The 121896-nt window shown below is 43.2% G+C and overlaps 3 protein-coding genes and 1 long non-coding RNA gene across 18 annotated transcripts; 2 read left to right on the top strand and 2 right to left on the bottom strand.

Moving 5' to 3' along the window:
- The first annotated feature begins 416 nt into the window (after positions 1–416).
- Positions 417–24607, top strand: Crls1 (cardiolipin synthase 1). Of its 4 annotated transcripts, none has more exons than XM_004840797.3 (7): positions 417–868; positions 3200–3337; positions 7495–7624; positions 17154–17239; positions 18686–18754; positions 21026–21117; positions 23525–24607. In XM_004840797.3, exons 1-7 carry the CDS (start codon positions 575–577, stop codon positions 23610–23612), a joined length of 897 nt encoding a protein of 298 aa, XP_004840854.1. In that variant the 5' UTR covers positions 417–574; the 3' UTR covers positions 23613–24607. The 4 variants fall into 4 exon arrangements, with proteins under 4 accessions (XP_004840854.1, XP_087044807.1, XP_004840856.1 ...); XM_004840799.4 differs by having other exon boundaries at positions 777–1007; XM_004840798.4 differs by having other exon boundaries at positions 777–1550.
- Positions 24608–26331: 1724 nt separating this feature from the next.
- Lrrn4 (leucine rich repeat neuronal 4) lies at positions 26332–38533 on the bottom strand. Of its 2 annotated transcripts, XM_087188679.1 has the most exons (6): positions 38431–38533; positions 37830–37936; positions 36331–36994; positions 34987–35191; positions 31995–32132; positions 26332–30615 (listed from the first exon to the last, which is right to left on the bottom strand). In XM_087188679.1, exons 3-6 carry the CDS (start codon positions 36983–36985, stop codon positions 29658–29660), a joined length of 1956 nt encoding a protein of 651 aa, XP_087044805.1. In that variant the 5' UTR covers positions 36986–36994; positions 37830–37936; positions 38431–38533; the 3' UTR covers positions 26332–29657. The 2 variants fall into 2 exon arrangements, with proteins under 2 accessions (XP_087044805.1, XP_004840857.1); XM_004840800.3 differs by lacking the exon at positions 38431–38533 and having other exon boundaries at positions 37830–38333.
- A 15105-nt stretch (positions 38534–53638) lies between these two features.
- On the bottom strand, positions 53639–87125 carry Fermt1 (FERM domain containing kindlin 1). 8 transcript variants are annotated; one of them, XM_087188677.1, is made up of 16 exons: positions 86977–87125; positions 83045–83265; positions 80815–81048; positions 78006–78152; positions 76705–76918; positions 75118–75220; positions 72222–72329; positions 71668–71799; positions 70115–70164; positions 64558–64682; positions 63135–63241; positions 61582–61803; positions 60589–60713; positions 57999–58140; positions 57509–57590; positions 53639–55856 (listed from the first exon to the last, which is right to left on the bottom strand). In XM_087188677.1, the coding sequence occupies exons 2-16, from the start codon at positions 83193–83195 to the stop codon at positions 55840–55842; spliced, it is 1959 nt and encodes a 652-aa protein (XP_087044803.1). In that variant the 5' UTR covers positions 83196–83265; positions 86977–87125; the 3' UTR covers positions 53639–55839. The 8 variants fall into 8 exon arrangements, 6 of the variants coding, with proteins under 6 accessions (XP_087044803.1, XP_012926180.1, XP_021110701.1 ...); XR_002393466.2 differs by lacking the exon at positions 57999–58140 and adding an exon at positions 57834–57949 and having other exon boundaries at positions 55763–55856; XM_013070726.3 differs by lacking the exon at positions 57509–57590.
- Positions 86582–118246, top strand: LOC147824659 (uncharacterized). Of its 4 annotated transcripts, none has more exons than XR_015441973.1 (4): positions 86582–86709; positions 91484–91659; positions 93365–94681; positions 95127–105231. It is a non-coding gene; the product is annotated as an uncharacterized LOC147824659 (long non-coding RNA). The 4 variants fall into 4 exon arrangements; XR_015441974.1 differs by having other exon boundaries at positions 91484–93444; positions 94594–94681; XR_015441972.1 differs by lacking the exon at positions 95127–105231 and adding an exon at positions 117062–118246 and having other exon boundaries at positions 91484–94681.
- Positions 118247–121896: the final 3650 nt, after the last annotated feature.

Here is a 121896-nt window from a genome sequence, read left to right as displayed (position 1 = left end):
GATATTTTCTATTATTTTTATCATATGCATCTTCATTTAATGCTCAAAAATAACGAAAGGAGCAGAGCACTAGTCCTTTTCACTTCTATACCAAACATGTGACTAACGTTTTAAACCTGGCACAGGACTCTAGTACACAACTAGTTGGAGGCGGGGTGCTGGTGGCGGGCCTCAGGTTTCAGGCCGGGGCCTGGCTGACTCCTGCCCCCTCCCGCCACGTCAGCGCGCAGCCATCGGGCGGCGCTCGACCCTCTGTCCCTTGCCATCCTCCCGACCCGGCCCCCGGCTGCAGGCAGGCAGAGCAGCGCCGCACACCGGCCACCTCTGCAAAGCCCGGCTCACGCCTCGCGCAGCCGCCGGGGGATTGGGGGGGGGGGGAGGCCGGGCAGCGTCGGCGTCGCAAAAGCGTCGCGAAGGCATCCTTCCTTGGCGGCTCCAGGCCACCATAAGCGGAGCGTGTTGGGGTTGAAGCCAGCATGGAGGCGGCGGCGGCCGTGCTTCTGCGGGACATGGAGAAGCGGCCGGCCGGTGCCCGGCGCTGCTGAGTTCGCGTCGCCCGTGTCCCTGCAGGGCTATGCTGACTTGGCGCGTGGCGCGCGGGCCGTGGGGGGCCCTATGTAGGACGGCGTGGGCGCGGGGGGCGCGGCCGGGCCGGGGGCGCGCTCTCGGGGCCCTGCTGCCCGCTTCCGGCTGCCTGGCGGAGCGCCAGTGGCTGCGGCCGGCCGCGCTCGGCCTGCGCCTGCTGGGGCCCGGCGCGCGGCGCCACGGCTCGGGCGCGGGGAAGGCGGGCCCGGGTCCCGCGGCAGAGGGCGGCGCCGCGGCGGAGGCCCTGGGCGGCCGGTGTGGCCCCGCGAGCGCTGCCAGCGCGGTACGTATCGAGGGGCGCTGTGCCCCGCGACGTGAGTTAGGGGAAGGTCACTCGTGTCGTGCCAGCCGCGGTGGTCTCCAGACCCCACTCTCGCCCCTCTCTGCACCCGTTACTGGAAGGGCCTCTGCACATTACATCGGTAAAAAAAAAGTCTCCGCTAGTCTTATTAAGTCTATTTTTAATTTTCTGAAGCGAATCCTTTATGTGTGGGGCACAGAAAAATGGCCAGGTGTATACTTGTGTAGGTTTGGTTCACCATGATTGTGATCTGTGGTAACCTTACCCGTTAGGACGAAGGACAGTTACATAGTTTAGGTGATAAATGAATCTTTAACCTTGAGTTATAGGAAAAAAATTAAACTGTTCTTGGGTAACCGAAGTACTGTGTTTGTCCATGTACCTGTTGAAACCCTTCCCAGGAAAGACACCGGAGCGTGAGTGTTGGGATAGCTTTTGATGTCATGGTAGAAGACCCAAGCAATTGTTACATCTTCAATTGTTAGGTCTTCAGGGGTCCCCTGTCCTGCTCGCCTCAGTCGTACAGTATGGGTTGAGGTGGCCTCATCCTGGCTCCACTAATAGCTAAAACATGTTGGGGTTTGGTTGCTGGGTGCTTTGAAGTTGCGCTCATTCTGGCTGATGAAGTACTTCACGGAGCGGCAGTAGTTGGAGTATGCCACAGGTTATCTGGTTGGGTAATCTGGATTAGCTCTCCTAATATTAACTTTGAAACTTTTACAGATTTAATAATTAAAATTAATGAGATGCTTTAACCGAAGTATTTTTTATGGCGCTCAAGAGAACTTTCACTGTTCAACAACATTCAGTTCTATTTATTCAAATGAAATAGTGTGGCTGTTTGTAACCTTGGGTTTAATTTTGGCTCCTTAGATATCTCCAAGATTAATTCTGGGGCTCTTGTTCTGACCTTTTGCTTTTCTTATCCCACTTTTTCAGTCTTCAACTGCTTTTCCCTTCCCCTGCCCCACCTGTGAGTTGCTGATAACACTGGGTCAGTGCTGTGTTTGACTTTCTTTGTACTACTGTGTAGTCAACAGACTTATCTGATACTCTGATCTTTGAATTTGAATTGGAAATATATTGAGAAGTTTTCATATAATTATCTGAAATGGATCTACTCTCAATAAAAGATCCCCTTTGTAGTGCTGCTTTGGTGTTTGTCACAGGGAGTTTGAAGTAATTCTGTAGTTTAAGGTGGTATCTGCCACCTCCAGCAAAAACCATCCCATTATACCTCTGTAAACTCAAGTGCCATCTTTCTGGGCTTGTTTATAAACACAAACTTGGTGTTTTTAGAGAATGCTTTTTCTTACAGGATGCCTCATGGAATTTTAAAAGATGCCTTTAGAAATTAACTGCCACTTTTTTTCTAAAAGGTTACTAATTTAAGGTTTGGGCAAGTTGGTTACTAATTTAAAGAGGTTAAGTAGGGTTAATTCTTTGAAGAGAAAGTCCCCTGGGTGGATGTGCCCATGGAGGGGGGAAAAAAAAATCCAAGTTTTAGGGAAAAACTTTTCTGTTTCTGTACCCTTTTTTGCAGGCTGTTTTAGCTTGCTAGGGTGAGGCTTTCTAAAGTTGAAATCACCCTCTCAGAATCAGATAAGGTTTGGCAAGGAGGGGTTGTTCTTCAGCTGTCAGCCCTTTTGTGAGTTCCAGCCGCCAACAGCTTGGCTCTAGATGAAGTTTCAAGGAATCAAAGCTCCCCATATGGCAGCTGTGGAAATCCTCGGTTTCTAGTTGTGTGTCTTGACATTTCCATGGCTGTTTTGAACAGATTTACTCAATTTTTCTTTATTTTCAGATATTCAAGTTTCTATTCCTATCTTCATTTTCTTCCAGTAATTCTCTGATTTAGTGATGAGGTTATAGAATTAAATCAGTTTCTTCTTATTTTTAACCTTCATAGATTCTGTGTGGCATTTAGCATCCTTTTGATGGATATATATAGGGGAGGGAGAGAGATTGTTGGTTATACATGTTTCAAACCAAAGGGAGGTTGATAATTTGGCACTTTTTTCCCTGACATTTTCTAGATTTTTATCTACTTACAAGATTGTTCAGAAGTTTCTTTTTGGTGTTTTGTTTTTTGAGACAGAGTCTCGCCATGTTGTTCAGGCTGGGCTCAAACAGAGATCCTCCTGCCTGAGCCTCCCAAGTGCTGGGATTACAGGCGTGCACCACCACACCCAGTAGAAGTTTAATTTTTAAAAGAATGTGAAAGAGTTGAATTTTAATGAAGTCTATCCTAAAGGCTTAACTTAATTTGAGCTTACAGTATTTCATTTAAATTTTGTTGTCTTTGTGTTTCAGTATGAAAATCCATGGACAATTCCAAATATGTTGTCAATGACAAGAATTGGCTTGGCTCCAGTTTTGGGCTATTTGATTATTGAAGAAGATTTTAATGTTGCACTCGGAGTCTTTGCTTTAGCTGGACTTACTGATTTGGTAAGTTGTAAATGCATTCTTGTTTTTCTTCCTTCCAAATGACAGGGTCTCTACCACTGCCCCACAATAAATAGCACAGCCTTAGTCAGTTTTTCTTTGGGAGGAAATCTTCAGGTTGAATTTGATGTAGTATTTTGTGTGAGGATTTGTCTTTAGCTGTGGAACTGTTCTTTATTTGATCTAAGGAGGATGTGAGAGTTGTTGGGATGCATAGGAAGGGGTGATGTTTTTACTCTTCATATGATTTTCAACTTCTTTATAAAAGAAATACCCTTAGAAATTCCCAGCAACCAACTACTTACTTCAGAGATAAAAATAAAGGAGAGAAGCTGTGAGACTGTTTTTCTACTTGTGGTCTGCAAGGAGCTGGTTTTCCTAGAGGAAAAGAAAACAGTGCACCAGTTGCCATGGCCCAGGGAACTAGGATGTGACAGGAAGCTAGTAGAGGCCAGCGATCTGCCCACCTTCAGTGCTGGCAGGAGGCTGTAGGTTCCCTCTGAGGTTGGTCCCTGGTTTGCTCCACACCCTTTGACCACCTGCAGGAAGCCTTTGCTGGGGGCTGGACAGTGGGCCCCCTTCCTCCTCCTCCTGTCCAGCAGATGCACAAAGAAGAGAAGAGTGCTCTGGTACCATGTGTCTGCTGTGGGGGAGAGAAGGGTTATTTGTGTGTTGGGGGAGTGATTTTAGGGCAGATAGCTACATCACTGTTGTAGACTGGCCGGCTGTCATCAGGCATGACATGATAAAAGTACATGCCTTACAGAAACAGTTGAGAAGTAGGGAAAAGGTAGAGGAAACATTTCAAATAGGGGCAAGGTTAGGCTATGGAAATAGATAACAGTATCCTCTTGCTCTGGGCTGTGATCTCTGTGAGCACCTAGACCAGCAATAATATCTTGGTACCCCATCAAACCAATTTATGTTTAAAAAACTTTGCTGAGTATTCATTTAATAAAAATAGAGAGAAGCTGATTTTCTACAAATAAAAGTGGAATAGCATCTTTGTAATGTCAGCTAGTGGTTTTGAGGTTTGTAGAAATAAAATTCTACCTGCCCAGTAGCAATAACATTGGTAAAGCAATGGAGAATTAACTGAAGGTTTTATGGTGTCTCCAAATGTGCAGCAAGTGCAGCCCCTCGATAAGCACTTGATTTTCTCCAGAGCAGAGCACCATCGCTCCCCAAGCTCACAGTCTCTCGCCTCTTCTTCTGTGCCTGCTGTTACTTCTGAGGCCTGAAGCTGTCCACTTTGCTCATGTGGTCTGCAAGTTGTGGAAGGCCATTGTGCTGATAATAAAATATCCCTAACAGGCGAGCTTTTTTAGCTACTGAATTGCCCTTTTTTGTTTGTCTGCTAGTTTGTTTTGGGGAGAGTTAGCTGCCACGTTCGAGGGCAGCATTCACTGAATTAGCCTCGTTAACAAACTTTCTGAACGTATAAGATGAAAACCTGAGTTACCTGACAGTTCATTCTGAGGAGGTTTTAATGCCTGCAGATTGGCTGCTGAGCAGATGGTCTGACTCAGCAGTTTCAAGCAAGGGCATAGCAGGGTCTGATTTGTACTGTATGGGAAGTGGTTGACAGAAGGTAAGTATAGAAGCAGAGCAGCTGGTGAGGAGGCTTACCTGGTAGAGAGATGGTATGAGCGTCTGTCAGGTGGAAGTGTAGAGTTGGAAGTGCATGGGTTTGGGACACTGTTTTGAAGCCAGTGTTGATTTTGAAGCCAGTGTTGATATCTTCGTGGATTAGCTATGTGGAGTGAAAGAAGTCAAACAAGAGCACTAGGCTGTTACTTTCTGGTGCAGAAGGTAACATTGTCTGGAATGGGCAATACTTGAGGTGGGACAGGGTTTAGAGAAAATGCCAGGAATTCTGATTCCTGTCATGTAGAGGCATCATTTGGAAGATTTGAGTGCAGCAGTATGGAGTTAGAGGGCATCATCATTACAGAGCTACAGATTAGGGAGGTACAGATACGGATGGCCAAGGCTGGGTGAAACATCTAGCCCAAATTAAAAAGGAGAAATGAGAGGGCAGCAACAGGTAGAAGTACTGAAGTAATTTTTTTTTTTGGTAGTTGATCAATAAAAGACAGGAAGGAAGAGATTGATGTGTAGGAGAAATAGGGAGGGAGGCAGGTCACAGAAAGTGAGGGCTTGGGATTAGAGACGAGAGGCAAAGAAGATGAGTGGATGCCACTGGCTGGTGGATTTGGTGGTGGGCATTTCAGGAAGTGCTGGCAATCCTTTTCTTTTCTTTTTTTTTCCTCCCTTAAGGAAAAGACAGCTATGATCATGGGCCAGAATGAGTGGGGAAAGTAGGAATGAAGCAGGTGTGAGAAGAGAAGGCAGATCCAGTGGGCAGCCATAGTGCTGACAGGAGCACTGAGAATCCACAGGAGATTCATGGTCACGAATCTGAAGTGAGCCCAGTCAGCCATTCATGCAGTTTTTGAGCAGCATTTGGCTGCTCGTGTGCAGGCCTGGAATGCAAGAGAGTCAGGCTGTGTGGGCTTGAAGGAGAGTGGAGGGAGCGGGCTGTACAGTAGATGTTTGCTAAGGAGTGATGACATTGATGACCTTGAAATCTAATGTGAGTTCCAGCAATAGTGAGGACAAGGCGGTGGTGATGGCTGAAAGCGGGGAGGGTTAAGTTCCCTGACCCCAGAAACTGAACTGAAAGCTGGATCTTCCAAGTCCCAGGCTCCCCACTCTAGGCACTTTCTGTTAGGTAGCATTTCATCCAGCCTACTTAAGAAGAAAATAGAGCCAGATGTGGTGCACACCTATAGTCCCAACACTTGGGAGTTGAGGCAGGGGGATTGCCATGAGTTCAAGGCCAGCCTGAAGTGCATACATGCTTCTTCAAAAAGCGAGAGAGAAAATAAAGCTTTCTAATTGTGATAATATTAGCTAGTAACTGCTTTTTTTTGAGTATTTAGTAAATACTGAGTACTGAACAAATATTAATCACATTATGTGCTGAAGATAACCAACCCTGTGAGGTGGATAACATTAACTCTGTTCCATAGAGGAACAAACCCAGGCTGCGAGAGGCCAAAGAGCATGCCCAATGCTACAGAGCTAATAAGTGACAAGCCAGGACTTGAACCAGTTCTGTTCTGCTAGAGTCCCAAGTTCTTAAGCCCTGTCCTGTGCTGCTGTTGCTTCCTTTAACTTGTTGGAAAACTGGAGAATTTTGGAGGACTTGGCCTATAAAATAGACCATGTGTAATTACATCTTAGAAATTGGAATAGAAAATCCAAACATTCATTGAAGCTTGAAGTTAAATAAGATGAATGAAAGCCAAATGGGAGCTGCGATAAGCCAGACTTGGCTGCCCTGTTTAGCAGGGACAGAGTACTGGGGTTCTGTCCTTTTCGTGGCCCCAGGGGGACCAGGTCTTTCCTTTTCTCGAGGTCAGCAGGAGATCTGGATTTTTATGGTACCATTTTGAATAGTAAACGTTGGCAACTAGTTATTATTTTTATAAGCTCTGGCAGGCCAAATAAAACCAGGCTGCGGACCCCTTTGACCCACTGTTAGCCAGCTGCAACCTCTGGTTTTAAGTATAATGTGTTTCTAGTAATAAAAACAAGTAATTAGTAGCATTAAGTAAGTCAGGTGCAGAGAATTGTTTTTTCATCCAAGTGAAGGTAATACAAATGTAGTTAGAACATAGAATTAATAGTAATACTGAACAAAAATACATTTTTAAATTGACAAATTACTTAACAGTCTAAGGAGTTGGATTATCTAATGGAAATGTAGGTGGGGTTGTGAAAGTTCAGTGCTCACAGTCCAGGGTCACCCTTATGAGTAAAGGCAACCATTCTGGCTGCAGTGAGAATAGGCCAGGACTCTATCAGTCACACTTCCTGGGTTTTATGAGTTCCTTACGTCTCTGAATTTGTGCCTGGATTTTTCCCATAAGGAGACATGGGGAAAGAGTGGAAGGCCTTGGGGATAAAGAAAAGGTAATGTGAAATTATTTTCTGAACAATTGCTAATTTAAAAGCTAAATGCATCCCAAGGGATTGAGAATGGGGGTAAGAAACATTTTATAAAAGTGTAGTTATCCTTATGTCTCTTAAACTTCAAGATATCGACTTTGTTCCTATCATGACATTTATTTAAAAAACACTTCTATTTTCAGTTGGATGGATTTATTGCTCGAAACTGGGCCAATCAAAAATCAGCTTTGGGAAGTGCTCTTGATCCACTTGCTGATAAAATACTTATCAGTGTATTATATGTTAGCTTGACCTATGCAGATCTTATTCCAGGTAAGAACGCCGTCATGCGTGCTTTTCAATAGCATAGGGACAATGACATCAGTCGGCTTAGGATTTCTTTTGAAAGACATAATTTTTGTTCCAAAAACATTTTTAAACTTTGAACTGTTTTTCTAATTTTAAACTGTTGAACTAGTTTGGTTATTTTAAAATTTATGTCTTTGTTACAACTTGTAGAAGCAGTTGTTTTCTGAGTAAGATTGTTTAAAACTGAAATTGAGCAAATATTTCACAGTGCCAATTCATATTACTCTAGAATCTTTTGGTGCTATTTATATAATTTTTAGTGCCTAGCTTTTTGAAAGTACTATAGCCTAACTTTCCTAAGTCTCTGCTTATCTTTATTAAATATAGCTTAATCATAATGAAAACTCTGAAATCCCATGTGTAAAATTTCCCATCATTATTACTAGACTACTGCACAATTTTCAAATCATGTATATAGTTTGTATATTATCTGAATACTTTTTCTAACAATATTTGAGGATCTTTTGCTTTGTGTTCTGTGTGTGTTTTACTGGTATTCATTTTCTGCTTCAGCTGTGTTTCTCAATCAGTTTTTCAAAAAGATTAAATTACTTTCCCCTAAAATTTTAGTAAAAGTGCTAGGTGTTTGGTGCTGCACATCTCTATTCCTGGCTACTTGGGAGGCTGAGGCAGGAACATCACAAGTTCTAGGCCAGCCTAGACAGCTGAGCGAGATCCTGTCTCGAAATAAAATCTAATAAGGGCTGGCGGTGTAGCTCCGTGGTAGAGTATGTGCCTAGCATGGGTTCAATCCCTAGTACTGAAAGAAAAGGGTTAGAAAAGGGATCTGAAAAGCTAGGAGCTTCTCTGTGGCCCTGGGGTGACACTGTTGACATTTGGTAGGAAGGAGCACAAGGGTGTGCCTGCCTAGTGTAGTCTCTGCAGGCTTGGTGTTCTTTGCCTTTAGTCCTCTGAGTTTTCAAAACACTGTTGTTTTTTTTTGTTTTTTTTTTTTTTTTTGGTACCGGGGATTGAACTTGGGTCCTTGCACTTGCGCAGCAGGTGGCGAAACCACTGAGCTAAATCCCCAGCCCTCAAAACAAATTTTAAAATAAATTTTATGTACTGAGTTGAAAGCTAGAATTGAGATAGGGATACTCTCATAGATAACTTTTAAGGAAGAACCTTAGAGCATTCTGTTGATGTTAAAAATCCAACTTTTAAAAATTTTTTATTTTTTAATTTTTTAAATTAAATTTTATTTGTTTTTGTACTGGGGATCGAACTCTGGTCCTTGGGCTTGCACAGCGCTGAGCTAAGTCTTTTTTTTTTTTTTTTTTTTTTTTGGTACTGGGGATCGAACTCGGGTCCTTGTGTTTGAGCTGAGTCTTTTAGTGTGTATATATGCCTTCATACCTCTCACTTGTTCAAGTTACATTGTATTCATTGTGTTCATTGTGTTGTTTTATTCAGGTTAGCCAGGTCATTTTCCTCTGAAGGTAGAACTTATTTCCAAGTTTTTGGTATTCTGGTTGCTTTCCAAGTTGGACCTTTCCTTCACTGTCATCTGTGTTGATCTCTTTTTCCAGGCTCACATGTTTTCCTTCCCACTAAGTACTGCTCTTGGTTTGTTCGTTTGTTTTTTTCCCCCCATTTTTCTTTAAAAGGATGTAGTGTGACTCAAAAAAAAAAAAAAAAGGGCCAGGGATTTAGCTCAGTGGTTCCGGCGCCTGCCTTGCAAGCGCAAGGTCCTGAGTTTGATCCCCGGTACCCAAAAAAAATAAAAAAGGATGTAGTATGGCAGCAAATCTTTTAGGGTCTTGGACATCTGAGATGTCTTAGGGCTGAAGATGAGGCTCCATGGTAAAACACTTGCCTGGCATGCACAAGACCCTGAGTTGGATCCCCAGCACCACAAAAAAACAGAATGAAACATTGTTATTCTACCCTCCATACATGATTGACAGTGAACTGGGCACAGTTTTCAACTGCAGGTCATTTTCCCTCAGGATTTTGAAGATTCTCTTCTGCAGCCTTTCATATTCCATTGTTCTGTAAAGAGGTCTGGTGCAGTTCTAATACTTTATATGTGATTGTGTTTTGTATTGGAAATCTTTAGGGATTTTTTTTCCTAGTTGATTTTTTTTTTTTTAATCTAAAATTTTTTTTTCTAGCTATTTATTTGGATTCCCAGTTGTTCCAGCACCTTTTATTTAAAAATACGTATTTTCCAGATTCACTGGAATGTTCAGTGTCTATAGGTCCACTTCTGGGTTTGTGCGTGTGTGTACACACACACACACACACACACACCATTTGGCTTTGTACCAGCAGCCACTTTTAATGTTGTTTTGGTAAAAGTCTTGATATCTTGTAGAGCAAGTTCTTCTACCTTGTTTAATCTTAGCCTTTTCCATTTGTGTGTAAGTTCTAGAATTAGCAATTCTGCTTTTCCCAGAATCAACAATTCTGTTGAAAAAGATCTCTATGTGTGTGATTTTAATTGGCATCACATTGAATTTATATATCTATTTAGATGAATTAACCTTTTTTTACAATAATAACTCTTCCAAACTACAGGTCTTTATGTCTCAGATTTATAATTTTCTCTAGAGAGGTAATACATTTTTTTTTTTACAGATTTATTTCTATGTATTTGATAGTTCTTGGTACTCCTATAATTGGTGATTTTTAAAATTTCATTTTATAATAATCTTTTTTTAATGTTGATTTATGTGTCTAGCAGAACTTACTCTACTGTAAATTCTGTTGGATTTTCTACATCCTCAGTTATGTACTGTGCTCTGATCACTGACAGTGTATTTCTTTTCAAATCCTTTTACCTTTCTTTTACTTGGTCTATGTGTGTTGTTGTTGTTGTTGAGATAAAATGCCCAACACCCACAAGTTAAGGGAGGAAAGGTTTATTTAGCTCAGTTTGTAGAGGTTTTAGTCTATAATTGGCTGGCTCTAAGGCAGGGTGGCACAGCAGAAAGGAATTGCAAAGGAGAAACAGTTCATGTCAGGCAGAAGGTAGCAAAGCAACAAGGGACAACCACAACTCTTTTTATCTCATACCTTATCCAGGCTACTCAATGCAGGTAGCCCTCATACCCTTAATCCTAGCACCCTTGATCTTAGCATCATACCATGAATCAATTTCAGGGTCATGCACTCTAGATCCAGCCACCTCTGAAAAAGCCCCATCTATGACCATGAGTCTTTGAGGGGGACATCTAGACACAAGCCATAACCTTCTGCCCCTGGCCCCTAAAGACTCATGTACATCCCTTTATGTAAAAGGCATTTAATCTGTTTCTTAAGAGTTGCCAAAGTCTTAACATTTTCAGCATTGCTGAAAAATCTAAGTCCAAAGTCTCTTCTGAGATTTAAGGCAAACTCTTAGCTGTAAGCCCTTGTATAAATGAAAAGAAAAACACTTTATAACGTTTAATGGCACAAGACAGGATAGCAAGAAATGGGAACAAAGCAAGACTAAAATCTAGCAGAGAAAACATGAAATTTCAACAGTTTTACTTTCAGCATCCCCAGCAATCTGTGGCAAGTTGTGAACCCTAAAGGACTTGGGTGTCTCTGCTCCTATGGCACTGCCAGTGGTGGTAGCTCTCATGGCTTCTCTCTGGGGCAAGCTCTACTCCTTCCTTATGGTTTTACTCAGACGATCTACACTCTTGGCTTCTCTAAACTTTTGGGGTCTCTACTGCACCTTCGGCTTTACACTTAAAGCTTCATACACTGCCCTCTCAGTGGCACACTGCCTGGCCTCTCAGGCCTTCTTTTGAAATCTAGATGGAAGCCTTATTGACCCCACAACTCTTGTATTCTATATGCACCTAAAACCACTACGTATATGATGCCAAAATCTGCTGCCAGCTGGAGGAGTAGCCAGGCTTCTTTTTCTCTTGGCTGTAGGGGTCAAGTGCCTATGAGCTAAATCTTTTGGAACAACTTCTCTAGGCTGCTGCCACTCTGGAATATGGTGCTCTGGGGATTGTTTTTTAGTGCAAAGTCTTTTGCCTTTGTAACTTTGAGACTGTCCAGGCTGGAGTCCTGTTGGTTTTTGTGATATCCTCAGGCCATTTTTTATTGTTGCTGTTGTTGTTGTCTTCTTTTGAAATACTTGGCTTTTTTTTCCAGTCTTTATAGCGACCAATTTTTCTTCTGTTTCATCTTTGCACACTGCAACTTTACTGGAGCTTCTTTTTTGGCCAAACTTAAAACATTTTAAATTTTGCTGAACTCTGCTCTTGATTCTCAACATAAATCTGGCTAAAAGCCCCCAGCAGTAGCCATGTCACCACCTCAACATTAGACTGTTTTGAAATTTCTTCTGTAAGATTAATTAGTCTGCTGCCCTTAATCTTAGTCTTAGGCAAAGTCTCTGGACATGAGCAAAATGCAGACATGCTTTCTGCCAAAGTATAACACCCATTGTCTGGAGTCTAACAGCCGATGCAGTCCCTCTTCCCAATAGAAACCTTCTGAGCCTGGTCTTTACTGGCAGGATTTCTGTCAGCCTTCTGATCTTCTAAGCTCTGACCAGAATCTCCCATCAAGTACCACCTAAGGCATGCCAGCTCTGCTTTTTTAGTTGGCGTCTCTGAATCTTTCCAAACTCTTCCCACAAACCAGTCCCAAAGGTTGCCGAACTGAATGCTCAGGTATAGTTATGGCAATGACCCTACTCCTGATACCAGCTTCTGTGTCGGTTACTTTTTTTTATTTGTTGATATAAACTACCCATTAACCACAAGTTAAGGGAGGAAAGGTTTATTTAGCTCACAGTTTGTAGAGATTTTAGTCTAATTGGCTGGCTCTAAGGCAGGGTGGCACAGCAGACAGGAATTACAGAGGAGAAACAGTTCATGTCAGGTAGAAAGTAGCAAAGCAATAAGGGACAACCACAACTCTGTTTATCTCTTATATCTTATCCATGCTATTGAGGGTGGGTAGCCCTCACACCCTTAACCCTAGTGCCCTTGATCTTAGCATTGTACCATGCATCAATTTCAGGGTAATGCACTCTAGTTCCAGCCACCTCTGAAAGAGTCCCATCTATGAATGCATGAGGCTTTGAGGGGGACATCTAGATATAAGCCGAAACACTATATTACACTATATAATACAGTTATTAAGAAGTGGCTGCTGTCTTCCCAATCTCATAGAAAAAGCTTTTATGGTTTCACAATTAAAGATAATTCCAGGCCGGGGATTTAGCTCAGTGGTTCCGCTGCCTGCCTTGCAAGCTCAAGGACCTGAGTTCGATCCCAGGTACCAAAAAAAAAAAGATAATTCCTATGGGGTTTTGTAGAATTCCTTAATTTTTAGTTTTATTAGTACATGTTTGCAGTATGTAACAGTTACATTTATCAGGGGGAGCTGGTATGTTTACATAACACATCTTAATTCTTTTTAAGTTCCCTTCCTCTCCCCTCCCTCCTTCCCTCCCCCATCCGTCTTGTCTGGAATTTTTTTTTTTTTTGGATACTGGGGATCGAACTCGGGTCCTGCGCTTGTGAGGCAGGCGGCAGAACCACTGAGCTAAAATCCCCGGCCCCTTGTCTGGAATTTTTATAACTAGATATTGAATACTCTTGTATGTTATCATGAGTGAATCATTTTTTTCTCTTTTAGCTGTTAATGTCTGGTGAATTGCACTATTGATTTTCTGGTGTTAAAATAACCTGCATTCCTGGTATAAATCCAGCTTGCCATGATATGTTATGAAGATATTGCTAGAGTTGGTTTGATAGTATTTTGTGGAAGATTTCACATCCAGATTCATGAGATTGGCCTGGAATTTACCAGATGTCTTTGTTAGGGGTTAGTATCAGATTTATGACTAGCCCCAGGGTGGGCATGTAGATTATGCCCCCGGATTTCCCAAGGATTGCAGAATGTAGGAAAGATGTGCTTGGGCAAGGCCATGGGTTCAGTCCCCAGTGCTGCCCCACCCCTCACCCAAGTTTGGATTATCCTCATAAAACAAGTTAGGGACTGCTTGGGATTTTGTTTTTTCTTCCATTCTTGGGAGATGTTTGAGATTGTAGTTATTTTCTGTTTTGATAGAATTTGTTGAAGTCATTGAGGCCTGGAGGTTTTTTTTAGGGGAAAGTTTTTAAATAGTTGATTCACTTTTCTTTGTTACCAGATGATTCAGGTTCATCTTCTGACCATTTTGTAACTTTTGATTTATTTTAGGAATTTGTCCATTTCATCTGAATTATTAAAAATGTATCATGAACTGTTTACAATTTCCTTACTAGCTTTCTATTTTCCATTTTTTGCCCTGTGTTTGTGTGTGTGTGTGTGTGTGTTACTGGAGATTGAATCCAGAGCACTCTACTAGACCCTTACCTACATCCCTGGCCCTTCAGGTTTTTTGAGACCTTGAACATGATCCTTCTGCCTCAGCCTCCCAAGTAGCTAGGATTATAGGCATGTGCCACTGCATCTGGCTTAAAATTCTTTAGATCAGTTTTGTCTAGTAAAAATAAAACAGCCACATATGTAATTAATTAAAGTAAGAGGAAACTGGTGAAAATAAATTAGATATGTTATTTAATCTACTATATTAAAAATAAGGTCATCTCAACATGTAGTCATTAAAAATTACTGAATTTTAAGAAATACTGTGGCTTTGAATTCTGGTGTATATTTTGCACTAGCTGTACCTCTTGAGTTCTGCCTGGCTGTGTGTTAGTTGCCCAGTAGCTACATGTGGCTACTGTGATGCTGCTGTAGATGGATACTGTACTTAAGTGTTGCCTTTCAGTTTTCTAAGGTTTGCATGGAAGCCTGTTCATGTCTTCTAAGCTCAGCCTCACTCACCCTGCATGTTGATGTTAGTGTTTTTGTCAATTGTGTGGTATATTTTTCTAATCCATTATGATTTTTTCACATATCTGGTTAGTAATAAGTATTTCCTTAGCTGGAGGTGTAGCTCAGTGGCAGAGAGCTTGCCTAGCTCAAGGCCCTGGGTTTGATCACCAGCAACAGAAAATATTAAGAACAATAATTATCTAGCTGCAGTGGTACATACCTGTAATCCCAGCACTCTGAGAGGCTGAGGCAGGAGGGTCAAAAGTTCAAGCATACAAAAAAAAAAGTTCACGCATAGCCTGGGCAATGTAATGACTTGGCAGGACACTGTCTAAAAATAAAATAAAAATAAAATAAGGGAAGCAGGGAGCTTGGGGGCTTGGGATGTAGCTCAGTGCAATGCCCTACATGTAATCCCCAGTACTGGAGAGAGAGGGAGAGGGAGAATTCCTTAATTTGTTGTCAGTTTGTGGGGATTTCCTAGGTATCTGTTGCTGATTTCAAACCTAATTACCATATGTTGAAAGAACATTCTCTGTGATTTTAGTCTTTCAACCTAGGAAGTCTGAAATTTATAAACATTCCAACTGTGCCTCAGGTGCTTGTGTATTCTCAGAGGATGGTTGTGATGTTCTGCGTGTGTCCATTAGCTCAAGTTTTACTGACTTTTTCCCCCATTTGGTCTGCTTGTTCTGTCAGCTGTGGAGAGACTGCTCATGTTCTTTGTGTCTAATTTTCCACCACTTTCCTTGGCAGTTCTGATTTTGCTTTTTCTGTCTTGGAGTCATGCTGTTAAGTGTGGATAAATTGTATCTTCTCAGTGAATGGAATGTTTGATTATGAAGAGACCCACTAGAAAGTTACAGATGGTAAAGTGAGTCCGGAGATGCTAATGTCTGGTTCACAGCGCTGTGCTGGAGCCCAGGGCACTGTCCCAAGCCCTGAGTTCCATAGGCTTCCATTCCTGCATAGAGACTGTATTGCGTGTTTCTTCATGGTTACCATATGTGGACTTTAATTGCATGGGTTTGCTGCATTTTAAATGTATGATTGTTGTTAGTCTTTACCAGCTAATGATTGCTATAAAAAGTTTGTTTAGTAGGCTAAAAAATGCTTTTGAAAATTACGGCTTGCATTTCTCTAGTTTACCTAATGCAATCCTGTCTTTTAACTCCAAATGCTGTCACTCTAGTGCCTAGCATTTCCTCTGTGGAGTAGTGTCCTCAAAGAGGGCTTGGCCAAGGATTAGCACTTACATCATAGCTATGACCTGCAGGATCAGAAGTTTAAAATCTCTTAATTAGTGAGCTTTAGTGTTCAAACTGCAGAGTCCATGTAAAGTCCTCAGAGCGGATGATAAATACAACCTCAGATAAACCGTGGAAGAGTTGTGTGACAGTGTTATGGAAGGGGTGGATATAATCCTTTTGTTTTAGTGATTGTAATAATTTGAACTGAGTGAACTGGGTGTTTGAATGGAGACTTTTTTCCTTCCCTTTGAAAATTTTTTCTTACAAAGGTATAAGTTTGTGGTTAAAGCTTCTATAGTGCAGAAGGACACAAAGTGAAGAGAGGTCTCTGTGCACCCCTTCCTGCTCAGCAGGGATCAGGTCCCTTGGCAGTGGTTCGAGGACCATGCTGCAAGGCTGAGGAACACAGGTTGAGCATCCCTAATGACGTTATGCTCAAAAAGTTTGAGGTTTGTTTTTTTGTGGGGTTTTTTTGGTACCAGGGATTGAACTCGGGTCCTTGCACTTGCGCAGCAGGTGAAGAAACCACTGAGCTAAATCCCCAGCCCAAGAAGTTTGAGATTTTAGCTGGGTGTGGTGACACAGGCCTGTAATCTCAGCACTTGGGATGCTGAAGCAGGAGGATTACTGTGAATTCAAGGCCATCCTGAATTACAGAGCAAGACCCTGTGAGTTCAGGATTTTGGATTCTGGATTTTTGGATTAGGGGTGCTCAACTGGTAAAGTCTATGCAAATATTCCAAAAATCAAAAAACTGAAATTTGAAACCTTCTTATCCAAACACTTTGTTTGGGAGTATTCTATCCATAGTAAGAAGGCTGTTGACAAGTTGGGTTCATTGATTGCCCAGGCAGGGAGAGAAACAGTAGTTGCCTGGGTAGGTACTGGCTGGACAAGAATGAAAATATTTCTCTTTCTCCACAAGTTGTACAGATAGTAAGTTTTACTCTTTGGAAAAAAAATCTAAAATGCAGAAGCAAATAAAGCACCTGAGGCTCCAGAAAAATTTAAGTCCCCTGACACACATCTCATTTTATTTAATCCTAATGAGCATAGTGGGTTTTTTTCCAAATTCACAAAGCTGAGAAGTAACAAAGGAGAAAATGAACTAGAGGGACCGAGTAGAGCAGACACTAATATCTGCAGGTTGAGAGCGTATAGCTTATAATAACAGCTTGTGAACATTATAAGGTGTATGCAGGAAAAATGTAAGTGAAAGAGACGAGATCAGTATTCTGGAAAGCAGTTCTAGCCTCCCAAAGCCCTGTTTGGTTATTTTACTTTCATTAAAAAGAATATAAAGACCAGTAGTTCATCCTAAGGACCCTGAACCATCAATGCATGATTTTCACTTTTGGGAAACATCAGTTTATGGTAAAGCTAAATGAGACTTTGTAGTCATAATGTGTGTTAGTAATTTTCAGAATTCTCATTAAAGTTATTTTACATTTTATTTTCAGTTCCACTTACTTATATGATAATTTCAAGAGACATAATGTTGATTGCTGCTGTTTTTTATGTCAGATATCGAACTCTCCCAACACCGGTGAGTTTGTTTAAAAAAATAATCTTTCAATGCATACAGTTAAGGAAAAATAAATAGTCACTCTGTTGCACACTATTTTACTTTTGGGGAATAATGTATTTTTTTACTCATTTACCAAAATTGTTTTATTATCTTTTTTGGTACCAGGGATCGAACTCAGGACCTTGCGCTTGCGAGGCAGGTGGTGGAACCACTGAACTAAATCCCTGGCCCTCATTTACCAAAATTTTAAAAAGTTAACTACCCTCAGGCTGGGGATTTGGTTCAGTGGTGCTGCTGCCTGCCTCACAAGCACAAGGTCCTAAGTTTGATTGTGGTACCAAAGAAAAAACTACCTTCCTATTTGAATTACACACTCAGGTATGTTATTTGGTAAACACGAGTTGTCTTTCTTTTTTTTTTTGTTCTCGGGATTGAACTCAGGACCTTTCGGTTTTGAGGCAGGCATGGTGCCACTGAGCTAAATCCCTGGCCCAGGTTGTCATTTTTTAAAAGACATGTTTCTTTTTTCTGTTTTTTGGGTTTTTTTGAAACAGCGGCTCGCTATGTAGTTCAGGCTGTCCTCCAACTCATGGTGATCCTCCTGCCTCAGTCTCCTGTGTGCTGGGTTCCAGGCTTGCATCACCACACCCATGTCATGTTTCTAAGTCCAACTCTTCAGTGAATGGCATGAAGTGCAGCCCAGTTTCCCTCCATCCATGGCAGCAAACTGTTAGGGGTGTTTACAGAGCTCCTGTACCATTGTCTTATTTTGCCTCTACTATGGATTATTTGTAACTGGTTTTTTAAATTACAGTGTGAGCATGGGATAGTTTGCTTGTGTACTTTTCATTGGCTCTATAAATGTTTGTGCATATAAGCATTGCATAATAAACTCTTGCTCCCAGTCCACTGAAAATAGAGCAATATTTTTCATTTTGTTTTTAATCTGTAAAAGGAAATGAGAGTTTCGCATCTGCCAGGTGAAGTGGGGCACACCTGTAATTCTAGGGCTCAGGAGGCTGAGAAAGGATTGCAAGTTTGAGATCAGCCTGGGCTGCATAAGGAATTCAAAGGGCAGCCTGAACTACATACCCATAATGAGATCCTATCTCAAAAAAATATACTGGGACCTGAATTTGTTTTTCTAAATAAAGTTGGGGAAAAAATAAAACTAAAAAATAATAAGTTGTGGTCAAGCAAACCTTATGATAACTGTTGTGTTAGAATTTTATAAGACTTTAGAAACAAATCTGTAAATTTGAAAGAATTTTCAGTACCCTGCCTGTGATTTATAAAGAATATAGATTGTACTTACTTCACATTATAAGAAGATGCATGGAAAGGGCTTTTCTAGTATGGGGCCATGCATGAGGTAAGCACTCAGGAACTGTTACTTACGTGTAATAACAAGATGTTTGCTTTAAATAATAAATTGAAATCATCTTTTTTTTGGTCTTCTGCCAGCGAACACTAGCTAAGTATTTCAATCCTTGCTATGCTACTGCTAGGTTAAAACCAACATTCATCAGTAAGGTAAGAGATACACAGCATCTTTTTAGTTATTCTTGGTGAATTTTTATTCTAATGAATATGAACCTCAGTCAGCAGCAACTGTGAAAATGAGATAAACTTAAATGCATTGACTGGCAGGGATTAAGAGTGGGGTCATAGGGCCGGGGATTTAGCTCAATGGTGCCGCACCTGCCTGGCGAGCACAAGGTCCTGAGTTTGATCTCTGGTACCTCCCCAAAAAAGAAAAGTGGGGTTGTGCAGATAAGTTTAACCAAGTTATTTTGTCCTCCAAGATTGGAGGACCCTTAGTACAGTGGACTCTTGACTTACAAACTCAATTCATTTGAGAAGGCTGGTTGTAACTCAAGTTGGTCAATTGAAGACCAGGGTCCTCTACACAGCCTACGAAGTGTCTCTCCTTTGTTCAGGCAGATCTCAGTGTTCTTAGACGTTGGCCCAGGATTTCTCAGTTAACCCAACACAGGAAAGAAAGGATGTTGTAATTTTCCTTGCAGAACTCTTTAAGAGCTAAATCTGGAAGCACAAGCAGTTGGCAGTTGGGTCATAACTCAAGACTTTGGTCATAAGTTAAAACTAAAATTCCGGTCATAACCCAAGTTGTTTGTATGTTAGGCAAGTCATAACTCGAGGGTCCACTGTATACACAAATTGCCTTGTGTTGCTGGTCTGCAAGCTGAAGCCTTGAAGGCTGTAACAGGGCTGGGGAAGGTGAAGGGAGTTGGAATGTAATTGTTTCTGGATTGAGGTGTGGAGAGTCTGTAGTTTTACTACCTCCCACCCTGGCCCAAAAACATGTGAAAGGCCTTTCACTTTCAAGATGGGCTTCTCAGTGAAAAGGGATAGAAGAAGGTCTTCCTCACTAACGAATTGCTACTTTTAGTTATCCATTCTGTTTTCTGGAGTCATTTTCAGGATACTAGCTATGTCAGTTTTTGAGTACAAAAAGGATACTGTTAACCCATACATTGGTACCTCGGTTCACGAACATGATTCTTTTCCACAATTCTGGGCCCAAGCTGAATCAAATTCAGTGGTTAGGTTCAATGTTGACCTTATGGGGACATTTGATTTGGTTTGTGAACTGAGATAGCACTGTATTTTTTTCAGTAGTCTTGATAAGTTTGTTCAAGTCATCTGTGTGTCCTGTCCCTTGTGACAGAAATTTAGTAGGTTGCTGGGGTGGGGGGTCGGGGCCTGATTATTTTAGGGACGGAAGAGCCACTGCTTTAATACAGAGATTCCTGATGGTGGATTTCATCTACATGCATAAGGACTTTTTGACCTCCAGAGTCTTATATTTGTGTCAATTACGGCAGTTTGCAGCACTAGAGAGAAAGTGGCTCAGTGGAGGGACCAATGCATCCAACTCTTGTTCTTGTGAATTAAGTCATTTATTTTCAGAAACAAAGTGGGATCCCTGTCATTTGGGTGCAGCTGGGTGACAGAAGCACAGCACTGCTCTGCACATGTCAGGGCACCTGTTTCATGTTCACCATCTGCACAATCACTGCACCGAGTCCTGCTCAGGTGTCTCCTGGTGCTGTCTCTTAGGGTCGGGAATCCCCCTCATTTCCCCCAGGGGCTCTTTCCTGGACAGGAATGCTCGCAGGGCTCAACAGGGGGCCAAGAGAAAGGCCCCGGGAAGTATGGGTTCTGTAGTCTGCTGTGACTGCAGGCAGGTCAGCTGTGTCATCTCCTCTAGGAAGAATAAGCTTCATTACTTCCACATTCACAAGGCTGCTTTAATGGGCCTCTAGAAAAAAGGGGAAGCCGGACATGGTAAGGCACCCTGTAATCCCAGATGCTCAGGAGGCTGAAGCAGGAGGATCATAAGTTTGAGGCCAACCTGGGCAACTTAGCAAGGCCCTCTCTCTTTCAATATAAATTGAAAGGGGGCCTGGAATGTAGCTCAGCAGTAGAGCTCCTCCTTAGAAAGTGCAAAGCTTTAGGTTCAATTCCCAGTACCCCGGGGGGATGGGGGGGGGCATTATTGAATTATTCATGGAAATTCAGAATGGTGGTACAGTATATATTTTCTGGTAGTTAGTTGTCATTACCCTCACTGTAGAGGGTAGCTGTGGAGACAGGTGGGGCCGTTATTGAAGCTGACCTTTTTAAGGATTCTCACCTGTGAATACCAGCTTCTCTGGCATGGATGCTGTAGATCAGCATCTAGCATGCTGAGTGTGTTGTGATGGGCCATGGCTTTGTCTGAGAGCTTGAAACAGGACCCATTTGACACCATTTATAACTTCTTTTCTTTCTTTAAAGGTGAACACAGCGGTCCAGTTAATCTTGGTGGCAGCTTCTTTGGCAGCTCCAGTTTTCAATTATGCTGACAGCGTTTATCTTCACATACTGTGGTAAGCTAAATTTAGAGTTACTCTTTGAGAATGCCAGCAGAGTGGTGGACTGTGACAGTCCTTTGGAATGACTTTGTTCTTAAAGTGTTTAATGCATTCTATAAGATAAAACTGCAGTTTATTATTGATACCATTCTTCAAATACTTACTACCAAGTATGAAGTGTAGAAGTCCACTTTCATGAAATTTAAAAGGAAAGGGAACTGCTAATGTGTCTGGGTTTCAGGTAGGAAGAAGAGGGAGGGATAACTTCAGGAAGTGGCACTTGTGCAGTGGGGTAGGTGGATTTTGTACAGTAAGAGACCAATAGGAGGCCACCAGGTGGAGGCAGATCCTCAGCAGTTGGTGTAGGGGACCGGTGGTAGGAAAGGGGGAGACCAGCCCAGTACCGGGGTGGAGTGGGAGGGAGAGAGGAATGTGAATCTTATTTTATCATGCTAATTGCTTATTTATACTCTGCCCCACCCTGCCCCATATGGTACAGTACCATACCAGGGATTGAACTCAGGACCTTGTGCTTTCAAGGCAGGCTCGGCACCACTGAGCTAAATTCCCAGCCCTTGTTTATACTGTTTAACAGTATGTTACATCCAAACTATGTTCAAAATGTGCCACATTGATTTTGAACTGTATTTTGGTACATTTTTAACTATAATGAAACTTTCTTGCTTGATACAATCTGGAAAGAGATTGGTTAAGCCAAAGAAATTTTTTATTTTTTATTTTTATTTTTTGGTACCAGGGATCGAACTCGGGCCCTTGCGCTTGGGCAGCAGGCGACGAAAGCACTGAGCTAAATCCCCGGCCCCCAAAGAAATTTTTTAAATGAAAATACTCTCTATATAAACTTTTTGTTTTAATCTAAAATATATATCTCTTTCTGTCTGTTTATATATATATGGATTTTTTTCACTGTGATTCATCTTCTATTTTCTAATGTACAGTGAAGGCTTTTTCTTGCCGTATAGATCCTCAGGAGAGTTTTCTCTTGAATAAATTGCATTTATAATACAACCTTTTTGGTTTTCATTTTTTGCTTTTTTAAGGTGATCCAAGAACCTTAGACATTTGCAGAGCAGTCAGAGTGTAGGAACCATCTAGATTATCACCATATTTCCTCAGTTATTTCACAATCATCTTGCCTACTTATTTTGACAGTATTTTTTTTAATCAACTTGCTTTTATTGTCTTTCCTCATAGACAACTTAGCTCTCAGAAATAGCACTTCTTCCTGCCTTATATTCATGGGTTTATGTGTGACTTTGGAATACCGGGCCAGCAGAAGCAGGTTTGGGATAAATGGAACTCTGCTGCTGATCCTTCTCAGCTGGCCTGGTGGTTCAGCAGGGCCTGAGGCAACCCTGGTGTTTGGTAAAGAGCTGAAAGGGATTTAAAATGACTCAGATAGCCTGAGAGTCTTCAAAGGCTCTAGGAAATAGAATGCCATCCTCTGAGCAGCATGGACAGAGGAAAAGTGTACAGGGGCTTCAGAGCTAACCAGTCATTGCCCTGCCTGGTCACCAGGTCTCTGCTCCTCAACTGTGACAGGAGGTGCTGTGAGAATGACATGAGAACCTGAGACACTTGGAATAATGTCTAGGTAAAAATGGCAGTTGCTAGTATTGCCATTAATGTTTAGGGCTTATTAACTAAATTTTGTTTAACATCACTAAATTCCAATGAAGTCTTAAGGAAAAACTGTATTTTTCGATTTTTGTGGTTAAAAAAATATACCACCAGGGACCAGGAATTTAGCTCAGTGGTTCTGCCACCTGCCTTGAGAGCTCAAGGTGCCAAGTTCAATCCCTGGTACCAAAAAAAAATATACACACACACACCACACACACACACACACACACATACACACACACAACACACACACACACACTACACACACATACCCCACCAGCCTGTCTTAGTCACTTTCCCCATCACTTGGAGAAAATACCAGACACCTGCAATTTAAGACGTTCAGTTTTAGTTCAGGGTTACAGTACATGGTCAGCCTGCTCCAAGGCAGGAAGAGATGGTGGAAGGAAAACAGCTTATGTCATGGTGGCCAGGAAGCAGAGAGAGAGGAGAGAAGAAAGGAAAGGAGTTAAATAAACCCTTAGGGTCACAGCCTCAGTGAGCTGCCCCCTGCCTCCAAACAAGAAGTCAGCCCAGTGATTCAGTCATTTCCCATAAGGGGACAGTCTCAATTTAAACCATTGTACAGCCTGTTTTCCTTTTTTGTACTGGGGATCGAGCTCAGGACCTTGCATTTGTGAGGCAGGCAGCAGCACCACTGAACTAAATCCCAGGCCCTGTTTTCCTTCGTAAATAGATTTTTGACATGTTTTTATGATTCTTGCTGTTATTGATTTTTAGATTCGACAGTGAAATCATATCATTTTTTTCTTAAAAGGTATTTTACAGCTTTCACCACAGCTGCATCAGCTTACAGTTATTATCATTATGGTCGGAAAACTGTTCAAGTGATAAAAGACAGATGAAAGTCACCCATTACCATTAGCAAGAAAGCAATAGACATCGGCGGCGGCGGCGGCAGTGCCAGTGTAAATCTACAGGAGTTCCCTGTTTTCGTGTTCAGCTTGAAAAGGGACTTGTCAGAACAAACAGTGTCATCAGAATTAAAGTAGTGTGCATTGAAGAGAAGCTTGATCATGCGCATATGCAGAATTTCCAATGTATTTTTAAAATACAAATAAAACTATAATTTAGAATTTTTAATCTTAGGTTTCTTGATTAATTTATAAGAAATTAACTATTTCAATTATAATCAGTCTTTTTTATATGTTTTTTAAAAACATCTCAGCATGGAGACTGAAGAGTAGACACCTTTAAGTAGACTTTAGATTGCTCACAAAACAGTAGTGAATTTGTTGGGATTAAATACGCATCCTACACATATTCTCACAGCTTGGCTGTAGATGTTTATGTTTGATTTTTAAACCTGTATACACAGTAGCAGTTTGTGTGGTTACTATTTGATCATTTATAATAATGAGAATAAAGTTAACTTAGCTGTGGATAAAGTAAAATGGTAAAGAGATTTAAAATAAGTTTGAAAATGAGTAAGAGGGCTGGGGATTTAGCTCAGTGGCACTGTGCCTGCCTTGAAAGCACAAGGTCCTGAGTTCAGTCCCCGGTACCAAAAGAAAAATAGAAAATGAGTAGGATGACTCAAAGTAGAAGGTATTGAAATTTGTGTTCAGAAGTCTTCCAACCTCTCAGGTGCCTAAGAGTTCACATGACAAGTAACAAAGTAGTTGAAGTAAAAGAACATGTCCATTAGCCTTTGCTCCAAAAGGCTGTGAGTTACTTATTTCCACAGTCACTGCATTTCAGACACAGCAATGTTTCTATGATACTGGAAACTACATGTATGTTATGTAAATAATACGAAACTGTATATTTTTCAAAAGTTTTTTAAACTTTGGAGAATCTTTTGTTAAGATGTTAAAGAAATAAAACTACTGGGAAAACACTTGTACCTTCAACCTGGGTTTTTCTGTGTTGCATACTTAATCCTCTGACTGTGAGTTGCTTGATTCATGAAGTCTATGAAGATGTATCCCCTGCACTTACATTGTGAAATAATTGGTTTGGGCCCATCTGACTTAAAGACCTTAGTAGGAGAAAGGGAGTCACACAGTGGGAAGGAAGATAGTGGCGGTGCTGTTTGGTCCTCCTGACACGGGAGGCTGATTGCTGCCCACTGCCCCTAGCTTGACCCAGACAAAAAGCAGACTCGGGGTAGGATTATCAGTCACAGCCTGTGGGCTGGGTTGAGTCACATGGAAGTTGTCAGGAAAGCCCATGCCTCTTGCTGAAGGCACTGTGCATCAGTGGATCCTGTTATTTCCTGCTCCTGGCCTATTTTCAGACTGGCAGCTGAGTTGCCTCAGCTTGGAGCATGTGGAGGCCTGCACTAGGGCACTGCCGCTGCACCAGTAAGAGGGAGACAGTGGCCTGCAGCTGTCTTCTCTGTAACCTACCATCCAGGCTCAGCAGGGAGGTGCTAAGGCCAGAGGCCGAGCTCCCATTGCTGGACCATCCAGAAAGTCCAGGAGTGAGTGCACAATTTTTTTTTTTTTTTTTTTGAGACAAGGTCCCAGTATGTAGTACAGGCTGGCCTTGAACTCACTACGTAGCCCAGGCTGGCCTCAAACTCAAGATAATCCTGCCTCAGCCTCCCAAGTGCTAGGATTGACAGGCATGTGCCACTGTGCCCAGCACTACAAAAATGTTTTTTTAAAAAGAAAAGTTATGGAAAAATTACAGCTGTATCTTGTATATATTTATGGCTTAGTGTTGATGCTATTTGGAGTGACTTACAGATTAGACCCATAGTTTCTTTAGTATTAAGTAAGGTCTTACTCTAGCTGTGGTCTATATACCTTTTTATTTTTGTTTTTGATATTGGAAATTAAACCCAGGGCCTTTGCGCTTAACTGTGTCCCCAACCCTTCATATCTTTTATTTTGAGACAGGGTCTTGCTGAGTTCCCCAGCCTGGGCTCAAACTTGTGATCCTTCTGCCTCAGCTTCCCAGAGTGCTGGGATTACAGGCATGTGCCACCACACCTGGCTAGTCTATATACTTTTTTCACCTCAGCCCTTAGGAGAAATGATACAGATCGCCTCTTTTTTTGTTTTAACTTATTTTTAGTGGTGCTGGGGATGGACTTTCCCCAGGTTTTTGGATCCTGAGTTGTTACAAAACACACATTCTGCCAGTTTCTAAAATATACTGGAATTGTATTAAATTAGGCATGTTCAAGCATACATTCATGCAATATAGACCTAAAACGTGACATTTAGTTCAGTGTCTCCACAGAATAGATGCATCTTGCTAGTACTGCAAATGTTGGGCTCATTTAATTTACATGTATGGGGGATTTACATTTAATTCATCACTTTTTGGCTTTTACTTTTGCAACTTTTAGGACATTTTAGATGAGTCCAACTCTTTTTTTTTTTTTTTTTTTCCGTACTGGGGATCGAACTTTGGACCTTGTGCTTGCAAGGCAAGAGCTGGAACCACTGAGCTAAATCCCCGGTCCGTAACTCTTGATTATATATTTGATAATAGGGGTACACCGTAGAATTTTCAGAAGCACTTTCCAAACTTCAAACTCCTGGAAATACATAGTGTTGAGGTAGGACAGAAGAAATAAAACTTGGTAGAAAGGAGACCAGGAAATCGGAATTGAAAATTGTACTTTTATTTTATTTTTTTCAAATACACAAAACAGTTTATTTTTCTTGGCAATTTAAAAATACATAACAATTTAAAATGAGTACACATTAAGTTAGTGCTTTATCCTAACTGTACAATTGTGATTAGAAGGAACTGCTCCAGTTAAAATCTAATGAATACCATTGATTTTCCTGACCAGAATTAGTAAATAAACATAATTTTGCTACCCCTTTGAAGATGCTTACAAAAATTACAGTATCAGTTCACATAAAGCCCTTTTAAAAACTCACGTCACAGGTTGTCTATGTTAGGGGAAATAACGACGCCACTCTTCCTAGGAAGCCCCTCTTGGTCAGGGGATTCAACACTTAACAGGCTGTGAAAACAGAGGACACAACCATACTTCAGTACCAGTCCTGTTGCCAACTTGCACACTTTAAAATGGCTTGAATTGGAACATCTATACCATGGCACAGAATTTCTAATTTCATGATTCAATCAGATGGGTGATGGTAGCTAAAAATTATATGCTGAAAATACAGGAACCTTATATAATGGTTTAATGTGTGACTGTAAAACTTTTTTAAAACATGAATACTAGACTTATTTACCAGATCCAGCTTTTCTCTGCTAGACTCTTAAGCCAGGAATGCTGCTATTCAAATTCACATCTTGGAATTTCTTTCTGAGTTAGTTGGAAAAATCAGTCTTACTTTGCGTTTCATTTTACACTTCAAATAGTCAAAAACTGGCCTTGTTTGAAATACTTTTATTATTCTGAATAAGTTTTCCTCCCCAAATCAACTATATTCCTAAAGGGAAAAATAACCATGAAGTATATTTTTAAAAAGAATGAAGATTCAAACGTGGTTTGAAAAGAGGAGTTCTAAAAAGATTTCGCATAAAAGCTGTGTCACTGGAATTAGTGTGAAGCCTTCATGTCACTATTTTGAGGATGTAACAGTCATTTAGTGTGTATATTAAGAAAGATTAGTTTTACAGATATACTTTTTAACTCTAAGTCTCAGAAAACAACTAAATGAGTTTTGAGTGTCAGCAAAGCCACTTCGTCCCCCATGACATCAACATTAAACATTACATTCCATCCCTCTACCTGTAAAACTTTCACATGTTCTTTTCTCATATTTCTTTTAAATACATTTTCCCTCTCTCTCAGCCTATATGTAAAACAAGCAAAGTGCATTCAAGTCCCTGATGTAGTGATTTTTCCATTTGTGACACCCATCACCATAAGAACACAATAACAACATCTCACAGAACCAAGTCTATTTTTAAAGAATGGACTGCTCAAATGTTGGGTCTTTTCATGCCATCTAAAGATTAAAAGATTTCCCCTTGGATTGGATAGTACAATAAAATTGTACTTTTAAAGGAAAACTGCAGCTTTGGAACACAAGCCTGGTTTATTTTTCCCTTCTCCCAAAGGAGCAAACCTGGACAAGTCCCTTTCAGCTGCATGTAGGTCCACCCATTCCCTTTCACCTGCAAATTGCTTTTCCTGCAGCTGCCAGGAGACACTAGCTCCTCCTCAGGCTCCTGTAGATGGTCTGCACAGGGTGGACAGTGAGAATACATATTAGAGTCACCCATATTGCTAACAGCTCTTAGATGTGCGCCCTACCCTGGTTTACAACTGGTGCCTCATTCCTTGAGCACCCGAACTCTGCTATTGAGTGCGTTCTCTGTCTTCCTCTAATAAATCCTCCGTATGCCTCCTTTTACTGACTTTTTTTTTTTTTTTTTTGTACTGGGGATTGAATTTGGGACCTTGCACTTGCAAGGCAGGTGGTGGAACCACTGAGCTAAATCCCCGGCCCTCCTTTTACTGACTTGTCTTGAAAATTATTTTTCCTCTATGGGAGTCAACAAACCTGCATAATAAAGGGGTGGATTGAGTTCTTTATTTCAGCCTCTGGGCCCTCAGACCCAGCCCATGACATCTTTTCTTAGTTGGCTGAAACTTGTATTTACTCAGACTCTGTAGCATGGTTTAGAAACAAAAGATACATGGGATTCAAGCTTGACTTTTTCTTACAATAGAAATAAATCTATTGTGAGTTAAATTTTGTCCCCCTAAAAGATAAGCTCCAGGCTTCTAACCTCCAGTACCCGAGAATGTAACCTTATTTGGAAATAGGGTTTTTGCAGATCTAACCAAGTCAGGGCGAGGTCACACATACCCAGTGACTAGTCACTAAATGACTAGTGTCTTTATTTTTTAAAAATGGTGGGGGGAGGGGGAATCTTGATAAGGAGACAGAATGCCCTGGGGTGATGGTGATGTAGATAAGCTAAGCAAGCTGCCTCCCAGATAAGCTTTCCAGCCACTATGGAGCAACAAGCATCCCTGCCAACCGTAGAAAGCTGGGAAGTCATGGTACTGTTCTCCTTCAGATCCTCCAGGAGGAACCAGCCCCACTTATATTGTAGTTTTGCTTCTGGGTCTTTGGCCTGAACTGTAACAATAAATTTTTGTTTTAAGCCACTTAGTTGGTGGCAGTTTACAGCAGCCACAGGAAACAAATGCTAACAAAATTAAAATCTAGAAGTTTGGCCCCCAGTATAATTTTGTAGGATCGATTTTTTCCCTGTTTGTATCAAAGTGAAAAGTCATTAAGGCACTGGTAAATTGGGAGCGTAAGATGCCTTGGCCTCCAGTCAGAGCCTGGAGGGGTTTTGCTCCTTTCTTCCCTCTAATAAAATTCTAAAAGTGCACTTACTGTGCTTCATTTAAAAAAATGAATTTATATATTTTTGTCTACTCAGTCTTGAGGGAAATGCAGTGTTGCACAAATCTTCCTGAAAGACCAGTTTTAACTTTAAGGCCTGAAGCACATTTGCTGTGTCCTGAAATGCAGCTCACAAACCCAGAAGCCACCAGCAGTAGTGCTTTTGCCTGGCTTTCGGTTCTCAGGATTCCTTGAACAACAGTGTCATCATGCTTTGGCTAGACCTTGACCACAAGGGAACTTGTCCTGAAAAGACCTAAGGATGTTATTTCCAGTATTGCCCACGAGGCCAGGTGGTGCAGTTTCTCTCTTCCTGCTTCTGTACACTGCTCTGCTGGGTCCTGAGGGGTACTGACTGCAGAAACCCCAAGTAAGCAAGAGGAAAGAATGCCAGGTGCCAGTGGGAGTGGCCTGGTGTTGACCATCAGGGACAGCAGAGAAGGAAGGAAAGCAATTGGTCCTTGGACAGAGACACAGTGCATGCTGGAGGCATGCTGGCCTCTCGCAGTTGGACCTGATGGGGCCATTTGGGGCCCTCTGTTCCTTCTGGACAAAGATCAGCTCCACTGGAAGAAGAACATTGGGCTAATAGAAGGTCTGCAGCTTCACAGGGTCAAAGGCTGGTTCCTCTCCTCTCTGTGTGGTGCTGGGGATGGAACCTGGGGCCTCACACACACCAGGCAAGACTCCCATCACTGCACTCTGCCTGCAGTCCTGGCCAGGGTTTTCGAGGGGCATCAGGTATGGGTTTTTGAAGGACACCAGGTAGGTGTTGTGGTTGTGCCGGCACAGCTTCTGGCCTTGCCTGAAGAGGCACACAGACAGCACCAGGGTGCTGAGGAGCAGCAGGCTGCAGGCAGTCCCCAGCGCCATGAGGATGACCACTGAGCTGGGCTTAGTGGTGACAGTGGTGCACGGCCTCCTCCAACCCATCGGCTCCAGCTGGCTCAGGCCCGCAGCATTGGCTGCCACCACGCACACCTGGTAGGTAGTACTGGGTGACAGCCCGTACAGAGGGTGCTGTCGAGCAGTGGCATAGATGTCTCCCACTGACTGGTTCCTTGCATCACCCTCCGTGAAGTAGTGGATCTGGTAGGTGCGCACCACTGAGTAAGGGGCGCACCAGCGGATGAGCACTGACGTGTCAGTCAACTCCGACACCCTCTGTAGCTGGGGCGGGTCGGGGACAGTGTCCTCCCTGCTGAGCCCCGGGCAGGTGCAATGTGAGTGCTTTTGCAGCTCCAGGCATGGGGTCTGCAGGTGCCTGCACAGGTTGTAATCGCAGCGGCCAGGCTGAGTGGGGACATCCACCTCCTCCCTGTCCCTCTCCTCCTGGCTGTCATCATCCAACAGGATGACGGGAATCCCGTTGTCTGAAGGAGTCAAGTGGGATGAGCCTTTGGTGACACTTGGCTGGCCTCCCACAGGCTGGTTTGAAGCCAGAAGGTCTGACCTGCACACACCTGGCAGCTGGGAGAGGGGAAGAGGCGCTGAGAAGGGGCCCCTGGATCCTGCAGCTGGTGAGCACATCGTGTCTGCCGCCCTAGGAGGAAGCCAGGCAGTTAGAAAAATCTGCCTCAGGGCTACTCTGGGCTGAGCATCCCCTCCCACCAAGCCTCATAACTCATCCCAGCCAGGTATCACCTGGTACAAACCCCGTACACATCACATTTGGAGGAGGCAACTAGCATTAGTCCCACTGGGCAAAAAAGGAGACAAGTTCAGAAAGAGGAAGTAACTGCCCAAGAGACCATGGCCAGCAAACAGCAGAGCCTGAACCCGAACCTGGGTGAGCACAGCGAAAGGGCATACAGATTCTCGAAGCAAAGTCCTTTGCTTTGTTTACACCTGTCTCCTTCCTGACAGTCAGTGCTCATGAATGCACACTTACTAGTGAACATTCCTGAGTGCTCACCATGTGCTAAGCACTATTCTTCAGACTTTAGCAGTAACTTAATCTACCACTCATAGGACAGGTGGTTTTATCCCCATTTTACAGATGGGGAGGTGAAGGCAGAGTGAGATTAAGTAACTGAGCCACGTTGGCAGTTGTCAGTTGTATGATGAAGCCAGACTCTTTGACTCCAGCCTACACCCTCAACTTCTTTCTTGATATGCATGGGAGGTGAGAAAAGAATCCTGGAGGATGTTTGGGTTGTTTCCTGAAGAGGGGCAGTTAGCTGGTGGGGCTGATTTGAGGGTGCTCAGGACCAGGATGTCCCTGGCTCCCCAGCACCCATCTTCTGGTGCCAGCCTGGTGATGTGGCTCTCCCACTGCAAAAACAGCTCTTCCAGTCAACAGCCTTCATAAGAATTCTTTTTGTCCTGAACCATGAAAGAGCTCCATAAGCCTACTGGCCATGGGCTCAATGGCCCAAGAGAGGAAGCCAGGCTTTATGTTGGGTGTTCAGCAGGGCCGAAAGTTAAGAGCCCAGTTTGGGGAGAAGATAGATCTTCCCTTCTCCATCCAGCAGCTGCATGGGTTTAATTAAATATCTCATCTGTTTGAACCCTGTCCCCTTGCCTATAAAATGTGGCAATGATACACTTGCTTAGGCAGAGACAGGGCTAGCTGTTCACTTAAACCACTTCTTTTTCCCACTGGGCACTCAGCTAGACTACATTTCCCAGTGTCCTCTGCAGTTGGGTGTGGCTTGTCTCCTGACTCCTGGCCAACGAATGTGAGTAGAAGTGAAGCACACCATCCCAGGACCTGGCCCATTTAAATGCCCCCAAGTCAGCAGCTCCTGGTTCTTTGCAGTCTGGCTGGCTGGAATGGGAACAGCGCCTCATCACCCATGTGTGATTACAAGGGGGAGGACTGCCCTGCCCAACATTGCCCAGATGTCCAGCATGATCATGACAACTCCAGCTCCTGGAAGCTGACCCTTACCCCTCAGCCACCTGCTTTGTCAATGTTACCTGCTTAGGACAGTTCTCTCTGCATCCATGAAGAGCCAGGATAACTCACAGCTGCAAGTGAGAGGGTTGCCAAAGAGGGTAACAGATGGCACCTGGGAGGAATTCATGGTCCAAGGAGGGAAGGAACTCAAGTTGCAGCTGAAATAACACACAAAAAATCAGTTGGTCAGATTTTACAATCTGTCAGATTTTACAACAAGGTTAAAAATGTTTCAGAGATGCACAGTGGTACCACGGGAAAGCCATTCAGTTAGGGGTTAGATGAGATTGCTTTGAGTGGGACCCTTCATGACCTTGGGTCTCATCAGTCAATATCATCCCTTGTATCAAATAGCAGTAATTCCCTCATGACAACTGGTTATGTCAGCGGGAGTCCGTGATGGTGAAACTGTTTACAAATGTAAATCTCCACACAAAAGCAGTGTTATTATAGACTGATAACAGTAATTGGCAGGATTTGTTTTCAGAGTTGGGGGTGAAATCCAGGCAAGCGCTAAGCATGTGTTCCCCATCACTGAGCTACACCCCAGACCTGGACTGTAGCTGATGGCATGCAACACCAGGCCTTTGGGAGATACTTGACTTCCATGCAGCAGTTAGCACTTGCTAAGGGGAGAATACCCCCAAGGCTTAGTAGCTTAAGACAATAAGTATTCTTTTCTTTCACGTGATTCAACCCAAGTGGCTTGGCTTGGCTATTCTTGTGCTCTGGGGCAGATACTAATGTTCTCATTGAGGAAGGACACTCCAGTCTGATCTGCTCTAACACTTCTGGCCAGCTAGGAGGTGACAGTCATCACCTTGGGAACACCAGCTATACATGTGTGTCACATGTTGAAACTTAGGCTGCACCCGCAGATCCAAGCTTGGACTTATCTTTAGAATCATGGTTCAATCATGTTCTTCCTGAAGAAGCCTCTTTGATCCAGTCTGATGGATCATTCTGTCTGGCTCCCTTATAACGGCACCTGGCATGCGCCTCTGCCATCAATCACGATGTACTGTGATGAACAGCAAATTACTGTCCATGCTGAAGTGTGAGCTCCTTAGAAGCAGATGTCACACTGTCATCATCACCGTCACAAATGTCCCCTTCAGCACCCTCACCACCACCATTATCATCATACAATCTTCACCATCCTCACCTTCGTCATTATCACCATCATTGCCCATCGCCATTGCTGTCACCATCACCACCGCCATCACCACCACCATCATCCCCATCTTCACTCATCAGAGCACCTGCTGCTTGCTAGAAACTGAGTTAAGGGCTCTACATGTGCTGTCCCCCTTTCTCTCATACAAAGCCCTGAAGTGCAGTACTGTCAGCTATTTTACCGAATGAAACTTCATGAAGTTTGAATTCTGGCACTTTGTACAGTTCCTGGGTTTTTATCAAGCTCAGAGAAGGTGTCAGAGCCAGAGACACAAAGCCCTTTCCCAACATTGTGGGAGCTGCCTACTGAGTACAGGAAAGCACGAGTGAATGGTTCTGTGTTTGCTCTGAACAACTGTCCATTTGTTTGGAAAAATAATTCCATCTTTAGTGTCTGCATCGAGTAAAACAGAAGAAGACCTGCCACTAGACTCCAGGGATTTTTCTGCCAGTAACAATACTTTCACACAGTGCTACCTGCATGGCTCTTCCAGGCTTTCATAACACTATCTTATTGGACCATGGGAGGCAGATCAGGAGACAGTAATATTCTTTTATTGAAAACTATCAAGTTACAAGTGGGTTGGGCAGGACAAAATTTCACAACAGAAAGAAGATTCAATGCTGTTTCTATCTCTTAATATTTTACACATGGCTAATGACATAGAAAAAGCTGTTAAATAACAGGATGTTCAAAACAGGGCTGTTTTAGGCCCAAATTCAACAGACTATAAAATGCTAGCACACTAAGTGAGGTAGTGAGGGTGCACATTTCTCTTTTTTTCTTTCCTTTTTTTTTTTTTGGTACTGGGGATCGAACTCAGGACCTTGCGCTTTCAATGCAGGCGGAAGAACCACTGAGCTAAATCCCTGGCCCAAGTGTACACATTTCTTAAAGTGAGGTTCTGGAGCCCCTGTGAGGCCAAGGAAAGAGACTGTGAAGTAGGCTTTGTTGACTCATCTCTGGCCTCTGAGCTCTTTGCAAAGGGCTCACAAGGCAGAAGTAGCTGGGTAGTGAAAACCACTTTGGAAGCTCCCTAATTTCCCACTGTTAACCCTGATGTGGGGGAATAAAGGATGCTTCCATTACGCCAAGTGAAGCCTCATCAATCTTTAAGCCAAATGAGGGAGGAGACCTGGGACTACTGATGTCCCTTGGAAGTTGGGGAAACAAAGACTTTGACTCATATGTGAGAAATCTAAAGGTCAAATGCTGGCTGGAGCCTTCTAGCAGAGAAAACAGGCAATTGGCTGCTCTGGGGCTGACCATAAGTCAAAGGTGCCCACTTTCCCAGGGAAAGATGGTGGCCTGGGATCCTTCTCAAAGGGACACTGCCCTTCTTGTTAGAAGTCCAGCCAGTGGTTGTTCCTGGGCATGAAAGTGGGTATGGGGATATAATGGCCACCCACCAGGCCAGAGGGCACCGATTCCAGATCCCAACTGCAAGTGGGACCTTTTTATCAGCTCACCTTTCCTTCCCAGACCTGCTCAAATTCTGGGAGAAACTCAACTTGCAGAGCATGATGGGAAGGAGGCCTGATGCCCACATCCCCTCTTTCTACTGCAACTATATCAGCCTGGGCTTTGAAACAATGTTAACACCTAAGAGTCAGAGCTTTAATATTGCTCTGGACTGGACTGAGTTGCTAGGATGGTGGACCATGTGGGATCTGCCCAAAACATCACCCAAAGGATGAGGATGAACAAAACCCTAGAGAAAATTTAGAAACGTCACAAGGAAAAAAAAATTAATGTTCAGTTTGTTCTATAAAATCTGGCATAGTATAGAGGGCAAACATACTTCTGTGATTAAGATGTGCAGTGGAAACACTCACTTGTGGAAAAGAAGGGTCTGTAGAGAAGGGGTATCCCGGAAGATGTGTGTGTGGACGGAAGTCAGGTCAGGGGAGTCGTGGCAATCCAGCTGCTGGAGGTTGGGGGTCATTTTGAAAATGTCTCCCTCCAGGGTCCTTAGCCTTGGCATCTTCCTCAGGTAGAGATGTGTGAGATTTGGCAGGTTTCTGATCCACCCAGACTCAACTGCAACACAGGGCCGACACTGCCCATTAACTCAGGCACAAACCCAGGGCCAGCACAGCAGTCAGGAAACGAGAGTGACAGATGAGTCATGAAGAAAGTTGCTGCAAAGTGAGGCACAGTCAGCAGCCTTGGGGACCCCAGAAGTACAGCCATTGTAGCTGGAGGGACCTCTCAGATGACTGTTCCTATCTTGGGCAGCATTGGCCAAGGCCAGAGAGGAACATGGCTGGCCCAAGGCCACACAGCTAAGAAGGGACTTGGTGACTCATAGCTAGGACATCCCCTCCAAGCCCACTGTTGCCTCGACATCTGGTTAAATTCCACATATACAATAACCAGGCTTCACTCTGATGGCTCCCAGGAGTGGGAACTTTGAGGAAGGTTGGGAAGAGAGGGACAAGGATGGGGGAGGCCAGAGCCCAATTATGTAGCTCGCCCAATGAATGGAGACTGCCTCTTCCCTTCTGTGGGTCCCATACGTGCTCTTTTTTCTGTCTCTGAGGGAATAGACGACTACACATGTAATGCGTTTCTTAAAAACAATCAAACCCCCCTGAATCAAGGCCAGAACCCCGAGGGCAGAAGCGCCCTATCCCCACCTCCCTCCTGGGTCCTGTTTGAATGATCCACCACACCCAGGCACAAGTTTAGCCAAGCGAGCAGAAACAACAATGAATTCATCTCGGGACCATGGGATACTTCGTGAATAGGAACCACATGCTTGGTGCCAAGTTCATCATTCGTGCATCGGCCCCAGAGGGATCCTACAGTCTAGAAGCCTTAATGCCCCTGTTTGGGGAGGCAGAGAACAATGGCTAAAATTTTAGATTCTGGACCCAGAATAGATGGCTTTGGCTTTGAGGGCACCAAGTGCTTAATGACCTGTGAGACCTTGGCTCAGTCTTTCCACCTTCTGTGCCTTGGTTTCCTTGTCGTGTAAAATGGAGATCTTAACGGTTCCCATCTCTGAAGGATCAAACCCCCGCGCAGAGCTTGGAGCCAGCTCGCTTGCTGGGGCAAAGGAGTTGGTGGTATTTTTGAACCCTACTGTGAATGAGGCATCTGGGTCAACTTGGGAAGAGCACACAGCCCGGGCTCCCGGAGAGCGGACAGCCTAGCTTTGCAAGACCCACACTTACTTTGCTGGAGGTGCGTGCCGCTGAGATCCAGAACCTTGAGCGTGGCCAGGGGTTCACCAGCAGCTCCAGCGAACGCCGCCCGGGCGATGCCTCCCTGGGCGCCGCCGCCCAGCTCGGTGGAGGAGAGGTTAAGCTGCTGCAGCGCGGGGAAGCAGACGAAGGCCCGGGCTGGCAGCTCCCGAAGCGGATTCCCCGCGAGCTCCAACACACTCGGGGTGTGCCGCGGGGGAATGAGGCACTGGGGCAGCTTGTTCAGCCTGTTGTAGCTGAGATCCAGGACGCGCAGCCCGGGCGGCGCTCTGAGGCCCCAGCGCAGCGTGGCGATGCTGTTGTGGTGCAGCGTGAGCTCCTGCAGCTCGGGCAGGTGGCTGAGCTCGCCCACGCTCAGGGCGTGCAGCTGGTTGTGGCTGCAGTCGAGGCTCTGCAGCGTGCGCGGCAGGCAGCGGGGCAGCCTCTCCAGGTTGCGGTTCGCCAAGGTCCAGGCCGTGGCCCCTGCGGCGGGGAGCCCCTCGCAGGGCGATGTGGTGGCAGTGCTGCCGCCGCTCCCCGGGGACCTTTGAGGAGCGAGTCCGAAGCCCGAGGCCTTCTCCTGGTGAGGCCCTGCCTCACTCTGCCTCTGCACGGTCAAGAGCAGCAGCAACAGAGTCCACCGCATGGCGCGTGCCTGGGAAAGGGAGCCGAAGGACGGAACGTTAAACCTGGCCGCCCGAGCCAGGACAAATGTGCGCTCCAACCCGGGGCTTCGAGGAGCAGTGCAGGGCCTGGGTGCTCCCTAGAGGGGCGGGGGAGGGTCCCAGTGTCACTGGGTGTGCAGTGACTTTGCTCTTACCACTCCCCCACCCCACGGTGACACTCCCTGTCCTCCCCTCTTCTTGCCAGGGCCTCCCTCATTGGTCAATTCTGGACCTCAATTTCCCAGTGCCCCCCACCCTCTTGATCTAGTCCCCATCCCATGAGCTTCTGGAGGGAAAAGATGTCCCCTCTGTCTATATAAACGCTTTCCAGGGCAACAGTCATATGTCCCAAACGTGAGTGGCCTCAGTTGGGAAGATGCTCTGCTGGCCTAGAAACATGACACTCACGGAAGGTTCTGTCATATTCACTGACACTCAGTGGCTCCAATTCTTTGTATTAGACCTGTCCCACTACAGGTAAGTCCCAGTTTCATAAAGTAAGTTCCAAGATCCCTTTCTTGGGAGCCAGCTCAGGGTTGCTTTCAGAAAAAGAAAGGAGACCCCAGGGAGTCATGAGGCTCAGGCCCCTGGAGTCAAGCATTTCCTGACCCCACAAAGGTTCCAACAAAACCCAGGGTCCCCAGTGTCAGCTCTGTCCCCAGAGAGAGCCTAGGGGTGCAAGCTGTAAGCTTCTTGGAGTCCCCAGTATTGCACAGGAAAACTGGGAGATTAGGTAGGGGTAGATCAGGGAGCCACAGGACACCTTGGGTGTGGCAAAGCTACTTCTAAGAAGGCCTTCGGGTTATAGCTTGATATCCCCATTACCTCAGATGTGTGCTCCTGCCCTGGCTCTCTCTGTGACCGCTGGATCTCCAAGTAACCATCCAGGCTCCAGGGAAAGGGTCTTCCGCCTTGCTAGTTGGAGGTCAAAGCTGTGAGAAAGATCCTGGAAACTGAGGCTAGGAGCTCATGCATCCAGCAGTCTGTCCAACTCACCCGGAAGGTATGTGTCCTCGAGGACCTTAGAGTCCTCGATCTTGTTTTATATTTTCCAGGAACCAGCGATTTAGCAACTGAGCTCTGGCCGCTGTAGGGAGGCCTGCTTCCCACCTGCCCCTCCCCCAGCCCTGCAGCCCCTGCCCTCTCCCTCAGCACAGACCTGGCTCTCTTTAGCTGACACCCTCCTTGCCCATCTCCCAACTCCCCCTCTCCAGGCTGGCAGCTCCGCCCGGCCCTCCCTGTCTCCATCTCTCCACTCCACAGGCATGAGCGATGGGGGTCAGCTGTGAGGACCAATGGCGCCGTGAGGCCCAGGAGGCCCCTGGCCTCTCAGGAATCTGGCCTCACCCTGTTTCCCATCTCCTGGGATTGGCCCAGTGGTCAAGCAGCAGAGAAGGACCCCCCCCCCCCAGGGAAGGGGTGGTACCATGACCGGTGGGGATCTTGGAGGAGTCTGGAGCTGGAGCAAGAAGAACGCAGATCCGAGACTCCCAGGAAAGAGTCTAGTTGCTCTGGGATCCAGTTCAGTGGCAGCCTGGGTGCGCAACTCTCATAAAAATGAGGATAAATAACTCGAGGAGAGATGTAGAAAGTGCATTCCTGCCCCAGGGCTGGGGTGATCCGTCTGGATTTCCAAAAGCCCCTGAAGGTGTGATGATGCAACCTGAGCTTTGCCTGCAGCCACTGTTTCAAGCAGATAGCCCTGTGTGCCCCAAGCTCCAAGGACAGAGCTGGCTCCTTTAGGGGACCCCTTTGATCTGCACCCTGCCCCTCATTTCCTCTAGCTCCACAAAGAGGTCTGAGCGGAGGTCAGGGCTCATGATTCCAGCTGTGTGCACAGACCTGCACCAGCGCTTCCTGTCTGTTCTCCTGTCACTCCTTATCTGGGGAGCACTGAGCAACCCCAGGACCCCTGCTTGCCTGGTCTGTTGGGTTGCCAGGATAGTAGGAAGTCCCTGGGGGTTCCCTGGAGGCCTTCCTTTGAGGCCTTCTCCACTGTCTTCCCTGAGCCTCCTTCATCTGTGAGGCTCAGCTGGCCTGGGGAAGGCCACATCCATGCTCCCCAGTGTGCCATCACTCCCTGGGGAGCCCTGGCTTGGTCCCAGAGGGGACACACAGTGCTATGTGGGGTCAGGAAGCCAGGAGGGAGGGAGAAGTTAGAAGCAGCATGTGCCTAGTTCAAGACTCAAAGGAGGAAAGAAGTTGGGTACCAGGAAGCCCTGAAAAACAGGACCAGGTGCCCCTCCAAGCCACCGTTGGTCATGCTGTTTGCTGAGGAGCTGTCTGAGTTTGGCCCTCTTGGTGGCCCTGTCATTCAGGTCATCCCCAAGCCTAGCAGACATACCCTCGGCAGGCTGCCCACTGGTCTCCTGGGCTAGGGAAGCAGAGGGAGACCTGGCAGGGTCTGCTGCTTGTCCTTTCCCAGGCCATAGGTTGGCCTTGTCCTTGCCCCTTACGTAGTGTACGCTGCTTGTCAGCATCATGATCCCTTTTAAAAAGTGTAGTCAGAGCCAGACATGATGGCCCACACCAGTGACCCTAACACTCTGTGAGGCTGAGGATTGCAGGTTTTAATCCAGCCCGGGCAACTCAGCCTGTCAAAAATAAATAAATAAATACATACATAAATAAATAAATACATAAATACATAAATAAATAATACATAAATGGCTGGAGATGTAGCTCAGTGAAGGCCCTAGGTTAAATCTCCAGTAATGACAAAAAAAAAAAAAAAAAGATAGAGTCAGAGGCTAATGCATTATCTCATTGAATCCTCTGCAGGTACTATTATTCCCATGTTACAGATAAGGAAATTGAGGCGTACAGTGATGGACTAGGTTCTGGCACACACAACTAATGAGCTGTCTGACAATATTACTATGAAATTGATATGATATTACTATATTAATGTTGATATCAATGACTCACCTTCCATGGGCCTCAGCATTTGAAGCTGAATTTTCCCAAGTATTTAGATAGACTTAAATCATGAAAGAAGTCATGAAGACTGGAAATTTTCTTTTATAGTTGAACAATTCATTCTCAAAGTACACCGAGCCAACTTTTTGGACCCTGGACACAGGACTCGTCCTGGGAAGGGCTCACTGGGAAGGGCTCACTGGTCCCCCCACCCCCAGCAGCCCACACTTTCAGTCCCTTCTCTTTTGCTCTTCTTGGAAGCCAAATGAATGGGGTGCTTGTCCCATCCCAGGACCAACAAATATGTGTCTTCCAAATGGCACCCCACATGTTGCTTCATGCCAAATGTCACACTGCATCTGTCCCCCATGACTTTTCCCCAGGCTGTTCCCCCACCCTTTGGTGGACTCAGTCTGCATTTCAGCCCACTCCTTGGTACCTGCTAGAGCCAGGGCCTCAGCACAGAGAGGGAGTTTGATGGTTTGCTAATGAGCCGGCAACTGCCATGGCAACCCTCTAAGAGACTTGGAGAACACATCTGGGACTGGTGGTCAACTAGTGAGGAGGCAGGAGCTTCACCCCCAGCCTCTCTTCTCGGCTCCAGGGTTCTTCCTGCAGTTCTGACTCCAGGCACACCTGCCTCTCCCTGAGTGCAGATCCATTGAATAACTCCACGGAAGGAGGGCCCCAGGGACAGTGGTGGGTACTGGCAGCCCCTGCTACAGCCCAAGCAATACCTCCCCTGCCTCTGCCAAGTGCATTAGGTGCCCTTCTTTGGTGTTCTCTCCCAGGTGACGTTGGCTACCTGTCCTCAGGCGATTGGTGTAGCTCCTGTCTCTCTGAGGGCTGACTTCCCTGAGAGAGGGAGAACTTCATTGTTCTTCAGCTGTTAGCCCCAGAGCCCAAGGCAGAGCCTGTTACTTGGAGGAAAAGGTTGACACATGAATGGGAAGAGGCATAGCATGGATGGGTAGACCATGCTGTTCTTCACAGGCAGTGAGGTGGGCCTCAAAGCAGGAGCCTGAGACCAGCAACCCGGGTCTACCAGCAGCCCAGGGCTGGGGAGGACTAAGGTAAGGGTGGAGATGAGGGAGGAAGCAGAAGTGCAGGTCAAAAGTGAAGTCACAAAAAGTTTCACAATCCAGAGTCCCAACATGCTTGTGGATCTTTGGGGGAGCCTTGTTTTCTCTTAGAAGACCACACAGTTGGAATGTTAGGAAAATTATAGCTGCAGGGAAAGAAAGTAATTACACACTTGCCTACACTTCCTTTCTGTATTCAGGTAAAAATCTGGGTCATAGAGATCCTTGGCTATTTTTTTTTTTTTTGCGGAACCAGGGATTGAACTCAGGACCTTGTGCTTGCCAGGTGGGCACAGTGCCACTGAGCTACATCCCGGCCCACATCCTTGGCTTTTGAGGGAGTTTAGCACTTGCCTGGTTCCACCCAGTTCTATCCTTTTTAGAGGGAGAAAACTAAGTCCCAGAGAAGAAATCGGCTTGTCTAGTGAGTTCCTAATCATCCAATGAGAAGGAATTCCTACAATACCCTTTTGGCCTTGTTTGTACAAGTGCTAGTGCCCTGGCACTAGCAGTGGGGGTCCAGCCCCCTAGGTGCAGCTGAGCCAACACACCTGATGAGTGCCGGGTAGGGGAAGAGTTTCTAGGGACTTTGGCCCCTGCTGTGCTGTCTCACTCCCAGTATTCCAGGAATAAATGCCCTTAATCCAGGTTGTCCTCGAGGCTCTCCAAGGGGGTCCCGTTAGTCTCTGTTCACATCTCTCAGCCCGGGGTAGGGTGAGGATGGCTGGCCCAGGTATCAGGTGAGTGCTCAGCATGGCTCTGCCCTCCAGATGCCAGCTGGATCTGCTATGGGCTCTTCCCTCAAAGGCTGCAGGCTTGGAATGTGCAGGCTTAAAGCTACATTTTTCTCTGACACCAGAGATAAGTGGAGGAACAGGGCTGATTGTGGGAGGAGACGGTACCAGGCTATCTGGTCTCCAGGAAGACCCAGCTGCCAGGAATGGTATGCAGAAAAAAGACTTTTAAAAAAAAAAATTAATTTTATTGGTACAGTTTAGACATACACAATGGTAACATTCATCATAGGGAATTTGTACCTGTACATGATATATCTGATTTCTTTTTTCCCATTCCCCTCCCCTCCCTGCAACCCCTCTTCCCCTCCTAGAAAAGAGATTTTCAAGTGGCGGAGACCAAGATATACCAGTGGGCTCATGGCTGTGGTCAACCTGACCTCAGTGAAATGGTCTTGAGGACCCGAAATTATCATGGGCTGACACTCAGGCTTATTTTTCTGTAAGGTGTCACTCACTACTGGTAGGATTTCACATGAAGATTTCTAGAATATTTAAAATGTAAAAAGACATTGTTTGAAGTCTTTTGAAATTCATAGTGGAAGAGAAAAGATTTGAACTGGAAAGAGAGGCTGGACTCAAATCTGCTACTTTTTGTTGCATTTGGCTGCAGGAAGGCAGAGGAGCCAGGGGGTCAGTTGTTTTGCTAAACCACATGAATTTGCCACAGCCAGAGAAAGAGCACTCAAGTGATCAGGACCTTAAAGTGGAGTGCAAGTCGCTGGATTTTCATCCCAACACTGATCCCATTTTACTGGGTGCAAGGTCTGTGTTAAGTTTCTGTCTGTCTCATTTTTTATCTGTAAAGTAGAGGAACTCGTTTAGCAATGTATCACCCAGATCATGGGAACATGCAGCACATATGCCTGGTGCTCATAGACTTGGGCCTCAGAGATGAACAAGACTCGCACCCTATACCTGCCCTCATGCAGTTCCCAGTCTAGAAGGGGCAGGTGACAGGAAACAGCCTTGCACACAGGGCTGAACTCTGTTCCGTTAGCGTAGGCAAAGAGTCTAGGTTTTCACTACTGTGTTCTCAGGATCTGGGAGAACCTGGGAACCATGTGTGCACTCTGGTTTGGATATGAGATGACCTCAAGGGCCTGTGAGTCTGTTACACTCCTGAGAGGTAGTGGCTTCTTTAAGAGGCAGGGTCTAGGTCATTGGTGCTGAGCTTTCCAAGGAGATATTGGGATCCTGCCTCTCCTTTTGGTTTTTCTTTGCTTCCTGGCTGCCATGAGGTAAGGAGGTTTGCTCTGCCACATGCTACCACTATGATAGGCTGCCTCACCACAGGCCTAAAGGCAGCAGGCCAACTAGCCACGGACTGACGCCTCTGATCTGTGAGCCAGAATAAACCTTTCCTCCTCATAAGGTGATTTTCCTCAAGTGTTTTGTTATAGTAATAGAAAGCAGGCTAACACAGCATGCTGAAGAGATATTTGAATGACTGAGAGCTGTGCCCTCTCCCTGTTATGTTTTTTCTTATTTTTTGGTACCAGGGATCAAACTCATGACTTTGCATGGTGCTACTGAGCTAAATCCCTGGCCCTCCTTGTTATGTTTCTGATCATTTATATTTCCTTAGTTGGAATTTTTCACAGAAAAGCTACCTGGATTTGCCTGTGTATTTTTTTTTTTTTTTTTTTGGTACTGGGGACTGAACTCAGGACCTTGGAGTGCCACTGACGTACATCTCTGGCCCTATGCTTGTGTATTTATTTAACACATTAAAGAAAATTCTTTCAAAAATAAAAGTGCTTCAAACAATCAACAAGTGGGATCTCTTCTTATTAAAAAGCTTCTGCACAGAAAGAGAAACCACCAGCAGTGTGAAGAGACAATCCACAATGTGGGAAAAAATCTTCACCTGCTCTTCCTCAGACAAAGGCCTACTATCTCGAATCTATAAAGAACTTAAAAAGATCAGACCTCCCAAATTTAAAGACCCAATCCAAAAATGGGCATCTGAAATGAACAGACATTTCTCACACAAAGAAGTAGAAATAGCAAATAAATACATGAAAAAATGTTCAACATCACTGGTCATTCGAGAGATGCAAATGAAAACAATGCTGAGATTCCACCCCACTCCAGAAAGAATGGCTGCTGTCATGAAATGAACCAATAACAAATGCTGGTGGGGCTGTGGGGAAAGAGGAACCCTGCTCCACTGCTGGTGGGAGTGTAGACTGGTGCAACCACTGTGGAAATCAGTATGGAGATACCTCAAAAAACTAGGACTGGAAGTCCCATTTGATTCCGCTATTCCACTGCTGGGTATCTTCCCCAAAGAATTAAAAGACTCCTACCACAGTGATACATGTGCGCCCATGTTCATAGCAGCACGGTTTATGATAGCTAAAACTTGGAAACAGCCCAAATGCCTATCAACTGGAGACTGGATAAAGAAAATGTGGTTTTTTTTATAAAATGGAGTACTACTCAGCCATAAAAAATGAGAAATTAGAGACATTTATAGCTAAGTGGATGCACATTGAGGCGATACTCTTAAGTGAAATAAATAGGACACACATGTATAAATACCAAATAGTTTCTCTGGTGTGAGAAACTGAAAGTGTAAATAAGGACTAAAATGTATAATAGGTAATGTGAAATAGGAAGAAAAGGGGGTAAAGGGGAAGGAATTGGGAGGGATAGGGGAAAGGGTAGAAGAGGATGGGATTAATATGCGAAAGTGGAAAAATAGGAACAAAATCTTTGTAAATAGGGAGGAATGGAGGGGTTGCAGGGAGGGCTGGGCAAGGGTGAAAAATAAGAACCAAGAGAGACTATGTAAAGGTGCAAATTTCCAATGATGAATGTCATTATATTGTAGACCTAAAATGTACCAATGATTAGAATGAATAATTGATAATGCAAAATAGGAAGAAAAGGTCCAAAGGGCTAGAGGTAGTGGGAGGGGCAAGGGAAAGGAAACAAGGGAAAGGAAAAATGCTGAGAAATGGAAAAAATGGAAATAAAGTCTTTGTAAATAGGGAAGGGTGGAGGGGGTGAAGGGAGGGCTAGGAATGGGGAAAAAATAAGAACCAAGATGCATTATGTAAAGGTGCAATTCCCAATGAGAAATGTAATTGTGCTGTATACCTACAATGTACCAATAAAAGAATTTAACAAAAAAAAAAGTGCTTGAATTTTACAAACAAAGCAATGATTTGAAAACTCATGGGGCTTGAGTATAACTTATTCTCCACTTCTATAGCTACTTTCACAGGGTTAACGTTCAATAAGATCTTGTTGAATGATGTTGTCTGATAAGCAGATAAGCATGCACTCAACATCTTACTGACTATGGAAATGCAAATTTAAGCCACAGTGAGATACAGTGATACCTTGGTTCACAAACTAAATTCTCTCCATGATTCTGGTCACAAACTGAACTGGTTGAGGACCAAATCAAATTTCTCCATAAAGTCAACATTTGACCTGACCATTGAATTTGTTAGGTTCTTGTTCAACTTGGTGTGCAACCAGAATCATGGAAAGAATGAAGTTTGGGAACCAAGGTACCTTTGTACTACTATGCACCACTGGAATGGCCAAAATTAAAAAGACTGACAATACCAAGTGTTGTCAAGGATGTGGAGCAAAAACAACTCCCATGCACTGCTCATGGGAATGCCAGCTTGCACAATTTTGGAAAACTGTTTGACAGTCCCCACGAATGCTAAGTGTATACTTCCCCTATTCCTCAGCAGTTACACTGAGTTTATCCTCAAGGGAAATGAGTGCATACGGCCATCAAAAGAATGTTTTTAGCAACTTTATTTATAAATACCCCAAACTGGAAACCACCCAAAAGGCTTTATAAATAGAGGGATGGATGCATCAGTTGTGGTATAGTCATACAGTGAGGTACTGCACAGCCACAAAAAAGAATATAAAGTGCTACACTTGACAACACAAATGTTGCATTGAATAACAAGCTGGGTATGCAGAGCACCTATGGCGTGGCCCCTTAAGTAGAAATTCAAGGACAGACAAAACCAATTAGTGACTAGAGTAGTGGCTACCTCTGAAGAGCAACCCAGGCAGAGGGTCCAGGGTGTGCAGAGAAGAGGAAAGAGGCTGTGTAGCGTGGGAGGAATGGGCAGTTCATATGGCAGCAGGATAGCAAGGACCATGGAGAAGGAGCAGAGGGAAAAGAGGTTGGAAAGGTTAGTTGAAGTTCTTTTCTAAACTATCGTTCCTAGCTGTTAGTGCTGTTTTCCACATACTTCACATTCTTTCTGCTCTCCACTTGGCAGGATTGTGCTTCCTGGCCTTTGTGGTTGGATCATGTTTCCATGCTTTGTTTTGGCCAGTTAATGGTAGCAGAAAGTGATGTACCTAATGCATTTAATCAATAATGTGAGACAGACCTTCCAGAGCTCGCTCTTCCTCTGGCATAGTGATGACACTATCTGGGATGGGGCCTTTCCATCAGCCAGGACCCAAGGAACCCCAGAGCTCCCCCTGGGCTGAACACATGGATATGTAGTGTGAGAAAGAAAGCCTTGTCGGGCCAGGGATTTAGCTCAGTGGTTCCAGTGCCTGCCTCCCAAGCACAAGGTCCTGAGTTCGATCCTGGTACCAAAAGAAAACATTGTGGCTTTAGGTTGCTTGTTACTTCAGCATAACCTATTTATTTGGATTGATGCAGGCCATGATTGTGGGGTCAGGTTCATTCATTCATTTATTCATTCACTCATTCATTCAACACAATGCAAGTCTGCCATTCCCTTGACACTGTTCTAAATGCCAGAGCAGACCTGATCCCTCCTCTCAGCGAGCTTCCCTTCTGTTGGGAAATATAGACAATAAGCAAATAAATGAACAAGGTAATTGGTGATCATAATAAGTTATGAAGGAAATAAACCGGTGATATATCAGAACTGGGGAGGAGACAGGAGGTGGTCATCAAGAAGGGCTGCTTTGTTTGAGTTGAGATGGAGCTGTCATGCACACATTCACGGGAACCATGCCCCAGGGAAAAGCAAGAGAGAGCTGGACCCCACCATGCGAGCAGGGGGAGCAGGGCAGGCCTCATGTGCTGCACAGCTCCCCTCACTGCTGTGTTGACTACAGGCATGAGCAAAGCTGGAGAGTTACATCAGGAAGCTTATAAAGCTCTGGGGGTTGTGTGTGCCGATGATGACTTCAGAGTGATGGCAACAGAGGTGGAGACAGCAGACAAATTTGAAATATGAAAGAAGAACCAACAGGGGTTGTTAAAAGATTAGAAATGAGGTGTGCTAAACTGAATGGTGGTCCTGAAAGATATCCATATGAGAGGTGCTTTAGATTCTAAGAGTTGTTGAATAGCTTTTGTTGATCGCCCTCCTTTTAGGTGGGAGTCACGTGCTATTATTTTCATTTTATTGCTGGAGGAATTAGGATTAATTTTACAAACTAAATTTGAGAAAGAATCTGAGATTAGTGTTCCGAGATTATTGCCTTTCTTGGAATAATTAAGAGTGTGGAAAATTCCTGCTTGTTCTACTTGAGAAGATGTTTGGCTCATCAGCTCTTGTGAATGATTAAAAAAAATTATCTAGCAAAAATTCATCTTCAGTAAATTTACTTGAGTGTTTTGTTTTGGTACTCGGGATTGAACTTGGGACCTTGTGCTTTTGAGGCAGGCAGCAGAACCACTGAGCTAAATCCCTGGCCCTAGTAAAGTTACTTGGTTAGCAACGCCTTTTTTGCAAACTGATGCTTGCAGTATTGAAAACGTGTTTGTGATTCTTGTTCTGACTGCTCTCAGGAGGGGGTTATGATTCATACACAGACACTCATCAGGGTTTCAAACCCTTCACTGAGGTACTTTATTACAGTCTCATAACTCACCTCACTTAGTCTTGGAGAGTCCCAAATATTGCATTCTCTCAAGAATAATGAAGTCTTATTGACAGCAAGGCTATTACTGTGCATCAGCTGGCTGAGGTTTGTGGAGGATCCCCTAAGGGCAGTGTCGAGGGCTGCACCATTGCGAAGGTTCACACATGCTTCAGACCCTCATCTCGGGCACAGAGGAGAGCTCAGAGTCACCCAAACAGATTGTGGGGGCCCCCCGCCCTCCCCTTCCTCTGATATCCTTTATATGTATTTATCTGTTTATTGGCTTTCCATCCACCTAGCTGACCAATGAAATTGCAGGGTCAGAATTGATCCTCTGTCCCATTATGCCACAGATTCACTTGTTCATTTTTTACCTCAGTTAGGAAGATGTTCAGCTACATGTCGTAGAAAACCCATCTAATGATGGATTAAATATGTTCATTTATTTTTCTCTCCTAATAAAAAGTCCAGAACCAGGCAGCTACTGGTGTCCCTTCACCTGCTGCATAATGGCACAGGCGTGTGCTTGCTTCGGCAGCACATATACATAATGCCACAGACGTTTTCTGGTTTTAGGGTTTGCTATCTCAGTGTATTGCCTTTATCCTCGGGCTTGTTGACCTCTGGTTGCAAGATGACTAGCACCTCCAGACATCACAACCACATTGAGGGCAGGAAGACTCAGGAAGGGTGAAGGAAAACCAGCTCATCTCACCTTTACCATGATAGTAAAATATTTCTGAGTTCTCCACAGCATCCTCCCCGAGACCTCACTGCTCACAACTGGGTTATATGTACCCCCTTACCTGCAAAGAAAGCTGAAAAGTCAAGGGATAGGACTGTCAATGGTGAATGTAGGCCAAAACAATGTATCATTTTCTAACTGGGGTTAGACATATTGACGCAGCCCAAACCAGGTTCTGCTATCAAGGAAGAAAGGAAAATGGTCTGGTAGGCAACTAATGGGACCGGCAACAAATAAAAGTCTGCTGATTTTAGTTCTGAGACAGCTCTCAAGTCTGCCTCCTGCTATTTCTGCTGGCCTAGCGCCAGCCCACAGTGTGTGACAGCCCTTGGGCTATCGTGAGCCCTAACTTGGGCCCGGCCTTTCGTTCTCCTTCATGGCCACATGCCTGTTCCCAATGTGCCCGTCTGATCCTGGCACCGAATGGCTAAGAACTCTCACACGTCCCCTCCCTCTGCTGACCAATGCTCTGCCAGGTTGACCAACACCTGCCCTGCTCTCCACTTGGCAAGCCCTTTGTCACCCTCAAGGCCAAGGCTAAGTGTCCCCTAATCTGCCTCCAATTATAACAAAACAAATTATTCCCTCCTTTTGTTCTCTCTTTATCCCTTTTAAAAATACATTGTGAATAATGCTTATTATGCAGCATCATAGAATTATTTGCTCAGATGTTCTTGCTTGTTTCAAAGCTATGTTCAAAATGCTGTAGTAACCTCAGCAGCTTTTGTAGTGCCTTGTCTCTCAGTATCTATTCTCATTTTCTCTGTCATTAAAACAATCTTGATTTCTGGTCAGGCCCATGGCTACTTTGAATAAAAACCAAGTATTTCGATCTCCCTTGTGGTTAATTAAAGCCTTGTGACATAACACCCAGAGCCACAGCAGCCCGTTGAATCATGGGATGACATTAAAATGACATTGTCAGGGGCCGGGGATTTGGCTTAGTGGTTTCGCCTCCTGCTGTGCAAGCGCAAGGACTCAAGTTCAATCCCTGGTACCAAAAAAAACCCCAAAAACTTGATTAAAACGACACTGTGTGTAGAAGCTGGACATGGAGGATCAAAAAGCTGAAAGTATGTAGCCTCCTGGCACACATATATATATGAATTGTAGTTAAACACATTATAGTATGTACACAGTATATTGATTTGTTGAACACAGGTTGAAAACTGTGGCCCCGAAGTTTTAAGTTCTGAGCTATATTAAGCCAGGTAGTATTTCTTAAATATGTGACCACTAGGTCAGGCATGGCCCACAAATCCTTGCGATCTCAGACCTGACCAAACTAGCCCAAGTACATTTCCTACTCCAAACACATTGCTGTTTGTGTCTCCTTATCCTAGAGGGAAATTTGCTTGGGTTACTTACTAGGAATGGATTACTCAATACTTGCAAAGTTCAAAGAATCATTTAAGAAGAGAGGAAAAGGTCAGGATTCTGACATTTCACTCAGCCTCGGAAGACAGCCTCTGGTGGGAATTGGCCTTAGCCATTTGTACGCAATAGCAAGAGTTGGGCCAACCCACTGTGGGGATGGGAGGGCCACGGGGCGTCTTGGGCCAGGGTTCGGTGTCTTCTCTGTTGGGAAAAAGGCAGAACTTTCCTGGCCTCCCTGACCCTACCTCTGACCCAGACCAGCAAACAGATGTCCTACTGGACAAGTGGGTCAAGAGTTAAGATTCGAGTTCTTCAGTAGAAAATGTCTCATTCTAGCATCTGAAATCTAGCTTAAAGCAACTGGAAGGGGGAAAAACATCTACGGAGTTCAGAAGGCCTTCCCCAGAGAGGGTCCTAGAAAAATCAGCTCCGGGACAATATCACAATCAGGGACAACCTAGGGCTCTTAGCCTAGGAGGCCTTGCCTTCCCATGGGAAATCCAGGGAGTACTAGTGCAGGTCACAAAGGTCTGGGCTCCAATCCTTGCTTTCCATACTCTAGCTGGTGACCACCACAAGTCTCTTGACCTCTGTGTACACGGTTCCACTGCATGCTGCAATGGGTTTGTCTCTGCTGGAGCTGCATATTCACCTCTACCCTAGGCCTGTGTGCACTGATGTCACGTTGGCTGTGGGAGGGTCTTCGCACCATAGGAACAGGCAAACAGCACTGCCCTGGACCACAGAGGTGCCAACCATCGCCAGCACAGCCCTGCACACTTCCTGATTTGTGTCATGGGGCTGACAGTCCGTGGCTGACCAGAGGACCAGGTGAGAGCACTCAGGGGCCGCACCTGTGATCTCCCTTGCTGTGTGAGCTGTCTGACTCCTGTGGTCCTACAGTGTTAGCTGTATAACCGAGACTGCTCTTTGGAGAGGTGAGAGCTGATGGCACTCATCAGCACAATGGCTGGCACAGCCATTTAGCCTGTGGCATCTCTCTCGCCCTGGGACATATCTGACTGGTCCCGACTGTCAATCTACTTTGCACTTCAAGTTACACAACCAGGGGCCTGCCCAGAAGGCGAAGTTGTGTTGGCACCAGCACAACCTCGACAGTGAAGGCCTCTTCAAGGTGCCCTGGGCACCTTGCCTGGACCCTCCTGGTCTGATTCTGCACCTGTGACAAATGCTATGGCCCAGGACCACACTTGGAGTAGCGAGCTGTAGTCCATGTGGGTTTAGTGACAGGCACCTGACTCTCATTAGCAGTGAAGATGCTTCTGTTTTGAAGTTCAAGTTGGATGTGTGTAACTCCTGGAAAAGAAACACTGGTACTGAATTTTGTTTTTCTTCTTTTTAAGATAATACTGGATCCCATGGGCTGGCCTGGCTGCCAATCTCGGTTCTTCTCGAACATTCAGGAAGTTAAGCAGCAGCATAGAGATCCAGGGCCCTTTGGCAAGCATCTGGTCAGACCTCCACCTCCAGTGCTCCCTGGCCCCTGAATGCCCCACCATCACATCCCAGTGCTGCCTGGATGGCTGTCCTTGCTGTCTCCTCACCGCCAAAGTGGCACATGTGAGGTTTCCTTTGCCAGCCAGGTACTGGGCCCCAGTGGGCCACTTCATTTGCCTACCCTGTCATCAAGGCCTTTAATGGTGGTATCTCTTGCATTAGGGGACACAGCTTAGGGTTTTGGACCCTTCCGGGCCCTGAGGTCTGCTGCTCCTAAGGCAGCACTAAGGACTCTGCCTCCTTCCCAATTTTGCAGCCAGGGACCTCAGGAGCAGCCAAAGCTCTCACTTCTCTCTTCCAGGGCGGAGGAGATAAACAGAGTTCTGTTTCAGGAGGCTGAGGAGCAGCTACAGGGCTCTCTTCCAGGACCAAGTGAAGGGGGAGAGGCACTGGGGGACTTGGGGTCTTGTCAAGGTCACACAGGGAGGCAGAGGAAGGAGGCAAATCTGCTTTGCTGAGAGGACATTTTCCAGTTGTTAGGAGCCTGAGAATCTATAGGGAAACCTCATTTGGTTTGGTTTGTGTGTTTTCTATGGAGTCTCTTCCATCACAGAGTCTCAGTCTCTCTTCTGTGGTTATAACGGGTGACCCAAGATGGGGACTCTCGAAGGAGGGTCATTGTGGTTCAGGTTTTCAAGGCCCAAGAGCATGGTGGTGGCGTTTACGAGGCCTTTGCTACTCTGTGCGTGGTGGAAAAGCAGAAGGACAAGTGGGCAGAGAGGATAGGACCAAGGGTCCATGTGCTTTATGACAAACCACTCTTGGATAACGAACCTGCTCTTGTCAGCTACATTAAACCCTTGGTGAAGGTGAAGAGGTGGCTCAACCACCTCTATGGCCTCACCCACCACAGCCCCTTTACATTGGCTGTTAAATTTCCGCATGACGTCTGGTGGAGACAAAACCAATCCAAGCCATAGCACCTATTCTTGGTTGCACATGCAATGTGGGCAAATGCTGGGAGGCTCCTGAAGCTTTTTCTAAACCATCAGATTGGGTGGCATTCAGCCTGGTTTCCACGTAACTCTGGGCACAGGGATAGCTTAGTTTCTTAGGGCCCTACCTTCCAGTAGCCAGAAACTTTCCTCATCAAAGAAGTTACTGTCCCAAGGACAGCAGGGCAGCACTGGTGTTTGTGGGGTCAGAGAAGAGGCCCAGTGGCTTTCTCTCTCCTTCCTCCGACAGCACTCAGTCGTTCCACCTTGGTGATGTCCAAAGACACGGGGAACCCTTAACACAAGTGACAGCCAAGTGCACATCTCCCAGCTGAGTGCCAGGACCGAGGGGTCCATGGAGCTGGAAGCTGAAGGGCAAATTCCTCCTCCTGCCCCTCTGCCTCTGGGAGACTGGGGTGGGGAAGGGAGGAGGCCAGAAAGTCAGGTTTGTATGGGAAAATAATGCGAATGAACAGAGGTTCTGAACCTAGAAGAGGAAAAGAATCCTGTAAGTATATTAAAAATACCTTTTAAGTGATTTCAGAAAGTGAATATTGCAAAATACCTTGCGTCTGGTGCCTATGACCGAAAGATGAGTGTTCAAATTTCTCAGCTCATTTTCTTATTTTTTTTTGGTACCAGGGATCAAACTCTGGACCTTGGGCTTGCAAGGCAGGCGCCTGAACCACTGAGCTAAATCCCCAGCCCAGTTATCTCATTTTCTGACCTCAAGACTTTCCGTAAATAAAATACTTCCCCACAAGAATGTAAACATTATGTACTACAAACATGTACTGATAAAAAATTAAAAAATACTCGAGCTCCTCATTTCTGTGACTCCCAGACCTGCCAGTCCCCTCTCCTCTCCTAGCTAACTCTCCTGCTCCTCTGGAGCAGCTGCTGTCTTCTGGCTGCTCTACCAGGCTGACCCTGCTGTGGGGAAACTGAGGTGGGGAAGCCACATCCGGGCTAGGAGTGGGGCACCAGCACCACTGGAGAAGGAAGGGTGGGGTTTGCTGGTTTAAGATGAACCTGGCTTTGGAGCCTGGTTCATGGGCCATGAGGCTCTGAGCAAGTTAACCACCTTCTGGGCCTGTTTTCTCTATAGAAAGAGGCAGCAAGTGTTCTTACCCTCTACGGCTGCTGTGCGAATGGCAGGAAGGAGTACAGCATCTATGAACCGTGTGTCATTACCTACATTACCTGCCTAGCTCCAAAGTGAGGAAGTGCCCTCAATATTCGGCCACCAGCCTTGGAGGCTGCATGAGGCTCTATCTCAGTGACCTCGGAGGAACCCCAGCCTGCGTTGGAACCTGGGATGGCAGGAAGAGGTGCGCGCATCAGACCCAAAAAGCCTCTTTTCTAGCAGAATTCATTTGCCTTTAAAGAGATGGCAAGTTGGACAGGACAAAACTGGACTATATTCACATCCATATAAACCTTTTAATTCAAAAAGTCATGTAAAATAAAAAAATGCAGATCGCAGCATCTGGGGTAGATAAGACAGCAAACAGTGTTGAAAGGCACACATTAATTTAAAATTTCACCATAGGAAGTCGGATGACCTTTTGTACCCAGTGTAGGAGGAAAATTTGGATTTGTTCTTTGGAACAGCATGATTAAGGTCATTTTGCCCCACTTATTTATTCCTTTGCAATGTTTCTGTGTAATTACAGAAGAAACGCTCTCTTGAAAGTGGTAACCAACAGAAAGCTTAGTGAAAACCAGTCAATTCCGGGGAGTGTTTCCCTGGCAAGATCAGCCCACCATGAAAAGCTAAGGGAGGGGAGTGGACTTGGCCTGGTGTGGGACATCAGCTGTTGCTCTCCTTGGCTGTTTTATGGAGTCCATTATGATCTTCAAGACCTGTCTAGGTTCAAACTAATACAGCCCTGGGCTACAGAGAAATGACCAACACCAAGTCCAGCACAGTATGCCTAGCACAGGATTTTATATGATGGGAAACAAATTTTCCACACCTAAAACCATGTCTGAGCTTTGAGCCAGGTCTCAGTAATTTAGCTGGTGCCTGTGAACTTCAGGAATAGTCCTGTCTAAGCAGAGAATTCCCAGAGGGCAGCTTCTGGCCCGAGGTCACGGGTCCCCCGAAGGCTAAGTCCGTGCAGCTCCTGGACTCGCTGAGATCCTGCTTTTCAGGTAGCTTTATGGGAAATAAGGCAACAGCTGGGCCTGGTGGGCATCAGGGCCCTGGCCCGGCCCCTGAGGGGTGCAACAGAAGAGAACTGGAAATGGAATTGGAGCCCTTGGCTTATCCTTCCAACTCAGGTTCTTTGGGTGGCAGCAGAATATTTTATAAAGAAATAAAATATCTGATATTTCTAGTCCTGCTTCTCACCTTCTCCAAACTCACTCACTCCTCCCACCACTAACAAACCAAAATGGAATGTGACGATTCAGGAGGTTGCTAACTGGCTCATGCTGAAGACTTAAGGTGGGATGACACAGCAGGAAGCAGAGAAGGAAAGGGTCTGGTACTGGCTTGTGTTTTATAAAAGCCAAAGGCCTTGAGGGAAAAGGCTGGGCATCACAGCAAGTCCAGGAGGACATGGGGGCCCAGGAGTCTTTCCCTACCTCGAAGACCATGAACATGGTTGTCTCTGAGGATAGCCTTGCTCCTCCACCAGCTGGATGGAGCCCTGACTGGACTCCTTGGGAACTGCTGGGAGGTGGTTTTTATGAACAAAGAACTGTGCCTGACTCCCGGGGCCTCCATCCAGAGCAACAGCAGTTGAGATGTGGATCTGGGTTGAACAATGACTTTCCTTGCCCCTGTTGTCACTCATGCCTTCAAGAAGGACTTGAAAGTATCAGTGGGATCCCTAGGAGTGGAACGGGGGCTCTGGGTGACAGCAGAAACAGGAGAGGGGCACCCAAGACCATGTGGGTCAGTGGTCACCTTGGCAGGTGTCACTGTAATAAAGGATGATGCTGAAGATCGTCACTCTGACCTCTGGTGCCAACTGGTACCAATACCCACCCACCCCAACTCCTCTATCTCCAAGGAGAAAGTGTGTATAGACAGGACGGGGCTAACACCTACTTCAGTAAGGAAAGACCTATTTCTCTTCATACCTGAGTTTGTGGACTAGATTTGTACTTCTGACACGTGACTTTTCCCTCCTCTTTGGCACTGACTTGGCAGTGAGGCGGGTGAACACAAGGTCAGCCCCCAGCGAATGCGCCATCACTGTAGCTCCACACTAGGCCTTGGAGCAGCCTGACAGCACCACCTCTTCTCACCCACCCATTGTACAAAGCAGACAACTGAGACCCCTGCGAGGTGCTAGCACAGGGCGAGGTCAGCACAGAGGTGTGCTGGAGTGTGCTGAAATGAGGTGAGGATTCGGGAGTCCTGTAGTGGATCTGTTGTCCATTAGTCCAACCACACACTGGGCAGGTCTACACGCTCCACGAATCCCGTTTGCCCAGGGAGGGTGCGCCTCCTCTCAGTCCTGACCACCAGTCAGTTTGTGAAAGAGGTCCTCGTCGAGCGTTTCATTCTGGTCCTTAGAGCGGGTGGACAGGAAAATGTAGCCACCGATGTACTCGTGCACGACCTTGCAATCCGCGCTCAGGCAGGTGAACGCAATGGAGACGTTTTGGTCAAACTCGATCGCCACCTGGAAGAGGAAGGCGGGGGAGGCTTAAACTCAGACAAGGAACGGCGAGAAAGCTGCTGCCTTGCTGGCACTGGGCCCTGGGGCTGAAGTGGCTGAGGTGGCTAAGAGATGCCTATACACCCGACCACACAGAAAACCACCCCTTCCATTCCACACTGACGGAAGCCAGGTCTTCGCTCTTTGCGCCCTCTTGTGACCTCAACTTTGATGCGCATCTGGTAAAATATTCCCAGAACGCACGTACAAGGGTGATTGAAAAAGGTGATTGAAAAAGGGTGAATTATTAAATAAAAAAAAATTTATTACAGTAAGACACATTGCCCAGATGATAAGATAGGTGTGTTCGAAGTTAGGGGGAAGTATTTTGAATATGTTGGGGTGGTTAATGGCAATATGTCTTTTACTGTAGTGAATTTAAAAAATTTAAATATTCATTCTAATTTTTGATCAAACAATTATGGCCTTTCCTGTCAAATAAAAACATTATAGTGGGTCCTCATTCACTTCAGTTACTGGATCTGGCACCGTGCAACATCTAGCTCTTGCCCAAAGTCAAAATGACTTTTGAAAGGGAAATGTTTTGAATCGAGTCAGGATATCCAGGCAGCCAGGATAGCACAACTAAAGACACTCACGAAAGAGGACTTCCAGAACTGCTTCAGAAAGTGGCAACAACAATGGAATAAGTTTATTCAAACTGAGGAGTATTTTGAGGGGCATTAAAGGCAATTTATCTTTTACTGTAATAATGAAACAAATAATCTCTGTATTTTTCAATAATACCTGATATTTTGTCTCTGTCTGTCTGGCTGTTTAGATACAAGAAATTCCCAAGCCCTCCCTTGTGGAGGGGCAGGGAGCTTTGCACTCTTTAACGGAGAATAAAAGGTCCACCTGAATTTTCATTTAGCCACTGCCCCTTCCGAGGTGAAAATCATAAACTCTAAGCACTACCTATCACTGGCTCTCATTCCCATTGGAATCACCACGGAACTTTCAAAACAACAGTGCCCAGCCCCACTCCCAGAGATTTGGATTTGACTGAGCTTGGGCATGGCCTAGGAGATCTTAGATGCATCAAGGTTTTAGAGTTGTTGCGTTAGGGGACATAGATCTCTGACCTTTATTCTACACTTGTGTGCCCAGATGGTTATTAGTGCTGCTGAGAGGAATCCAGAGTTCTTAAAAAAAAAATTGTAAGGCAGGCATGGTGGCACATGGTGTAATCCCAGCACTCTGGGAGGCTGTGGCAGGAGGACTTCAAGTTTGAGACCTTGGGCAACTTAGTGAGACCTTGTTTAAAAAAAAAATGTATATATATACACACACAAAGGGGTAGGTCTCTTTTCTCAGTCAGCTCTATTCACCTTCCCCCTCCACTAGCTTCCCTCTTGGCACTGGAATGCTGTCCAGGTCGGCAACTGAGCCTTTGGGCTCTTGATCAGCTAGATCTCTTGGCAGCTGGTATGGCAGGGCCTATTTGGACTTATTTTGTAAAGCAATTCTATCCCAGGTCGGTTCTACTTATCAAGTAATGATCAACCTGAATCTTAGGCTGAGTCAATGAAACTGAACACACTGCTCAGCGATTTCACAGTCTCTGTGTGTGGAAAGTCTGCAGCCAACTTGCAGTGTTAATAAGAGCATCTGACCTGTGGGGCATGGTGCCACAGGTCTGTAATCCCAGCACTTGAGGGGCTGAGGCAGGAGGACTGCTTCAAGTTTGACACCAGCCTAGACGACACAGTGAGTTCAAGGCAGCCGGAACTAGATAGTGAGACCCTGTCTCAAGAGCAAAACAAAACAAAACAACAAAACCCCCCCACAACAGCAACAACAACAAAAACCACCACCACCAAAAGCAAAACCGGAACACTTGGCCTGTGCTTGTTAGGAAACTGCCTGGATTTGCACATGATTATTTTAGCACACAATTACAACATTCCTGGGCGTTGTTAGTTGTAAATATAAAGATACCTTCTTAAAGTCAAAATAATCTGCAATTCTGGGGGAACACATTAACAGGTGGTAGTGCTGCTCAGTGGCAGAGCACCTGCCTAGGGTGTGCAAGGTCCTGGGTTCCATCTCCAGCACTGCAAAAACACAAACAAAAGAAACTGAGTACCAGAAACTTCCCCTCACCTGCCGGATTTCCCAGTTGACATTCCACTGCTTCATATTAGTGAATCTCCATGTTGTAATTGGAATCCCAGTGGCTGCATCAATTCTGATCAACCTATTATATGAAACTCCCAGAATGTCATCTTTCTTGGCTCCTTTAAACCTGAAAAAATAATACTGATTCAGAGAAGCAACTGTTCATTCATATACAAGTTCTTAAAAGGGCTGGGGATTTAGCTCAGTGGTTCTGGTGCCTGCCTCGCAAGCACAAGGTCCCAAGTTCGATTCCCCAGTACCAAAAAACAAACAAACAAACAAACAAACAGGAAATGGTAAAAAGGTGATCTAGCAGATATGAAAAAGAACTAGGTAAAAACTTTATGGCCGGGGATTTAGCTCAGTGGTTTCACCACCTGCTGCACAAGTGCAAGGACCCGAATTCGATGCCCCATACCAAAACAAAACAAAACAAAACAAGTTCTTAAAGAGTAGTCAACAACATTTCTAGGTTATTTCAGAAGAAAGGATATGAGGGACCAACTTACAGTAGGAAGACTTGTTACTGAGATAAAGAGACTATGAAGAATGCAGGCAATTACTGAGTGAAACTGACCTCAGAGGAAAGTGAAATCGGGCATCAAATCAATCCGTTCAAAATTAGCACAGTTCTGTGAGGCAGTACCTTTTAGCCACTGGGGCACAGCTGTGGGCTGCACAGAAAGAATGTTCCTGACTGAATGGCAGGGGTAAGGATCATGAATATATGAAATAAATACTCCAGATATGGGGATGAGGGGGTAGGGTGTAAAGGGGTAACTCATTAGGAGCCTGCTCAGGTTCTCCACACTTTACCACTTATCAGGCGCTGGACTTGCTCTGTTTCTGTTTCTCTGGCTTCTGAGCAGGGCCAGGAACCCACTGAGCAAGTACAGAAGCCCAGGCTTGGTGAGTTCAGTAGAAATGTTCAGGGCCACAGTACTAGCCTAGGCAGAGGAGGGACTGGATGCTAGGCCTGGTTGGCTCAAGTGTCCATATTCTTTCTACCATTTGGGGCTGGCTTCAGAATTACAGGCAAGCTAGGTGTGGTGGTGCATGCCTGTAAACCCAGCACTCGAGAGGCTGAGGCAGGAGGATCGCCAGGAGTTCTAGGCCAGCCTGAGCTACATAGTGAGTTCAAAGCCAGCTTGGAATACATAGTGAGACCCTGTCTCAAAAAACCAACAAATATGAGGGGGGGAATAGGATAAAATAAAATTTATTTTAAAAACCTCCAATAAACAAATCAAAAAAAGTTACAGGTGTGTTTGTGTGTGTGTGTGTGTGTGTGTGTGTGTATACATGTACAAGTATGCATAAGAATTTATGGTTGTCCCGCACAACTCTGTCCTCTCTCTGTTTTTTTTTTGGTATCGGGGATTGAACTCTGGTCCTTGCGCTTGTGAGGCAGGCGGCGGAACCACCGAGCTAAATCCCTGGCCCCTCTTCTCACTTTTTTGCTGGGGTAAATAAAGCAGAAAGAGTTGCGTGTTTGGACAACACTGGGGACAGAAGTTGAATGAGGTGCCTCAGTGAATAGAAAAGTCTAAATGAATACTCCTGCCAGCAGAGGTTAGAGAACATGATTTTTGGAAAAGAGGAAAGGCAACAATGCAAACTGTACTTTTGTAAAAGTCGATTCTTTAAAATGTCAACCATTCTTCCTATTCCCAAGTAGTAAAATGAGAAAGCGGCAGAGTCGCTTTTGTACTGCAGGCTGAAGAATAAATTTTGCTTGAGCACCATCTGTCTTCTCTGTTGAATTAGAAAAAAGTTCAATTTACAAGCACACCGAAGGACACATTTTTGGAAAGCACTCATTGTGCGGGGTGGGCAAAGCCGTCATGCTCAGTGGGGTTATCAGTAAGGACACCGAGGCCTGGCCCTCACTAGGAGGTGAACTTGGATGAATCACTGGTGCTCTTTTCTCTATCTCAGTGCTCTCATCCGTAAAATACACGAGGGCAAAGAATGGGCCATCTACAAAAAAAAAATCTTCAGCAGAAATCATCAGAGTGCAACGGAAAGAGGGTCGCTACCTCATGTTGCTGGGTGGACAGGACAGGGATAATTAGGATTCAAAACATAAGAACTCAGGGCCGGGGATTTAGCTCAGTGGTTTCGCCACATGCTGTGCAAGCGTAAGGACCTGAGTTCGATCCCCGGTACCAAAAAACAAAAACAAAACATAAGAACTCTGCAAAGCCACACTGTGAGACGTGGTGGGACATACAATCTGACAAGAAAGAAAGTCAGACGTTGCATAAAATCATATGCTGATTGTTCTTAAAGTAGTTATCCTAAAGGTTTTGCTGAGTAGTTATCCTAAAGGAATAAAACCTCCCTTAGACATTCGAACACTTGCCTGTGAACATTTAGCTGTTCGCGAGGTGCTGGCATTGGAACAGCAGGCCTGGAAGATTTTTATGAAAAAAAGTGTTTGGGCTGTTTGTGAAAGGGCAGTATTCTAAAATAAGAAGAGTTCTGCATTGTGGATGGAGAAGAAACTGGGCTTCCAGAAAGCCACCAGAGTCGAGCGGAAGTGGGAAAGGTGAGAAGAGAAGGTTGCAGTCACCTGACAAGGTAGTAGGTGAGGCCAAACTCTGGTAGGGATTGCCAGGCCTGAATGAACCGCAGCTTGGCTTCGATAAGGGACATCTGGGCAACGTTCTGGTGGGCTTCCAGGACCCGGGCTGCCAGCTGAGCAGAAACAGTAGACACCAAACTCTCCTCAACATTCACAATGCTTTGTACCCACACCCCGTTAGCCAACGATCCCCAGTGAGAACAGTAACTGCAGCCCGACTGCAGTTCTCTAAAGACAATGCGTTCTCTCATTCAGTCACTCTCTTTCTCCTCTTTTTCTAGAACATGTGAAAAATTACTGGGGAGAGGGAGGAATGAAGTCAGTCAATACACGTGCTTAGTACACTCATGCAGAGGGAAGAGCTCTGATCTCTTTTTCAGGTCCATGGAGTCTTCATGGATAGTTGTTCTACTTCAATAAAATCATCTTCCAACATTTAACCCATCTTTAGGGAAGCATAATTTTAATTTGTAGGGACTAAATTATTGTTTTATTTTTAAAAAAACTTTAATTTCCCTTATTTTTTTGTTTTGTTTTTATTTTTTGGTACCAGGGATCGAACTTGGAACCTTGCGCCTATGAGGCAGGTGGCAGAACCACTGAGCTAAATCCCTGGCAATTTTATTAATTTATTTATTTTGTTTTTTTGAGACAGGGTCTCACTATGTAGTTCACGCTGGCCTTGAACTCACTATGTAGCCCAGCCTGGTCTGGAACTCACAGTGATCCCCCTGCTTCACCCTCCTGAGTTCTAGGATTTCAGGGATTCACTACCACGCCTGGAAATTTTATTCATAATTAAGCTCAATCTGGCATCATCACCATGTTCAGGGAGCAGTACGGTCACCTCTAACAATAGTAACTGTAGTTTTATAATACCATCGAATACCCAATGCATCCTCAAAGTTTCATGATAATGGCTTTAATCAAATGGAATTCTTCCATCTTTCATTTTCATGGCCCCATGAGAGATAGCAGTACCTGTTTAGACTTGTGCTTTTTTGCACACCGAGGAGACACGAAACACTCTGGGTTCATGTCCATGCTTTCAAGACTGGAAGCCACCTCAGATGACGAGTTCCGGTTTTTCATCCTCAGAAATGAAAGGATGTTGAGGACCTCAGGCTGGTAGGAGCTGTCTGCCATGGTTTTGCCCTTTGATGCCAAGATGCAGGCAGCCATCCACCGGGCATACTGGTTCTCCTGCAATGAACGCGAGAGGGCTGAGAAGTATAAATCTGAGCTCAAAGCCATCTGGTCCCAAACACAGCAGGGCTGTGGCTCCAAAACACAAAGCTGTCAACTTGCCAGCAAGGAACGGGCTGCTAACAGTGATGTGACGGCCAACAATGGCTTTGGAGAGCTGTGCTGAGTTTCTAGATACTAGGGGATTGGGACAGGGGAGCAGCTTTGATCACTGAGTCACAACCAACACCAGCCTTTTTTCATTTTGAGACAAGGTCTCATTAAGTCACTAAGTGGCCCAGGCTGGGCTGGAATGCTAATCCTCTTGCCTCAGCATCCCAGAATCCTGGGGTTACAGGATTACACCCAGCTATCTGTACTCATTTCTGACTTCAGAGAGAGAACAGGGATGGTGCTCAGCAGCTGAAGTAGGCTGTTGAACAGCATTCCTCAGAGTAGCAAGTGGGTGGCGCATTGAATTCCAGGCATCAATCTTCAGTCTCCTGGTATCCGTATGCTTCCATGTAATTTTACAGCCTGTTGACAGAGTATAATTTCTATCCCTTCATTTCCACCGACGCTCATGATTTGCTTTGGCCAATGGTGTGTGGGTGAAGTTCAAGCTTAAGCTTCAGGAGGCCACACCTGTGGCCCAATGCCCTCTCATGCTTCTATCACTATGACAAGAGCTTCCTGCAGGCAGCCTGGGGCCCACAAGAAAGAAAATCAGTTCAACCTGTGGCAAAGAGATCAGGCCTGTGGCTCAAAGTAGATCTGATCAACTTACACCAGTGCGGAGTATCAGATCCCCCAGCCAACCTGCAGATCTTTCAGAAGGGAATTGTCATTAGGTTTTTATAACCTGGTAACTATTTGTTGCACAGCAATAGCTGACACAACAATGCTCTAATTTGAGAAAATACCATGGTTTGACCTAGGATTTTTTTAACTTTACTATGGTACAAAAAAATACCACATACAATCATTCTATTTGTCACTTTCAGTACAGTGTTCAATAAACTATACAAGATTATTTTTTTTTTGGTACTGGGAATTGAACACAGGACCTTGCGCTTTCAAGGCAGTCTTGGTACCACTGAGCTAAATCCCTGGCCCTATACAAGACTTTTCATGCTTTATTATAAAGTAGGCTTTTTGTTAGATGATTTTGCCTCTAGGTTAACATAAATGTTCTGAGCATGTTTAAGGCAGGCTGAGCAGGGATGTTTTCAGGTTAGCTGTACTTAATACATTTTTGACTTAATAGTATTTTCAACTTAGAATAGGTTTATTCTTGCTCTTAAGCTTAATAAAGGTGAAGTGACTGCAGGTTTTTGTACTCTACTTACATGGTCACATCTCAAATACACTTCGTTCATACCATCAGCAATAGGGATTAGTAACTTGATTCCAAATTTTCTCCCTGCTACATTCACATCTGGTACAACTTCACAGCCTGAAGGACAGAAGGTAGGGCAAAATGCTTCTGAGGAATCATATATCAAGGATACATCTAAAACAAAAACTTAAAAAATATAAGCCCCTCAAATGTGGTTCTCTTCTAAAAAATGGAGGAAGAAGCAATAACATTAATGAAAGGAAAACTAAATAAGACTTACGAACAATTACCATGGACAAAGAAAAATGATTTTCTTGAATAAAAAAAAAACTGAATTCATTTTTCAGGATGAGATTGGCTATCCTAGCTTTCAGGAAGAATTCTGAAAATGAACTTTAAAGAGATCAAAGCAGAGGTCATTCTCTGACTGCCACAGTGATGATGGAATTGGGCACACTGGTTAAATATTTCAGTAATAGATAGTCCCCCAGTTCAGTACACTCACAGTTGCTTTCAGAAGTCAGAATGGGGGGCTGGGGACTTAGCTCAGTGGCACTGCGTCTGCCTGGCAAGCGCAAGGTCCTGAGTTCAATCCCCAGTACCGAGGGGGGAAAAAAAAAAGAAATCAGAATAGATACTAACAAGACACTGAAGTAAATATAAATGTTCTTGGCTCTTTTTTCTTTGTTGGGGTGCTGGGGATCAAACCTCACGTACACTGAGTACTCACTCTACCACTGAGCCACACCCCAGCCCAGACAAAACTGTTTTTGAATTCAGAAAGCTGAAGATCTGTTATGGTTTGGGCCTAGATGTCCCCCAAAGCCTCAGGGGGTCATAGGTGGGTGAATCTAGTGTGTGATCCTATGATTAAGGGCGTGTGTTAAACCACTACACATGAGTGATTGGTTTGGCACCATCCTAATCCTGGTAGTCTGAATCAGATAAAAGGAGCAGAAAGACACTGTTAAGGTCTCTTGTTGCTTTTGCTACTTTGTGTGCACCATGTTTTTCCTCTGTGATGCCTGTTTGCCAACCCTATCTTGGAGCCAGATGATTATAGACTGAAACCTCTATGAACTGTATGCAAAATAAACCCCTTCCCCTTTAACTTTAGGTGTCCAGTATTTTGTTTCAGCAAAGAGAGAAAAGTTAACTAACACAAGATCTTACAGTGCCTTGTGTGCTACACTTACGGACTCAAACTGCCCTCTCTTCCTGGACTCCAGACACACTAAGAAAGGACAGCAGAACAAGAATAACCCATGTACTGTGCTACTTCCGAGGCACACACTCCACAAGGAAGTAGAGCTGCAGCTGTGGTGCTCAGGTTCCTCTAGAACCAGGCCTCGCCTGGTTTGGCAGGACCCTCGCCTGACACTGCCTGCTGAATTGCCATATGTCACAGGGAGAGGGCTGCAGGGTGCTCTTACCTCTGAGGTTTAGTTTTTCTACCGGTTCCCCTTGTTCAAGATCCTTATTTTTAAAGTAGGCTATAGATGTGTCTTTAAAGACGAACCAATATTGTTTGAAACCTTTTAATACTAGCTTCTTGGGCCTGCAAATTAAAGGACAGTAAACATTTAAACAGCCACTCAGAACTGCAGAGCACAACGCAAATTTTGAGCTGCTCGAGGTGCTTCAGGGGCCCTGTGGAGAACGTATTCTTTATTTTTTTGAAAACAATTTGCAAATTTCTAAATCATTTCTTTTTGGGGGCTGGGCTGCTGAGCTTGTGCTCTACCACTGAGATACACCCCAGCCCAGTAGCTGGCTTCTAAAAGCCAGGCTCAGATGTGTACCAGCTGTTGCTGCACGGTGCAGAAGTTAACACACAGGCTCAGGAGTTCGGCCTCCTGGTTTACAAGCTGGCTCTCCCCCTCTGCCTGCCTGGGCCTTGTGGCCACCTCTCCGTGGAGGAAACAGTAGCAGTCTCGAACTCAAACACAGCTTGAGAGGACGGAAAGAGGTCATGTGAATGCTGTGCTTATCACAGTGCCTAGCATAGCTGAAGTGCTCCATAAATCCCTTTGCTCTGTGTGGGAAACCTACGTGACTCTGGCAACATCTGAGAAGGCAACATACTTCCTGGGCCTGAGAAGAAGCTGCTGACACAGACAGCACAGCACAAGCTTCCAGTTAACAGACAGGAAAATCTTTTCTGCAGCTTCCTCTGAAGCCTTAGGGTAAACCACCACCAAATTCCTAAGGAGCCACAGAAGCCTCCAAAGTCCATAGCTCAGCTCTAGTGACTCTAGTGTTATTAAAAAAGATTGGGGGAGCACAGTGTCCTGAGTTTGATCCCTGGTACTGGGAAAAAAAAATTCTTCTCAAAAAAGATTTTGGAGGAAGCTATCCAACGGAGGGGACTACAGGGCCAGAAACTTTGTGTTCCAATGTAGAAATGGCTGTGAGTGCCTCCAGCAGGTCTCAAGGTTGCATTATTCCAAACAGGAAGTGTGAGCAAGAGGTTAGGAAAGAGGATACAGACCTGGAGAGAAAAGAGATAAGCTAGCCAGGCACTCAGGAGGGTGAGGCAGGAGGATTGCTGTGAGTTTGAGGCCAGCCTGGGCTTCATAGTGAGTTCAAGTCCAGCCAGAACTGCATAGAAAGTCCCCGTTTCAAAACAAACAAATAGGGGCCGGGGATTTAGCTCAGTGGTTCGGGCGCCTGCCTCACAAGCACAAGGTCCTGAGTTCGATCCCCAGTATCAAAAACAAACAAACAAAAACCCCCAAGACAAAAGAACAAAACAAAACCAACAAAAAAATAAACAAACAGGGATGGATCAGGGTATCCACCTGGGAAGGGGACTTCTGCTCCCAAGAACACGAGGAGAGAAGAAAGAACTCTGGGCACATTTTCTGGTAGTTTAGTACTAGTCTGTCCTTAGCTTAGCTTAGAATGTGCTACCTTAGCACAAAGATAAGCGAGAAGACTCTCATATTAAAACAAACAAACACCAAAGTGTTTCAGAGGGAATATTACATGAAAATTATGAAATAAATTTGAAGAACATCACAGAGAGCTAACATTTCCAAGATTAAGAAAAACTACTGTGCACTTAAACTGAGTTGTAAGTTAATATAATTCAACAGATTGTCTAATACTCAATTCTGAGGAATTAATAGTATTTTAAAATAAAATCTAAGGACACAGCCTACAACCAAAGGATGTGGGTTACAAGGTCGTGAGTTAGTCCTAGGTGTCCAGATGTTTCTCCTTAGCACTAAGCGAGGGACCCTTCTGGCCTTGTTAACTAGTCTAGGAGGAGCCAAGAGCTCAGACCCCTTCCACTAACGCCTTCCGGTTCCCTTGTCTTCCAGGTGCTTGAGTACATTAAGGAGGCAATAATTATTGCTCCTCTTTGTGTTCCAGAGGCTGGGGTGAGTGGGATGGACGGGGAATGGCAGAGGTGGGTGATTCCCATAAGAGGAAGGCTGTCTCTGGACTCCTCAGAGGGAAACACAAAATAAATAAATGCAGTGGGGACCGGCAAGTCAGGCGACAAGGGTGTGGGGAGTGGGGAGTTCAAGGTTGCTGCAGTTAAACTGAGAATAAAGGATGAAGAAAATGTACTGGCAGAGCAAGGAGAGAAGGTGGGGATCGTCCATGAAAAGCACACAGTGAGTCAGACAGCTCATGTGTGTGTGTGCATGCATGTGAATACACACACACACACACACGAGTTTTACTGGGGGATTGAAGCTAGGGCCTTTGCACTGAGATAATTTCTAAGACCATTCTATTTATTTAATTTTTAAATTTTGAGACAGGGTCTCTCAAAGTGCCTACATTTCTCAGGCTGTACTTGAACTCCTGATCCTCCTGTCTCAGCCTCCCAGAGGGCTGGGGTTACAGGTTATGGTCATACACCACACAGGCCTTCAAATGGTTGTTAAACATGTGCTGCAGGCTAGGCACTGTGCTGAGTCACAGAAATGGGGGAGAGGGTACTTTCTGTGGTTGCAGCTCTTCCACACGTGGGTTAAGGTGGTGACCAGAATAACAAGATAGCTGAATATGCAGATACATGCCTATAATCTCAGTGCATGGGAAGCTGAGGCAGGAGGATCTAGAATTCGAGGCTGGCCTGAGTCTGGACTATGTGGTGAGACCCTGTTTTAAGATTAAAAAAAAAAAAAATAGCAAGAAGATAAGAGGGCTCGGGGTGAGACTCTGAATGCCCTGCTAGCAAGCTGGACTTTATTTTTCAGAAGACTGTTGCTCATCAGGGAAAGGAGCTTGTTAGAGACACTCTGAGGCCCAGAGAGCTGGGGTCAGCAGGTTAGGGTCCACTTCCTACCTGTACATTTTTTTTTTTTTTTTTTTGGTACCAGGGGTCAAACTCAGGTCCTTGTGCTTGTGAGGCAGGCGGTGGAACCACTGAGCTACATCCCTGGCCCCTACCTGTGCATGGCACACCCCATCTTTAAGATGTGGTGGGCATCTGCCCCTAACACGTACAGTGTGATCTTCTGTGAATTACACCACTGCACTGGTACACACATCATCAAACCTGCACGATATAAGAAGACTTCGATCCTTTTCAATATTGCCTGTTTTCCTTTACTATGCTTTTAAAATTTACTTAATGATTCTAAACATACTGAACTTATGGTTTCTTCAGATTGTTCTATTTCCCATAATTACTGACTCTCTTGCATGCTGGGCCTGTGTCCCGTAGGGCAGTCCACAAACTCACACGTTTGTAATTTTTTTCGGAAGCTCATTTTTCAGGTGTTTACTGTTTTCTACAGAAAGCCCATGCCTGCCTGGTTGTGAAAATTTCCCTCTAAGATTTTTGCAACTACGTACAATTGCTAGGACTTCACAGGTTTTGTAGTCCCGGACCAGTTTCTCCTTCACTTTTTCAGGATTTCCTAATCACATAAGACATTTAAGTTTCTATCTACATGTTGTTCTGTCTCAACAAAGACTTTTCTTTTCCCCACAGAACCCAACTCTAGGATAAATGTCCTTCCTGCTTTCTCTGGAAGATGGGTAGGTTTTCTGTTCCCTGCTTAACCCTAAACAGATATGGCCTCTGTGCCAGTTTCTACCCTTAGGCAGGTGCTTCAGTGTGGTTTATTGCTTTACATGGGCCAGAAAGCTTTATTTCCTATCCCTATACAGAAATTGAAATACCCATCCCAAGCCGTGAGAACCTGTATCTGTGCCCTAAATCCCTCTGAGTGGCTGAGACTTTCACTTGTAGAACCAGCTTCTATTTTTTTTTTTTGGTACTGGGGATCAAACTCGGGTCCTTGTTCTTGCACAGCAGGCGGCAAAACCACTGAGCTAAATCCCTGGCCCTAGCACCAGCTTCTAAAGGTTGAGATTTCTCAGTTTCACTTTGTGATCAATTTAATATTACAGTTCTTTCATTTTACCCAGCACACACAAGTACTTGGATTTTTTTTGGTACTGGGGATTGAACTCGGGACCTTGTGCTTATGAGGCAGGCAGCAGAACCACTGAGCTAAATTCCCTGACCACATACAGGTACTGCTTTTATCAGTATTAGGGTTGCACTGATCTGATGCCATGTTGTTGAAAGCTGAAGCCCATTATTTAGATAGTAGATTCAATAGATTTTGTTCAGAAAAAAAAAAAAAAGAGTTTCACTATAAAAGAAAACAAAATTAAAAACCAAAGGATGAGTCCAGTTCTCATGATGATGAGGAAAGGGAACTCAACTCTTCAAATTTCCTCTTCCTCCATCCCTCCCTTCTGACTTTCCTTCCCTCTCAACTTGTAATAGTCGCGCCAAAAGCCATTTGGGCAGCAAAAAATGACTAGTATCCATATCTCACCTCTTTCATGGAAACATCTCGAACATCTACAGGAAGAGCACTGTCATGATTTGGTCTATGAAAAGCTGGATTTGCTCTGTGCAGAGAATATGACAGCCTAGTTTCTTTATGGGACGATTATGAATATTTTATAATGGCATAGTCAGTCATAGCTTCAAGTTGTTACTATTTTTCTGTAGCTCTGACTATAACAATATGAGCCAATTATAGTTACAATGTTTAAGCCACAGAAGTTAAATTAATGACTCTATTACTGTATTTGAGATTACATTTTACAATCACATTAAAAATCCTGTACAAACCCAGTGACAAATATTGTTACTTTGGATCTATGTTTCTCATTTATCTGACTCATTGTCCTGTCTTTGTATCCTGTATTATCAAAAACCTGCATTTCTTTCAAGTCAGCTGCCCCAGGGAAGTGCTGGATTGTTAAGAAAAGTCAACAAACCATTAAGTGACATAAGTAACTGACAGGACTTCAAAGGCCCTGATTCCTTTCATCTCAACACAAAGGTGGCAGTACCCTTCTTTCCATAAAAAGAAAACAAAAGGCTCTTTACAGTTTCAGATCAACCAGCTCTCAAGCAGGTGAAAGTAGATCAAGGTAACTACTCCCTCCCAGGATCGGAAGTTCTAGACCAGTGAATTCTTACACTGCCAGAGAGCCATCAAATGGTGTCAGAGACCTGAGCCTCAGAGAATTCCCGTCTAGTATAACTTCTTTTCATGACTTTAGTAATGTTTGTATCACCATTTACTGCTGGGGATTTAGCTCAGTGGTTCCGGCTCCTGCCTCGCAAGCGCACCGTCCCGAGTTCAATCCCCGGTACCAAAAAAAGCAAATGTATCACCATTTACTGAGCACATACTATGAGCCAGGACTCATGGTAAGCGTTTCATAGGTATCATCTTATCTCATCCTTCCAACTGCCCAGGAGGAGGTTTATTCCCATTTATTAGATCACAAGGGTGAGGCTCAGAAGCATAGAGACACCACTCAAGGTTGCCCAGCTCATACTTGTGCTGCTGCTGCGACACAGCCCGTAGTCTGACACCAAAGCCCACGCCTAACTGAACCACACCGGCCTAGCAGATGCACAATTCACCCTCCTGGACTCTACCCGCAAGGCTTTGCTATGAGGAACTCCCTTTCCCCTTAAAGGTTACTTACCTAAATAATTTGAGATTATCTGTAAGTTTAGGGATATCAGTAATGTCCTCCTAAGGAAAAACATAGTATTTCAGAAGAAGGAAATTCCTGGGCGGTGTTGACGCTCTAACCAGCCGCGTGCAAGATGGTAGCCACTTGCCACATGCAGTTATTTAAATCCAAATTATTCAAATGAAATCAAATTTAAAAGTCAGTTGTTGAAGGGCTGGGGTAGGGGAGGGTTGGAAGTGGGATGGGGAACAGCAGGGATGGCTGGCAAAATTCTATGTCTTGATTTGGGCAAGAATTTAGTACTCATTTTTTTCATCTGTACCTTTATATATTTTTCATTTTTCTGTATGCATCATATACAGCAAAAAATGTAAAAAATCGCTCAGCATTCCTTGCACTTGCCATTCCAGTTAAAAATTTGAATTAGAAATGATTACTTGTACATACAAAAACATCTTTTGCATTTTTCTATTAAAGTTGGCAACTCTGGCCACATCTGGGTCACGGACTAAACTTTCAAGAGAAATCGGTTCAAAGTTCATTCTGCAATGTAGGTTGGTGCTGTTTTCATACTGAGAAACCTATTGTTTAGAGTCACATAAAAATATGGGAGAAGGAGGAGGGAATTTCTCACTTATTCTAAGAAGGATAATTTTCCGGTTACTTAATCAGTGGAGAAAATAGAAAAAGAACTCCAATTTCCTGGGGCTCATGTCTCTGATAAATAGGGCTCTGTACTTCTGCAGAACCTTTGCATTTAGTTTGTACCAAGTATTCGCTCTTTCTTATTTTAAGGTATTTAATGATAAGAGAACACTCCGTGAGATTCTTAGGAACACAGTGACTCATTCTTATCCATTACTACTATTTAGATCCAGTTACAATGGATCCACCTCTTTTATTCAACATGATTAAGCTAATAATTACCCCCATGATTGAATAAGTTAAACAAAAAGTTGGCACTCTGTGAAGGAATCAAACAGGATTCTGCCACACTACTTGGATCAGGAGCAAAGGAGAAGTCAATTTTTTTCTTTATGTTTTATTGGAGGGTTTAAAAAATTTATTTCCTGAAATTAAAAGGGTTTAGGAATGTTGGACAGTACTCTAGAAAAAGGCCTTCACTTCCACCGACCTAAATTGGCTAAACAGATAATAAAAGACTGTAACTGCTAAGCATTTTCTCTTCTCTCACAGCTGCCCCTGTGTAGACAGGGTGGTTCTTTCCAGACCTAAGGGACCAATTCCATGTTCTGTGCTTGGAAGTGGCCTCCTCAGGAGTCCTTCCCTCACACCAAGCCAACTTATTCCCAGGAAGAAATACAATACAAAAAATATTATCCTTAGTCATGACAAAAAAAATATCTCATAGTCCCTTGCAGAGGTAACCTGAGAGCAGCTAGTCAGTTCTTGTTAAATTTAAGCTCGTCACGTAAAGAGCATGTTCATTTTTTACAAAATCAGATGAAATATTTTCTAATTTCTCATTTTAAAATGTTCCCCTGAAATTGTTCATCAGTCAGAACAAAGCCACGATCCCAAGTTAAGAGAAAAGTCCATACCAGAGTGCTGTTTGATTTTCTACCTTCGAGGGTCACTTCTAAGTTAGAAAGTGCAGCTTCAACTTCGTCAACCTCAGACTCGTTTGTAAAATCCTGAGATTCAGTGGACAGTGACAGCTTGCTGATGTGATACTAAGTGAAAATATGGGTTTCAGAAATAATTATAAACACACACAAAGCCATTAGTTACTCCTTCTCTAAAGACAATTCCCCTGGGATAATGAACATCCTCCAAAGGGAGACCTCCCACCTGCACAGGGAAAATGGCCCTTGAATCTAACCCATCCTTCCATCCTTAGGGAAGGTCCAGTTCACCTTGGTCCTTCCCCATCAGTGGTCAGGGTTGTGGTAGGGAAGAAATCAGACTTGGAAGACAATGCCTCACACAGCATGCACACATGTATGAATTGTGAGGGGTATTTTAAATTTAAATCTACTTGTATCCTTTTCATTTCTTTCATCAAAGGAAAAAAAAAGTACAAAGAAAATGAAACTTTCAGCAGCATGAACTTGATTTATCTCCTTGCAGAGAAAAAGTACTGAAGTTCCCATACCTGGAGTGCCGCAAAGATCAGCATTTCTTCCTCCGTGCAGTCGATTTCTTCTAAGAGAATAGCCCACCTGGCTTGTTCGTAGAGCTGGTTTATTCTGACAGCATCATACTGGAGAAAGAAACAGATGTGTGCATGTGTGCATGTATATGGGGGAGTATTTATATTCCACAGCACAAAACTTCTGGAGTATCAATTGACAAGTGGATAAAGAAGATGTGTTTTTTTATATATATAATAGAGTACTACTCTGCCATAAAGAAGGGTCTGAGCTTCAGACATTTATAGCTAAATGAATGGGCCTTGATTTCATACTCTTAAGTGAAATAAATTGGACACACATGTTTAAATACTGCATTGTTTCCCTGGTGTGAGAAACAGAAAGTGGAAATAAGGACTGAAATGTGTAATGGATGTTGGGAAATGGGAAGCAAGTGTTCAAATGGGAAGGGGAACAAGGGAGGGGGGGAGGGAGAAAGGAAGGAAGGGCCAAGAAAAAAGTGAAAATAGCAGGAAAAAATGGAAACAAAGCTTTTGTACATAGGGAGGGGAGGGGGCTTGAGGGGAAGAATGGAATAAAATAAAATAAAATTTATTTAAAAAAACCCCAAAACTTCTGGACTCCTGAGGCCATTTTCTGTAAATGAAATGCACTAAACTTAGTTCAGGTAACTGGAAGCAACACCTCTACTTGTCTATCACCCCAGCTTACTTTATTTCTGAATTTAGACCTTTCTTTTTGTGAATATTTTCCAGAGCTTCTTCGAGGGGTCAAACTGACCCACTTTCTATTCTATTATTTTCCTTCTCTTACCACATCTCTTTGGTAATAAAACCAGACAGTAAAAATGCTTTAAAAATGATAAGCAGTATAAAGAGAAGGGATCCCAAATTGATCTGCAAAGTCAGTGTAATCCCAAGTAAAATCTGATAGAGATTTTAAAACAGAACTTTATGCTGATTTTCAAGTTAATGTGGAAGAGATAATGTTCAAAAATTGCCAAGAAAATTTAGAAAGAGAAGAACAATGTTGGGGGTAGTACTGTAGATAGGTAAGTTAATTAGGTATCTTGTAGGCAGTTAGACAGGGCCAGGCTGTGAGGAGCCAACATGGAGGACAGTGAAGACACATTCACTGGGGCTGGGGATGCAGCTCACTGAAGGCCAGCATTGTAAAGGCGAAACTACAACACCCGTGTTCTTCCCCTGAGGATGAATAGCAGTGATTGATATTCTAAATAGGTATCAACCACCTGAGTGAGGGACCAAGATCTTACCCATCCCTTCGAGGAAAGATCGCTGACCAAAAGTCCTTGTACACTTGCTATGCGACTTGCTTCCCTATTGGATCTCCATCTAATCAATATTACCTAAGGGACTATACTTATAATCTTATTGGTTGATCATAGTTTTGCCCACCTTGTGATTTCTCATTGGATCAGTATTATTTAAGTGACTGTACTTGTAATCTTATAGTTGACTATAGTTTTGTCCCACCTTGAACCCACCTCACCTCTTGGCTTTTTCCCATAAAACACCTTTGAGCAGCAGTCGGTGGGTAACCCATTTTCTGGTCCCCTTTCTGTTTTCTTAGAAGCTATCTTTCTCTCAATAATTTTTTCCTACTCTTAACCTCCGTTGTTCCTAGAATTCATTCTTAGATTTTAGAGAACACAAACTCATGCTTCGGATATCTAGCAGGTTTGAGAGTTATATTTATTTTCCCTATATCAGTAGCAATTGTCCTCACAGACATTAAAGCATATTGTAAAGCTATGGGAATTAAAATAGCATGGTATCAGAACAGAGTGGACAAACTATCAATAAAGCAATATCTGGAAACAGAGCTATGTATACATATTTAACTAATAGTAACACTTTATATCAGTAAGGAAAGAATTCAATGCTGGATGCAGTGTTGAAAATGCCTAGTTATTTGGGGAACAAAAAATTCAAAACAAAAAAATCACACCATCCAAAAATATATGTATAACCACAGTGAGATACCATGTTGGCTCTGATCTAAAACACATACAATAACCAGTGTTGGTAAGGTGTGGAAAGTGGGACGCTTGTGCACTTTTGGATGTAAAATGGTGCAATCTCCAAAGAAAAGTGATAATAGCTTTTGGAGAGATAAACTTGGAATATGATACAGCAATTTCACTCCTATTTGTATACCCAAGAAAATGGAAATCAGGGATTCAAACAAATACTGGTACAGCAATGTTCATGGCAGCATTATCTACCAAAAGCGAAGCATCCCAAATGTCTACCAATGACTGAGTAATAAAAGGTGGTATGTAGCTGGGCATGGTGGCACACACCTAGAATCCTAGCACTCAGGAGGCTGAGGCAGGAGGAGCACCTCAAGTTTGAGGCCAGCCCCCGGGCTGAACATAGTAAGTTCAAGGCTCAAAAAGCCAAAAACCAAACATCAAACAAATGAAAAAAAGGTGATACATCTGTGCACATGATACAATATTATTTAGACTTAAAAAGGGAATAAATTCTGATACATGGTACAACAGATTTTTGAGCAGTGCAGTGGGAGGCATGGTGTACTCTCTCAGCTGTAAACCTGCTCTCACCTGGGCCAACAACTTCTTTCCTACCCAACAACTTCTTTCCTATTGGAACCACTGAGGACTCTGGCTGGGGAGCCACTCTCCTCCCTTCCTTCCTGTGAAGGGTGAATCCAGACAGCAGTGCACCGGCTCAGGGACAGTGACCACGCCCACCAGAAACCACAGGATGCGAATCAGAGACCAGCATGCATCAGCCTCGCCCTGCAAGGCCGGAGACCTTGTCACCAGCGGATCCTAGTTCTGATAATTCAGGGACTCAGTTTTTCACTTCACATGAAAAAAGAGGGGGAAATAAAAGGGGAAAAGCTTACTTTAGGATTCAAGTCAAAGAAACTGTAGTATTTAAATCGTAACAGCAGCTGCTCATCCTCCTGGATGCCTTGTTCCATGAGGGAGCGCGAGGAGTCCAGCCAACTGGAAAACAGCAGCAGATTTAAAGCCAGTCAGTTATGCATACAATATGATACATATTTATATTGCCTATATTAAATATATATATATATATATATATATATATATATATGTACATGGGTATCCTTGAACAAAGGCAGAAGGAGCAATATCCCTCCCAAACCATTAAGCACATAATAATAGCTTATATTTGCATATTAACGTAGTTTTAAGGTTTCATTTTATATATAATATATATGTGCACACTCATATATACATATTTATATGTAAATTACATATACAGTGGTGCCTCGGTTCAAGAACTTAATTCTTTCTACCATGCTGGTTGCAAACTGAATTGGACGAGAACAGAGTCAAATACAATGGTCAGGCTCAGTGCTGGCCTCATGGGGAATCTGAGTCTTAGTGCCATTAGAGGATCTGAGTCCCCGACTTCCCGCATGGCCTCTCCACTGTACCAGGTGGCTTAGCCCAGATCAGATTTCTGCTGTGAGGGAAGTCTTCACACCAGTGCCAAACAATGTCCGAGCCTCTAGCCACTCCTACTTGTCTGATATTTAAATGTGGTTAATACCCCATTTTAATTTCAACTAATTCAAGTCTAAGTTTAAATGTAGATAGTCACTGTGGCTAGGGGCAGTGGCATTTTAGAGTTGGAAAGTAAAAACTGGACAGTGGAGAGGACTAGAGGCTAAGGGTGAGGCCTTGGTTCATTCTCTTAGGCCTTGTGCAGGGCTGTCCCAGGTGGGGACCATCCATGTGGAGCTAAGCCTCAAGATAGCAGCCTCCTGACACTGGGGCAAGCCCAGGGCTAGCCCGGAACTGCAGGGAAGGGACTGGCTTTGGTGACACTTGAGGCAGAGAGAGGCACACAGCTGGGCCTTAAGGGACAAGGACAGAATGGGCAGCAGAGGTGGCAAAGGGGAGAGGGTTAGGAGGTGGAGCAGTGACAGGAAGAGGGAGCCTGTCCCAGGGCACAGTGGGGACCCAGACATCCCTGGGCCAGGTGTGTTAGAGAGCTGAACGCTGCTCACAAGGGACTTCAATGGAGAATATGCGAGGCATGAGAAGTAGTTTGGGTGACTTTCTGAGGCCATTTCAAACTGAGGTCCAGGACTTGCTCATTCATGGCGAGGAGTGGGGTTCTACAAAGACAGTGCGAGCTGTCTTTGAGACTGTGCCAAAAGGCTCACAGAGACCCAGCTCTTATAAATGGCTCTACATCCCACAAAACACTTTGCATACCTGCAGTAGCAGGGACATTCACCCATGGTAAGCCTCTGAGTTCTCCTGACTCACACATTCTGCCACACCTTTAAAGGGACTGAAGTGACCCTTCTTGCTGCCAAAGTCAGCATGGCTTTTACTAATAAAGCCCAGTTCCCAGGCCACTCAACTTAAAACCTCAACCCTGCCCCTCTCTGCGACCTCTTTCTTGCTAAGTCAACCCCAGTCCAGAGAGAAGCACAGCGGAGCCCCACGCGTACCCTGTGTTAAGCTTGGCTTTTTCCACCAGGGACCGGGGCTGGAACATATCAGCCAGTGCTTCTGGGGACTGGGGGGGCTGGCTGAAGGCGAGGATGCTGCAGCTTTGTCCTGCCAAGGGACTGTCACCAAACCACGTCACGGTGGACGACACGGGCATCCCGTTGATGGGGTCATAGGTGGGAGTCATGGTCTTGCTGTATAAGCCAGCACTTCCTGCAAGGCAAGGGAAGACATGTTCTACCCTGAGACTCAGGGTAGGAATCTTTAGTAAGGAGCTCCATACACTAAAATGAAATTTCTCTAAGTGTCGGTGCCATTTATCATAGCAGTCATGATGGTAGGGAGATTAGTTGAACACAGGTAAAGGTCTGTATTTTCAGTTCCTAGGAACTCAAAGATGTAAAGGCTTCCAAAAAATCAATACAGATGTTGAAGACCACTTCTTTTCTCATAATTGGAAGTTCTCTTATTTTGACAGAAGTCTTGACACTCTTAGAAAACTGAAAACTTGGGCCAGTGATTTAGCTCAGTGGTTCTTCCACCTGCCTCGCAAGCAGAAGGTCCCAAGTTTGATCCCTGATTACCCACCCCCCCCAAAAAAGGAAAACTCACAGAACAAAACTATTGAGTATGTCAGACAGTCCCTTAAAGAAATGGCAGAACTTGCCAATTTTAAGAATCCAGCAACTTGACCATATGGCTCAGGTTTGCATACAATACAAATACGTCTCTTACTCTTTGCAATGGAATATACTATGCAAGAAAGCCCTTAAAGTGGGACACAAGTTAGACACTTGGTTACTGTAGAATAAGAAGAAAGGGATGATACCTCTTCAGAACCCTTATCACCCTAATAAATTGAATTTAGGAAAGAATCACACAAAGAGAATCAAGAAGAGGGAAACATTTTGAGCAATCCAACTCAACTCCTGTCTAAACATTCCTCTTTTATTCCCAACCCATGGACAGTTGTACTAAAATTTTGCATTCATCAGCAACATAAGATATGCAATTATAATAATGAGTTATTAAGTATACCTGTTGAGAAAAAGGCTGAAATAAAGTGTTTTTTTTTGTACCAGGGATCAAACTCAGGACCTTGTGCTTGTGAGGCAGGTGGCAGATCCACTGAGCTAAATCCCCGGCCCTGAAATAAAGTTTTGTTATTTGTAATATTAACTGGACATCTTCTTCATCTCATCAGTCCTGCAATTTTCTTCCTCATTTGTTGAGAGAGAGCGAGCGAGATTTTCCTCTTGGGTTTTCATCTACACTTACAAATTAAAAGAACAGCTCTTACCTGGTGAACCCGAACTTGTTGGAGAACTCTCCAGGTTCAGAATATCTTCAATCACAGGCTCCTTATTGTTTTTGTCTTTCTTCTTTTTCTTCTTAATATAGTCACCAGAAGGCTTTAACAAGGAAAGTTCTTCTGATCTTCTAATATCTAAAAATAAAATACCAAATGTACTTCAGTAAAGAAAAAAAAGTAAAACTAAACGGTAAAGAGAAAATTCCTTCAGAGAGAGGCATTTTGTTCATTTGATGAGAAGTCTCAGGAAATTCCTGGGAGGTAAACAAAACTAAAGTGCATCCCGTCTGAAGAAATAGAAGGGGGGAAAAGAAGTGGCGGGAGACCCAGACTAGCCCAGTTTCTAGTTCTTCTCCTTCTTTCTTCCTGTCTTCCCTCTCTTTCCGTTTTGTGACCACCACCACGGGCCGGCCTCCCTCTTCTGTGGCCTGCAGGGCTGACTGCCCTTCTCCCACACGCCGCCGGGTCTGACATCCTCACTCCTGCACCTCTTCTTGGCCCTCCCTTTCAGTGTGTGACTTCAGTAGCCTCAAGGACATTCGTCTTGGCTTGAGGGCTCGCTCTGGTGGCTGCCCGAGGACACACAACAGTCCACAAGGTCAGGAGGACACTCAGGCTCCCTAGTATCGGCCCCCAGAGGTGCCCAAATGCCTCTGCCAGGGAGGAGGTGCTGCCCTGAGGCTGGGTCTGCGTTGTCTCCCAGAGTCTCCAGTTGCTCCCGGTGTGACCTAGTTGGTGGCACCCTTATTGGTGGCCTGCTCTTCCCAATTTCACTTTCCAACTCCCATTCCATGTCTCGGTGATGGGAAAGTGACTAAGCAACTGCTGGGTGTGATTTAATTCAACCGATCAGATGTAGAAACCCATGTTAGAAACCCCGAGAGGGTTGGGTGTGGTGGCACATGCCTGTAATACCAGGACTTGGGAGGTTGAGGCAGGAGGATCACCAGGAGTTTGAGGCCAGCCTGTGCTACATAGTGAATTCAAGGCCAGTCTGAATTATAGATTGAGATGCTGTCTCAAAAAAGAAAAGAAAAGAAATGCCAGGTGGAGCCTTAAGGCAACCATTAAGACATAAGCAGGGAAGAGGACATCTGACTGCTGCCGTTTATCTTAAAACTTCAAGTTCTTGGCCTTGGCTATGATGTGCACTTCCAGTCTGTGTGGGAAGCACCATTTTGTTGTTTTTTTTTTGGTACTGGGGATCGAACTCAGGACCTTGCACTTGCAACTCAGGCTGCGGCACCACTGAGCTAAATCCCTGGCCACTTGAAGCACCATTTTATTTAATCATTAACTTTGCTTTCAAATTTTCCTTGGACTATAACTGAAAACAAAGCGGGATTGTGTGTGTCCTTGGCCCACGCACCAGGGTCACATTGGAGGTGATGCTCTGGAATGGAAGGGTCCATTCACCGGTCACTCAGTGGTCACGAGGCAGCTCATGTGCTCCAGGGCGGAGGGACACAGACCTGCCCAGGACCTGCTTTCTGCCCGGCCCTATTTCATGCCATCCCCACCCTCACTGTCCAGCACTGGAATTCTCAACCCTGCTGACACTGTCCCCCTTTTTCTCTTTCTATATCCTATATCCTTTTCTTACTTTTCACATGTGTTGGCTCATTTCCCCCCAGCACTTGTCACACCACTTAGCCCTTGGTAGGTGCTCCATAAATACTTGTAAGTGAGTGAATGAAGGGCTCTATAATTCAACAAATGAGACAGATGACCCACAGAAATATATGTAGTTATCTATTCTGTGTTCAAAAGCTCACTTTTGGCTTTGGTACCAAAGAAGATATCTATATTCTTTCAAAAAATATAAAATATTAACTTTCTTTTTTGGGGGGAGGTTGAGACAGTGTCTCATTCTGTACTTCAAGCTGGCCTTGGACTCATTACGTAGCCCAGGCTGGGCTCGAACTCTCAGCAATCTTCCTGCCTCAGCAGTGCTGGGATTATGGTCTAAAATATTAACTTTCAGTCCAGTGTGGTGGCTCACACTTGTAATTCCAGCTACTTGAGAGGCTGAGGCAGGAGGATCTCAGATTTGAGACCAATCTGGGAAAGATAGCAAAACCTTGTCTCAAGATAAAAATTAAAAAACATGTAGCTCAAAGGTAGAGCACCCTGGGTTTATCCCAGTACCATAAAATAAATAAAACATCAAGACCTTTACAGCACAAAGCTCCCTTGTTTTATGGAACATTGTAAAGAAGAAGGTCAGGGTTGTTTCTCAATTCTACTTTGGGACAGCAATCCATAAAGAATTCGGCTTCAGGGCCAGGGATTTAGCTCAGTGGTTCCGCCACCTGCCCTGCAAGCGCAAGGACCCAAGTTCAATCTCAGGTACCAAAAAAAAAAAAATCGGCTTCCACTCACAAGTGACTGTTGCAGATAGTTGTTTACTGAACCAGGTGTTTATGAAGCAGTTAAGACACTTCAACACCATCAACTCGAAAATAATACGCACTAACACCAGCTCTTACAATGATGAAGGATTTAATACAACCCTCTCCTCCTTGGTCTAAAACATAATAATAATTTGAGTATAGCTTGGGGACATGAATTTTTGGGCAACTTTAATGGTTTGTCCTTCTATTTACAAATGTCTTTTGAAACTGCTTTGAGCTGGGTGGAAATGAATGTTAACCCATATATGTGGCTGTGGGACGCAGACTGGGCTTATAGCTGCTAGGCAAGGGGTGCTCCCTCACCAGGGGCGCCAGGCCAGCATGAAGCAGTGTTCTTCTCTGGTTCCTTGCTGAGAGTCTAAAGGGCCGGGGCTGGTACTCACTCAGGGCTCTGCAGATGTCGCTGATGGCTCTGAACACCACGGCTGAGAAGCTGATGCGCATCCGCACCGTCTTCAGGTTGGGCAGGCGGAGGCGCAGCATCTTGTGCTGAGGGGTGAAGAGAAGCCTGGCATCGGCCTGCACCCCACATTTGTCCAGGGTCCAGTGGGTTTTCAGAAGCCAGCAATGCTTCTGCTCCCACCACAGAGCGAAATCTGACCAGTCTTGGGCAATGTCTGCAAATATTGGAAGCACAGTCAGGTAAAAAGACAGAGCCGACCCAGCAGAGGTGCCTGGAGTCCACTTCCTTGGGTGCAAAACCCAAAATCAACAGCTGATCTTTAGCTCTGCACCTCTTTGCAGTCCAGGACTCAACAGTCCTTGGCTTCTTTCGAGAGTCTCCCAAGTGGGGCAAGGAGAAAACAGTGGAACTCTACCTCCATGCACATTGAAATACTGAAGGAACAGAAGTCTGAACTTTCTGTTCAGGATGAACGCTAAACTCTTTGTTCTAAAACCCCTGTGTTGCTGGCATTCTGGGAAAGTCCAAAGTATTTGGTTTTTTAAAATCAATCTTATTCCTCTTGTAGAAATGTACCTTTGTACCACTGGATGCCCAGGAAGTGCACACAGGGCCAGAAGGTAACATTTAACTTCACAGCCACCACCCCTTCTCTCCTGGCAGCATCACTACAGCCCCAGTTCTGAAGCAGTGACACTGAAGGGGGTTTTACAGCTTGTGTCTAGATGTCCCCCCAAAGCCTCATGTGCTCATAGGTGGGGCTTTTTGGAGCTGGCTGGATCTAGGGCATGTGATACTAGTATTAAGGGTGTGTAGTGCTAAATTAGCTCACTGACTGAAATTAGCACAGTTCTGGGTGACACCACCCAAAAGGCTAGTAACCTGGATGGGATAAAAGGCAAAGGCGGGCTGCTGACTGCTGCTTCAGTGACTCCTGTCTGCTCTGCCATGGACTGTTTCTCCTCTGCAATGTCCCTCTTCCATGTCACCCTGCCTTGAAGCCAGACACCTATGGAGTGAAACCGCTACAAACTGTGAGCTGAAATAAGCCTTTCCTCCTTTAACTTTGGGTGTTGAGTATTTTGTCCCACCAATGACAAAAGTAACTAAGCCTGTAGTCCCAGCACTCAGGAGGCTGAGGTAGGATGACTGCTGTGAATTCAAGGCCAGCCTGAACTACATAGCAAGACCCTGGCTCAAAAAACAAAACAAAATAAAACAAAGTAAGATAAATGAATAAACTGTGGTAGATTCACATATATTATATATACAATGTTGTCATATTATACAGCAATGAAAACATGAACTAAAACTACATGTAACAATATGAATAAATCTCTCCGACATAATGTTGAGTGAAAGAAAATCTGTGCAAGTATATCCCATATAATTCCTTTTATATGCAATTCAAAAACAAGCCAAGTTATTCTTGGTGTTAGCAGCCAGGACAGTGGTTACCCTGTGCAGTAGTGACTGGGAGAGGTCAGGTATGGGATCTGGCTAGGAGAACAGGTAATGGTCTATCTTGATCTGGGTGATGGTTACATGACTTAAAATCAGTGAACATGTGCCCTTAGAAGTGCACTTTGCCTATGTATTTTGTATTTCAGTTAAGGGTTACCTAAAAAAAGACTTTATCTCATTGGTGTAAATGAAAAGCCATCATATGAAAGGCTTAAAAAGGTAACATAAGTACAAAGAAAACAGAAAGCTATTACAGTCTAGGTCCAATAGTATTGACTCATTGTGCATTGTTGTCTGATGTGAAACCTGCTCCGTCTTCATTTATTAGGTATAGCAGCCCATGGTAAGGGTGATCAGATACCTTAGCGTCAAGCTGACTTATCTCCAAGCAACCAAATGTTAGCAGAGACTCAGCACTTTAGTCTAATGCCATCACCTAAAGTCACCTGAAATGTCAGAAATGGAATAGGCACTGTCTTTGTGGAAGTACAGCTGATACCCACTGGGGAGCGTCTGATGGTCCCCCATAGACTCAGCTGTACAAAGGTAGTTGGGGTTTAGCTTGAGGCTCCTGCAGGGTTCTCTTTTGCACCTCTTCTTCCTGGGAGAGACAGAGGGTCAACGAGGAGGTACCTGCTTTCTGGGCATGGGGAGGTGGATGAGCAGAGAGACCTGTGATCAGGTGGGCTGATCAGCCAGGAAGTGGGGATGTGATGGAGAGGAACCACCAGGAAAAGCCAACTTACTGATCTCCTCCACCAGCTTGAGCATCACGCCTCCCACATGCAGGTCCCCAGACACCCTTAGCGTGATGTCCCGCTGCTCCTCTGAGTTTGGGTGGTCAACTCGGACCACGAGCTCCCAGGATGCAGGTGTGAAGTCACTGGAGGAGAGCATTTTGACCCAGGCAGTGTCTGCTGCGTAAGAGGCAGACCCAGTCAGACGGAGGAGGACACACTAGGAGACCCTGCAAAGCAAAACTGGTTTTTATTTTTGGTTTTCATTTTAGCTTCTTCTTCAAAAATTCTGCAGGGCTTCTGGTGCCCAGACAGTAAATTCAGTAGCTTAATTATAAAGACAACAGCTCTTATAAAGGCAATAGACCATAGCAATCCTCCATAGATTTTTAAAAAATCAACTTTCATTGAAGTATAATTTACATACAATCATGCACAGATTTTAATGTATACACATTCATTTCATTTTGTTGTATGAAAATTATCCCTCAAAAAAGTTGATTTTAAACAAGAATGTCTTAAACCTTTCTCTATCTCTAATATTGTTAACAGATGTGTATTACAGCAAGTTCCTGACTTACGAACAAGTTCTGTTCCAGCAGAATGGTCATAAATCGGATTTGTTTTTAAGTCCAACACATTGAGTCTTATATACCTTTGACACAAATATACACTGTAAAGCATAAAAAAACCAAACACATACACAAACACACTAACTCCCCAGTTGTACTATTGTACACTATCGCACTGTACAGTAAGCACACAGCAGCACAACTGGAACAATGCTGGGCAGATGTGAGCTGCAATTTGATTTGGTTCTCGTCCAATTCACTTTGCTACCAGAATCAAAGAAAGAATCGAGTTTGTGAACCGAGGCACTGCTCTTCTGTGATTTGTTTGCATCTCTGAATGTGAATGTTTCTAACGTGTCTGTGAAAGTTTGAAACTTGAAAGTTCATAAATCAGGGACTTACTGTAATTCATCCCTCCCATAGATACTGACATCTGGTATGAAAGCTCAAAAGCTCAAAAAATAAAAATAAAAATGTAGCAAAATAATTTTGATCTCATTCATTATTTCACCTTAAATGAATATAATGATAGACTTTATTAATAATTATTGCCATGCATTTGATTTAGTTAGATTATTGTTTTATGCCTTATAAAGATTGACATGAGCCAAGTGGTGGTGCACACCTGTAATCCCAGCGCTGTGGGAGGCTGAGGCAGGAGGATCAGTTTGAGTCCGGCCTGGGCAACTTAAAGAGTTAGTAAGACCAAGCTTTCAAATAAAAAACGAAAAAGGGCTGGGATGTAGCTCAGTGCAAAGGCCTTGGGTTCAGTCTCCAGCCCCGAAAAAAAGAAAAGGATTTGTAAATGAATCAGTGAAGCTTTTGGATACACTTTTGGCAAGAGATTGAAAGACAGGGGTGACATCCAGCAGAAAAGCTCACTCCCCAAAGTGCTGGTGAGGGCAGCGTCAGCCTGCTTCAGAGGGCAAAAGGAGCATCGGAATCCAAAACTGGCAGAATTTAAACAAAATTTGAGATGTCAGCTCTCTCTTTGAAACAAACAAATGATACTACCAAAGGGCATTGTTTGAAAGATTTAAAACAAAAACCATGCAAACGACTAAATTCATCTTTTTTTTTTGTTTGTTTTAAACTTTACTATGTAGCAGTAGCTCGTGAGAAATCCTGTTTTCTTCAGACCAACACTGAGAAACACCAGTGCACACGGGGAGGCAGGCAGGGCTTCTCCAGCTGCCAGTCTCAGACCGTGCAGGGTCCTCATGTGGCCAGGGGGGGCCAGAGCCCCACAGGGCTAACCAGCCCGGAGGGTTACCTGACTGCTCAGCTTTGAGTCACAGCCGCCAAGTGAAAAATTAACTCCAAGACTCAGTTCCTCCCTTCAGCCTCCCAGATCAACATCAAACTGGGGATTATGACGGCATCTGAGGAACGTTATTTTTACAACCAACAATAACTAAACCAACGGTGTCACACCAGCTACGAGTTCACTTGAAAAGGCACTTTGTAAGCACTAAGGGAATCTCAAAACACACTCAACAGATAAATCGAATATTGCAAATCCATCAACTGATTACTACACATCCCAGCAGGGTTAGGGCAGAGTTGATGTTTGAGTCAAATTCAGAAACTCAGAAGTAATTCTTACGTAGTGGTTTTATGACTGGAAGGATCCCAAGGCTGCACCCCATTACCTCTCACTGCATGAGCCCAGGCGCTCCCCCCCCCCCCCATCGAGGGCGGGCGTGATCACAGGGCCCACCCACCGCCCTCTGTCGTCGTAGCCTGCGGTACCATTTTCCCGTGAGGCGATCTGCATTAGCTGCTGTCTTTCTGTTGTCTCCTTCCTGCTTTCAGGAATCTTCGTTAAGCATGAGGAACCCAGCTCCGAGCTCTGAAGTCACTCGGGTGAGACGTGTTGCCCAGAGAGGAACACGGCTTTCTCACTCCAAAGCCTTATTCACCAGGCTGGGCTGTGTCCTTGCTAATTAAGACGAAGGAGCTAAACTCCCTGAGGCCTTTACTGAGCACGTCGCTCAACGCAATGTTTCCCAGTAGGGGCACAATAAAGAAACCTTTCATAATCAGACTCAAACTCAGCCTCTAACTGTTTGTCAGAGCCTAAAATTTCTAAAATGTTACTGTCTGAGGTTTCATTTAAAAAATATTTTGTACCTAAAGAAAATAGCCTTCCTTTAAGGTGACTGTTTTCCAGTGATCAGATACAAGGTCTTCTAACCTGGGGACCAGACGCTTCTCCCACAGGCCAGAGATGGAGAGTCCTTCGCATTGAAAATTCCACCCCAAATTGGGCAATCTGGTTTCCCCACATTCCTTTCCTATCATTCTGCGCCTTCCTTTCCGAAGGAACTTCTGGAGGGCAGCAAGCTGTTACTTGTAGGGAACAGCAAACTTGAGCCGGGGAGAACCAAGGAGGCCAAAGCGAGAATCCCAGAAAGTCAGAGGGAAGAAAGGGTAGCGGAAAGAAGCCTCGACCTTCCTCTGTTGGATCAGAGGTGCCCCGTGGCCAGGACTACTCGGTCTGTCTTTGGCCATGCTCGGTGTCTGTCTGTCCATTATGCTGCAATGCTGGGTGGACAGAAACCTATCCCTGCCCGTCAAGGGCCAGGAAATCATTTCTAGTTCAACACCTACCTTGACCTGCCAAGGGCTGCAGCAAGGACGGGACAGGGGTCTCAAGCCAGGACAGTGCCCATCCCAGGCTCCCGACCCCAGCCCCCGAGCACCCACCTCCTGTCCGTCCAGCCTGGCGGCCGCGCACGTGAACAGCTGCTCCCCTGAGACCTGGGCAGAGGCCACCCAGGCGGAGCCCGGCGGGACGCGGGCGGGTGCACTGTCTGGGCCCCAGCGACACTGCGAGGCCCGGGCGGCGCGGCGGACAGGCGAGGGCACGCCCAGCTCGGCCTGCTGGGTCTTGCTCCCTCGGGGAGGAGGAGGCGCAGCCTGCAGCTTTTAAGGGCCTGTGGTGGCCAAAGGCAGCCCTGAGACAGGAGGGCGGGGAGCGAGCCCTGGAACGCGGGATCACCACCCACCCCCGGCCTCTCCTGCGACCTCCCATCACGCCTCCGTCAGAGGCCGCCTCCAGCTCGCTCGGCGTCCCCAGGCGCACCGGGAAGAGCCCAGGTGATTAAGGTCCCCGCTTCCCTTGCCCTCCGGGCACTCGCATTGCTCAGACCCTGGGGCGTGCAGGCTGGGAGACTCTCTTCCTGGCTGGAACGACTGCGTTGCTTTGCAAGGAGCCTGGAGCACCCAGCCGGGTGGGAGAGACCGAGGCGACTCATAGCTGAGTCAGAGCGGGATGTGAATCCCCAGCAGGGCGAGGTGCAAGGACGGAAGACCTCGAGAGACCCGAGGCTGGGCCACGTCTGGGCCTCGTCTGCTGTGGCTCACCTCAGGCTCTCCACTCCGTCTGCTGGTCACCTTGCTATTGGATTCGTTTCCAAAGAGCAAGGCCACCCAGGAAGGGCAGGTGACTTTGGGCGATTTGCACAACCGCTCCACGCCCCCTTCCGCCCCCTTCCTTCACCTGGGGGAGGGTTGTGGACGGTTTGCTACTTGCGGGGTGGAGCTGGGCCCGGGTGGTGCTGGCCAGGTAAACATTAATGGGCATGGGGGACAAAGGAGGTGCCGAATAGCGTGCTCTGCTAGTTACAGCTAAATGAGAAAAACTTCCCTTAGTATACACTCATAGCTAAATGAAGAGACTTCCTGTGTAACGCATTTCCAGTATTTGTTAGTTCTCAGACCCAAAGTGATCCTGCACAGCACAGGGACATGTTAAGGTTACACATTGTGCACATACACCACCTAGTATTTTTTTTTTTTTTTCCAAAACAAGGTTTATGGCATTCTTGGGGGCCGGGGCCTATGTCTGATGATATCAGCAAGGGCAACATTCTTTAAAGACCCTCCCTCCTTGGGTGAGTCCTGATTTAGATTAGAACTTTTTCTTTCACAATTTCCTTCCTAGGTTTCTTGATTAAGGCCCCTCAGGGAACATAGGCCAATTGAAAAGAACAGAAAGACACTTTTGAGATATTGACATTCCAAAGTAACTTCTAGGAAAAGTGTCACTAAGTGTGTACATCAGGTAAATGAAGTGGTGATAACCATCCTGATTCCCCAGGAGTGAGGCAGTGTACAGGAAGACAGCCAAACTTGTACTCCATGCAGATGTCTCTGTGGCATGCCTGCCTTCCTGCTTGAAGGTGTAACTGTGTATTTGACTTACAATAAACTCTACCTGTACTTCTGCACAGCTGCCTATGTGTCTTGACTGAAGTCTTTCATCAAAGGCCCAAAGAACTGAGGACCAGGGTGAGGGGCTGGTTCTTCACAGCATCAGGACTGGCTTCCTGGTGACAGTAGAAAAAGCAGACATAAAAATGATGGTTTCCTCATCTGTAAAATGGGTGGGTAGAAGGAACTCTCTCCCTTTTATGAAGTCATAGAACCACCACTCTGAGCCTGTAATTTAATTTAGCAAATTTAGCTTATTTATTCATTTAGCCACTGTATTAGCCAGGCACTGTGCTAGATATTGTACTTGCCGAAAGTATGTAGATTAACTAGGCACAGACTTTTTCTTCCAGTTGTAAGATGTGAAGAGAGAAGACAGATGCATTGGGGAGTATGAGAAAAGACTTCAGCAAGGAAGTGATTTTTAAATTTCTTTATTCAACAAGCATTTTAAAAATAGCTTTTGAACTGAGGCTCACTGTGACATTTTCATAGATACATGTAACATATTTTGATAATATCCATTCCCATTGCTATCCTCTCTTCCCCTCTCCTCCCCTCTCCTCCTGCTCTCCTTTCTCTTGCCTTATAGTCAAGGAAGTGATTTTTGAGACAATTTGAAGCTTTGGATAAGATCTCGATAGTGACCCATATAACCTGTAGTTTCTATAAAAGGTATTTTTGGCTAGCAGGTAGTTATTGTGCATCAGGTAACAAAAGGGTGATGGATATATAAAGAGGAGCTATATCTCTTTACCATAAAATCTCACATGTTTATGGGGCAAATACTGAAGTAATATCTATTATCAGTCACCCACACACTGATAAACTGACTTATGAGTTAGTGTCTTCAAAAGGAAGATGTGTCTGTCTTATCATGTAGGCTGTGAGTAGACTGAACTGGATGAGAAATGTGGTCATGTTCCATAGGACAAAAGGGAAATACTCATGCTCATAGCAAAACAATTTGTAATAGCTATATTATGGAAGCAGCCTGTGTGCTCATCAACAGATGGATAAACAAAATGTCATAGGGCTTGGGATTTAGCTCAGTGGTGCTGAGCCTGCCTTGTAAGCACAAAGTCATGAGTTTGATCCCTGGGAACAAAAAAAAAAGAAAAGAAAAGAAAAGAAAATGTCACACACACACACACTGGAGTACTACTCAGCCATAAAGAAGGATAAATTTGAGTCATTTGTAAGACAGTGGATACACCTCGAGCCCATAATGCTAATTGAAATAAATCAACAGGTTAAATATCTCATAGTTTCTCTTATATGAGAGATGCAAAATATAGAAAATCTAAAGAGGGACATAAGAGAAAGATGATTGGAAACAAAGAGATAGACTTTGTGGAGATGAAAAGGGGACCTGGGAAAAGGGAGAGACAGGAGGGAGGAGAGAGGAAGGGAAGTAAAAATGTTCAAGATGCAACATGGGGCCGGGGATTTAGCTCAGTGTTTCCATCGCCTGCTGCGCAAGCACAAGATCCCGAGTTCGATCCCCGGTACCAAAAATAAATAAATAAATAAAAAGATGCAACATGTATATGTGCCAATTCCCCATGATGAATACAGTCATTATATATAGCAAACATATACTAACAAAATATAAATTTCTGGCTACATTTAACTTGTTAAACACAAGCTGCTTTCTTCCTCTAGCACCGTTCCATTTTCACTAAATGAGCTCTCAAAGTTCAGAAAATTTAAAATATTCATCCTATAATTTAGCTAGAATGAGAAAGTTGCTTGAAGGAGAAGAAAGGTGCAGTTTCTTTCCTGACCAATGGATGGTTTTATTGGAAGAAATGAACAGGCTGCTACCCAGTGTAAGTTTTGTCATGAAGTCTTCAGTTTATCAACTGCCTCAAGTCTGGCAACTCAGCAAAATAGGCAACAGTCACCTAAAATGTAATTTTATTTCCTCTGGGTCCTTGGGACACACAAAGTGGGAGCTGTTCTTGCTGTGTAGAGGACTTGTTTGGCTCAATGCAAAGAACTGCAATGTGCTTATTATAGATATGCTCTCCTTTCCATTGAGATGGTTTCTCTTACTTTCTACTCCCAGGCAAGTTCTCCAACGCTCTCCTCACCAGGGCGGAAAGGGTGTGTCCCGATGCGTCTACAGACTCTGGACTAAGTCAGGGAGGAAGAACAAAGAGGAGCAAAAAAGCCTTCATTGGAGGCAAGTTGGAGCCACCATGGAGAAAGAGAGAAACAAGAAACATGGTTCTCTTCTCCTATCCCCACCCCCCAATCCATTTTAATCAAAAGATGCAAAGGAGGACACGGTGATAATTAAGTCTTCCTCCCACCCATGATTATAAAGTTCCCTTTCCTGGAGATAATAGTTACTTATTCCTCTGGAACCTCCCAGAGCTGGTCTATGCATGCAGACTAGTTTTGCTTCTTAAACTAGTAATAGGAGACCAAATACATTGTTCTGCATTTCACTTTTTTTCACTTTAGAATATCTAGCAGGTATCTGACATAGACACAGTTGCTCATCATCATTGGAAAGTCCTCCTTAATGTTTGTGGAAATCCCTGTTTTTATCCCAGACTAGTAGTCAGGACTCAATTTCCCAACTTCCCTTGCAGCTAGGACACTGGCCTATGACCTCTCTTTCTTTTTTTTAAAATCCTGAGGCTTTATTGTTTTTTTGGTATCAGGGATCAAACTGGGAACCTTGTGCCTGCAAGGCAGGTGTCAGAACCACTGAGGTAAATCCCCGGCCCCTATGACCTCTGTTTCTTTATTCAGATACTTGGGAGTAAGGTGCATGGGCAGGAAGTGTTTGGAATGTCCATCTTTCCTGACTGGGATAGTGGCAGGAGCGACCAACTTTGGTGGTAGCAGTGCCAGTGGGTTCCTGGAGGCCAGGTTGAAGTTCTGAAGGAGACAGGACATCAGTGCTGGCTGGTGGCAGTAGCAAGTGCAGTAACGTCATGGTCAAATGCAGCAGTGGCGAGTCCGCCCTCAGGCCGGTTCTCCAGCTACATTTCAGAGGTGGTTCTTGAAGTTCATCCCCTGGGCTCCTCCTCTTGTTATCCCCAAAGATTCTATGGGCATAGTATTTTTGCCTTAATTATTTTTCGGCTTCACTTAGCCACAATGGATCCTGTCATTTGTTCCTGATATAGAATTTGGTCCCTGTAAGTGAGGTTAACAGCAGGCGGGGCTTCAGACAAGGAGAGGAAAATCACTGCAGGCTGGAGAGGTGGTGGCTCTTGTTGTACAGTGGCAAAATGTTTGTTCATGTTATCACATACAATAATTTCAGATGCAGATTGCAAGCTAATGGAGGCTGTAGTATTGTGTCCAGAACATTGAGAGGATATCTTTTGTTTTCCCTTTGGGGACAAGCAGAGTCTCCAAACTTCCCTAGGCCAGATGAATGGACAGAATAAACAGTCTCAGACACCTGGAGGCCAGGGTCCAGCTTTGGTTTCCACAGGGAAAGGAGGGAATGGAAGATGGCTGGGAATGACAAAGCAAGCCTGATACTACCCCTTCCCAACCAACTTATGAAGATCCCAAGGTGACTTTATCAGTCAGGGCCTTCTGGAAGGGGCCTTTGGACTCCAGTTCCCATGTGTCCCTGAATCTCTGCACCTTTTCTAAGCACTGTCTTCCATGTCTTCTTTCTTCTAAGGAATATTGTTTTGGGAAGGAGATGGTTCTTGGAGTATGGACGGGGACACACGGCCTTGCTTGCTTAGCAGGAATTGAGGATGTCGCAGTTACTTCAGTCCTTGACCACTGGGGGGCATGAGTTCAAGCCTGCAATGTCTGAGTCCCCCAGGCAGGCCGTGCAGCAGTGAGCTTTTGGTGAGCAATTTCTATGCCCCAGGTACAGTACCTTGTTTTTCACATGCATTATCCCACTTCCTCCTCCTAAGCTGAGAGAGAACATCATTTTACAGACCCCAGGAAATGGAATTAACTGAAGCAATCTGCACAGGGTCCCCAGGGGCTAAATGGCAAAAGGAGGGTTTGAATTTACCCCTACTTAACTCTCAAACCAGGGCTCTCAGCAGCTCACAGGATTGCACACACATGCAGTGTGTCTTTTGTAAAATTCCAATCGTATGTAGTTGAATTTCTGGCAGCTTTTGAAGCTATATTGCCATAATGAGAGCTCTAACTCTGCCAGGATGGCTGGCTCAGCGTTCACCGAGGGAGGGGACTTTCTGTCTCCCCACCCTTGTCTAGGCTCTTCCCTCCTTCTGGACTGCCCCTCCTCTCCTTTCTTCATGGTTAATTCCTACGCTTCTGTTAAGAAATCACTCTGCAGGGCCGGGGTTTTAGCTCAGTGGTTCCGCTGCCTGCCTCGAAAGTGCAAGGTCCCGAGTTTGATCCCTGGTACCAAAAAAAAAGAAAAAGAAATCACCCTGCAGGTGGCAAGGCTATGGCAACTGTTGGAAGAAGTGGAAACTTTAACTTGGAATCAAGATCGACACTGTACCTATTATATGGAACTGGACCATTCGTTACCAAACTGAGATTTGTTTTTCAATGGCCAGTGGTATTTGGAGCACTTTCATGGTATAAGAAGGCCCAGATGTCTCATGAAAGCTGTTCTGACTTTTCTCCATGGAGAGGAAAAGGAATGGCTTTTTTGTCTAAAAAGGCAGAAATAGAAACCAAGAAAATAGGTGGTTTTTTGAAGGGTATTGCGTGAGTCTTGCTTGGTCAACTTATTGGTCTACTCTAACCAGCTAGATTTTATTATGCTTTTTTTAAAAAAATTTTTTTAAATTTTTGGTACCAGGGATCGAACTCAGGTCCTTGCGCTTGCGCAGCAGGCGGCAAAACCACTGAACTAAATCCCTGGCCTTATCATGCTTATTTTAACGATGAAGAAATTAAAACTTATTGGTGATTAATATTTTTCCAAAATACCAAATGAGATTACAGGGTGTATCAGTCAGTATTTACTAGAGAAACAGATATAACACAAGATATATAAATATATAAGAAGTTACAAGACTGGCTTACAATGGCCACCCACAGGGTTGGATGAGGAAGAGTGCAGAGGGTCTGTCTGCACTCAGGAGACCAAAGGATTTAGTTGAAGGTCTGGAGCTCACTACAGAGTGAGTCCTGTGTGAGTCCACATCAGGGGTCTGTGATAGAAGGCTGAAGAGGCTACACCAGAAGGCTGAAGGATCCCTGCCAGAAGCTGAAGAGTCTGTGCTGGAAGCCAGGAGATGACACCTAAGGTGAAGGCCAAGACTGGAGCTTCTCAGAAGAAACTGAAGCAGCTCTGTCCTTCCTCATTTCCTCTTGATACCATCTAGGTGAGGAGCCATCCTAGGATGGGTCTTCCGAACTCTAGGGTATGGAATTGCTGAGCCTATTTAGTTAAGCTTCTTTTAACTAAACTTCTCAAGTTGACACGATCTACTATCACACAGGGCTTTGTGTTATTTGGATATACCTGCTTTCATTTAGTCTAATGCTTATACTATCTGCATTTCCCTCCTAACATCGGTCTGTGCTAAATCTTTTTTTTTTCCTTTTTTGGAGACAGAGCCTCACTATGTAGCCCAGGCTGGCCTTGAACTTGCTGCAAATCCTCCTGCTTCAGCCTCCTAAATGCTGGGATTACAGGTGTGTGGCACCACAGCTGGCAAATCTGTGCTAGATCTTTGTGTATGTGCTTTATTACTTCCTTAAGACAAGTTCTTATGAAATTGGCCAAAGATTATGTGTATTTCAAGAGCTTTGGGATGATTGCCAAATGTCTTAACAAAGAGATCTTACCTTTTAATATTCTCTTCAGCCATATGTCAGAGGACCTTTAGGATTATTGTTTATTGCTATTATATTTGTTTGTGATCAAATATTTGGACTGTCTTAAGTGTTCTGACAGCCTTTGGGATCCTCCTTTGGACCCATAAGTGAAATTGAGTGGGAATGTATGGCAAGCAAGCACAAATGCAATAATAATAATGCATGTGTTTATTGTCGTACAGTTTACATTTTCCCATACCTGAGTTCAAGGCTTTTCAAACTGTAATGTTATGGGAAGCACCCGGGATCTTGTTAAAGTGCAGATCCTGCATCAGGAGGTCTGGTTTAGGGGCTGAGAATCTGCATCTAACTCACATTCCCAGGCTGCAGACTGTAGTTTGAATAATTAAGCTTAGTTCGTCTTACTTCCTGGAATATTCTAACCAGGTAGATTTTATCATGCTTATTTTAACGATGAGGAAATTAAAACTCAGGTTAAGTAACTTGTCCAAAACATTAACTGCAACCAGCTTGGAGCTTATGTTGCATTCATTCATTTATCCCTGCACTCATTTGCTTCTTCAGACAACTGTGGATATAGGAGTGAGTGAAATCAAGTCCTTGCCTTTGAAGAACTTGTCTTCTGGTGAAGAAGACTGACAGTAGAGTATGTAAAAACAAATAGAACACAATTTAAGGTTATAACAACGTTTAAAAGGAAACTAAGCCAGGGTGAGGGGTTGATTATAAACCAGAGGGGTGTTCTGAATCTCAGGTTTACTGCTTGGTCCTCCTTCATCAGAGATAGGGCCATGGCTGTTGGGTAACACTTTGTAATTGATGTTTGGCTTTCACATTCCTTTCCCCTGCTTAAGTCTCACAATAACCACGTGATAAGTTTAGAGCAAAGATTCAACATGATCTAATAGGTGAACCTTGGTAGCTTCTTGAACTAAAATACTTTGGGCAAGAGGCAACTTCATTAAGCAAAATGTAGTTGGAAAGTACGTTTTGTTTTCATCTAAGATAACCAAGGAACTCTTTGGCCTCTTCTTGTCCATGTCACCCCTGGAGGTTGATGGAGAAGGGGCTCTGGAGCCGTGACTGGGGATGGGTAAGTGACACATCCAGCCCTCTGTTCTGGAGGATTGGGTCCAATTGTTAGAATATTATAGTTGTAGGTAATATAAACTAATTCAGTGTTAAAAGGGGTAGAGATGCAAAATTAAAATGCATGTATGGTAGGGATATGGGGATCTAGTCCATAGAATTAAGGAAAATCTAAGTAGACTTTGGAAAGTGGCAGGGCTAGAAGCAGATCAGGGATCTAAGAAGTGCCTTCAGACTCCTTTCTTGCGATGAATGGTTTCAGGCTTCATGTCTGCTATGAGTTGCATTGTATCCCCTAAAAGGTAGATTTTTGAAGTTCTCACCCTCAGTGCCCGTGAATGTGCCCCTATTTGATAATTGGGTCTTTGCCAATGTAATCAAGGTCAGGTGAGGTTATACTTGCATAGGGGAGCTACAGTACATTAGGATTGACTTTTTTTTTTAAACAGGGTCTTACTATGCAACCCAGGCTGGCCTCAATGATCCTCCTGCCTCAGCCTCCCAAGTGCTGGTATTACAGGCATGTGCCTCCATGCTCGATGGATTGATGTTCTTATAACAGGAGAAGAGACAGGCATACAGGGAGAAGATGGCCATCTGGTGACAGATGCAGAGATTAGAGTAATGCATCCACAACCAAAAAATGCCAAGTATTGTCAACAAACCCTAAGGACTAGAAGAGGCAAAGAAAGTGTCTTATCCAGCTTGGGCTGCTATTAAAAATGTAAATGGGTGGCTTAAAAACAACAGAAATTTATTTCTCATGGTTCCCGAGTCTGGAAAGTATAAGATGGGTGCCAGCATGGTTGGGTTCTCTTCTGGGTTGCAGGTGGCTGCCTTTTTGCTGCATCTTCACATGGTAAAAAGAAAGTAAGCTAGTTTCTGGATTCCTCATATAAGGGAAGTAACCCCATTCAAAAGGGCTCTGTCCTCATAAACTAAAAGTGACAGTTAAACTGGATTGTCAACCTGTTCAGCCTCAGAGCCGCCTAGGAGACTTTGGGGTGTGTCTGGGTGGGTCACGGAGGGTGACCGTAAGTCTTGTATCTGATCCCTCACCCCTTCCTCGCTGGTGCTGTTCCCCTGCTCTGCTTCCTGCCAACTGCAAACTAAGCAGTTTTGTTCTACCACATCCTTTTGCCATGATGTTTCTACCGTGGAGCCAGCTGACTGTGGACTGAATCCCCTGAAGCCCTGAGCCAAATTAAATCTCTCCTCCTTTAAGTTGTGGGTGTCAGATATTGTGTCTCAGTGATGGAAAAATTGCCCAATACACTAAGTATCTCCCAAAGTGATCTCACTTCCAAATACCGTCACATTAGGGATAGATTTCAATGTAGACTTGGGGGAGGGACATAAACATTCTATCCAAAGCAGAAGTCTCCCCTACAGGTTCTAGAGGGAACCTGGCCCTGCTGACACCTTGATTTGAGTTTTAGCCTCCAAAATTGTGAAGCAATAAGTTTCTGTTATTTTAAGCCTCCAGTTGTTGGGACTTTGTTAGATCATCACTAGGACATGAAAAAAGGGTCCATTTACTCCCGGTTTACATTCCCAGGACCAAACATTTGAGTGGCCTAGTGTTACAGTTAAAAGATGAACAATACCTATCTGTTATGAGAAATAGTTACTAATTTCAGTAATGGTAATTTAATTTCAATGATAGTTGTTCAAAGGTTTATTGCATGTGTGTGTGTGTGTGTGTGTGTGTGTTGTTGTTGTTTCATCTCCAGAACCTAAATAAATTCCTCTAGAGTCTAAAGAGATAACTAAAATAGTTCCATGGAATACTACAGAGGCTAAGGCAAGGTCTCTAGTGCTAGAGATTTTTGGAGGGACTGTTCCCAGGTGTAACTTGTCAGGGGGTAGGGGAAGGAGGATCAAGAAGGTAGAGAACTAAGGAAGAATAGTTGGCCTCAATCTCTGACCTTGGAGTGATGGAGGATAGAGTGTGTGCAGAAATTTTCCTGCCCGGATGGAGGGAGGCTTGGCAGTGGCATCCCATATTAGTCATTAGCTCCTTGTGGAGAAAGAAACTTCTTACGGGTTACCTGGCTGACTTGCAAAGTGGTTCTGATCAGGCAAGACAGGACCAATCTTCCAAAAAGGAGATAGCTGAGAGCCCCTGGCCACACAGCTGAGCAGGGTGGGGCCAGCTGGCCAGGGGTATCTGGGCATCACATCAGTAGCATCTGTTGCAAGTGAGATGCTTTTATGTGCAGTTTGGGCACAAAATTTTAGAAGGTCTGATTCCTTGAGATTTTTTTTGCATTATATGCATTCTCTTTATAAAGAATATGACTTTTATAAACCTCCAAATGTGCCTAATTCATTCTTAAGAATAAAGATGAAAAATGAGCAAGAACAGCAATGAGAACTGATTCAGTAGCTACTTAGAAGGAAAAAGCAATTAACACTGGCAGTTTCTGTTTCTTCAAACTTGACTTGAATATTACTAATCATTGAAAACTATAAGCATGAGAGACAAAAAGGGACATTCAGCCCCATGTTCAGGATAAGATCATGTCTAATTTGTGCAAATGAATCAGTCCCAGTGAAGTTGGTTTAGCAATGTTTATTGAATACGCAATTTAGGAAATTCATGAAGGAGACATGAACAGTGCCAAAGGAGCTATTCAGCCAGCACCTTGGGTTTAAAGAAGGTGGTGTAAAAAGAAAGGGAAAAATTCAGATGCCTTCTGCACAGAGGCATAAATTTGAAGTAAATAGTCATGTGAACTACAATATCATTTTTAACTATTTGTACATAATGTGTATTTTTATGGATTCATATTTCTTTGACAATAGATCCTAAGGGAAATTTACAAATGAAAGTAAATGGGGAATTTGTGTGGAGCAAATGAACTCATGCTAACATTATCAGATCCTTAGGTAATTATTTCTGCATTGTGAATTTTATCTGGATAATAAGGCAGAACTGAATATTCTGTTGGCACTCTGGATCTCACTGGAGATTTCTTTTATCTTGTATAAATAGTTGAGTGTCGTGTGTATGTGTGTGTTTATTCAAGATTCGTAATGATGACATTTCACTTTTATCTTTAAGAAAGCATCAACCAGAAGGCATATTGATTTCTTTTTCTTTTTTTTTTTTTTGGTACTGGGGATTGAACTCTGGTCCTTGCACTTGCAGAGCAGGTGGCGAAATCACTGAGCTAAATCCCCAGCCCTAAGAAGGCATATTGATAAGCTACAGAAACATCCCAAAAGTAGAGTGACTGAGAGGACAATGTACCTCTAGATTATGTTCCTTTATTTCCTGAAATACACTGCTTTCAGAGGAAACTTTTTCAAAATGAAAGTAATTTTTTTGGCACTCTACCCACTAGCCAATTCAAACACTTTGAAAATTCTCATGGTCTTAATACAAGATAATGTACATGAAAATGGCACACAATGCCCTGAGAGCCTAGCCTACCAGCTTCCTCCCTGGACTAGTCATTTCCCCATTGCTTCACAAAATATCTAACATCTACAACTTAAAGGAGGAGATATTTATTTGGCTCAAGATTTTAGTAGGTTCAGTCCATGGCTGGCTGGCTGCAAGGCAGAAATGGTGAAGTGGAAGGGCATGACAGAGGAAGGGTGATCTCCCCATGGGAGCCAGGGAGCAGAAAGGAGAAAGAGGGAAGATCCAGGGAAAGAACACACCCCTCCAGGTCACACCCCCAGTGACTTGCCTCCTCTAACCAGAACCCACCTCTAGGAGCATGGTTAGCTATGAACTCATCAGTGAATTAATCTGACAGGTATTGTGTACCATGATCCAGTCACCTCCCAAAAGCCCCACCTTTGAACAAATGAAACTTTCAGAGGAACACTTTAGACCTAAACTATAACATTCCCTCGTATCCTTAAATATTCTTCTGTAAACAGCCTGTTGTAATCTATACCTTTATCCCACCTTTCACTGAGTTTTGCAGAAAATATACACTCAGTTTGGAATCTGTTCTCTCCTACATAAGAATCCGTCACCTTTTTAGTTCCCTTTATTTCTTCATATCTCAAAGGATCAACTCTTTTTTTCAAAGAGCCCTTTCCTTATGTTCTTCATAAGATTTGTTAAACTGACATAAGTTTGGCTTAAACCTGTCCCATACTTGGGTGATAAAAGTTTGGCCCAAAACAGCTCCCGTACATAGTGAACCATATCCTCGAATGATATGTAAATAAATTATAATGTTATGATAACTTTATGATATAGCCTTGTAACCAAGTGAGTCTCAGTTGATCATAGTGGCTGACCTCCAGCCAATCAGAATGTGAAAGCTGCCCCCAAAACCCAAACAAACAAATAAAAGCAGAAAAGAGACCATATAAGGCAAATGCCAACTGCAGCCAATCAGGTTGTTTCTGTGCATCATTTCCTTTTTTCTGGCTATAAATATAATATGTAGATTTGGTGGTATGGGGCATTCTGAACCATCCACCTTCAGTCTAGAAAATAGACAAGTTTTAAAATCTTATTTCTCTCTCGCTCTCTCTCTCCTCTTCTTTCTTCTTCTGTGGAAGGAACCCAGAGTTACTCTACAACTGCCCTTTTGAATTATTGTTTTGGGGGGACAGGGTCTTGCTAAGTTGCCAAGGCTGTGTTGGAACTGTAATCCTCTGCCTCTGCCTTCCTAGTCCTGAGATTAAGCTTTGCTAATGTTGTGCCCAGATTACGAAGTCCCAAAGACCACCAGGAGGCCGTTTCCGATGTAAGCACACGAGGGTCATTTATTCAAGCTTAAGCAGGGACTCTCAATTGTCACCGACACAGCGGATCGAGATTGAGAGCCCCGAGTTCCAAATTAGCAGGGTTTTTATTGAGATTACAGCAAGCTTCAGTCATTAGCAGCCATATGATTGGTTAACATTTAGCAAGTATGAAGTGTAGAATTTTGATTGGCTAGGCTCGTTGGGGGTTGAAGGGGATTACGTATAGGTTTTTACAAGAAAAATGGGGACAAAGGTTAGTGGTCTACTGTCACGTACTGATGGTCAGCAGACATCTTGACTCATGGTCATGACCACCTTGTGTGGATAGTCAGCACGTTAACAGATTGTCCTATAGATAGTGGGCCCGGGACACTTGTTTCTAGGGCAAACAGATGGCTGAGTAATGAGCTTAGGAATCTTGAGTTACAGATCATGTCTTTTGTCCCAGATTAAGCACATTTAATCATTAATTTGAAAGAATAAAGGAGACTGCTCCATTTTGGACAAAATGGAGTCATTCTGGTCTCACATTAGCAAAATGGGGTCACTTTTGGTCTCACACTAAATTTAACTGATCTCTGTTTCTCTTTAATAGCGTGAATCCCTTTCATATATGTGACAGTGAATCTTGATTGTCAGCTTAATTGGGTTGGGGGATGCCTAGGGCATGAATAATGCATACTTCTCAGTGTGTTTGGGTGGGTCATGGAGCTGTGACCTTAACTGTGACCTTGACTATATCTGGCCCCTGGCCCCTTCCTTTCTGCCACTTTGCCCGTGTTCTGCTCCCTGGCTCCATTGAAGCGAGAAGCTTTGCTCCACCAATGCGCTTTCCCCGTGATGTTCCTTGCATGGACTAAAACTTCTGCAATTAGGAGGTAAAATAAACCTCTCCTTTAAGTTGCAGGTGTCAGATAGATTTCCCAGCAACGGGAGAGTTGATCAATACACTATACATAATCTTAGATCACAATGTACTCCCCGTTGAAGCACTTACCACATTTATAGCTTTATCTTTACCTGTGCAGTTATTTAAATCATATTTAATTATTTGACATGACTGAGCATTCCACAATATTGCACACATTTTTCTATCATGTTAACAAGGTTATAATTGTATTAGTCACTTTCTTGAAGCTAGGGAAAAATCCAACACCTGTAACTCAAAGGAGGAGGGGTTTATTCTAACTCAGGATTTCAGAGAGTTCCATCCACAACTGACATGGTGCAAGGAAGAAACAGCATCGTGAAGGGAATGGTAGAGGAAAGTTGTTTTTTTTTTGGTACCGGGGATCAAACTTGGGTCCTTGCGCTTGCGTAGCAGGCAGCGAAACCACTGAGCTAAATCCCTGGCCCAAGGAAAGCTGTTTAACACATGACATCCAGGAAGCAGAGAGAGAAAGAAAGAGCCAAGAACGAGAATACACCTTTTATAGATCACACACCCAGTAACCTACCTCCAGCCAGTCCCACCTCCTAACAGCACAGGAAGTCATCAATGGATTAATAACGGTCTCAATCCAATGACCTTTCAAAAGCCCTACCTCTGTCACATAAGAGTTTTGGAGAACATTTTACATGTAAACCATAACAACAATCTAAACAGATTATTTCAATGCTAATGTACACAACTAAAAATCACATATGTACCTTCCCAGGTAACGAGAGGAGTTTGTTTTTACATGAGTTTGTTCTTGTTATTATACTATGAGTTCCTGAATCTGTTTTTGACAATGGATCCTTGTTCTCAATGGACTTGATGATTAATTTTCCCTGTCATGGGTAACATAATTCTTTGTAACTATCCAAGTTGTCTTCTAAATGACTGCTTATAATCATTGCTGACTTGGAAAGGGTCTCCCTTACTTTACTTCAGTTTCAGATCCACCTTAGGCTTCATTTATGTAAAAATTACTAGTCATACTGAAGACATAAATGGATTGCAAATAAGCAAGGAGAAAGTCATTTTAGGTATCCTTTGGAAGCAATTTTGCAAGGGTTTTATCTTGTTTGGAAGATAGGATTGAAAATAGAACTGGGAAAATTAAAATACTGTATTTCCGAACCATATATCAGCAACATGTGTTGAGCAGCATTAAAATTAATTACCCCTGTGGTACTCATCTCCAAATGTGCCATGTGTTTTGTGATGCAAACAATGGTATTTTGGTTGCTTTATGTTTTTCTCTATATCATGGACATACAAAATTGCAGTTACACCAACTGATTGACCACAAAGTTCTTTCTAGTTCTTCATAAAGGCTTTTCTTCATTTGAGATGCATGAATTGGAACACACAAAAAGAGAACAGATGATATTATCCAAGTAACTTGGTTAGAAATGTCCTACAAAAAAAGAAAAAAAGAAAGAAAATGCATTTATTGATTACAGCTGAAGTGGTAATTGGTTTGGTGGTTTTCTATATCATCCTTTTTACTTAAAAAAAGTCATCTGGAATGGAGCAAAATGCACTTGAATTTTTTATACTTCATTCTAAAACCAACAGTCCAGAAATGTTAAATTTTTTCAGGCTTCTGGTTTAAAAACATTACCAGGATAGAGAGAAAAAATGTTTTCATTTTTATCTAAGCTTCTCTGGTTGCTTCCAGGTTTCCAATCTCTAGTTTACTGTGTCTAGCATTGTAGTTGTCACCAAAACTTAAAAGACACACAGGGTTTGGGATTTAGCTCAGTGGTTTCGCCGCCTGCTGCGCAAGTGCAAGGACCTGAGTTTGATCCCTGGTACCAAAAAAAAATAAAAAAAATAAAAAAATAAAAGACACACAAATTCAAAAGTCAGAAGTTCACTTGAAATCTCCTAAAACTAAAAGTATTTCATTCCTTCATGTCTTCAACAAATAGTATGTTTCTACTATTTTCTAGTCAGTATCCTAAAGGCTTGACTCTTGCTATTGTAAAGGGTAGATTCTAATAAAACAAATTTATCATAAGTACTAATAAACATCACAACAGAAAAGTACTGTGGAGTTTTAGGTTGTGCATCAGGGAAGACTTCTCTGACAAAATATCTAGTCTGAGAGCTAAAGAACAAGAAGAGCTGGACATGGTGTTTGTTACATGCAGGTAATCCCAGCACTCTGGGAGAATGAGGCAGGGGCACTGTGAGGAGACTCTGGCCTAAGGAGTAATTGAAGTACATGGGTAGAGATGAGGGGCTTGGAACAATACTTCCTAGACTTCTAGAACTCATGGTTAGAATTTAGAGCGATTCTGCAGGACAACAGTCAGCAGAATTAAAACTAGCTTGTTCTCAGAGATGTTTGCTTTGTCTATTGTGTCCCTTGCCCAGGTAAGATTGCTTAAACTAGGTCAATATGGATCACCTAACAAGCCATCCCAATTCGGTTCTGTCACCTTACCAAAACTCCTATACAATAAGACCCAACTGAAGAAGAGAACTACAGGGCAATCTCCCTAATTAACATAGATGCAAAAGTCCTTAATAAGATACTGACAAACATAACACAGAGGGTCATCAAGAAGATCATTCACCTGGACCAAGTCAGACTTATCCCAGGGAAGCAAGGATGGTTCAACATATGTAAAACAATAAATGTAATACACCATATTAACAGAGTCAAGAACAAAAACCATATGATCATCTCAATAGATACAGAAAAAGCTTTTGACAAAGTTTAACACCCATTCATGATAAAAACCCAACAGAAAATTGGAATAGATGGTCTTTATCTCAACCTGATAAAAGCTATCTATGAAAAACCAACAGCCAACATCATACCAAACAGTCAAAAACTGAAAACCTTCCTGCTGAAATCAGGAACAAGACAAGGATGTCCACTATCACCACTCCTATTCAATATAGTTCTGGAAAAATTAGCCACAGCAATTAGGCAAGAGAAAGAAATAAAAGGAGTAAAGATAGGAAAGGAAGAAGTTCAACTGTTATTATTTGCTGATGATATGATACTCTACATAGAAGACCAAAAAAACTCTGCCAAAAGACTTCTAGACTTAATTGAAAGATTCACTAGAGTACCTGGATACAAGGTCAACACTCAAAAATCAATAGCCTTCTTGTACACAAATAACAGATTCACTGAGAGAAAAATTAGGGAAACAGTTCCTTTCACAATAGCATCCAAAAAAAAAAAAAAGAGAAATATGTAGGAATCAATCTAATGGAGGAAGCAAAAGACCTTTACATCGAGAACTACAACACTCTGAAAAAAGAGATCGAAGAGGATACAAGAAAATAGATAGACATCCCCTGTTCCTGGGTAGGAAGAACCAATACAGTGAAAATGGCCATACTTCCAAAACTGCTATACAGATTCAATCCATTCCAGATTTAAATCCCAACAATATATTTTGCAGAACTAGAGAAAACAATCCAAAAATTCACTTGGAACAAGAAGAGACCTAGAATAGCAAAAGCAGTTCTAGGCAACAGAGACGTGACAGGTGGTATAACAATCCCCAACTTGAAAACAAAGCTACTGTGATAAAAACAGCATGGTACTGGCAAAGAAACAGACCCAAGGATCAGTGGAATAGATTAGAAGATGCAGAAACAGCTCCAGACATACTCAGTTACCTCATCTTTGACAAAGGAGCCAACCACCTCACTGGAGGAAAGAGATCCTTTTTAATAAATGGTATTGGAAAAACTGGATCTCAACCTCCCAAAGATTAAAACTAGACTCCTAGCTTTCATCATGCACTGAACTAAAATTGAAGTTGATTAAAGATCTAAATATTAAAACAGAAACACTAAATTTGCTGGAAGATAAGTTCGGTAGAACTCTCAAAGACATTGGCATAGGAAAAGACTTTATGAACAAATCCTCGGTAGCATGGGAACTAGCACAAAGACTAAACAACTGGGATCTCATCTTATTAAACAACTGGGATCTCTCACTGCAAGAGAAACCACCAAGAGAGCTAAGAGACAACCTACAATGTGGGAAAAAAAATTTACCAGCTGTTCCTGAGATGAAGGTCTACTATCTAGAATATATAAAGAACTAAAAAAAATTGGAACCCCCAAATATAAAGACCCAATTCAAAAATGGGAATCTGAAATGAACAGACATTTCTCAGATAAAGAAGTAAAAGCAGCAAATAAACATATGAAAAATGTTGAACATCACTGGTCATTTGAGAGATGCAGATGAAAACAACACTGAGATTCCACCTCACCCCAGAAAGAATGGCTGCTATCAAGAAATCAACCAATAACAAATGCTGGCAGGGTTGTGGGGAGAAAGAAACCCTTCATTGTTGGTGGGAGTGCAGACTGGTGCAACCACTGTGGAAGTCAGTATGGAGATACCTCAAACAACTAGGATTAAAGGTACCATTTGACCCAGCTATTTCCCTGCTGTGTATTCTTCCCAAAAGAATTAAAGGAATCATACCACAGCGATATACGTGCACCCATGTTTATAGCGGCACAGTTTGTAATAGCTAAATCTTGGAAACAGCCCAAGTGCCCATCAACTGGAAACAGGATAAAGAAGATGTGTTTAAAAAAAAAAATAAAATGGAGTACTAATCAGCCATAAAGAATGAGAAACTAGAGGCATTTATAACTAAATGGGTACATATTGAGGCCATACTCTTTTTTTTGTTTGTTTGATTTTGGTACCGGGATCGGACGGGTCATTGCCCCTGCGCAGCAGGGGCCGAAACCACTGAGCTAAATCCCTGGCCCTTGAGGCCATACTCTCAAGTGAAATAAACAGAACACACATGTGTAAATACTTAATAGTTTCTCTGGTGTGAAAAACTAAAAGTGTAAATAAGGATCAAAATGTATAATTGATAATGTGAAATAGGAAAAATAGGTCTAAGGGGTAAGGGAAGAGGGAGGGGTAGGGGAAAGGAAAGAAGAGAAATGAAAAAAATATGAGAAAAGGAAAAAATGGAAGCAAAGTCTTTGTAAATAGGGAGGGGTGGGGTGGGTGAAAGGAGGACAGGGGAATGGGGAAAAATAAGAACCAAGATGTATCATGTAAAGGTACAAGATCCCAATGATGAATGTAACTATATTGTATGCCTAAAATGTAGCAGTAAAGTTAATGGGGAAAAAAAAGAAAAAACAAAATCATATCATTAGATGTCAGAATTTAAGAAAACCAAACATCCATATACACATTTTTAAAAGGACACAAAAGAGCTGGGGATTTAGCTCAGTGGTTCCACCACCTGCCTCACAAGTGCAAGATTATTTTTGTAGCCATTGGAAATATAAAAGCAAGACAACGGCAGTAGTTTCCAGTTCACTGAAAAAGAAAAGCAATATTTATTTTAAGAGTAGCGCTCCTTAAACTTTTCATTTCTCTATTTAGATGGCAAGCTGTTATTAAGAGGAGTCAAAATACTATCCAAAGCACACCCTATAGGGTCACCAATAACTGTGCCTGACTCACATTTCCATAGCCTTTCAGACATACACCTCAATTTGACTCAGTCATTTCTTCTTCTAAATTCATTTGATATGTTTTAGGATATGAATTTCAAGCAGAAAAACTAAAAAGATCTTTCTTGTTAGAGATTGGCAAGTACATGTTATGTCAATAGTTTTTTCAGATAGTCCATTTGAACAATAAAAGTTAATGTTTTGAAATTTTATAATAATGTAATAAAGCCTATAAATGATATTATTTTATATATTATTCATTTTGTTGTAAATTCAAGCATTTGGGGCTGTTATTAACCACATTCCTTGGTTCTATACCCCCCAAAACTGTATTTCTGAGTCAAATTTGTAGAACTTGGAAAGTCACAAAAGAAAATAGAAGAAGTTCAAATTGCTCTCTTACTATTCAAATTATTAAATTATACTAGCAGTCCTAGCCAGAGACCCCCTCGCTGAAAAAGGAGAGAAAAAGTTATTACTTGCCAATGATATGGTTGTTTATTTCCAAAGGCCAAGATATTTAACTGAGTTATTAGAACTAGTGAGAGAACTCAGTAAGGAATTTGAATAAAAGTTCAACATTAAAAAAGCAATGCTTTTTGTATAGGTCACTTATTAATCAACTGGAAAATAAGAAATAAAGATTTTATTAACAATAAAGAAAACATACCAAAAAATCTAAGAAATTCAACAAAAGAAATACGCAAGGTATATAATAAAACAAATTACTATGAAATATTCAATAACAAAACCCAAGTAAATAGATATAACAATTTTCAGGTTGAAAAGCCTACATTTTACAAAGTTGTCAACTATATACAAATCAAGCAATTCCAGTTGAAAATCTTGAAAGATTTTTGTGGAACTTGTCAAGCTGTTTCTAAAACGTGTCTGCATCCCCAGAACCTAGAAGAGTATCCCACAAATAGGAAGAGTAAGATAAATATGTGTTGATTGAATAAATTAGTGAATGACCTGCTTCAAAAACCACTTATCTGGAAATGACTCATACTCCCAGATTTACCCTCTGGGTTCCAGGGCTGTCGTCGGGCCTATTAATTTCTTCACTTGATTAGCAAGAAAATAGCTCAAACTCCCTATGTTCAACACAAAACCATTACCCCTCTTTAAAGCTCCATCTTCCAACAGTCACCAAATCGAGAAAACAAAACAGGGAGTTAGCACTAACCACCCATTGTCCATGTGTGATGGTTTAAGTCCTTGAGTCCATCCATGTCTTTCTTCTATACTGACACAAACACCTGTCATAATTTCTTCCTTATTCTAGTGAACAACTTCCTTACTAGGCTGCCATTCCTAAACTCATTACCTCTTTCCCTGACACCCTCCTATGTCAACTTAAAACAATGTGAAGATTTTCATTGCTCTTAAGAGTAATTCCAAAGTGTTCATCATGGTTTAAAAACTTTGGCCTGCTCTGGCCTGGCCGCAATCTATGTCTTCAAAAATCAACTTTCACAGCATTTATCTCCACTATGTAATCTTCAGCCTTAATAGTCTAATTAATTCCTAAAAAATGTTCCTGCCACTGGACCTTTGAATTTGTTGTTTGTGCCTACAATTGTCTATTTCTCCCTTATTCTGATTAACTCCAATCATCCTTAGGATCTCATCTCAATCTTATTTTCCTTAGATAAGATATCCTTGATTCCCATTATATGCTTTTATAAAAAGCATGTGGTCTCTTCATGCCTCATTTGCAAATTTATTTTTTATCTGGGTGATTTTTAGACTTTGAGCTCAATCAGAACAGGGACCATGAATGTTAGTACTGGTATGGTATTCCCAGCTATGGTGCTCAGTTATGGTTGAATGAATAAAGGAATGACGCTGGGTGGAAAAAATATTTGCACAGTGACCTGAGAGGTCAGCAAGCAGTGGGTCTCCAGTGAATGAAACTAAATCTGTTCTAAGGAAACAAGAGTCACAGGTCAAAGCACCAATTGCAAATGCTCTATATCTAATTTAATATTTTAAAAATGTTTCCACAGCAGAGTCTCAGTATTTTACATCAGTGCATTCATTACAATGAAAACAAAACAGGAAAGGATTCAGATATAAGAAAATATGAGAAATATGGTTATCTGTGAGGATAATCAGGAATTTACAGTAGAAAATGATGAAGATATTTCTTATAATGCTTAGTAAAGAGCAAAAAAGAATATTTAAACAGGAACTTGAGTTCATCTGTGTTTTAAAGACCTTGGCATCATATGCTGTAAATATTAAGATAAAATTTTTCATTATACTTTATCATCAAGAAAGATTAGCCTAATTTAATAAAATGTTCCTGGATAGAAAATTCCTAAGTGAAGTAAGTCAGAATGGCTGATTGTTTCCCTTGAGAAATTGACAAATTCTTGGTTAAATTTTAAAACGCTCTAAATTTTTTTTTTTTTTTAGCACCAGGGATCAAACTCAGGTCCTTCTGCTTGTGAGGCAGGTGGCGGAACCACTGAGCGAAATCCCCAGCCCAAAACGCTCTTAATTTTTATAAGTAGCCCAAGAATCTTCAAGTTCTTTATATAGGCATAAAATAGATTCAAACTTATTTCACGTATGCTTACAAAAATGTTAATAAAAGAAAGGAGATGCAAAATAATAGTTTTGATAATATTTAAGTATCAGTGAGAAAAAATGTTAATAATTTGTTGACAAGGACTCAATCCATCTTCTGAAATCCAGGGAATATTAAATTCCTTTGTATGAAATTGCCTACTCAGTATTCATAGATATAGCTGATGCACTAATAAAAAGTGAGGTGTAACACATCAGTCTTTATGTCTCATAGACCAAAACTGTCAGAGATTTAATACAAAGACCTTGTACACTTCCCTCACATACCTTGAGAGAATAAGATCATGCCCAGTTAAGTTAATAAACCTACAAGAGAATTTCAAAATTAAGCAGGTCATTGAGTATCTTTATAACTAATTCGCTCAACTTATAAATTTGCAGTTTTGCCTAATATCACTTTGTTAATTAATTAATTAATTAATTATTTCTGGTACCAAGGATCAAACTCAGGGCCTTGCGCTTGCAAGGTAGGTGTCAGTTAAATTTTTAAAAGCTCTTATTTTTAATATATAAAAATAATGTGTACAATCAGCCTGTTGGAATTTACTGAAATATTCTGCCCAGGTCTCTTTTATTGAGTTATGTTTATGACTAGGCTCTGTAGTAAGAGCTTTTAATTCATTCTTTCACTTTATTCTTCAAAACAACTACATGCCATTAGAAAGCTCATAAAAATTAAAAGTTCGCTCAAGAATTTAAACCAAGTACTACTTTCAGGACATCAGAAGTTTCAAACATCTAAACCACACTACTTTCAATCTATATAAATTATATAGATGAACTTAACCTCACTCTGTAAAAGTGTGTGAAACACACCATCAACTTTAATAATTTTTTGTGGAAAAAGAAAAACCAAATAATGTATACTTTGATTTTATGACACATCCCAATTTTAGAAAATCTAAATGTGAACAAAATCAACCTCATGGATTTTAAAAATACATGTGATTTAAAAATTTGTATTAAATGTTTTATTTAAAGGTTTTTAATATGAAAAAGAAGGTACACAAATACAGATTACAATTTGATGGCCAAGGCATGTTCTACATGACAAAAATCAAAACAAAACAAATATATAAAGTAAATATACTGGCACTGAACACAACAGTACTTGAAATTTAATCCAGGCTGTATATGCATAAAATGATCAGACCACAGGGTTATCCTAAATAAATTATTTCCTAGAACACCAGAATGCCAACCACTCTGACTGCAAACTGCCTTATTTCCCTGGTGAGTATTTTGAGAGACCTTCTATATGACATGAAAAGAATTGACATGACACTTAAAGACTGCAAAAATAGAACACAGTTAAAAACCTATTTGTAATGCAATTCTGCATAAAATATACACAGTCAATCTTCTTATTTAAAAATTTTAAAAACAAAAGACCACCCTGAATAATGGTGAAAACCTCATCAAAGAAAAGTGCTCATCATTTGTATATCATTGGCAGAAAATATAAGATTTTGTTGGGGAGAACAAGGGAGATATCTAATGAAGTCATTCATTACCATTTGTTCAAAAATGTTCATAGTGTTGTGAATTTCTGCTTATACCATCTTAAAATACTATACCATGAATACACTTTCTACTGTTTAACTGGAGGACAAAAGAATAACTTGAGGGCCGGGGATTTAGCTCAGTGGTTTCGTCGCCTGCTGCGCAAGCGCAAGGACCCGAGTTTGATCCCTGGTACCAAAAAAAAAAAAAGAAAAAGAATAACTTGAACAAAGTGTTTCTCAAAATGAGGTCCAAAAGCCTAAAAGAATTCCAATGTGGGCTCAGTAATAAACATGCTAAACAAATGCCCTGTGTGATTATTCTACATTCTGAAATGCCCTATGAGAAGGAGCAACACTTAAAAGCAATATCATAAACATATTTCTGACTTGGCAGAATTCTCTATAAGTTTATCTTGTGAGTACTGCTTTTTGTTTTAAAACAAGTTCCAGGAATTAAGAGAAATATAGATATACCTTGGAAATGAACATGTTATTGTTTATAAACATTTTCTCTTGATGCTTTCATTACTTTCAAATTAAGTTATTTGAAGAAGAGACAATATATGACTACAAGCGTTGGAAAAGTTACATTTCTAATGAAACAGGGCATCCAAAAAAAGATAAAAAGATAATGTATTAAATGCTTACAAATTTTAAATCATTCTAAATTTAAAACTGAATAGCTTACCTAAAATTAAATTTTACTAAGTTTGTAGCTTTGTAACTTATTTAGATAATAGTTATTTTTCAAGTCCTTCGCATAAAAAAGTATCAAAACAGAGGGATGCTATATCCAGAGCTCTTTAAATAATAAATTTCTAAGTGCTAATTTTAATAAAAATAGTTTGAAGAACTCTTCCCCTGAAATGAATTCTACTATGTATTTTATGTATTATTATTATTATTATTTTTTGGTACTGGGGATCGAACTTGGGTCCTTGAGCTTGCACAGCAGGCGTCGAAACCACTAAGCTAAATCCCCGGCTTCATGTATTATTTTATTAAATTAAAAAACTTAACTAAGAAGATAAAAACTATAACATATATGTTTTCTACAGATTTATTCAAAATTGTTTTTATTTTTTTGATTTCCCTGAACACTGCATAAGCTGGGCCCAAAAAGTACAGGTAATATGGTTTGGAGAGAAACTACAATAGTGAAGACATTTTACTTAAAAGACAAATTGTGTCTTGTTATTGTGAATAAGAAGAATAAATATTAGGCCTTCTCTCTCCACTTAACAAATGAAATGTGTCTACAAGGTTGGTTAACAAGCAATTGCCTCATTTGTATTTAAGTCAAATGATAAAAAGCAATACTATCAACAAAAAATTCCATATTCTCTACTATAGACTATAAGAATCAAGTATTACGTCTAAATATAACTGCAAAAAAGGAGTTAAAATTAGCATCTAGACAATTATGAAATGGTTAATTGAATCCAGACTGGTAACAAGGTTTCCATGCATTAAATAGCAAGAAGCAGAATCCATATTTGAAAAGTGAGGCTCAAACTCATTCTTCTTCATACATTGAAAGACAATTGATATACCCAAAACCTGCAAATTCATTTCCATCAGTGTTCCTCACAATGTCATCATTTGGGGTGAGACAGACAGGTTCATTAGTGAACTGAGGATCAAAGTTGTCCAAACTGAATCCCCCAGAAATATTTGGTTTAAAAGGAGGTACCACTTGCTTTTGCTCTATCATGTGCCAGTCAACATTTCGAAAGAACGGATGCTCCTGAACATCAGCAAATCCCGTTTGAGGATGACAACCCAATCGTTTCTTTGGGTCCTTGTTCAGAAAGCCCTTCGGGACATTTGCAGCTTTTATGGACAGATAATGAGGTATGTGAATTTTTCTTTCCAAAATAACTTGGAAGAGATTAATGTTTGAGTTTTGGTCAGGGTTATCAGAGCTCTCAGTAAGATGGAATGGAGACTCTCCAACCATCATCTCAAACATCAGTACTCCAAGAGCTCACCAACACTGAAACCGTAATTTTCCCTTCTTATAATTTCTGGAGCCAGGTAATTAGGAGTACCACAAAGAGTGTTGGTCATATCTCCTGGCTGTAAGCCTTCCTTACACATGCAAAAGTCAGTGAGCTTAATGTGCCCTTCTGTGTCCAGTAATAAGTTGTCCAATTTCAAATTTCTATAAATTATCCCTCACTCATGAAGATAGTTGAATGCTAAACTGATTTCTGCAGAGCAAAACCTGGCATGTTCTTCAGGAAGTATTCTTTGATGCTGCATATGAAATAGTAGATCTCCTCCATTTACATAATCTAGAACAAAGAACAGTCTACTTTCTGTCTGGAAGTAAGAATGCAGTCCAACAAGAAAAGGATGATTCGAAGCCTGCTCCAAAACGTGCTTCTCTGTCTGTACCTGATCAATATTAACAAGCTCTTTTTTCACTGCTTTCATTGTATAAAAACGATCTGAATTTTTTAATTGAACCAACAGTACTTTTTCCATAACCTCTTCTTCCTATCACGCAGAGCATATCAAAGTCCTCAAGACCTAAACTAGGTGAAACTTTGCCACTTTCCCTGTTGTTCACTGCCTCACTCTCTTCATCAACTTGTTCTAAACCCTCATGACTTGAAAGATGATGTGGGATTATTGTCTGTGCAGTGTCTGAAGCCATGGATGTTTGATCCACTGGCATCATGGGCTCCGATGGTAAAGAAGGCTGCCCACATTCAACTGTGACAAGCTTGTGGCACTTCTTATGAACCAGAGTTTGCAGTTGACACACTTATATACCTGGCAGCCAAGTCCCCCTATATGGTCTGTGCAGACAGCAGACACCTCTTCAGAGGCCTCCAACTCTCTGGTGGATGGATTTATTTTCTACTGGACAAGCCATTATAGGATGTTCTGGTATACAAGGTGATTCATGAATTAAGAGCTCAGAATCCTTCTTTAGCTCAGAAAGCCTAAAGGCTGTTTCTAACTCCAACTGAGGTGACACAGGATATGGTTCTCCTTCCTCATCTACCCAAACTGTGATGCAAAGCTGTTTATTGTCCAAACACCACACATCTCGATCTTTATCACACAGGCCCTCAAAGGGGGTGGAAATCTCAAGAGATCTTGTCATGATGTCTCTTCCCCAAATCAGGGCTGATCGGGTAGAGGTGTGGGTGGTGGAGGTGCCTGGGAAGAAGGGACCATAGACAGGTTGGCTGCCCAGGGAAACAGGCAGGCAGGGCTCAGAGAACGAGAGCAGCCTACCTGCCTGTAGGGACTGCACTGGCCAGAATTCTGCAATGCTCTTTGTGAAGTTGTTTCCAATAGTGGCAGCCAGGCCTGGGTGGGTGTATACCAGGCTTCTCAGTGTCTCTCGGGGGCTGGTGGCTGTGTCTTCAGATTCCGACTCTGGACTTCTTTGACTTTCCAGGTTTTTTGTGCCCATTTCTGGGGATACCTGCCCTGAGCTGCTGGATGTTTCTGGGTGGCGCAGGCCATGGTCACAATCTCACTGCTTGATGCAGCTCCAGTGAAACTGAGACTATGGCTGAAACCATGACTCTGTCTTTTGCTTTCGCTTTCCGTGGTAGTGATTACCTCGGTGCAGTACTCCCTGGGAAATCACTGAAAGGATAAAAGTCAGTACTTTGGAACTGGTTATTAGGCCAGGATTACAGGAAGAAATTGTAAATCCATTTACAGAAAAGCCCCTCACTCATACCTCCATGAGTAGTGGGGATGTGACATCCATATGCCCTGACCGAACAAAGGGAAATTGGGACATTAACAAATGAATGATGCAGTTATGGCTCTTGGAAGGTCACCCTTGGCCAACACCTATATAACCGCAGGGCACACAACAATGAGAAACTTGGCCTAATGAAGTAGCCTGACCTTGCTAAAATGCTTCTTGTTCCTCAAATGCAAATTTGATAAATTAGCAAGAGTTCACGTAGCACTGGGAAGAGTATTTAGAACTGGGTGGTCTAAAATAGTTTCTTAGATGATATCAGCTTTTCTTTAACTCTGTATGAAAACACACTGTGTATGGACCCACGTGCTTACCAAAGCCTTGTGTAATCAAAGCATATATAAGTAAAGTGATTTCGGTATAACTCAGACAGGCAAGCTGAGCTGCCGACCCTCCACTCAGTGTCTGTCTCATTCTCTTGTTGCCGACTCCACAGACTCCACACCTCCTCTCAGGACCTGAACCCATTGGAGCTGGACTCCGGCATCTGGGCCTGGTGAAATTTGCCCTGGGCTCTTTCCAGTTTCAGTGCCATTGGTATTTGGGCTTAGGGAGACTTCACAGGGATACTTTGATTTTGGTAGGTCACTGGTGGCCACTTCCGGGGAGACCTTCCTTGGGGTGTCTGTGACAGTCAGGTGGCTGCTGCAGTGTGGCCTGTGGCCTCTGAATGCAGTCAGCCATCTTCATAATCTTTCACAGATACTTTCTCTGCCTGGGGTCCTGAGGCTGTGGCCTCGCGCAGTGGAGAAGTAACTCAGCATGTTTGCTGTTGACCGTCTCTAGCCAAGTGAGCTTGGGAGACGGCTGACAGTAGATTGTGATGCTTGTCAACAAGGGTTCCAAGTTCTGTTTGGACATGTTGCCAAGGAAGTGAGGTCATGTCTTGGGGTGCCACAACCAAAGTCCCCCTGTGATTGAAAACCCTATGCCCATTTTTTCTTCACACTAAATAAATCAGTGGCCACTTATTTTATTATTTATATCTAAGTATCTATGAAGCTTTTCATCTATTTATCATCTATCTGTTAGTTTTTCATGTTTGTATTGCTGGGGCTTACACCATGCATCTCCACAGTGAACTATGGGTATATCCTCAAACATTTTTTTTCAGACACACAGTAAAGATTTCCCAAAATCACCAAATTGGTCAGGTTGGACTCCACGTTGTGATCTTGGCTCAGCCACCCAGAGTGCTGGGATTACAGTCATACATCATCCTGCTTGATTCAGTGTGCTATTTAGAATATCAATACTAAGAAAAACTTTGGTAATATGAGGCATTGGTGACATCTTCTCTTTTAGAGCAACATGGGTGCATTGACACTTTGCATGTGGTGGGCACAGGACTGGGGCTCTTTTCCATATAAAGGAGGCATTTTCTATGAAAATGCAGTGGGGGACATTTACACTTACAGAGCCATGAAATTTTAGAATGCTTGTCTTTCTTAGCATCATTTCCATTTAATTAGGTAGTACTGAGACTTTCTAGAAATTTCCACAATAATTTTCCTTAAGAGATACGAATGTTTGTTTCAAAGTATAATTTGGTGGTGGAGGGTTCATAGCAGGGTGTAGCTTTGAGGAGCACACAGTGAGTAATTATTAATTCTTAGCTAATGAACTAAATACCAAAGTGTAGTATTCAGTATAGTACCATACTGTGTTTCCCTGAAAATAAGACCTAGTTGGAAATACCTAACTGGAACTAGTCCCAGGTGATTGTTAATGTGGTGATGACCAGTGTCATGCAGAAAATTATTCCTCACTATTCCCTTGCTCCATGGCTACTCTGTAATGGCAGGTAAAGCAAGGATAGGCTGATTGGGGCTGTCATTCTTTTTGCTGGTTTAGGTCTTATTTCTGAGAAAACACAGTAGAGTGAGGCAGGAAAGCATGTGGTGAATGCATGGCAGATAGTCTTCCTAAACTCTAGAAACCATCACCCAAGTGCCGATGATGAACACGTACATATAACATTTGCAACTTTACTTGTGGCGACTTGTAGTAGCTTCTTGCCTGCCTATCCCAATCAGTCTATGTACTTTATGTCCCAAGTGGGTAGTTTGCATTTTCTAGGTGCAAGAAAGCTGTAATCATTCAGTATGTACTGTTTTTTTTTTTTTTTTTGGTTTTGATGAGCTTATGCAATCAGTATAACCATGTTGAGAGAGAATGGACCCAAAGTGGTACCCCACCCCTCAACATAAGAAAGCTGACCTGTGCAGGAGGAGCAGAGAGTCATTCTGAGATGGAGTCGTGTGCCCCAAAAAGATCATAAAAGGGGTAGCAGATGCAAAGGCTAATCAATGGATCAGAGTTTGGCTGAAGACACCTGGGATGAGAAGGGAAAACCAGAAACCAGGGCTGTGGACATTCATTCCAACAGCCTAATTGAAGCCCCATCTTGTAGTGTACAACCCAGTGAGAAGAGGGCTGACCATGTTCTCCACCTACAGAAAGGAGCAAGACACACCCTGGCAAAAATCATAACCACAGTCTGGGGAGGAACAAATAGCCAGACCTCCAGTGCAAGGGGAGCACCTCAGACCCACAGGCCCTAAAGCTAGGCATAGAAAAATCATGTCTGTCTGTATCCCAAAACTGCAGATTGTGGAAAGAAACCATTCATTCAATAACACAGTAATATTTTCTTCAACTCAATTCTTTTTTTCCTATGTTGTATTATTTTTATTTTCTCTTTTTAAGGGTTTGGGGGTTTTCTCTCACTTTCTTTCTCTTATTTTTATTTATTATTTGCCTGTTATCTTTTCTCTTCCAGCTTTCTTCTCTTCCTTTTTCTGTATTCCTGTTCTTGCTGTTTATCTTTTTTCTTCTTTTTCTGGTTTGTTCTTTCCAGTGACTGTTCTCTATCACTATTAACTTTCTTGTTTGTTCTTATTCTGGTTTGTTCTTTCCAGTGACTGTTCTCTATCACTATTAACTTTCTTTTACTCTTTAATAGGATCCCTATCATACTTTCTTTCCTCCTTCATATACTATCAATTAATTTTTCAAATCTTTTTAAAAATCCCTCTACTTTTACTAGAATAACTACTAAGCTTTATGAATCTCTAGATAGTTAACTTTACACTATTGCTGTTGAGTAATACTGTGCTATTGTTAGTAGAAGTAAAATTGGTCCATTTAGTAGAAGTTTACTGTAGGTTGATAGTAGGAAAATATTTGATTTATCTGAGTGCTCACACTGTAATTATATATCTCTTTCCTATGGACAAGTCTTTTACTTTATTGGTCATTAGATTTTACAATATTCAGTTTGTATTTAATGCTATAATTGATGCTGATTTTAATATTACACTCAAAGTGTCACAGCTGTTGCTACTAATTGGTTTTCTTGTAGGGCCAACATGGAGTTTGCTGAGGGGTCATTAACAATATTGTGCCCCATTCTAGGAGAATTGGGTACTGGGCCAAAATGCTGCAACTTCCCATCTCATGGAAACAGAGGTGAGTCACGTGGAACATGCCGAATCAGCCCGCACCCTGGCAACAATCCACTGGACACTCCCCCTCCTCTGTACAGCCACCTGGTTCCACACTAAAAAGATGCAGAGGACACTGGACCACCAGACCACAGTACTGAGTCCCGCTGCTCCTGTCCCAGAGGTAGGGGCTTCTGAGCTGCCCTCCCACTGCTCCTGGTCCAGAGGAAGGGGCTTCCTGGCCAACATCCTTCCCACTGCTCCCAGCCCAGAGGAAAGGGCTTTTGGGCCACCATCCCTACTGCTGCTCCCGGCCCCTGTCCCACCTCTTCCAGCTCAGTAGAGGTAATCCGTGCAGGAGCCAACAGCCCCCCACCCCAGTCGAAATGAGAAAACACGTAAATAAGTCTCAAAACCAGACTTCCAGATCACCTACAGCAACCCCAAAGGGAAATGACATGGAACACTCTGATACTCAACCATCTGGACCTACTGAACTGGCAACAAAAGGGGATCTGGAAAAAATGAAATTAGAAATAATTTCTCAGATAAAAGGAGAAATTGTGCCCTTAGTGCAAGACATGATTAATAAATCTAGAGAGGAGCTCAAGAACATGATGGAATCCCAACATAGGAAACAAATGGAATCCATAAAACAGATGCAAATAGATTTCCAGGAGATGAAAAACTCCACTGAAAGTCTGCACAGCAGAATGAGCCAATGTGAGGACAGAATTTCAGATATAGAAGATAAGATTGCAATTAGTGACCAGGAAAAGAAAAATTGCTTCAAAATTATAAGGGACCATGAGAAATCAATCCAGCAGCTGCTAGATGATACAAAGAAGAATAACATAAGACTGACTGGAGTCAGGGAAGAAGCAGGAGAGAGTGCAGATGACATAAAAAATCTCTTCACAGAAATAATGGCAGAAAACTTCCCAAGCAGGGGAAAAGAGCTTGACATACAGATAAGTGAGGCATATAGGACTCCAAATAGCCTTGATCAAAAAAAATTCTACACATAGGCATATAATTGTTAAGATTCCAGAAACTCAACAGAAGAACAAAGTTCTCCAAGCAGTTAGAGAAAAGAAACAAATCACATACAAAGGAAAGCCCATCAGAATCACAGCAGACTTCTCAACACAAACCATCAAGGCAAGAAGAGCTTGGAGTGACACATTCCAAGCCCTAAAAGAAAACAGCCTCCAACCCAGATTGATGTACCCTGCAAAACTATCTTTCAAAATGGATGGAGAAATAAGATACTTTCATGACAAAGAGCACCTTAGGAACTTCGTGAATACCAAACCAGCACTCCAAAGAATTTTACACAATATCCTAGGAACAGACATTGAGGATCATAACCCCAGGAAGCAAAGCAGAATGAACCCATCTGGCATGATAAGAAATTAAATGTAAAGGGGGAGAACCCAACAAAAAGAAAAAGTCATGGCAATGACAAGTCAATATGTTTCAGTTATAACCATCAATGTTAATGGTCTGAATTCACCAATCAAAAGAAATAGACTGGCAGAATGGGTCAAGAAGCAAAATCCAACAATATTCTGCATACAAGAAACACACTTAATTCAAAAGGAAACTCATAGACTGAAAGTTAAAGGGTGGAAAATAATACTCCATGTGACAGGAACCCGAAAAAAAGCAGGAGTAGCTATCCTCTTTGCAGATCAAGTAGATTTCAAACCAACACTGATTAAGAAAGACAAAGAAGGACACTACATCCTTGTAAAGGGAAGAATCCAAGAGGAAGAGATGACAATCATGAATATCTATGCACCAAACACTAGTGTGCCCAACTATATAAAACAAATACTAACAGACATGAAAAGTCATATATGCACTAATACAATTGTAGTGGGGGGCCTCAACACCCCACTGTCACAAATAGATAGATCAACTAGACTAAAAATAAGCAATGAAATACTAGAACTCAATTGAATGCTTGAACAAATGAACTGAACAGATGTTTACAGAGTCTTCCACCCCACAAAATCAGAATACACATTCTTCTCAGCTCCACATGGGTCATTCTCCAAAATAGACCGCATACTCACACATAGAACATGTTTAAGTAAGTGCAAAGGAATTGAAGTTATCCCCTGTATATTATCAGACCATAGTGTGATGAAACTGGAGATCCATAGCAAAAGAAACTCAAAAAATTTCATAAACACATGGAAATTGAACAACACACTTCTGAATAACCAATGAGTCACAGAGGAAATTAAAGAAGAAATCAGACAGTTCCTTCAATTAAATGACAATGACAGTACAACATATCGGAATCTATGGGACACAATGAAAGCAGTCTTACAAGGGAAATTCATAGCAGTGAATACTCATATTAGGAAAACAGAATGAGCCCAATTAAACAACCTGATGCTGAACCTCAAGCTTCTAGAAAAAGAAGAGCAAGACAACCCCAGAGCTCATACAAGGGAAGAAATTATAAAGATCAGAGGAGAAATCAATGCAATGGAGACTAAGAGAATGATACAAAAAAATCAATGAAGCCAAGAGTTGGTTCTTCAAAAGAATCAACAAAATTGACAAACCCTTAGCCAAACTTGTCAGAAAAAGGAAAGAAAAGGCCCAAATCCATGCAATTAGGAATGAAAAGGGTGAAATGACAACAGACCCAGCAGAAATCCAGAGGATCATCAATACCTACTTCCAGAACCTATACGCCAATAAGATGGACAACACAGAAGAAACGGACAGATTCCTAGATACATATGAATTACCAAAGTTGAACGAAGAAGACCTAAAAATTCTGAACAACCCAATATCAAGCAATGAAATTGAAAACGTAATTAAAAATTTATCACCTAAGAAAAGCCTGGGCCCTGATGGCTTCACTGCTGAATTCTACAAGACATTTAGAGAGGAACTGCTGCCATTACTGTTTAAACTCTTCAATGAAATTGAAAGGGAAGCAATACTCCCAAATTCATTCCTGGAAGCAAGCATCACCTTGATCCCCAAAGCAGAGAAAGACCCAACTGAAAAAGAGAACTCTAGGCCAATCTCACTAATGAACATAGATGCAAAAATCCTTAATAAGATACTGGCAAACAGAATGCAGAAGATCATCAAGAAGATCATACACCCTGATCAAGTGGGATTCATCCCAGGGATGCAGGGATGGTTCAGGGATATATGAAAATCAATCAATGTAATACACTATATCAATAGAGCCAAGGACAAAAACCACATGATTATCTCCATAGACACAGAAAAAGCATTTGACAAAATCCAACATGCATTTATGTTAAAAACCCTACAAAAAATTGGAATAGATGGTCTCTACCTCAAACTGATAGAAGCCATCTATGAAAAACCAACAGCCAATATCATAGTAAATGGTCAAAAACTGAAATCCTTCACACTCAAATCAGGAACAAGACAAGGATGTCCACTATCACCACTCTTGTTCAATATAGTTCTGGAAACATTAGCCATGGCAATTAGACAAGAAAAATAAATAAAAGGAATAAAGATAGAAAATGAAGAAGTCAAATTGTCATTATCTGCAGATGACATGATACTCTATATAGAAGACCCCAAGAACTCCACCAAAAGTCTTCTAGACTTAATAACCAAATTCAGTCAAGTAGCTGGTTACAAGGTCAACACACAAAAATCAATAGCTTTCCTCTACACAAATGACAGACTCACTGAGAGAGAAATAGGGCAAATAATTCCTTTCACAATAGCATCCAAAAAACTGAAATACCTAGGAATCATCCTAACGAAAGAAATCAAAGACCTCTTCTCTGAAAACTATGGCACTCTGAAAAGAGAGATTGAAGATGATATCAGAAAATGGACAGACACCCCCTGTTCCTGGGTAGGAAGGGTTAATTTAGTGGAAATGGCCATACTTCCAAAACTGCTATATAGATTTAATGCAATTCCAATTGAGATTCCAGCAGCATACTTCATGGACCTTGGGAAAACAATCCAAAAATTCATTTGGAACAAGAAGAGATCCAGAATAGCAAAAGTAATTCTAGGTAACAGAGACATGGCAGGGGGTAACACAATCCCCAACCTGCAACTCTACTACAAAGGTACTGTGATAAAAACAGCATGGTATTGGCAAAGAAACAGACTTGAGGACCAGTGGAACAGATTAGAAGATGCAGAAACAATGCCAGACACACTCAGCCATCTCATCTTTGACAAAGGAGCCAAACACCCTCACTGGAGGAAAGATAGCCTCTTTAATAAATGGTGCTGGAAAAATTGGGCTTCAACTTGCCAAAGATTCAAACTACACCTATATCTCTCACCATGCACTAAACTAAAATCAAAATGGATTAAAGATCTAAATATTAAAATAGAAACTCTGAACCAGTTGGAACAGAGGTTAGGTAGAACCCTTGAAGACATCGGTGTAGGAAAAGATTTTATGAACAAAACCTCAGTTGCCCGTGAACTAGCACAAACAATCAACAAATGGGATCTCTTCTTATTAAAAAGCTTCTGCACAGCAAGAGAAACCACCAGCAGTGTGAAGAGACAACACACAATGTGGGAAAAAGTCTTCACCTGCTCTTCCTCAGACAAAGGTCTACTATCTCGAATCTATAAAGAACTTAAAAAGATCAGACCTCCCAAATTTAAAGACCCAATCCAAAAATGGGCATCTGAAATGAACAGACATTTCTCAGACAAAGAAGTAGAAATAGCAAATAAATACATGAAAAAATGTTCAACATCATTGGTCATTCGAGAGATGCAAATGAAAACAAGGCTGAGATTCCCCTTCACTCC

This window comes from Heterocephalus glaber, unplaced genomic scaffold (genome assembly GCF_053883595.1).
Source record: "Heterocephalus glaber isolate CG9 unplaced genomic scaffold, H.glaber_assembly_v1.0 deba00001532, whole genome shotgun sequence".
Taxonomy (NCBI): domain Eukaryota; kingdom Metazoa; phylum Chordata; class Mammalia; order Rodentia; family Bathyergidae; genus Heterocephalus; species Heterocephalus glaber.
The sequence above is the reverse complement of the archived record's forward strand: the minus strand, read 5'-3'. Positions and strand labels throughout refer to the sequence as shown.

Coding starts and splice junctions, on each gene's coding strand:
- Fermt1 (XM_013070726.3), bottom strand. CDS start 83,195: ATGCTCTCCTCCAGTGACTTCACACCTGCATCCTGGGAGCTCGTGGTC. Junction 78,153..80,814: donor CGACATCTGCAGAGCCCTGA/GTGAGTACCAGC, acceptor TTTTATTTTTAG/ATATTAGAAGATCAGAAGAA. Junction 70,165..71,667: donor GAAAATCAAACAGCACTCTG/GTATGGACTTTT, acceptor GTTTTTCCTTAG/GAGGACATTACTGATATCCC.
- Crls1 (XM_004840797.3), top strand. CDS start 575: ATGCTGACTTGGCGCGTGGCGCGCGGGCCGTGGGGGGCCCTATGTAGG. Junction 869..3,199: donor CCGCGAGCGCTGCCAGCGCG/GTACGTATCGAG, acceptor TTTGTGTTTCAG/TATGAAAATCCATGGACAAT. Junction 7,625..17,153: donor CTATGCAGATCTTATTCCAG/GTAAGAACGCCG, acceptor TTTTATTTTCAG/TTCCACTTACTTATATGATA.
- Lrrn4 (XM_087188679.1), bottom strand. CDS start 36,985: ATGCGGTGGACTCTGTTGCTGCTGCTCTTGACCGTGCAGAGGCAGAGT. Junction 35,192..36,330: donor CGGCACGCACCTCCAGCAAA/GTAAGTGTGGGT, acceptor CCTGTGTTGCAG/TTGAGTCTGGGTGGATCAGA. Junction 32,133..34,986: donor CAGACCCTTCTTTTCCACAA/GTGAGTGTTTCC, acceptor GTGTTATTTCAG/CTGCAACTTGAGTTCCTTCC.